The 144179-nt window shown below is 31.6% G+C and overlaps 3 protein-coding genes across 11 annotated transcripts in view; all 3 read right to left on the bottom strand.

Moving 5' to 3' along the window:
• Window positions 1-24381: 24381 nt before the first annotated feature.
• On the bottom strand, window positions 24382-63540 carry LOC143050728 (GTP-binding protein Di-Ras2-like). Of its 7 annotated transcripts, none has more exons than XM_076223853.1 (2): window positions 62973-63540; window positions 24382-25399 (listed from the first exon to the last, which is right to left on the bottom strand). In XM_076223853.1, exons 1-2 carry the CDS (start codon window positions 63057-63059, stop codon window positions 24770-24772), a joined length of 717 nt encoding a protein of 238 aa, XP_076079968.1. In that variant the 5' UTR covers window positions 63060-63540; the 3' UTR covers window positions 24382-24769. The 7 variants fall into 7 exon arrangements, with proteins under 7 accessions (XP_076079968.1, XP_076079988.1, XP_076079995.1 ...); XM_076223873.1 differs by lacking the exon at window positions 62973-63540 and adding an exon at window positions 46087-46410; XM_076223880.1 differs by lacking the exon at window positions 62973-63540 and adding an exon at window positions 33287-33427.
• Window positions 63541-67079: 3539 nt separating this feature from the next.
• On the bottom strand, window positions 67080-122045 carry LOC143050707 (receptor-type tyrosine-protein phosphatase mu-like). 3 transcript variants are annotated; one of them, XM_076223850.1, is made up of 34 exons: window positions 121548-122045; window positions 106352-106516; window positions 105393-105638; window positions 104121-104258; window positions 102588-102734; window positions 98386-98670; window positions 97702-98031; window positions 96727-96818; window positions 96011-96266; window positions 95272-95501; window positions 94891-94957; window positions 94385-94491; window positions 93890-94082; window positions 93640-93730; window positions 89886-90153; window positions 88163-88205; window positions 87590-87701; window positions 86935-87035; window positions 84904-85001; window positions 84623-84710; window positions 84064-84140; window positions 82442-82478; window positions 81617-81714; window positions 80797-80916; window positions 80250-80398; window positions 78742-78877; window positions 77957-78106; window positions 76950-77049; window positions 75157-75230; window positions 71832-71966; window positions 70634-70765; window positions 70298-70455; window positions 69178-69313; window positions 67080-68455 (listed from the first exon to the last, which is right to left on the bottom strand). In XM_076223850.1, exons 1-34 carry the CDS (start codon window positions 121621-121623, stop codon window positions 68381-68383), a joined length of 4710 nt encoding a protein of 1569 aa, XP_076079965.1. In that variant the 5' UTR covers window positions 121624-122045; the 3' UTR covers window positions 67080-68380. The 3 variants fall into 3 exon arrangements, with proteins under 3 accessions (XP_076079965.1, XP_076079958.1, XP_076079960.1); XM_076223843.1 differs by having other exon boundaries at window positions 84904-85082; window positions 121548-122042; XM_076223845.1 differs by having other exon boundaries at window positions 84904-85082; window positions 87590-87698; window positions 121548-122042.
• Window positions 122046-140441: 18396 nt separating this feature from the next.
• LOC143050680 (uncharacterized) overlaps window positions 140442-144179 on the bottom strand; it is a 31893-nt gene continuing 28155 nt past the window's right edge. Inside the window, exon 12 of the mRNA XM_076223841.1 lies at window positions 140442-143830. Coding sequence (XP_076079956.1) covers window positions 143660-143830 — 171 coding nt within the window. The 3' untranslated portion in view covers window positions 140442-143659. The remainder of the gene's footprint in view (window positions 143831-144179) is intronic.

Raw genomic sequence — 144179 nt, 5'->3', positions numbered from 1 at the left:
ACGCTACTGTTGAAATATTAAAATGGATGATGCTCATAAACATGCGACATAGTGTATCATGTTGTATAGAATGAAAATCATTGTTTTTGATTTTTCTTGTTAACCTTTGACTCTTTAAGCAATCGACTGGATAAAAAACTACATTATCAACATCGCGGTTTTTGTTATGAAGTAATACACTAAATTAATCCTTTACCATTAGTCTTTTGGGGTGTATTAACTAAAAAAACACGGTTTTTGTTGGACTTCATGTTACTTATTGCTTAGTTTTCTATGTTGTCCTTGTTTACAGTTTTGGCACAACTTTTTGGAATTTTTGGTCCTCAATGCTCTTCAACTTTGTATTTGTTTGGCGTTACAACTATTTTGATCTGAGCGTCACTGATGAGTCTTATGTAGACGAAACGCGCGTCTGGCGTACTAAATTATAATCCTGGTACCTTTGATAACTATTTACACCACTGGGTCGATGCCACTTCTGGTGGACGTTTCGTCCCCGAGGGTATCACAAGCCCAGTAGTCAGCACTTCGGTGTTGACATCAATATCAATTAGGTGATCATTTTTATGAATTTTCTGTTACAAAACTTTGAATTTTTGAAAAAACTAAGGATTTTCTTATCCCAGGAAAAGATTACCGTAGCCGTATTTGGCACAACTTTTTGGAATTTTTGGTTCTCAATGCTCTTCAACTTTGTATTTGTTTGGCTTTACAACTATTTTGATCTGAGCGTCACTGATGAGTCTTATGTAGACGAAACGCGCGTCTGGCGTAATAAACTATAATCCTGGTACCTTTGATAGCTGTTGTATCCTGACCATTTTACATTATTTTGACGTGACATTGTCAGTTTGTTTTCGACATGTGAATATTATTGCTGTTGGCCTTAACATAAGCCCGTTAATTTTAACTAGAAGGATTCAACTGGCCGAGATTTGATAACAGAAGAAAAAATGATATGACATGTTTTAACTATCTGAAACCGATGGAAATGACATAGCTGCAAAAATTCCCTCTTCCTGCAAACTCTTATAACGAGACCTAATAAATGTTTGTTATATTTCTCCGCGAAGATGCGAATAATTTAAAAAGCAATCTGTTAAATTCTAGTAATTAAATTGATTAAATTAGAGAAAATAATTACCGCATTCCAGTAATAATATCGTTTTCCTCTAAATGATGCAAGCGATGAGAACAAGGGAACAACTGGCTATTGGTGTTTTGTGTAAAATTAGTTTGCAATGTTCTAACATTACCTATATATATCAGCAGCTTTTCCAGAGAGGTTGAAAAATGTGAATTAATCGATTTACAGCAACTATTTACACTTTGAAGTTAATGCATTTGTCAATTTCAAACGATGATATTCCGATAGAAATATTCAATTAGAAGAAGTTTGCACAGATATGAACAAACATAAATATTGTCTTAAAATAGTTTTTAAAATATGGATGAAATCTTTTAACGGATAACTAGTTTTTCAAAAACATGTCAATGTAATTCTTTAGTAATGCACACATACATATTCTTATATCTATAACTTTAAAATTGGGATTTTCTCACAATATTTTCCTATTAAAATTTCCCATGACAATGGACAGACCTACGTGCTCGTAAAGTTTTGAAAACAATATATTGAAGTGATAAGGACTTTGTGCAACACTTTGAAAATTTATGTTCGGAAAATAAATCGTGTGCATGTATATGATTTGGTTTCATTCTTTTTTAAAATTAATAGTCAGCAAAGAATAATATATATTGGTTAAAATATCAGTGTAACAAGTTTCTTATGCAAAAAAAATAATATAAAAAAATAATGAAAACAACACGTTATAAATTTCATGCGTCCGAAGCGCTTTACCAGATTTACCTTCATCAATTCCCTCGATTAATAATGAAACAAGACAATTTCTTGCTTTTTATATAGATTAGACCGTTAGTTTTCCTGCTTGAATTGTTTTTAAAACACAAGTCATTTTGGGACCCCTTTTAGCTTCATGCTGTTCGGTGTAACGCAAGGCTACGTATCGAAAGCCGTACTTATAATGGTTTAATTTCTACATATATGGTGACTTGGATGTAGAGTTGTCTCATTGGCACTCATGCTGGTTATTGATGTATAAAACACTGTTGATTGTACTTCCTTTACCATTAGAAGAGCTTTTTATTGGCATAGCTTTCCCAGAAAAATCAAACACCAAGGTTTTTTCTACTATGTTTTAGAGTTTAAATAACCGACATATCATAATTATCCAATGCAGTGCACACAGATTCATTAACTTCGGTACATACATTTATGTGTCAAGGATAGGAAATATAATATTATTCCAATACGCAATTCACTTGCAACTGCTTACCGGAAGAAAAGGAGATTGTTGTCAATTTTAAAACTGAATAGATTTCAGCATTTTTCTTCAGTTTGATCATTGTCGTTTCAGTTTAATGTAAAACAAACACAATCGTACCTAATATGTATTAAGATCCATTATTTGTCTCCTACAATTCATAAACCGATTTAGGTATAGCTAAGTGATCTCGTATGAACTCTAGAAAATGAAATTGAACACGGTGACCATGCAATATCGGGAAATTTGTTCTAAACAGAAAATATATAAAGCTACATCAGAAAACATATTTCTCATTAAAAAAAAATGAAATGCCAGCGTAAACTTGTTTTATTTTAACCCCTTATATTTGCAAATAACGGTAGACAAAATTATATGATAAGGAAATGACGATTTCAAATATTTTTCATTAAGTATCAGAAATTTTGTATTATATAAGGAGAATGGTGATTTGTATCATAATTTAGATTTTATGTTGCGTTGATTTGTTATTGCTGAGAAATGTGAAATTTACAATTGGAAATTTGAAATTAACCAGTTTGTCAGAGATTCTTGTTTGAAGTCGCCCATCTTTGTCAATATCGAGAATAAGATCAAGATATGAAGAACACAAGGCTGTATCCTTAACATCAAGTACGTGGATATATGAGATGTAATCACGCATTGAAATGGGGGTTATTGAGTGGCAGAACATCAGCAAAATAGCTGAAAATGCTATTAAAGAACTTTGTATATATATTTTTTTTTTCATTTTGACTGTTAAAATGTTCGTATGCATTATGCTTCCTTTAACATATTAATTATGATATTCTTAAAAATGTTAATTTCTTGAGGAAAGGAGTTAACATATTGAATCAATTTAAAATATGACGTAATGAATATTTGTTCGTACCAATTGAATATGAGGTAAAGCTTAAAACTAGCTGATTTCAAATTGTTGTTTACCTAAAATAGATCACTGATATCACGAGACACATTTGTTGGATTGTATACATCATCGAATAGATGGCGCTTTATCTTATTGAATTGTTAACAAAGGTACCATGATTATAATCTAATACGCCAGACGCGCGTTGCATACACATAAAAATCATCAGTTACGCTCAGATCAAATTAGTCATTGCTTAGTTTTCTATGTTGTGTTTTGCATACAGTTTTGTATCCCGACCATTTTTCATTATTTTGACGTGACATTGTCAGTTTGTTTTCGACAAGGAGTTTTGGTATTATTCATATATGAATATATATTATTACCTGACAATTTTGCTGTTGGCCTTAACATAAGCCCGTTAACTTTAACTAGAAGGCTTCAACTGGCCGAGATTTGATAACAGAAGAAAAATTGAAATGACATGTTTTAACTATTTGAAACCGATGGCATGACATAGCTGCAAAAATTCCCTCTCCCTGCAAACTCTAATAACGAGACCTAATTAATGTTTGTTATATTTCTCCGCGAAGATGCGATTAATTTGAAAAGCATTCTGTTAAATTCTAGTAATAAAATTGATTAGATTAGAGAAAATAATTACCACATTCCAGTAATAATATCGTTTTCCTGTAAATGATGCAAGCGATGAGAACAAGGGAACAACTGGCTATCGGTGTTTTGTGTAAAATTAGTTTGCAATGTTCTAACTTTACCTATATATATATCAGCAGCTTTTCCAGAGAGGTTAAAAAATGTGAATTAATTGATTTACAGCAACTATTTACACTTTGAAGTTAATGCATTTGTCAATTTCAAACGATGATATTCCGATAGAAATATTCAATTAGAAGAAGTTTGCACAGATATGAACAAACATAAATATTGTCTTAAAATAGTTTTTAAAATATGGATGAAATCTTTTAACGGATAACTAGTTTTTCAAAAACATGTCAATGTAATTCTTTAGTAATGCACACATACATATTCTTATATCTATAACTTTAAAATTGGGATTTTCTCAAAATATTTTCCTATTAAAATTTCCCATGACAATGGACAGACCTACGTGCCCGTAAAGTTTTGGAAAACAATATGCTGAAGTGATAAGCACTGTGTGCAACACTTTGAAAATTTATGTTCGGAAAATAAATCGTGTGCATGTATATGATTTGGTTTCATTCTTTTTTAAAATTAATATTCAGCAAAGAATAATATATATTTGTTAGAATATCAGTGTAACAAGTTTCTTATGCAAAAAAAATAATATAAAAAAATTATGAAAACAACACGTTATAAATTTCATGCGTCCGAAGCGCTTTACCAGATTTACCTTCATCAATTCCCTCGATTAATAATGAAACAAGACAATTTCTTGCTTTTTATATAGATTAGACCGTTAGTTTTTCCTGCTTGAATTGTTTTTAAAACACAAGTCATTTTGGGACCCCTTTTAGCTTCATGCTGTTCGGTGTAACGCAAGGCTACGTATCGAAAGCCGTACTTATAATGGTTTAATTTCTACATATGGTGACTTGGATGTAGAGTTGTCTCATTGGCACTCATGCTGGTTATTGATGTATAAAACACTGTTGATTGTACTTCCTATCCCATTAGAAGAGCTTTTTATTGGCTTAGCTTTCCCAGAAAAATCAAACAGCAAGTTTTTTTTCTACTATGTTTTAGAGTTTAAATAACCGACATATCATAATTATACAATGCAGTGCACACAGACTCATTAACTTCGGTACATACATATATGTGTCAAGGATAGGAAATATAATATTATTCCAATACGCAATTCACTTGCAACTGCTTACCGGAAGAAAAGGAGATTGTTGTCAATTTTAAAACTGAATAGATTTCAGCATTTTTCAATTTGATCATTGTCGTTTCAGTTTAATTTGAAACAAACACAATCGCACCTAATATGTATTAAGATCCATTATTTGTCTCCTACAATTCATAAACCGATTTAGGTATAGCTAAGTGATATCGTATGAACTCTAGAAAATGAAATTGAACACGATGACCATGCAATATCGGGAAATTTGTTCTAAACAGAAAACATATTTCTCATAAAAAAAAGTGAAATGCCAGCGTAAACTTTGTTTAATTTAACCCCTTATATTTGCAAATAACGGTAGACAAAATTATATGATAAGGAAATGACGATTTCAAATATTTTTCATTAAGTATCAGAAATTTTGTATTATAGAGGGAGAATGGTGATTTGTATCATAATTTAGATTTTATGTTGCGTTGATTTGTTATTGCTGAGAAATGTGAAATTTACAATTGGAAATTTGAAATTAACCAGTTTGTTAGAGATTCTTGTTTGAAGTCGCCCATCTTTTGTCAATATCGAGGATAAGATCAAGATATGAAGTACACAAGGCCGTATCCTTAACATCAAGTACGTGGATATATGAGATGTAATCACGCATTGAAATGGGGGTTATTGAGTGGCAGAACATCAGCAAAATAGCTGAAAATGCTATTAAAGAACTTTGCATATATATTTTTTTCATTTTGACTGTTAAAATGTTCGTAAGCATTATGCTTCCTTTAACATATTAATTATGATATTCTTTAAAATGTTAATTTCTTGAGGAAAGGAGTTAATATATTGAATCAATTTAAAATATGACGTAATGAATATTTGTTCGTACCAATTGAATATGAGGTAAAGCTTAAAACTCCTTCTCGAAAAAAATTGGAACAATACTCTGAGGTTAATGTTTTGCTGTAAAAGTAGTTGAACAAAATCCATTTTTCAGTTAGATCTGGGTGTATTTAATGTGGTAAGCTTGGAATCCAAAACGGAAAAAACATAATAAGTATCATAAATAGTCTTATAGTTCAAATCTGACAAATAATGTTATTCTGAATATCAGCTAGCTGATTTCAAAATGTTGTTTACCCAAAATAGATCACTAATATCACGAGACACGTTTGTTGGATTGTATACATCATCAAATAGATGGCGCTTTATCTTATCGAATTGTTAACAAAGGTACCAGGATTATAATCTAATACGCCAGACGCACGTTGCATACACATAAATATCATCAGTTACGCTCAGATCAAATTGGTCATAAAGTCCAACAAGTACAAGGTTAATGAACATTGATGAACCAAAATTAAAAACAAGTTGTACCAAATACGGCTTATAAGGTTATCTATGCCTGGGATAAGAAAATCATTAGTATTTAAAATAACACATGCTTTTGCAAACAGTAATTTTACAAAAATGACCATATATATATATATATGATATTCATGTCAACACCGAAGTGCTGACTACTAGTACCGGGCTGGTGATACTTTCGGGGACGATACGTCCACCATCAGTGGCGAACTCTTTCTTGAGATGTTCCTTAATTTTGTTTTGATTATTCCGAGTCTTTATAGTTAACTGTTTACATGTTTGTATTTGTGCTTCCATGGTCTACGTATTTTTTCATTTCAATTTGTCTGTTTATTACCTGTTTCTCTATATGCACTATTTCGCTTTTCTTAGAAGGTCCTATCTTCTTATGAGTGTATTTGTTTCAGATATTCTTAACATAAACGGTATTTTAGCAATCAAAAGGTAGAAACACTTGAGCTACGATTTTACATATGGAAAACCATTTCAGTTCATTACTGGTAACAGCAGATTTAAGTTTTCTTCTTGTACATCTTTTTCAAAATAAACCACCATGCAGACACAGATAAAAAAAACTAAATCTACAGTTGAAAATTCGCTCCGGCCTTTCCGTCTTACTCATTATTGAATTCATACGGTTACTTATGTGGGTTTCCTAAACTTGTTTGTCTCTTTCTAGTCGATTTTCTAGTTATGAAAATCGGTAAAATAACTGAATGTTCCCTTAATTAACCCTTGCAACAACTTGTCTGTTGGACAGTATTCTAAATCTTGAATTTCTCACACGTTTTGTGATACATCAAAGCCTGTCCATAACATGATTGCATTGTGTTATAATCTTAATCACTATAAAAACAAATAACTATTTCAACAAAGAAAACACAAAATGGCATATAGAGAACTTCGTATTTGTTTGGTTTTCTAATTTTTTTTTATATGAGCGTCACTGGTGAGTATTATGTAAATGCAACACACGTCTGGCGTACTAAATTATAATCCTGGTACCGTTGATAACTATAGACAAAGTACATAAACAAAAAAGAACGACAGGAATACAACATATGAATATAGGACAATAATACGATTGCTGGGTGTTTAGGCACCGAATAACATATATTACCAACAATGACTTAACACTTTGTGTCAACGTGTTTTACGAGTAAACCTCATTTTTATGTATCTTTGGTTAGACTTTGTGGAAAGTAATAGCATTTTGATATCAAATGCATATTGTTCTGACATCATCAATGTAATAGACGAGATCTTTCAACGTACTTACACTTGACTTGTATACCGCATAAGTCGGTAGAGAACATTATTGTATATATTTCGGTTAATAGTATAATTAGGCTAAGACTATGTTTATTTAGGCATAATGTATTGTATGGAGTGGAGTGTTGGAGTGGAGTATTGGAGTGGAGTGTTGGAGTGAACTTTTGGAGTGAGATTTTGGAGTGAAATTTTTGGAGTGAGATTTTGGAGTGAAATTTGATGAAAAATTTTGTAGTGAATAATTTAAAAACAAACTATACTGAAATAGAAATAAAAAAATGCATGCAGTGAAGTATTCGAATAATAATGTTTCAAATAATAATGTGAACGACCTCATATCAACAGTCCTTTATAAACAATTTCAAATTCTCATGATCTACTGATGCATAACTAAGAGTTATATAATTATTTAGCATTGTGATTTCCCAATCTCTTAAGAATCTGGCAGCATCCTCATTAGGAGAATTTTACATGCTCGTGTATTAGGTTTAGTGCCCATTTCAATTCTTTATTATATTATATTATTTTGTAAAATGAACAAAAAATCTTCACATTAATGATTATCATGTTTAAAAGTATCATATTTATTGTTTTTGCACTGTTGTTTTTAGTTTTTTAAATGATTTACAAATTAATTGACTTGAGCTTCTGTTTAAATAAAAAAGAATGTTTAAATGTTTTCAACAATGATGAAAGTATTTTCATTTTCTGAATTTAATTTAGATGAAATTTGGATTTATGAAAAAATAAGTTATTAATTGGTATTACCTAGCTATCATTTCGGTATCAATAGAACACAATAATAAAAGATGAACTGCAATTACAGCGTTATTTCCTGGATTTACATTGAGAAAATATTGTTACACCTGGGGTGTGTGGTTAAACCTTCGTAGCAGGCTGAGCTATAAATATAAATATAAAACATAGGTAATATGGTAATTTTTAATACAGGCACTGGTATAGATACATCAATAGTAATATAATATCATATATATATATGATAAATCTCCAATATGTGGATACATATTAACAAGAGAGATTGGTCAAATTTCAATATTTACAAAACTATTTAGTTGTAGTTATAAGGCATACAATAATTATGGTCTCAATAAAATATATAAGTCTTGAGATTCATTACGTATGTTGGTTGAAGGAACCGCATTTAATAAAAGTTGAAAATAAATGAACCAACTACTAACGTTGTTGTCAAATCTATAAAAGATATTGTCGAAAATCTATATAGGAAAAAAGAAATAGATTCACAAACTTATAATTTCTTGAGGAATAATAATGAATCAAAACATGGACACATGTACCCTCTTCCGAAAGTTCATAAAATTAATCTAGAAATAATTAATGAGGCATTCCGAACTGGTCAAATAGTTTGAAACATAAACATTCCTTACCGACCAATCATCAATAAGTGTAACTCTCCCACGAGACCCATTGAAAGATTACTGGGTCTAATCTTAAAACCATTATTGAAGAGGCATAACTTTTACATTCAAGATACAAAAGACTTCATTAATAAAATAGAGTCACACGAGGTCACAAAAGAATGCATCCTTATTGCCTATGATGTAACGTCGATGTACACAACTATGAACATTGATAACTTAGAAGAAACAGTTATCAATTCATTAGAATCAATTGACACACAAGAATATAGTTTCAGCAGATTTTACTATAATGTTCTTTAAACGGTTGCAGTATTTCTTTGCGTGTGAACTGGGTTATCACAGATTTCAGGTAATAATATATTATGCAAATCATTTGCGGGTTGTACCAATATAGAAAATAATTTAGAAATATGTGATATTGAAAATTTTTACTTTATAAAAGAAAAAAAGAAAATGAATATACAGATAAAAGAAATTATGCAAGAAAATTATAAAAAACTGTTTTAAAAAAAATTGAATTCGTTAACAGAAAATAATAAATTATTTATTTATAGTAAAGTTAAAAAGAAATATGAAATTGAGCCTTATTTAATAAAAAATAACTCTGAAATCAGGAAATGTTTTACTAAATTAAGGGTAAGTGACCATATTTTGGAAATCGAAAGGGGCAGATACAGAAATATAAAAAAAGAGGAACGTTTATGTCAACATTGTTTTTTAAATAAAATAGACTATGAAGAACACTTTCTGTTTGTATGTAAAAAAAAATGAAAAATTGAGACTTGAATTTTTACAGAAAGTTAAAAATACTTATTCTTATATAGATAATATGGAGAATTTTAATAAATTGATTTTATGTCTTTCGTGTCCGTTAATTATGCAGTATGCTGCTCCATTTGTTAAAAACTGTCATGGTCACTGAGGAGGGTGGACTCGACAGCTGCATGATATGTACATATGTATATAATGTCTTATTAATTTGTTCTTCTTTGTTTTTTATGATGTACTGCTTTAGTAATTGTTAATTTGTATGTCATGCCTTCAACCCCATTGGGGTATAACTGTGCATTAGTTTGTTTAATAAAGTTAAATATATCTTTAGGTAAGGTGTTGAGTCAATTTAGCACTGTAATTTTTCTTTCTTTATTTTTAATGAATACTATCTTGTTCAAAATTTAACAAAACATTTAACCCCCTGACATTCTACTATTTCTAAAATAATATACTATATACTCTAAAATTTCACCAAAAAAAAAAAAAATCACTCCAAAATCTCACTCCAAAAATTTCACTCCAAAATCTCACTCCAAAATCTCACTCCAACACTCCACTCCAATACTCCACTCCAACACTCCACTCCATAAAATACATTATGCCGTTTATTTAAGGATGAAAAAACCAACGCTAAACTAAAGTATAGATAAAATGAAGATATTAGATTTGCTACAGGTATCATCTAATAGTAGTCTAAACATATTAAATGCTATAAATACCGCAAATAACATGACAACATCACGGTAGATTTGGTCATTATTTTACGTTTAATCGAAATCGGTTACCTAATTCGTTCAAGCCAATGATAATGTCTTCTATAAATGACATATAAGTTGATATATCTTTTACTTTCAACGTAGTGTAATTTGTGGTATAGCATTTTATCACAATGATATAAGATCAAGCATTTTCTGGAGAAAAAAAATAAGATGATATTTATTTTTGAAAACAGTTTTTCATAATATAGAAATATGTAATCGTCTATTTAAGCATTATTTCTTGCAACAACATGATTTAAAAAAAGAAACTATTTTTTTGTGGTTCTAAGAATTAGAATATTTGCCTATATTCTATGATATAATAGTTTACCCGTTTATAAAAGCTGAATTTGATTGTGAAACTTGAAATATTTAAAGTATAACCTGTTTTTTTTTTTTTTTTATTTCTTTCAGAGCCACATGCATTCCATTGCTTGCTATGTTGTCCTATGAAAGCTTAGCTTATGAGAGGACCAGTGTGAAAGGACTAGTGTATGAGTTTGACATCAAATTGTGTTTATTGTATAGCTTTAAGAAATCTTCTCTTCCTGAAACGAATAAGCGAATTTGAATCAAACTTTAAACTGCAGTATTCTTGGAAGTTATGCCATATGACCATGTTGTTAACTATCAAATGATTGCTTTTCCTTACAGGACGGGTAGAAATAAATGGCTTTTTAATATCTGAAACAAACAATAATGGGACAATCATTATCGAACTTATATGAGATGAAACATGTGATGATACTTTTTAATATATTTTTTTTGACATCAACAACTTTAAACAAAATTTTAATTCTTTAAATGACGCGAAGTATCTATTGCTGCCAAATTGGTTAAAATACATATTTTGTTGTGCATCAACGGTGGAAAGGTATGATCTACAAATTGTGTATAAATGAAATATTTTCCACTGGACAGTATGCAAATAAACTCATCATAGATATCAAGATTCAGCTCATTTATGTTTTGTTTTTAATTTTTAAATAGTTTGGCCCCAATCATTACTGAAGAGAATTCAATTGTCATAATGCATATCTTTAAGAAAAAATTCATGGAAGCCATAGATTGTTGGAAATTTACACCTGGCCTGGGCCGTGATATTCGAATTTTATCCAGTTGTTTATAGAAAATGAAGAAAGGAACCACACATGACTATGGTAACAAACAAAAACTGAAAAGAAAGCAATAGGATAGTACAGGAAAAAAAAGAGAAAAATAAGACTGCTGATTTTGAAATGTCAAAATCTGTTAGACAGTTTAATGAAACAACGAACTTTATCAAACATTTAAGAATTATTTTCGTAATTGTATGCATCTTTTTCAAACGATAGCGTTACAATATCAATGTATATGTTCATTTTTATAATTATTCAGCACCTCGGTGTTGACATGAATATCAGTTATATGGTCATTTTTTGAAAATTACTGTTTACAAAAGTGTGAATTATTCGAATTACGAAGGATTTTCTTATCCCAGGCATATATTACCTTAGCCGTATATTGCCCATCTTTTTGGAATTTTGGTCATAAATGCTCTTCAACTTTCGACTTGATTGGTTTTTTGAACTGTTTTAGTCTGAGCGTCCCTGAAAATCTTATTTAGACAAAACGCGCGTCTGGCGTACCAAATTATAGGCCTGGTACCTTTGATAACTATATTCATTTACCATAGATATTTTTTTATTATAATTGTATTGGTATTTTTGAAAGTAATGGTTTGCATCCCCAACAGGAGAACCGCAGGAGTGTTTAGATATAGACCAGAAGTTAGTACTTTGGTTCTGGCATTACAAGACGGGTATTGTTATAACTGAATTTGTTCTTAAAAATTTTAAATAGATTTAAAATTTAGGAATAAATCTCCCTCGTGCTTAGACCTGATTCGTTGTCCGGGTTTGGATTTAATTTTTATCCATTTTTGTTTTCTTACCTCTTCAATGCTTGTTTAGGTTTTGGACATTCAAATATTGTATCCTCGTCTCCTCGAGTATCAATACGGAGACATTAATTACCTAAATACACATCTTCTGCAATAAAATTGCATGGTACCGTTCATGTTATGAATAATGAATATCATAATAATTTTACAGGGCTTATATTGGTAAACATTTCGAAACTGTAGATCTTTAATGCTCTTCAACTTTGTTCTGTACTTGGCCTTATAATTGTTTAGATTCGAACGTCACTAATGACTCTTTGTAGATTAAACGCGCTGGCGTATACAATTATAAGCATGATATCTGTAATGAGTTATTTGTTGTACCTTCCCTTACATTCGATCGATATCTTTTAATTGTATAAGTAATCAGTACTAATCTTGACTGCAATCTAAAATGGTTGGCAATTATACAATTTAAAAATAAGAATTAAATTGGAAATAAAACTAGAGTTAATGTACTCATCTTCGTCATTCAGTTCGGTATTTTAGCTATATACTTTTATTTCGATTGTACGGTGCCCTCTTACTTTTTCTCATTATTTTGGTCGGATATTTTTTGGAAGCAACTAAATAGAACGACTACATCTTTCATCAACAGATTGCAAATGGTGTGTTATAAAGTATGATCACTTTTAAAATAGGTGATATACCTGTTTCCTATTTGTCTGTCCTTAGAATTATCTTTTGTTAAATGAACTTAACATATTTCGTGACACGTTTCTCCAATACCGTAGAGAATTATTTCACATTTCGTCAGCATGAAGATAAGTTGTAATATGTGTGGGGGTTTCCGGACATGTCAGACAGTGAGTTCCTGATTTAAATACTTATACTTACAAGTAATTTTAGTACGACAATGAATACATTCTTGTTGGTTTCTAATTGTTTTTTTTTTTGTATCTGAGGTATTTGTTGATGGTAAGATTATAATGAATAAAGGTTCTTTTACTACAAATTGATCAAACCATGTTGCTTTTTGCCTGATAATGAGTTTCAGAATTCTTGAATTTGAGACTGTAAACATATTTATGACATATCCATATTAATTCGGGACAACAAACCTTTTTTTATTAGTGATGTTAACAATATAATAGTGGCATAGGAGTGATAATGTCAATCTTTTTCAAGGAGCTAGAAATTATAACCCTGTTTAGCTCATATCTACTGTTTATTATGTCGTCACTTTCACCCACACGTCACGACCTCCAAATGTCATACCTCTCATAAATGTAAAATTAATTGATGTATTTAAATGAAACACAACTGATAATACGTAGGATAACATTTAAGTAGTTTGTATGTCGCGAGGGACAATTATAGGAGTAATGTTTATTGCTTCTCGGAATTCACACTGCTCACAGCTATGATACTTACTTCCACGTAAATCTGTTTATTTAGAATAAGTTGTAAACGTTTTAAATGTATGAATACCATTAAACAATTGAAGTAATTGCATTTTGTATCAAAAACCTACATTAATTTACTTTTATTATTCGTGTAAAAACAAAATCATACACAGATTTTTCAATGTAAACAGATTTTTATCATTACTTATACAGACCACTTGAATTTCTTATATTTTTCATCGATGCCATTAACATACAGATGGTCATATGACAATCAATATGATCAATAAGATATCTTTTCTGTAACAAGCTAGATACAAAAGCGTCCTGGTCTCAAAGATAAAATATGTTTCATCCTAACAATAATTGTATAAATAATATCATAAAAACATACTTGTGTATCAAATATATCTTGAATTGTAAACAAATCTCTTTTTCTCTGTTGCATATGTATACTCTACTGTTTTGAATCTGAACCTTTCTAAAAAATCGTTGGTTTATGGAAATACAATTTGTCCTTCTGTCATTATGACAAAATGATCATACATTTACTATCTGAAATACAGAGTGGGTTACATATTTAACGTAGTTTCACTTACAAGAACACATCATATGACAGACAAACCTTCCCAGCTGGTTTTGGAGAATACATTTTGCAAAAACATTTTGTAGAAAATCCACAGCCTTTAATACAGAGATTTTGTTATAAAATTTTAAACAGATTACTCATTTGTTTGTCTATGATGTTCTAGCGTTTATTGTTTACAAAAAGGCCTAAGCAACTTTAAAATTTAAAACACTCCGTGCTGAGTCCCTTAAGTCGAGTGCATCCTAGAAGGTGTCTTGAATTTGTCCATATTTATATTTGTTCTAACCAACACTTAATTTATAAACTTGTTTTAAAGAAATCATTGCTTGAACTGCATGCAATAATCCTCTATCTATCAAACATCGAATTGCTAAATATAAGAGTACAAGGGGAAAAGCTGTGGTTTTTTTTTATAAAATTTCCATATGCTTAGCATTGAAGCAGCATAAGGGTGCATAATCCTTAAGGCGAAGGCAAATGTTTTAATCTCGTAACTCGATAGAGACGAGACAACTCAAATTTATTAACCAAAAACTGTGTGAATCTGATAAAGTCCAATTGCTGCCTGAAGGAATGCGTCAACAGGGTGCATGGTATAGACAAGCTAACTATTTAGTTCTATGCGTGCATCACTCATCAGCCGAATGCATCCACAGAAAATATTACAATCTGAAATAGAACACAATCGGTAACATTACAGATCACAAGATTGAATGTTTGAGACCGAGAAAACATTAGTGAGTGGAGACCTGGACACAACACTCTCGTCAACAAATTTGTGACGGTGATCCCAACACATATGTTATATGAAGTATCGAGTTCATTCGTTTTTCCAAATAACTCTGTTTATTGTGATTAAGAGCACATGCATGTAAACGAAGTCAGCTTATCGAAATATTTACTAGTGTAATGTTTTAACAGATATATATTTAGACTTCAAGCGACGAAGTATATAAAATAAGACTATCTGATTTTTTTTCTTTCGAACTCAATTAGCCAAAATACGTGAGTATTATCTTTCTGCTTTCAATCTTCCTATTTTAATTTTTTTTCTGATTCTGTCTTTTGAATAAATGTTCTATCATAAAATGGATAATAAGATGAATCTAGCGACTTAAGGTGGTATCGGTGTCTAAATTAAAAATGATAGAATTTGTTCATACTTTGCCAAAATGTAGTTTTTATTGATATATGTTCAAATATATAATAAAAATGATAGGTCACCGCGAATTTTCTCAAGCTGCTGATTGGGACAAAATGACACATTTTGTATGGATTATACAGGAACAAACTCCATTATATGATTTAAAGCTAAACAAAATGATAGAATTGTAAAATAAAATACGAGAAGATAGCTTTTAGTAAATGCTTTGAGAATATCAAAAGAAAAGATGGAGTCACTGTACGTTTTTTTCTGGCTAGAACGCAAAATAGTAATATTTCATTCAGAAAATGCACTATTTCAGAGTTATTTCCCCTTAAAATTCCAATTTAAAAAAAATAATAATCAATTGAAATAAGCTTCACTTGAACAAATATTAATATTTATAAGTTATTATCATATACATTTGTTTTTTTTAATGGAAATTTACATAAGTGATCTGCATTTATGCATCAAATTTTGCTACCTTGATTGAAAATCTAGACCTTAGATTCTCTGTTACAATCCGAGATGGCAAAAGACACCCATACCACCTTAAGGGGTTTCATGGTAGAATAAATATCGCATACACGGCTTGCAAACAGTGTATCCTGAATAATAAAAAGCACGAAACAGATATTGTATTTTGAGGTTAAAAAGACAACCCACTGTATCAAAAAACGTCAAATTTTATTAAAATATTGTGATAATTCATTAATAATCCGTAATTCATGTTGTTTAGACTGAACTATAGTTAAAGACATGAAGTAGACGGCAATGAGACAAGCAACTCAACCACACAAATAACCTTAAATACTCATCCATAATAATATCCCCAAGCACAATGCGAAGTTAAAGCAATACTCAAATAACATGAAAACAATGGCGATGACTTCATATCCAGTTGTAAAAGAGGAATAAAGGTTAAAACATGTCATAAATATGGCACAGGTAAAGCTTAACAGTTGGAAATTCGTTTTTTCGATAATACTTGGCGAAAGAAGTCTTTTAATATTTATGTCGTTTATCATTATACGTGTATATGAGATGGAAAGGTTATTTATCATAACATATTATTTTATATGTTTTACTTCTGTATACCAGTGTATAATATTTTGTATATTGATACTATAACAACAATAAAAGAGTTAAGATACAACACATTAGTCATGGTTCGTGTCAAAAGAACTAAAGTTTGACTCCAACCAAAATATCAAAATTAATTATTCCTCGATAATCAGAAAAACAAATGATTAAATGAGAAACGTGCAAGTATAATTAGTTATAACGAAATTTCTCTCTTCCCCCCCCCCTTCACAACTCTCACTTCTCTACCCACGATTTTTTTACTGTATCATTCGTGTTAATCTCTAACTGTATCTAAATAATAGACCAAAGAGACCAATCTTATTCCAAATAACATCTCGTGTAAATGTTATGAATAAAATTCAGTTTCTAGTACGAGGAATAAACTTCTGGCATTTCAGTTAACTTCGAAAAAAAAGTTGTACTATTAGTGTTAGATCGATATTATTTATTTACCAGTGTTTTTGCAATGAAATATCATTTTCATTAAAGTCAAGAACCGCAGAATCAACAACAATATTTGACACCCGAAAAACATAACAAAAAAAAGTAAAGGTTCCCACAGGCAGCTGAAAGCAAAAAAAAAAAAAAAAAAAAAAAACGAACAGCAAGAACAACGAAAAATTTCGAAAATATATAAAATCGAGTTTCAAAACAAAGGCAAGAGTAATTTAACGATGTTCAAAACTCTTTTGAAAATATGCACAGTTTGTTAGATTTTCTGCATATCGATTGTGTTAAAATTATAAGTTTATAAAGTTATTATCGTCGATGGCAAGTTCGGGTTATAGTTATTAAGGTGTGATCAAGCAATATTCTGTAGAATTGAGCATAGTGATATAGTCGCAGTAAACGCGATTCAGTAACCAACTAAGAGACACTTTAGAGAATTGCATGTACTGAAAACATAGCTAGACAAGATAATTTGACAGGGCGAAATCGGTAAAAGATACCAATGGAACAACATAAAAGTCGGAGGCACGCTTACAAAAACATGACCAAAACGAAAACGACGAAGTACAACTGTCTATAAAGCATCATATATAATACTTAAATTAAAAAACAGTAACTTCACTTTAGATCGAGGATGTTCGCGATAATTAGATGATGTCATAATGTAATTTCAAATCGACAAGAGTCGCAACACATCTGGATCCCACAAAATGCCAATCGTCTGTTAGTGATCACGTCCTACGTATACTATAAATATATTGTCAACAAACCAACCTATCATCTTAATTATGTCAGCTGTTTATAACATTTTGTTTGAAACAAAGTAGTTTTATGTAAATTATGTTTCATTCCTTCAACATCATATTTGTTTAAACGTTGGCCATTCTTTTTTGTAAAAATTAGTATCAACTACCTTAACCTTCTCGGAATGACTAACTTTGTCTTCTTGTTTTCTTCATTTTGACCATTGTATGGAACCATCCTCTATTGTTTCTTGTCTAGAAATTTAAGGCATATGACAATGTTCGGGTCCTCAATTATAACGTGGCTTACCTAGTTATAACTGTACAAGGACGTTGCAATCAGAAGGTTTCATTTTGAGTTCATACAAAAGTAATTATCGCCTGCTTTACGTGAACCACCTACTTATAAATGATTTGAAAAATTGTCATTACTTAAATCACTTTTTGCATGTGCCAAACTTATCACAGAATTGAGAATTTGAATGATATATCTACTGGAGTTCTTTCATACTTCATAACCACAACACTAAATTGCCTTAATAAATATGAATGGAATACAACATCTTATGAATATTTAAATTCTTTACAACAGAAATTGCAATATGTAGAGTAGAAATGGTATTTGTTGTCGTTTTAATATATGAATAACATATTTGGATAGTAAATGTTTAGGTAATGAATTATATGATTGTTTTACAAATCATGTGTCTATTCCCTGAGAAGACTATATAACTTTTTATTGTTTATGTAATTTTCGAGTATGTTGCCTCTATACAATTGATCTATATGACATTCCAAGGATTCAGTCTTAAAAGTTATAGAAGAAACAAGTATCATGGACTTTAAAATCCGCGCAAAGTATTATCTCATCATTATTTGAAGATATTAAATTATAAACCTGGTACCTTTGATAACTATTTACACCACTGAGTTGATGCCAATGCCGGTGGACTTTTCGTCCTCGAGGGTATCACCAGCCCAGTAGTAAGCACTTCGGCGTTGACATGAATATCAATTATATGGTCATTTTTATAAATAGCCTGTTACAAAACTTTGAATTTTCGAAAAACTAAGGATTTTTTCATCCAAGGAATAGATTACCTTAGCAGTATTTGGCAAAACTTTTTTTTGAAATGTTGGGTCCTCAATGCGCTTCAACTTTGTACTTGTTTGCCTTTATAACTATTTTGATCTGAGCGTCACTGATAAGACTTGTGTAGACGAAACGCGCATCTGGCGTATTGAATTATAATCCTGGTACCTTTGATAACTATTTACTGTAAAGTGATAGACAGTCACGACGAGTTGATAAATGTCTGTCTCAATAAGTTAAATAGTGAATCTATATGAAAAATAAATTCAGTCCACGTTTACCTTTCATTTGCTGCAGACAAAAACTACACAGCTTCATCATATCTTAAATTCGATAAAAGTATACGCGATTTCTTTATGGAATCACTTCAAATTGACCGCGATTCGTTTCTGACATTTATAAAAGTACAATTGTGACAGCAAAGGATGTCATTATATAAATGTTGATGACATGTGGGTGATTATGTCGACACGAAGATTTAAATTAGATAGGATGTTGTTACAAAATACCAATTTCTGTAACCGATCTTGCATCATAATTGAGGTTATGAAACCCTCCAACCGTTTCGCATGTGTCTTCCTGATAAAGAATTATATTTTAAAGCCTCAGTTTGAAGCATATGTTTACTATGCTAAACAAACATTACCTGTTGTAAAACTTCATATTTATAAAGTTTGTCTGATTTTAATGTATATTACAGAATGATAGAAATTCAATAGTAGTAATGAATAATATCTAGATTAGAAATTAAAGATTCGATAAATTTCAAAAAGTTCATTCTCAATCAGAAGAGAAATGAGTTGTGAAGGACAGCATAGAATCAAAGTAAGTTATTGATCAAGACAAAACAATGAAGTCTTAAAAACAGTTTGAAGACCAATTCAAATACAAAAGTTGAAGAGTTTTCAACATTATAAAATTTGTTTTATTTCCTGGTTCTTTACTTCTTTTTGTATCTTTTTACTTCCTTGTATACTTTCTTCATTTGGCCTTCGGTGTCCTTAATAAAGGCAAATTCTGGAAAATGGTAATACAAATTTGTCATTTTCCAGCATGATTGATTATCGCATTCGGTTTGGTTTAATTGACATTTCTTGATTGTTTTTTAAAAAACCTTAATGGCTGTAATTGTTTCGTCTTTTTTTTTTTTTTTTTGTCTTTTTGAAATATCAAATATCGAATTATCAAGTAAAAATAATGTATTTTGAATTCTAAATATCAGTATATTCTTCTTCTCGTTCGCTGTATAAATAGAATCCAGGTTGCCTTTATTTGACTGCTATACAAGAACTATTTAGAATTCATGTTATTTTTCATTTCTAACTTGTAATGGTAATATATTAGAGGAAGGTATTTGTAAAATAAAGGCAACAGTAGTATACCGCTGTTCAAAACTCGTAAATCTATGAACAAAAAACAAAATCGGGGTAACAAACAAAAACCGAGGAAAATTCATTAAATATAAGAGGAGAACAACGACACAACATTAAAATGTAACACACACAGAAGCAGACTAAGCATTAGACAAAATCCGACGAGAATAACATATATAACATCAAAACCAAATACATGAATTTGGGATAGAAAAGTACCATGACACGTCTTATAGTAATGTGAATTCACACTAAAATATAAGAGAAAACAAACGACTCATAAACATAACTTCTTCGGCCCACAAACTCCAATTCAGTTGCAAAATATTTAAGATTATTCAACATTGTATTAGTTATAATAACATTACCGGTCTGAATTGGATCGTGGGAACTATCCTTTCTAAAACTTTCCATCAATCTAAACAATAGCCATCAAAGCAAAAACTTATCAAAGATACCAGGCTTATCATTTCGTAAGAAAAACGATTGAAAGGCTCTAGCCAAATTTTTGCCTGTTGACAAAACCTATGTATTTATGATCGAAGAGCAGTGATATCCGTACCGAACATTTTTTATATAATACGATAATTGAATACATTTATACGCATCTGTTTTCATGCGTAAAACAACCGCCTTATAATGTACGTGTTTTCATTGTTGTGTAAAGAAACATGCGTTCAACGTCTGTTTTACTATATTTATGAAACAGACATCGTTATTGTGCAAGTACTATAAACTATATATCTTAGTTTGAAAAGCACAAAGATATGATTTTTTTCTATGAAGAAAAGGGGCATTTGCTCCCAATGAAGTAAATGTGTAAATTAGTATACAATTTTTATTACAAGTTAGCAGATGAAAGCAACGAGTAGGCTTTTCAATTACTGGAAGTATTAATCACGTGTATTGCTATCCGAATTGCACTTATATTGGATTCTTTTGAATGGTATCTGTTGACATTTGTCTTCTCTTTGAAAAAGCTTATCTAACTTTTCAGGCAATATTTTTACAGAATTTAGGTGTTTCATTGACCTTTTAAGAACATCGCCTTGATAACCAACAAGAAAATAATTTCAATTAAGTAACATATGGAAGAAGCATTTATTTATGAGGAATCTTAATACTAAATGTAACGAAATACGTTAAAATAGACGATTTTCAGAATCTCTTGTGACAGCATTTCATCTTTACAATGTACAATGTAAGATGATATGTTATTTCATTGGAGTTAATAATACAATGGTATATCCTTGTGTTTATTATACAGTAGTTGTATTTACTCTGGCTTTTTAAATTCTTACTCAAGAACGAACAACTTACGAAATAAGTTTAGCTAAAATACTGAACACCAATTCAAATTTTAAACGGGATGTCCATAAAAACTTACAACATTTAACGTTATCAATCAACGGAACAAGTGAACAAAAAATGTCATATCTTTGGAAGGTTGATTGACCATAATATATTTGGCATTAAGTATTACGTTAGGGTCATAATAAGTTATCTGAAAGGTTAATATATAGCCCACTCCTGATTTTGAGACGCGTAAACAAGAGTGGGTAAAATGATATCGATCAGATTTGATATCTTTGACTTTGACGGCTCGAACTGATCCACAAACGTCTTATTTATTTATTGCACATATAATTAAACTTACACAACTCCTGCTATGTACTAATTATTCTTTGGAAAACTAATGATATATCCTTGATTAGTTTGTGTGTGGGAAGTCATTACCATAAATAATAAACGGGTTTGATAATCTCGTCAGAAAATAGCAACGTCACAGCAAAAAGAACAACAACAGTTAACGAAGAATGACAAGCAACTATTTATAATTTTCCAATATCTTAACCATACTCCGTGGAGTATAAAGAACGCGATTATGATACCAAACGTTTGAATAGAATACAGAACACTTCAGATAAAAGAGTCACACTAATCTATACTTCTCCTAATTATATAGAAACGTTTCCAATCCAGGCTGTGAAACACAGCGTTGAATATATAAGCTTTTTATGAACACAAGGTTACTACTGTGCTATGGTCAATTTTTGTATTCTTGTCTTTCGTTTTTGCCAATGTGCTTTGTCAATATGCCTTCTTGATTTCTTTGTTTTAATTGTGATAAAGATTATAACGCAATGTTGACTGCTGTATCCCTATTTATGTCAGTTTTACCTTTAATATTTGTTTTCCATATAAATCGTTGTCAATATAATGGAATTTCAAACAATTGTCTTACAAGTTAGATGTTTAGCTAGTTAAAACATAAGGTTTAATCCACCATTCTCTACATAAGAAAATGCCTGTACCAATTCAGGAATATGACAGTTGTATTCCATTCGTCTGACTGTGTTTGGACTTTTGATTTTTAATTATCATTTGATAATCAGTGATAATACCAGATTTTTAACTGTTTTTACAATTATATTAGCCGGTTCATCGCGAGGCAAATAGGTCGATCCGTGTTTCACTTCATATCTAGATCTAAAGCTTAACAAAATTAAATCTTTAACTTTTGTCACATGGAATTACTTTCAGACATGACAATTGTATGTGTAGATCTTAATTCGAGATTATTTTCAAGTTTCAGCTAATAATTGTTGATTCAATAATAAAATATCCGATAACCACTCTTTACAGACCGAATTACAATTCTCTTCATTAAGAAAACACATCCGATTAAACTGCTGAAAATGAGCCTGACATTACGGAGTAATTCGTCTTTATATAAATATTGAAAGCTTACTAAATCTTAATAAGACTTAAGAAACCAAGGTCTGTCAAGGAACAACTAATCCTTATCATTAACTCTTCACAGTTACCAGGATTCAAATGTTGTACGTCAGACGCGCGTGTCGTCTACATAAGAGGTTGAGGACCACTAAAGACCCAAAATTACAAAGATTTTGCCAAATACAGCTAGGTGATTATTCCTTTGAGAAGAATATTACATTTTGTATCAGCATATTTTCGATTGGGTACTTTCGAATGAGTTTCTATTTTTGTTTTTACGACCCCTGGGATGATGCCACTGCTAATGAAGGTTTCGTCTTCGTTCATTATTTAGTCTTTTCATCTTGTAGATAAAAGCGTTATTCACGAGTCTTTTGTAGACAAAACTGTCGTCTAGTATACAAAATTTTATCTATGATGAGTTTATTTTCTTAGTATTTCGAAAAATTTTATGTTTTTGCAAACAATAAATTCATTATTATTACCATGTCAATGATTATTCATGTCATAACAGAAGTATTGACTACTTTGCTTGTGGTACAATCGGGTAGAAAACTTCCACCAGGAGAAGGATCGACCCAGTGGTTATAAATAAACTCAAAGATACATGGATTAAAATTTGTACACTAAACTTCAAGTTTGTCTACAAAAGACTCATAAATAACATTTGAATCTAAAAGTTGACAAGACAAAATTATGAACGGAGAGGAAACCTTCATTAGCAGTGGCATCGACCTAGTGGTTGTAAAACCGAAAATAGACACTCATTCTAAAGTACCCAATCGAAAATATGCTGATACAAAATGTTCTCAAATATTGCAGGAACTTGTACTTGTTCTGTACATAATTTAAGACATATATTTGTATATAAAGTATACCTTGTACACATTTTTCTTGTATTGACTTTGTATTTATTATATATTCTAGAATTGCGCACATATTACTTATTCTATTTTGTCCATGTATTATACTTGGCTTGCAGCTTGTCCTAAAATGAAATTCTTTTTCTCGAATCGATTTTCCTTTAGGTATAGATTGTTTGTATTTTATGAATGGTAAACCGACACAAAGCTGACCGAGAGTTCCTGAACTGTTGTAACTGCCATTAATTTTGTGTTGTTTATTTTTTCTATAAAATTTGTAAGAAACAATAATATAGTAATCTATTTGTCTTGGTAGTTTTTTTTTATTGTAACCATCGTAATCACTTTTCATTCACGAAAGTGATAAATAATTTCAAGATTTAAACTAATTTCTCATCGATGATAACCATATTCTACCATATTTTAATATAAAAAAATCAAATTGTCGTGTAATAATTGAATATTTGTGAACTCAACGAAACAACTTCTTCTGCATAATAACAACGTTAACATAACCTCTTCAAGGAAAAATAATAATTAAATAACTAACATTATGACAAAGTCACTGACTCTTGAACATCAAATTATTTGATTATGCATATTGTTAACATAACCTGCTAAATAAAACCAAATTATTAATAGCTAACGTAATGACGTCTTCTAACACGTGATTTTTGGCGGTGTATGATACACACCTATTTGTTGTAATGTATAATCCACACTGTATTCATGCGCCGTATCACGGACTCGTACATCCAACATATAAAAATCGGCTACATTAGATTACATTTTCCCTTCAACTTCTCCTTCCTTTTCTGCGATTTTGTCTTTTTTGTTTCTAACTGAAGACTCATTGTCCGTCTTTTTTCTAACTGTAATAATTCCTGAAACAATTCTTTCACATTGTGATTAGTTTTTGCTGATGTTTCTAAAAACGCACAGTTCCATCTTTTCGCAAGTTCTGCACATTCGGAAGTCGGCACTTCTCGGTTAATTTCGTCGCATTTATTTCCAACTAACATTACGGGAATATGTTCTAAATCGTGTTTGATTTCTATAATTTCATCATAAATAGGTTTCAATTCTTCAAGAGACTGTCGACTAGTTATTGAATACACTAAAATAAAAGCATGTCCTTTAGATATAGAGAGACGCTGCATTGCAGGAAACTGATGACTTCCGGTTGTGTCGGTTATTTGAAGTGTACACACTTGTTTGTTACAGCTAATAACTTGTCTATAAGTATCCTCAATAGTTGGTATATAACTCTCTCTAAATGTTCCTCTGACAAATCTTAACACAAGCGAAGATTTACCGACGCCTCCTGCCCCAAAAACTACCACTCTATAATCATTGCTCTGCTCTGGCATAACTCGCAAACGAACTGATCTATCTTTTGGTACCTGCAAAGAAAAAAAAATATATGTGAAACACAAAAAAATCAACAAGCAAACACAATGATGGTAGCTAAATCGTTTAATGATGCTGTTTTCGTCATCTGTTACTCAGAGCGGGTTGTTACTTACACTCAAGTATGTGTCAACTGCTTCAGGGGCAATTTTACTCATATAAAAATCATATAAAACAACGAAGAAGTAGTAAGATCTCTGACTCTACCCATTAGCTGCAGGGAAAACAGTATATCCATATCTTTATACTTTCATCAATACGACAATCATAACATACATGTCAATTGTTGCTAGACAATTAACAAATTTTCTGTAACGCGTTGATGCTGTTACGTCAGCAAGTTTATTTAAGTATTTCGATGCTGTTTTAAGAAGAAATCACTTCTGATAAAGCCATATATAAATCAATTATTCAAATTTGTTCGCTAAAGAAAATATGACAGATTCCTCATCAAATAGTTTTAAGAAACATAAAACAATGCTATAAAGGTCCAACACCTAAAGATACTGTCCTCTTTAATGTTGGCTTTAAGCCAGTTTTGTCATACTTCTAAGTATATAGTTTTATAAAAGACTACTAGTATGTTATTTAGAAAACAGGATTTGAAAAAAAACTTTTTTGTAATGATTACTTAATTCAGTATCTTATTTAAAATATTACTATAATGTTTCGTCGTTTATTTGATTCCCAAACGGTTGGATTTTTTTTTCATCTTCTATTCACTTGTTATTTCATTGAAAATGAAAGAAAATGTGTCCTTCAGAAAATAAATTCAATGATCAACAATTATCTTTTCAAATATCTAACCATCTCGAGGGATAAAATGTATCTCGCAAGTGAAAGAATCAATCTTTATAAAAATGATCTTATTAATTACGAATAAGCTTACTGTTAACTGAACCATGATAAGAATGTTATAATGGTTTTTATCAGGAGGTCTTTTATATAGTTATGATGACGTTGACGTCATACGGTGGGAGTTAAAAATTAAAACGTCCTCTGGAACTGTATTGCAAGAAATATATATAAATAGTCTAATGTAGTTATAGTGGGAGAAAATAAACTTTAGTTAGACATGGCGTACATCCGACACCTGGAAGGATAAATCGATACAACCATTAATGGTCTGGCTAGAATAAATATACTACTGCCAGGTCGATGCCAATTTTTATTCCAGCAATAGTAACTGTGATATCTCAATTTAGATTATGTTGGATAAAATGGGTTTCTATAACAAGTATAAATTATCACCTGCTTAATAGTTACGGGGACATCAGCATACTGAACGCCTTTATTACAGTAATAATTAGGTACGCTATCTAAAATGGAATTAAATTAGTTATGAATAGCGGGAAAGTAACAGTTAGATCTACCACCTGCTAATAATGTAGGATTGTTTGATCTTCAATACATTAAACCATTGCATTGTCTTAACGTCACGTTAAGCTTTTCATTTTTGGTATGAATATCATCCAATGCAAAGCTGTAAAACAATTATTAAAATGTGCAACAGCGAAGTATGTGGCGCTATGTACCACGTCAAAATTCTTTTTTAAATATTAAGAACGTCGCGTAACGCTTACGTGTGCCAATAGCCGTCCATGTGTATCGTCGGTGTAAAGATTTTTGATTTTGTGGATATATGTGAAATTGTTGAAAAATCTTTACATTATTAATTCCATCGACTCTTTTTATTTTAAAATTCCACTTTTACTTCCGACTTTTTGACTCTGATAGTGAAACAACTTCGGGTGACAAAGGACATACTTCTTTTAAATTTGTATTCTGGACCTTTTTCTTCTACCTGAGTAAAAATACTTAAAAGGAGAGTAGAGGGGTAGTACGTATATACAGTTATTTTAAGATTGTATTGAAAAGAGCACGAACACACACAATACGGTAAAATAAGTTGAAATATGAAAGTTTAATAATTTGATCAAATATCAACAATAAATCAGAATGGACAAGAAAATGTGTTTCCATGTCCAAGGCGCCTTGGAAAAATTTACCTAATGAAATAAGTTCGGCATGGTTTAAAAATCGTTTTCGCTCGAATGGATTTAATATAAACAGGGTCAGTCAACGGTTACAAATGAAGACAAATTGATATTATACTAGATTTTGGATAGTTTTAATTTTCACTTAAGTGAAAAACTGGACTTTTCATTATTATTTTTATCCATATCATATAAAGTTTATAAAGGTCAAAATTTTATGAACTTGAAAATCGATTTTATAAACCTTAAACATATTAAAATTAAAGAATCATCGGAATTTGAACCCACCGATTGATTTAAAAAGAAGGCAAAAATGTAACGTTAAATGCATAAGAAACAAATTAAAAAACAAAGACTTATCTTAATCACATCGCTAGAAATAGTCAAACTATATTTGAATAAAAAGGAAGTTGACAACCTGTGCTTATATAGCGGGTATGATCATTACATAACAATGATTTCAAACCAGAATGTTTTAAAGGTATTTTATTTTGGATGCATTTTTACTTTAGAAAAAGCTTATTTAGTAGTCGTTTCTTTTGTTCTTCTTTTTATTCTTCGAAGGAATACGATAACGTGGGATTGTGTAAATCCCTTTGAACAAAATGAAAGGGTTGTTTCTTTGATAGTGTTGTGATATGGTGTTATATCGTTATCATTAGGGTCTTCAGAAAGAAACCCCAATCAAAAAGGATCAGCAGGACAAGCTCTTCAAATCAGTGAAGATCAGTGAAACATGGCTAATTGGTTATCAAAAGTACCAGGATTATAATTTTATACGCCAGACGCGCGTTTCGTCTACATAAGACTCATCAGTGACGCTCAGATCAAAATAGTTAAAAAGCCAAACAAATACAAAGTTGAAGAGCATTGAGGACCCAAAATTCCCAAAAGTTGTGCCAAATACGGCTAAGGTAATCTACTCCTGGGGTAAGAAAATTTTTTAGTTTTTCGAAAAATTCAAAAGTTTTGTAAACAGAAAATTTATAAAAGTGACCATATAATTGATATTCATGTCAACACCGAAGTGCTGACTACTGGGCTGGTGATACCCTCGGGGACGAAACGTCCACCAGCAGTGGCATCGACCCAGTGGTGTAAATAGTTATCAAAAGTACCAGGATTATATTTTTATACGCCAGACGCGCGTTTCGTCTACATAAGACTCATCAGTGACGCTCAGATCAAAATAGTTAAAAAGCCAAACAAATACAAAGTTGAAGAGCATTGAGGACCCAAAATTCCCAAAAGTTGTGCCAAACACGGCTAAGGTAATCTACTCCTGGGGTATGAAAATCCTTAGTTTTTCGAAAAATTCAAAAGTTTTGTAAACAGAAAATTTATAAAAGTGACCATATAATTGATATTCATGTCAACACCGAAGTGCTGACTACTGGGCTGGTGATACCCTCGGGGACGAAACGTCCACCAGCAGTGGCATCGACCTAGTGGTGTAAATAGTTATCAAAAGTACCAGGATTATAATTTCATACGCCAGACGCGCGTTTCGTCTACATAAGACTCATCAGTGACGCTCAGATCAAAATAGTTAAAAAGCCAAACAAATACAAAGTTGAAGAGCATTGAGGACCCAAAATTCCCAAAAGTTGTGCCAAACACGGCTAAGGTAATCTACTCCTGGGGTAAGAAAATCCTTAGTTTTTCGAAAAATTCAAAAGTTTTGTAAACAGAAAATTTATAAAAGTGACCATATAATTGATATTCATGTCAACACCGAAGTGCTGACTACTGGGCTGGTGATACCCTCGGGGACGAAACGTCCAACAGCAGTGGCATCGACCCAGTGGTGTAAATAGTTATCAAAAGTACCAGGATTATAATTTTATACGCCAGACGCGCGTTTCGTCTACATAAGACTCATCAGTGACGCTCAGATCAAAATAGTTAAAAAGCCAAACAAATACAAAGTTGAAGAGCATTGAGGACCCAAAATTCCCAAAAGTTGTGCCAAACACGGCTAAGGTAATCTACTCCTGGGGTATGAAAATCCTTAGTTTTTCGAAAAATTCAAAAGTTTTGTAAACAGAAAATTTATGAAAGTGACCATATAATTGATATTCATGTCAACACCGAAGTGCTGACTACTGGGCTGGTGATACCTAAAATAGCCGAATATGCAAGGAGCATAAACCTGGTTTGCGTTAAAAGTGAATTATAACAACTAACCTGGCCATTTATTCTGCAATCTAAAAACCTTTCCTCCACTAAATCATTATCACTTATCAATTCATTATCTTCCATATTAGTTGGTGTACTATTGTAAACGAGATGTCAAATGATATATGAAGATACATCGAATAATCCAAAATTAATTATAACTCGTTCTGGACTATGACTTTGATGAATATAATTATATTTGGAGTCGTGTTGTTTTGAATCATTGTACAGGAGATATTGAAAAGACATTTATTCAACAAAAATTTAAATAGTGCAATCTGCTGAAACCTGTGTTAAAAGAACAATTACCGTAAGACATTCTCCTCAGGAAATACAGAATACCAAGAGAAAATATCTCCTGCTTTATTTAAATGATGATGCTTAATATCTGTATAAATATGTTACATACACGTTCAATAAAGTATGGCATTAGTCGGTTGTATCAAAGAGATGCATTCATTATTGCATAAAATGTATTTAGATACAAATATACAAATGAACTCTGTGTGCGTTTTTGATACACCAGTAGAAAACAAATTTATCTGTGCGATGTGAAAAAAATCTAATGTGAAAGATCTAATTTTAATCAAGTTATTATGCATATTTTTCCACTTAAGGATAAGACTTAAAAAAAAAAGTTGAAAATGAAAACAAATGACTAAAAGTGGTTACTAGATATGTTCCATAAAAATTCAAATAATATTGCTTATGTAAATTCAAATGGTCTGTGACATAAACTTATTGTTCGAAAAAAAGAGGTTTTAAGTTTTCATGAGGAGCACAAAGTGCTGAGTTATTTTACATAAATAATACGTGTAAACTATGCATACATCTTTTTTCTACAATTACTTTCAGATTAACAAGTTTTATTGATAAAGGTATTGCTGTGACCTTTATATATCACCTCACTAATGATTATATCGTAAGTGGACCTATTAGTGAATATCAACTATCACTTTTTACTTGATATTAATATTTAATGAACTGTAAATAAATATATTTCTGACGTCACAGTACTTCTGTTCTGTTTACCAACAAATTAAAGAGATCTAGGACAAACCTTTTTCATTCATTTAAACATTTACGTTTTAAATTGAACGATAAGCACGACGTATTACAAAAATAACTGTATATGTAACTATTTGGGAGAATGAATAATACACCAATCATCTGATCAATAAAATTCACAATGATTAGTTATTATAACAACTGAAGGTCGAACCTATCCATATATTCTGTTTATCAAATTGTCATTGATTTTTAGCTCACCTGGCCCGAAGGGCCAAGTGAGCTTTTCCCATCACTTTGCGTCCGTCGTCCGTCGTCGTCGTCCGTCATCGTCCGTCGTCGTCCGTCGTCGTCCGTCGTCCGTCGTCGTTAACTTTTACAAAAATCTTCTCCTCTGAAACTGCTGGGCCAAATTAAACCAAACTTGGCCACAATCATCATTGGGGTATCTAGTTTAAAAAATGTGTGGCGTGACCCCGCCAACCAACCAAGATGGCCGCCATGGCTAAAAATAGAACATAGGGGTAAAATGCAGTTTTTGGCTTATAACTCAAAAACCAAAGCATTTTGAGCAAATCTGACAGGGGTAAAATTGTTTATCAGGTCAAGATCTATCTGCCCTGAAATTTTCAGATGAATCAGACAATCCGTTGTTGGGTTGCTGCCCCTGAATATGTAATTTTAAGGAAATTTTGCTGTTTTTGGTTATTATCTTGAATATCATTATAGATAAAGATAAACTGTAAACAGCAATAATGTTCAGCAAAGTAAGATTTACAAATAAGTCAACATGACTGAAATGGTCAATTGACCCCTTTAGGAGTTATTGCCCTTTATAGTCAATTTTTAACCATTTTTCGTAAATCTTAGTCATCTTTTAGAAAAATCTTCTCCTCTGAAACTACTGGGCCAAATTAAACCAAACATGGCCACAATCATCATTGGGGTATCTAGTTTTAAAAATGTGTCCGGTGACCCGGTCAACCAACCAAGATGGCCGCCATGGCTAAAAATAGAACATGGGGTAAAATGCAGTTTTTGGTTTATAACTCAAAAACCAAAGCATTTAGAGCAAATCTGACATGGGGAAAATTGTTCATCAGGTCAAAATCTAACTGCCCTGAAATTTTCAGATGAATCGGACAACCTGTTGTTGGGTTGCTGCCCTGAATTGGTAATTTTAAGGAAATTTTGCTGTTTTTGGTTATTATCTTGAATATTATAATAGATAGAGATAAACTGTAAACAGCAATAATGTACAGCAAAGTAAGACCTAAAAAGAAGTCAACATGACCAAAATGGTCAATTGACCCCTAAGGAGTTATTGCCCTTTATATAGTCATTTTTTTAACAATTTTCACAAAATTTGTAAAATTTTACTAACATTTTCCACTGTAACTACTGGGTCAAGTTCATTATAGATAGAGATAATTGTAGATAGAGATAATTGTAAGCAGCAAGAATGTTCAGTAAAGTAAGATCTACAAACACATTACCATCACCAAACCACAATTTTGTCTTGAATCCATCTGTGTCCTTTGTTTAGTATTCACATAGACCAAGGTGAGCGACACAGGCTCTTTAGAGCCTCTAGTTCTTATATATATACTTATAAGAGGCCTAGTGTATAAATACTAAAAGATTTGTCACTGTAGTAATATAGTTTGAAATAAGAAACCAAAGGGCACTATTAATTTGGTCTATAGATTGTATTTATAGCGTAAAATAGAATGCTTTCTTTGTACTATAAATGTTTTTTTTTAAATGAAATACCATATTGATACTGATATAAAATATCACTCGTCGTGATACGTTTTTTTTAAATATACAGAAAGCTATGGACCAGTGTAATCATGCCCTGTGGTTTCTGATTACAACAGTGACACATGTTTTACAATTCGTCAACTAGTCCTCAGTCCCCCAGGAGAAAACACATTATATTCGGTAACTGTATTTTATATTCCAGAAACTCATATATCCCAAGGTCTTTCAAATATATCCTTCACGTGGCCCTGGGCTTTGCTGAAGTTGTGATATCGGGTAAATATACATATATCATTTGAGTAAAACTCCAATTCCACACTATTTGCATTAAAACAATTTCAATTATAAAACATTTTTTTATATGATATAAGTCTTAAGAATCAAAATCTTATTTCCAACTAGCACTTATAATAGATCATAAGGGTTGTTTCTTTGATATTAGATATTGTGTTATATCGTTATCATAAGGGTCTTCAGTAAATATTTGAAAAGAGTGTGATATAGCGTTATATAGATATATAAAGGATCATGTGATCATTTTATGATGCGATACGAAGTTTCAAACATCTATTGCTCAATTCTAAAATCGGTATCAAATATCTCACGTATACAAAAATGCATTCTATAGTTTCAAATATAACATTTCAGACCTTTTCGTTTAATAGTATATTTTTATCTGCCGTTTTACACAATATAAAGCCATTTAGCTCATTTTTCGCACAATTGCATAAATTCATTTGCAAACAAAAGTATCCATATGGTCACTTGAACTAATAGGCTAATAAAATGGAATAATTGTGCAAAATGTAAGCTAGTTTTTCGACAGTAAAATGTATCAAAGTTCGATTTAACCGTAGATTTACCCTAAAAAAAATGCGTTTAATGCTATGGTTCTTTTTTTTATATAAGTAAACTTTAAGATATCGGTCTTACCTTACAATATTATACAAGTTCTGTATCATCTGCAGTCCGTTAAACTAAAATTAGTTAAACAGGACAAGAGGCGATTTGTATTTGTAAATATTTCTGACATCATTTTGAACCTTTGACTTTTTCGTGTTGTAGGTTTAAAGTTTAAATGATTGAAAAATACTATTGAATCTGACGTCACTTGTTTTGGTATGTTCATTTAAAGATCTAAATTTAAACTTTGACGCAAACTATTAAAAACTTACGATCGTGACTGTGACAATATGTGAATAAATTGAAAAGTTTACTTGTTTGTACCGTGATAAAAGTCAATTTGGCTTCCCTAATGGATGTAAAATACACAAGCATCTTAACACTGAACCACGTGCAAGAAATATTTTGTTATGGCGATAATTTGACCATTAAAAGAAAAACACAGTGTGATAGGTGTCTCATTAGCAACTTATTTTTCATTTAGAAATGTATTCAATCAAATATAAACCAATGGCTAAACAATATTGTTATAAATCATATGTCTCATCGGAACTCTAAAATTAGTCTCTTTATCAGTTAGTTATGGACTTCAAAAATGCTACTAAAATACAAAAGTTTGGAATCAGCTAGCGTATCTTATACATTGAATCTATTTTGTGATATTTTGAAAAAAGTGGAGGTATATTAAACACGTCTCTATAGATTACGAAGTATTTTGAAGCCTATGCTTATACATCCAATGAAGCATAAGCAAGTTACACAATCTATATACTTTCACATTCTTAAGTATTGCATACATTCTTTATGACTCAATTGTGTGTTTCCACAAACTAACAAATGTTGCATAAAATTAAAAGTATTAAACACAAGTTATTTAATATTGTGTCCTTAGTGTACCAAAAAATCCGTAACTTTTCTTAACAATATTAAAGTGTTTTGGTCCTCAATGCTCTTCAACCTTCCTTGTACTTTATTTTGCCTTTTTAACATTTTTTGATGCGAGCGTCACTGGTGAGTCTTTTATAGACGAAACGCGCGTCTGGCGAAAATATAATATTTCAATCCTGGTATCTATGATGATTTTGTTCTACATAAGTTAATGTTCACTTGTTTGTCTGAGACATTTGTTATTACCACCCCATGAGTACATCGATATTCTATTCACTCACTCAAATTTGATCTTAAATATGCTATGAAGAAAGGTTATATTTCGTTGCTTTTCATTCAGTTAAATGATATCTTTTATTCTTTTTCATTTTCGGTTGCGTTCACTTAAACAAAGGAAGGTTTAACTGATCCTCAAGATTTAGAACAGACTCACATAAGTATTTTGGATGACATTGCCCACAAGATAATTCAATCAGACCGACAGGTTGGTAATGGTAGCATGATTGGTGTTTGCTGCTTTGTTACTCCTCTATACACACGACATTTAGTATTGAAACACAAGGCAAAAAGCAAAATCACAAAAATACTGAACTCCGAGGAAAACTCAAAACGGAAAGTCTCTAATTAAACGGCAAAATCAAAAACTCAAACACATCAAACGAATGGAAAACAACTGTCCTATTCCTGACTTGGACTTATGAAGAAAATGGTGATTTTACTTGGTTATATAGCTAACTACACCTCTCACATGTATGACAGTCGAATCAAATTCCATTACATTGACAACGATATTTGACAACGTCATGGCAACTGTAGCAATTAAAAAAAAACTTGTACCAAGTAGAGTTCATATTCATATTATATTCATATGTTTCATCCCTAAATGAAAAGAGTGGTGATATAGCGTTATATAGATATATAAAGGATCATGTGATCATCTTATGATGCGATACGAAGTTTCAAACATCTATGCCCATAGTTTGTTTTTTTTTTCAATCAACGTTTAACGTCAATCCGCTCGTCTATCAATCATTCTAACGATTATTTAGAACTCGAGATATTTTTAACTGTAAATACAATTCATATACGTGTTGCAATTTAAATATTCTACTGAAATCTTCACAGCAGTTATTACCGATGTACAATAACGATAAACAAAATTCTTTACTCCCACTCAAAAAAAGTAAACTGGTGAACCTTCGTTTATTAACAAGTGTTTTATTGGTAATTGTATAACATCAGATCAATCTTAAGTTATTTTCTAGATGCTTTTAAAGTAATGCAATTGCATAGCTTTGCGTAATTTCATGACATAGACTTGCCAGAAGCAACTATCTAGAAACTGAAGAGCCAGTACACCGACAAAGAATGACTCGTTAGTTTGTTTGAAGAGTTCTTGTTACTAACGACAAGTTTCGTGATGTATTAATTACACTGATTGATTATTATATGTTAACTCCTGTAATTAAATGTTTAGTTAATTCAATCGAAATAACGACGTTTGTCATGCTTTGCATATTAATAAACTCGAGATAATCAACCATTTTCTACACCCACTATGATTTACCTTTTTTGCGAAACTTGTATATTTAATAAAAGTGATATAAAGATAAAACAGCCAGACTTATGATAAAAACATTTTAAACGAAATAACAAGAAAAGGGCAATTCGGTTTGTTTGGATGTATATAAAAATAAATCTAATTAAAAAATTAAAATTTGGCAATAGACAAGTTTATTTTTCTAGACCTTGATTTTGAAAATTGAAGTTACTAAGCTGAAAAAGTGTGCATGTATTCCACAAGACATTGTTGGTATAGACTATTTGGAATGGACGTCAAATTTTGTACAGCTATTAGTCATATTTTTTCTCATCAAAGATATAATGGACTAACCCGACCATACATGTGTCTAGCTGATCGTTAGTGCGTGTCAAAAAGAAATAACGACTCAACGCGATAGAGATGATATTCACAGCCACATATGCTCAATGTATTTGATCGACAGAGGGAGACGTTTCAATGGAATAATGCCCGGCCTCAAAAAGCAAGATCAATCATTTATTTCCTAGCTCAGAACATTGTAATTGAATTGCCATGGCCCTCAAAGTTGCAGGATTTTACCGCCCTATGGCACATCTTGGTACGAAATTGACTAAAGCTTCCGCTAATGCCAACCTCGTCTTCAATCACTGAACCAACTTCTCCAAGCGTTGAATTATGAACGGCAAAGGATACTACAGGTCCAATATAACATTTGACTCTTTTTATGTCAAAGAGATGCAGATCAATGCATACTTCACATTGTGCTAACAATTGAAACCGACTTTAAACCGTACGTGACCGGGTTTGTTTTCCCAATCTTTGTTCAGTATCCTGTATGACATTCGTCTGTGAAATTCAAGCTCAATATACCATGAAACTATTGAAAAAAAAATTGTTTTAAAGTACACAGAATTCAATTTTGAAAAACCAATGTGCTATTTTCTTTTTGTAACAGGATATATCCAAAACAAACAGACCATATATACATCATCTATTTTCAGTAACCACTGGTCTTTCATAATGCATTAGTCTTGCTTTTTCTCTCTATTATTTACAGCTCTTGCTCGTAAAATCAGTCATTAAAAGTATTGTCATCCAATCGATAATGGTTTGGTTAACCTGTCTTCTAATTAAATTATTTCTTACTTTTCAAATGATTCTTTTAGACGTCTTGTAAGGGAAACTGATATTCAAAACTCATTCCAAAAAAAAAATTGAAAAAAAATAGAAGAATAATGCTTCATCAACAAATAATTACTATAATAAAATTGTTATTAATCAAGAATAAGAACCGAACAACATGAAGCAAATGAGGTCAGAATAATAAACAGTAATTTAACGTCTGAAAAAAATTAATGAAAATAACTTCATCTCGAAGACATCATTTTTGAATCACAAATCATAGAACTTATGATATTATGTTGTCTTCAAATAAGGATTTTCTTCAGTGGCATCGAACGTAGAAACATAGATCTAAAAATATTATGTTGTCTTCAAAGAAGGATTTTCTTCAGTAATATCGAACATAGAAACATAAATATAACGATAATGTGTTGTCTTTTAAGAAGAACTTTTATCAGTGGTATCGAAGGAAGAAACATAAATTTAACGATAGTATGTTGTCTTCAAAAGAAGGACTTTCATCAGTAGTATCGAACGTAGAAAATTCAATCTAATGGAATCATGTGGTTTTCAAAGAAGGGATTTTATCAGTGGTATCGAATGCAGTTATTTCGTGTTTTGTAGACTAGATAAATGCTAAAAAAAACTTTTATTTATGAAAAAAGGAGATTATAAATAAACTCTTTAGAGAAAGCAATCCAAAACTGCAAATGAAAACAAATGAATTTGGAAATTGACCTACGGATTACAGAAATAGGCAAATGTCCTTACAATGTACCAAGCGCAAGTTGTTCCAATTTATAAATCGTTGTGCTTTTATTAAAGATTAACCAGAGGCTTTGGAATATCTATCATAGACACAGAATCCCCTGATTGTCGTTCCAATCTCAAAATAGTAGTAGATTTCATATAAAAAGTCATATAAAATGAAAAAACCGATCTTGTGCAATTACCAGAATACTGGTACTGAATTTCAATTCATAAAAAGAACAGAAACATTCTTGTTTTGTTTCAAACTACGAATAAGAAACTTGGTGTTTACATCATTAATACAGTATTATCAGAATCTTTCTCAATAAACTTATTCAGTCAAAAAGAAAGACGGAAGGACAGATCTTTAGATTGTTTGCTTTGTAAATGATGTGTGGCTTAAAAATTCGGTGTTGATAATCGCATTTTATAATTTCTGTAGTTGAAGTCATTCTTCCCAAAATAAATCTCTATATCTGAAAACAATGCAGTGAACCCTACGAAATGAATTCTTAGCTATATTTCTATTGTAAAAGTTTTAACAATACAATTTTTACGTTTATGGAAATACGAGACCTTAATGCTAAACATGAATATTGAACCAACTGGGAATTGTGCATAGGAGATATCAGAAGGATGCTAAGTATAGCAATAGAGCCAGCACGACTATTAGGAAATTGAAAGAAAATGTGTCTTTTTGTCTACTGTATAGCCATTACGTAAAGTATAACATTGACAGTATATATTAAAAACAGAAAATGAATAGTACCATAGCATCCACCAAAAGAAAAACAATCCAATCCAACTAAAATAACTATTTGCTTAACACAATTTGCACACGTTTTTAAACCCATGGTTCAAAGTTTCAAGTAAGGACAACCAAACATCTGACACCAAAACAAATTTCTGAATCAAATCTGCCATCTAATCACGTGGGAAGTTTTGCTTAGACTTGAGAGTACTCAGCACTCCCTACTTTATAATGAAAATGATATATAACACTAAAGTTGTAAGTTCATTATATTACTTGTAGTAGTACTTGTAAAAGTTATAGCCAAGTGAACCAAGCATTGGAAAAAGTAATATAGTATTGTCACTAAATTACGCTAACCCTTTGCACTATAAAGAATAATAAGTCCACCAACACAATCGTAGTAGCAATGAACATATTTTAACACCAGTTTCAGCTACCACGCTGTGTATTTAGAGATGAGAAGGAAAGACATTTGAAAAAAAAATCAAAAACCTCTGAATTACACAGCACGCCAAAGGACCCTTTCAAACACCTCAGGTTGCTTGTTTCACGGGAAAATTGTTGTCCCTATCTAATATACCTTAATTTTTCAATGGCTGTAAACACTTTCGACCTGCCTTGAGGAACCTACCTTTTGTATTAATTTTTCAATGGCTGTAAACACTTTCGACCTGCCTTGAGGAACCTACCTTTTGTATTAATTGTTTATTTGATCTTGTCCTGAATGCATGCGATATTTCCCTCTGGACGTTTAACAAGCAAAAATCAATCTATTGGAACGACTGTCAAGTCTTGTGGCGAAAGTATCAGTTGTAAATGTTGATTGTTTGACGATAATACAAAATATTTCTAATTTGGGACATTAGAAATATGTTGCTTCTTTTATATCTTAAGGTATAAGTATTCATTTGATATTAGCAGTAAGGGTCAGCAGTTCCGTCTCATTATTAGTACCGTTCGTGGTGCTCGTGATAAGTAGTAAACATGTGATTATCCGCCTAGTTTATGATGGAAAAAATTCGCAAACTAAACTAAGGAGATGTAGGTTGCACTTTACAAATACAGCTGTTTCTGAAACCACGCCTCTTTTGGGGAGATATATAATATTCATAGATAATTTGTTTTGTTGACATACTGGTTCCCAGATATGATTTCTAGGTTTCATCTCATTAGAGAGACATAATTTGGGACTGTTATCAGTATAAAAAAAAACATACTATTGTGGTTAAAAATGGCTTCCACTCACAATAAATGTGAGCAAAAATGCTTTAGAACGATTCCATGCATTGTTAATTATCATATTTCCTATGTATTTTTATATTTTTATATACGTTTAACCACCTGTGTAATCAAAAGTTAGTGAAAGGAGTGAAATTTTAGCGTGTAGAAAAAGGACCATTATGTGAAATTTAACTTACGATACGCTATCTTCTTCATTCATCAATAAATTAACTGATAGGAAAATGATTAAAACTAATTTATAGAAGTTTTTGAGCTCAGACAAATTATAACAATCACAATGGTATCATTTACTTTGTAAACATACCATTCTTCCTAGTACCATTATGGAAGCTGATTGGTTCTTTTATTGAAATTATTTTGTATAAACTGAATTAATGGACAAATATATCAATACTAATCATACTCTGTAAATATGGGTGTGTAACGTATCCGTCGTCCTATAAACTATTAGGTCCATGTGTTAATAAAGCAAGAGTATCACAAAATAAAGCTTAAAATTAGTTTTTAGTCAGTATATAATTTATATTACTCACTTCAGTAGTGTCTACAGTATTAGTGATGAATTATTTATGGATCTGTCCTTATAAAGCTTGTTTACTAATTTTATAACTAATATAATAATCTTATTATTCCTGGTAAACGAGACAATGATTATTTAAGTTGTATATTATATAGAAACCAAATTATGGTAATTGATGCTTGTTATTTGTTTTCAGTTGATATAATATAAATCGTACAATTTTACCTAGAAATCTTGACTACAGGAACCAAAATTTTAACAAGAATTTTTCGTTCTCCGGATTTCCTTTTCAAATTATCAAGGATACTAAAATAATAAGTCAAATCCCATGTTACCAAATAATACCGTTATGGCTAATAATTTATAAACTTCCTTTCACTTTACAGTACCATTAGCATTATAGTTAGATCTTTTTCAATCAACTGAATGAATTATAGATCAAGACCGTTCTCGTGTCAATATGCGACACTATTACAAACTTCAATTTCACAGAACAACGTATTCCACCATTAAGGGTGATTGCCAGTTCTGGAAACATAGTTTTCTTCTGGGAAGTTTTTTTTTTTTCCAGTACAAATTATTTTCAACAGTTATGTTTCCCGTTGTTAAAGCAAAGCTTTTTATTTAAGAATGATATTTGAGTTGTTTCTTTCACTAATATTGTATGAATTTCTATAAATAAAAAGGGGCAAAGTGAATTAAATTGGCATATGGTATGTAGCCACGTTGAAATGTTTCCCAAGGTAAAAGATACTTTCAGTTTTCTATGTAATCCTTCACCAGGAAAGCTCACAGCTTAACTTTTTAGAAGGCAACATATTATGAATTATATTGCAATAGGGATAAAAATGAGTAACAGCTCGAGAACATATAAGGTCAACTCTGCTCAAATGAAGACGAAACAAGATATATATATATAGAGAGAGAGATCAATACACGATACCAAGAAGATAATGAAAAACATTATTATTTTATAGTGTATCCAGTACGCTAGTGTATATAGCTGTTTAATTTGGTTAATGGACACCAAATAATGGAGATTGTCGTGAATAACAAAAACGTTTTTACATTGTTTTTACGTACAAGAAATTGGAATAGTTTCTGAAAACTTTACAACAAGTCAATCTGTTTTTAATCAATTAGGATGACTTATATATGCTCAGTAAAAGAAAAGAAAATGGAAAAACTGACAATAAAATTAAGTTAGTTCAAGCACTTTTACACAAAATGATTTTCAAATGGAAAACTGAAGTGAATATTGATTTTGAACTTTTTTTTAACTTCTAACTTTCTTCCAAGTAGATGGGAATCGATAGTTTTTGCACGTAGGACCAAATAAGCTGACATTAATTACAGAATGTTGATTAAAACAAGCAAGTTAAATAATTAGATTTCAGTAATAGAGGTCAGTTATGACGTCCATATTGTCTACAATTACTGACATTGTCAACGAGATTAATCACAAACTTATAATTATGTTTTTATATACATTGTATTAATTTGATCATCGGTCTATGGGGAAACCTATTGATTTTCCTTATTTGTATCTTATTTGTATCTGTCGATAAAATGTCCAATAACTTATACTTAACACAATTAATAAGTAAATCCATGATTAATGAAAGCCAACACTCTCTAACGTTTTAGTTTTAGGTTTTATTTCTTTTCGACAAAACACCATATAATTTTACTCGGTATAAAGGGTATTTTAAACATCAATCTTTTCCATTCAACTGTATTCTTAAAAGGCTCTTAAACGATTTTCTTGATAACTAATGGTCAAGCATAGAGAGCGAAAGATACCAATAGAATATTCATACTCACAAATCAGAAACCCTGACTCACCCAAGGACGAACAGACGAAAAACGACAAAAAGACAAACAACAGTACACAAAATACAACATAGAAAACTAAAGTCCAAGCAACATGAACACCACCAAAAACCGATGGTGACCTTATGTGCTCCAGGGGTAAGCAGGTCCTGCTTCACATGGGGCACCCATCGTGTTATACGGTTAGGAAGTAGTACTGTTCAAAAGCGAAAGATATATTATTGCACGAGAAGTACGATATTAACTTTGTGGAGTAAGAGACTTTGGAAGAATAAATAAAAAAAAAAAAAAACGTATCAAGTGATAATACTAATGCCCGCGTCACACTGTCCCGATTTTTATATACGATGGACACCCGAATGCGAAAATTGTAAGTTCGTACGAAGTTGGTCCCGATCTCTTTAAATACCCAAAAGTGACCGAAGCAAGTACGATGAATAACGAAGTCTATACGAGGGTGCCGAAAGTATATACGATAGCAAAAGATGGACATACGAAGGTTAACCGAAGACGGTATTTGAGCTTCATATCTCAGCCGAAGCCTACAAGATGGATCACGAAGGCTACACGATGGATTACGATGATGGCGCGATGGCCATACGATGTCTAAAAGACGTCGTGTACAGCTTACGATGCATTTAAATTATATGCCGAAGGCATCACGCGTTTCAAATTGTTTGATCAATATTGAATATATATTATATTGTACATTTAATTTTTGATTTAATCATAAGACGGAAGATCGTGGGTATTTCCAGTTACTGAATAATTTGGTTGATTTCTAAAAAAATAGTTTATGTATCAAATATGCGTATTCAATTTACCATTTTCTGCATGTGTCATATACAAATATAGTGTCCATATTTGTCCCCAATATGTTACGTACGAGGGGATGCCACGCTCGGCATTGCCTTGTTTGAACTGTAAAATGTGTGCACTAGTCTGAATAATCACCCATAATTATGCCCATGTTTACTGATCTATCTTAAAGGTAAGGTAATGGGTTCGTTGATCCCTTTTATTCAAAAAGAGCTCTTTCCAGGAGAATATCATAATAATATAGATTAAAGGAAGGATGTGGGGAAAGCAACAAATGCGGAATAATATGACATATAGAAAAAAAAATGTTTATGGAGTAAACATTCGTGGGACAACAACTCAGACGATACATAAAAAATCAGAATAATGAAGAAAAAGTTGGTTTCCCTATATACGTGTACCTGCAGTGTTGGTATACGAGGCGCGTTTATGATTTTTATTATGTTATTTGATATGAAAAATTGACAAAAAATAATATTTTATTTTGTAAAAGTAAATCCTGAGCCTGTAATACCTGCTCTTCTTGTTCCATTTGAATGAATAGAAACAACGCTGTCGCCTTTCTTGTTCTCATAGAATCATATGATATGAGGTCCATGTTTTGTGAACGTCTTTCTTAACTGTCGTATTAGACTGACCAGTGCATATCGCGCATGGCACTTTAAATGAATTTAAGCGCGAAAATTAACTTACATTTAGCTGGATTTATTGCCGTCGTAGTTCCATCTTGTCACCTTCGTACTTTTATTCAATGGCATCACGACGGGATTACGAGGTCTTCACGAAGTCGTGTTGCCATCGTAAGACCTTCGGTTAGCTTCGTGATTCATTCGTGTAGACATCGTAATGTCAAAACTGCCCGATGGAAACGATGGAAACACGAATGCAATACGATTTTCAAAGATGCATTCCCGGTGACATTACGATGGTGAGGATGGTGATACGAACTCAATACGAACCATAAACATCGGACGCACCTTCGGGAATTTTTTAACATGTTAAAAAATTTAGAACCCTTCCCGAAGTTGTCCCCGAAGGCTAGAAAAAGTGGCCGATGGTTCTACGATGGTTAAAGATGACACAACGAATAGCCCGATCTGGATACGATCAGTCCCGATTTTGAAAATTTCCATAATCGTGTTGCCATCGGCGTAAAAATCGGGACAGTGTGACGCGGGCATAAAGGTATGAACGGAATTAAATTTAGATTAATTCTGTATCAAACAATTGATCATACCAAAGAATGGAATAAGTTATTTATGTTTCAAACAATTGATAATACCAAATGTATGGATGAAATAAATTATTTCTGTTTTAAACAATATTGATAATACCAAATGTAGATTATTTCTGTTTCAAACAATTGATCATACCAAATGTATGAATGGAATAGATTATTTCAGCTTTAGACTATTTAGCACTCTGCAAATTATCACTGAGACTAACAGAGGTGTATAAATTCATGTTATATATATATATATATAAGTACGTCTGAGTCAGTGACAACTCTAAAACAGATGTATCCATCGGATCGCCATCAATGATGGTGATACATGGCTGTGTACATAATGTATATACAATTCGTATATATACAACTCGTCTAAACATCAACCCAACAATGTTAGATCTGTAAATTTGCTTTCGCATATTTTTGGTTCTTCCCTGGCCGGGATTCGAACCCATGATACTGTGATATCGTGACACCAAATCGCCTGCACTGCAGCCGTCCCGCTAGACCACACGACCACCTGGGCTCTCAAAAAAAGAGCTTTCGCTGGCCGTGTGTTACCTTTCCACGTCAGTTTTAATCTAGCGGCGCACTACAGTACATGATATATAAGGCATGAAGATGTTATTGTTACAGATCAGCTAAATTATCTATAGTAAAGGATCCTACAAATTAATGTAATATACAGTCACAGAAAATAATTATATTTATAAGTACGTCTGAGTCAGTGACAACTATATATATATATATATATATATATATATATATATATATATATATATATATATATATATATATATATATATATATATATATATATATATATATAATAACTAATGACTAATCAATACATCTTGTATGGGATAGGTGCATATACACTGAGTCCTTTTCCATGACCTTTGTTCAAAAATAATTGATTAAAACAAAACAATCTTCTAATTGATGTGGGATAGGTCTAGTACTAGTTACCACGCATATCTTCTTTTTTTAAATTAAAAAAAGAACTCTCGAAGTTTTTGAAGTTTTCTAATTTTGAAATATTCGAAAATCCAAATGCTTGGAGCTACATGATCAAAATTTGGAACAACAGACAAGAAAATAGGATACGACTAGAGTTGAATTAGTCTGAGCTTGTTAGAACCGTACATTTCTACAAATGTCATACACTTTATAATAAACTGAGTTAACAAACTTAAAATACCCTAGACGGTTAACAGTAAAGAGACCAAACATATCGATGACAAACCATTATACAGAATTTCTTATGTTCAATGTGCTTTATGAATTTATTTTTATATACAGCGCTTGCTATCATGTGGAAATAAACAGGTTTGCAAACTTGTATAAAGAATGTTATAGAGCATTATACATTATGGTATAAACCAAAAAAAAATATGGATTGCATCCTTTCAAGCGAAAAAATGTATATGGTTTAAATTCTGTTAGATTTCGTGGTGAATGTTTCACATAACACGTATTCAAAAGCTATTTTAAGATTAAGAGGAAATGCTGATTTAAAAGCATGAAGAAAAAAACATAAGACTCAGAGTAAATGGTAATTTAAAAGCATAAAAAACAACGTAAGACTCAGAGCAAATGGTGATTTAAAAGCATAAAAAAAACAACGTAAGACTCAGAGCAAATGGTGATTTAAAAGCATAAAACCCCCGTTTAAGACTCCGCACCAGTTAAAGCAGTCGTTTATGCTTCTGAACAATCCAAAAAGCCTTTAAATGTACAAAAAAAAATTAAAAAAAATATCTAAGGTAAATTATCTTGGATGATCTAAAACAAAATAATAGTTTTTATTTTCCCCATTTCCACCAATGTCAAACTAATATATTCCTCTGTGATTCCATAATTCAAATTTACACGCACACACATCCAAAGATCACGTAAAAACACAATAATCATATTGACGACCAAAAAAACGTCTTACTTTACAAATACAATAGATAAACAACCTAAAGTTAAATAAATGCTGACAATCATAAAAATAGCAAAATTGATGAAATACAAACACCTCCTTGCTCCTATGTCAAAACATTGAGAATTATACATTTATCTTTATAAGTAATAATGTATGAAAAAACGATGTAAGCAAAAAGTATAACAAAAGTATTGTTGTTACCTGCATGACTGAATAACAGATGTAAAATATTTCCTCATGACAAGATTTCTCTAATGATACTAGTGGATTTTTTTCATCACTTAATTCCAAGAGTTATGTCCAAAAAACATTTACGATTCAAAGAAGCATCGTTTTGTCGTCTGCTCCCGATGCATAAACAGACGATTGTTTGGTTTGGCGGGAGAACATTAACAGTCGATCGATATATGCCAGGTTTAAACAGCTTTCTGTTTTAAGAGTGGGCTTCTTTCATTCATTCGATCGGTCTATTGATCCAGTATGACAGTATTTTAGCACACACGGTTCCATATAATGGATGTAGTTTAGAAAACAAGCATACACATTAAAGATCTCGTTATAGTTGATTGACAAGAATTGACACAAGTCTAATTATTCTTAATCGTACTGGGACAGAGCTGACAAACAAGATTTCTCTCTCTTTATAAACAGATAAGTAAGAACAGCTAGAAAAGTCGATGCTTTTAATGTTTGAAATGTATTCACTTAGCTAAGATCAAATATTAGAAACAGTAAAAAGAAAATATTTACCGCTTCATTGATATTAACGAATACAAATTGAAACTGAAATTTACAGGAAGAAATAGTCAAGTTAAGGATTCTTATTCGTGTATTATCTATTTAGTTTGCTTGGATAGTGTTCTATAGATAATATTAAAAAAAAAGTCAGGGTCGAAGAACTTGCATTGGTCAGTTACAACATGATGCTATGATATTTTAAAACACTCCTTCCAGTTTTACTTTGTATGTGTGACCAGGGAAAAGCAGCTTCATTTTATTGTTTAGGACTTAATTATAAAATTTTCAATTTTGATATTTAGACTTTAATTCTCTGCCTTTCATAATTCATATTATTTTATATTTTCATTTCTATTAACACTTAAAATCAACAAGGTTTGATGTGCAATTTAATTCTTAGTTTGGACATTGGGTGTCATGTTTTACTGCTAATCAGGGACAATATACCTTTTTCTTAACTATGTGTTTTAAATATCTTAATCAAATAAGTAAATCAACTTTATTCTTCAAGATCTAAAAATAGTTTAATCCTTGACAGTGAACCATATTACTTAAATGAATTGTTATTTGTTATGTTCATTCATGTCATTTCAATTGTATATAAATACTTGTTTATATTTTTTTGCTATTGCTATATCAAACAAAAATGTATGTCTGTTAACATGTTTCTACAATGTCTGTTAGTTTTTGGTCTTGGGTGCATCCCTTAAGTATTCATGTACTTTAAAAAACAATATGATTAGCTCCGGGTCGGATAATTTTTATTTCAAATGCCTGTCAAAACCAAACAAGACAATCAAATTCCTAAAAAGAAATCTTAAAATCTCAAAAAGCAGAATATGGAAAAAAAACGGTACCGAAATAGACCGTCTTTAAGCAATGACTGAACGCTAAATTATACCTCTTATAAATCATTCCCAATCGACCAGTTTGATATCAGCTAACAAATACAGCCTAAGTATCATGACTTTTAGCCAGACTATACTTATCTTTTTTAATTGAGGGATTTGAAAAACGACTTTTTATTGATAATCATTGCAGAACTTTTCGTGCGTGGAAAACAATTTTTCTTTATGTTTAGCGTCACAGTTTTCGTTCATAAGCCTTTTTTTTGTGGATTTGTTTTTACAACTGTGATATACCGTTAGAGACATGAATATGATTTCTACTTGATGCTCAATTGTTTGTACAACCGTGATATACCGTTAGGTACATGAATATGATTCCTATTTGATGCTCAATTGTTTGTACAACCGTGATATTCCGTTAGGTACATGAATATAATTTCTACTTGATGCTCAATTGTTTGTACAACCGTGATATACCGTTAGGTACATGAATATGATTCCTATTTGATGCTCAATTGTTTGTACAACCGTGATATACCGTTAGGTACATGAATATGATTTCTACTTGATGCTCAATTGTTTGTACAACCGTGATATACCGTTAAGTACATGAATATGATTCCTATTTGATGCTCTATTGTTTGTACAACCGTGATATACCGTTAGAGACATGAATATGATTTCTACTTGATGCTCAATTGTTTGTACAACCGTGATATACCGTTAGGTACATGAATATGATTCCTATTTGATGCTCAATTGTTTGTACAACCGTGATATACCGTTAGGTACATGAATATGATTCCTATTTGATGCTCAATTGTTTGTACAACCATGATATACCGTTAGGTACATGAATATGATTCCTATTTGATGCTCAATTGTTTGTACAACCGTGATATACCGTTAGACACATGAATATGATTTCTACTTGTTGCTCAATTGTTTGTACAACCGTGATATACAGTTAGGTACATGAATATGATTCCTATTGATCCTCAATTGTTTGTACAACCGTGATATACCGTTAGGTACATGAATATGATTTCTACTTGATGCTCAATTGTTTGTACAACCGTGACATACCGTTAGATATATGAATATGATTTCTACTTGATGCTCAATTGTTTGTACAACCGTGACATACCGTTAGATATATGAATATGATTTCTACTTGATGCTCAATTGTTTGTACAACCGTGATATACCGTTAGATACATGAATATGATTTCTACTTGATGCTCAATTGTTCCATTTATGGATTTGTTTGACTTTTTCTTTTATACAACCAAAAACATAAATTGTAATATTTGACATGTCCTGTTTAGTCAAAATCACTTATGCAAAACAATTTAACTTGAATTGTAACTGTCCAAGAAAGGTACTGAGATACAAAACAAAAGGCATTTGGCAATCTATTTTGTAAATGAGGATGTCCCACTATATCGGTTTCATAAATGCATAAAAAGCACTGAAGTGCATGGAGCATATATCTGCCTAAGACATCAATGCTTTCATAATAGTCTGTACAGTACCACCAATCCTCATCCTTTTAAAAAATGATGTAGAATAGATTGCAATGATAGGGGAAACAAGGACGTGGCCATATAACACGGATTTCCCACTTGCACTATCATTTTGTATCTTCAGTGGACCGTGAAATTATGATCAAATTTGACATAGAAATTAGGAAGATAAGACCATAGGGAACATGTGTCTTAAGTTTAAAGTTGATCGGAATTCAACTTCATTCATAAATACCTTGACTAAAAACATAAACCTGAAGTTGGGCAGACGGACGGACGAACAAACGAGAGGACAAACGGACACACAGGCCGTAAAACATAATGCTACTATATGGGTCATAAGAATAAAAACATTCTGAAAGTAAATTAATAGAATGGAATCCCAAAAATAGAATGTATGATACTTTATCAAATAAATATAATGTTTCACTATCTTATTAGTTACTACTGTATAGATTAACAACCCATATATAAACCTATGGGTTGCTACTATATTCTTATGACATTCTCGTAGACATAAATGTCATCTATATAATATAATCCAAAAGTTCAGTATGTCTCCGATTTATTGCTCGCCGCCTACTAGCTATCTAGTGAAAAGGTTGTTCTTAATTTGATAAGAGAAAGCTTTATGCTCAATTGAAGTATTCCTACTAAAACGTAGGTTGAACGAAGAATAAATTGTAGTATCACAAACCGTCAATTTCAAACGTTTAAATTTCGATTGATGAAGTCATTAAAATGTATAAATAAATCAAATGAAGCTCATTATTGAAATGTGAGGTTCTTAAGCGTATCAATAGTGTAAATATGTCTGGCATCAAGGGTATAGTTTGCGGTACTTGTCAATGTTTAATTGTGTTTAATGATGTGTTATATGTACAATGATGAAACAAACAGAAATTTTTTCTCGGAATGATACTAAATGTTGAATTGTAGATGCAGAATGCAAATTATGTTTGAGCAGTGAGTTTACAATTTATTCGAAGGCACATATTGTAAAAACAAATAAAAAAGGCATGATAAGACCTCTTTGAGACTTGATCATGGAAAAGTATCATAAATATCTCATCAAATAACATCCTTTTGATATTTAAAAGACTGTTGATGTGTATGAGCTTTTAATTTCACCATTTAATTACGGATTTATCCGTTTTGAATTTTTCTCGGAGTTTGATATTCTTGTTAATTTTAAAATCAGTCAAATATAAGTGTTGATATTATTGCATTTGCTTTAGGCCTATCTATATTTGTTTCAATGTTTAAACTTCTTGCTTTTACCGAAAATAGTCATAAAATCCAAAAGATTTTATTTTGGGATCTTATCAATAAATAGTTTGGTACAAAGCACAGTGTTGGCTAAACACATATGTTTCTATAAATATCTTATACCACGATGTTAATCAGATAAAATACCTTTTTGGGTAAGATATTGACACTTATTTAATTTCAATACAAACTTCAAAAGAGAGGCGACAGATACCGAAGGAATATTGAAACTAATAAGTCGCAGAAGAACTATCAACGTCAGTTTAAAACTGAAGAAAAAAAAAACCAAACGTTTACCTTTTCAAAACTTCACTGTCACTTCGGAATTAATAAATTCAGCGTTTGATTCGAGAAAACAGAATTTGTAGTTCTGAAGGCATTTTTTTATATAGCAGTATATGTCTCATTTTTCTTACTAAGTAGGTCGCAGATCTTTGTTTAAGGACTAAGATGCAACACAAAGGATGCGTGGGAGTAACATCAATAACGCCTGTCACCGGTCTACAGACAAGAGATTAGACAACTCAAATGTCATCACTACAATTGATTTTCTAAGAAACTATGCCACCTTTCAAAATAAATATACTTCCCTCGCGTGTCAAATTAACTTTTACTCTTTGGATAAAAATAATATTATTTTTCTTTGAATTGATGATGTTTAGGCTTTTAGTCATATCAATTTAAATTTCACGAGTTGAATAAACTTGCCTTTTATGAACTTATAGAAGGTAGGGTAAAATACGCATCAACATGAAACAGTAACAATATGTAGTGGTTGACAATCGGTCTACAATAATAGACAAGTATTTAAATTCTGCCCAGCAGAAATCTTCTTAGTCTGTAAAATCTATAAATAAACAGAGATTTTCAAAGGTCAGTTTCCTGAACGACAAAGCTATAAAGATATAAAACTGAAACAACCACTGACTATGTTCCGAACTACGGACATGCACGTAGTTATACATATAAAAGAGATTATGAAGAAAGGCTTTGCATCATATAATCAATTTGAAAGCTTTCTTACAACAATTAGCATCAACCAACTCGGAGGGGTTTCGTTGGCTTTTTATGGAATATTCAACAGACTAAGATTAATAACAGCAAAGAAAACGATTCTATATAGATGGAAGTTTGTTTCTTTATTGCCAATAAAAAATATGGTTTCAGTCAATGTTTTTTTTTAGTTTTTTAGAATAATTGTTTCTTTTTGTAATTTTTGATAGCGAAAAGATATTTTAATGAATAGAGCAAATTGGACCTTATATTTTGCATTGATAAAGCCGTTTATGTAGAGTTAAAAAAAAAAGTGTCAAAAATTACAAAAGACTGTAAACGGTTTGCAACAACAGAAATTTCTTCACCTCAGCAACAGATCTTGGGAGTTAAACATTGTTTGTGTATGATATTTAGAATATATCTAAATCAAAATTAAAAAGAACCAAAACAATGTTATTCATGATGCGCAGACTATTAAGAAAACAATAAAGGCGTGACATAAAACAATAAAAGTCAAGGATGTACAAGTATCGAAACATGCAAAGAGATATTAGTATATGACCAATATGTACTATTAATAAGTGTTCTTCTGTTATGAAAAAGGAAAGTTTACTAGACATATTTACTAGCACTGTTAACTCGAATAATTCAAGCCCTTTCCGTGTCCGATTTTCTCCCACACGAGGAGCTTTCGTAGATCAGCAGAATATAACGACTGAATTATTCGGGTTAGAGCACTGTTAGGATATTATTAAAGGTACACATTTTGAATCTTTAATACATGTAGCAGACTTGTTTCTGTACACAAATCATCAGTACAGATCCATCTAAAGTACATTAAAAAGAAACGATTTTGGATACCTATCATCAATTTTCCTTTTGGAGAGTGATGTTCATTTTGTCCCTTTTGACGATGTGTGTATTACCAAACTCGTTCGCTATGCCCGTGTCTGTGGTGACGTTTAAGATTAATGGACTTCTGACTACTTATCATGTGACAAATTATGCCTATTTTGCATTTCCTCGGATTATAGATTTTTTATATATAGATATGGAAATGTCTTGTTTAAGTTCGTTAAGTTTTTTTTATCAATTGCAGTGACATTTGACATTTAACAGCAGTTTGATTTGTGCAATTTCAAAACGTTCAATCTTATGAGAACTTATAAGCCCGCAAATTAATTATCATGATTGGTCAATAGAAACAACATTCAGTGTATTAATCGATTCGATTGGTCAATACATATATTTTTCTGATTCCCAGAAGAGGGAATATCGATTCCTAAATGATAGCCTTTAACACACCATCATGTTTTATTCATAGAGTTATGCAAGTAAAGTCACCGGGGCGAATACCGTTATATTGATCTCTGATAAATAATTTGAAATAATGTCATTAATTTGAGTTGTTCAATCTAAAATTTATTTACTTTTGACAATTTGCAATTTAAAATAATGGTTAGCTGAAAGACATTAGATTGATTTGTGTATTGGTTCCCATGCTATCACAGCAGCGTGTAGAATCGATGACTCCTGTCTTTATTTTGTCCTGTGATGTAATCAAAAATGTTTTTAAAGACTTATATATCTCTGTTTAAACTTGACAGTTTAGCAAATTATCTTTTAAAAATGGATGAGAATTGAAGAACATAATTGGAATTCATTTGTTTTAATTCAATTTCACTCCAATAAACACATAGATATTCTTAGCATGCCTACATTAGTTATTATGGAGGTTTACAATTTCTAAAACCGAATGTTGCTGGCTAAGGGAGACAATTCTGTTTTGCTATATAACAATCTTTTGGCGTGGAAAAAAAGCATATGAATAAGTTTAAGGAATAAAATAGAATATTTCCTTGATTAAGTCAATAATATTAGATCTCATTGATCTTGTATTCTGCATTGACATAAATTGTCAACTGAATTTATCAATTTAATCTAATGGACGAAAATGAATGGACATAGAATTGAAATTTTAAATGTCAGAAAAGTTTAAGTTGAATTGTTTTTTTTTTTATTATGGCTTTTTTCATTACAAGTATAGAAGTATAAGCATTTGCATACGGAATATATATTTTCACAGATGATAGTGGATATGTTCCTTGTGTTGTAACTACAACCCAGTACCCTTTTTCCCGAATCTGACGTATCGAATTAGACTTATGACTGGTTTGTAATAACACGAGCAACACGACGAGTGCCACATGTGGAGCAGAATCTGCTTACTCTTCAGAAACACATGATATCTCCCAAGTTTTTGGTGGGATTCGTGTTACTCAGTCTTTAGTTTTTTTCTATGTTATGTTTTGTGTACTATTATTTATCTGTTGATCTTTTTCTTTTTTAGTAATGGCCATGGCGTTGTCTGTTTACTTTCGACAGATGAGTTTAAATTTCCCTCTTGTATCCTTCGCTCCTCTTAAATAGATATACATGTATATAAAATTATAAACTCTATTACTTTCTATGAATAAAAAATCCAAAGTACAGGCATCTTATTCGTATATCTGTTATTCACGGAGCGAGTTACAAACAATGAATAAACTAGACAAATTACTAAAAGCATACAAGTTATATTCCCAATTGAACCACTATTCAACAGAGTTCATAAGAATTTGATTTAAGCCTTTATAGGTCAATTTGATATGACAATATGTGGAGGGAAATTCAAATAAAACACTTTACAGCCTTATTTATAACATATGATATTAAACAAAACTAGTCAGCATCCAACGATAGCCACTGAACGGCAGGCTCCTGACTTGAGACGTGCAACGTGCAAATGAAGAATATGTCGGGGTTGGACATGCTTGTGAACGCAGAACCCTCCCCTACGTGGAGTATTGGCATAACAGCACAACATTAAAAAAAAACTAAAATTCAATTGGAAATGATGTGTCTCGTCAGATTGGCACGAAACACAAAAACAACAAACATTAAAACAGGAGATACAAAGCACCGAAATAAGAAAACCCACAGTTGCTGACAGTAAGTTCAAAATCATGTTCTCCCAAACTAAAGAACGATAAACAAATTTTCCAGCGGATCTAGTGTAAAGACGTCATAAATATTCTGAGGAAAGCATTACCTTGTGTCATGCCAAAAAAAAGTGTTATATTGACAGGATGTAGGTTGGTGAGTTTTTATAAATGCAAAACAATATATATGCTCAGTTGTATCTTAATATACCGAAAGCAATATGGTAACGAATTGGTAACGAAATCCCTGCCTTTAGGATTTATCATTTTTACGAAGGTAACGTTTATTGACTAATTTTGCCAATTATCTATTGAGTAAGATTTTGTAATAGAATATTTTAAGGTAAAAAAATATGATAATTTTGTTTTTCTTTCGAAAAAATAAACACATCTTCGATACCACAGAGGAAAACAAGTTTTTCGTCACCTTTACTATTCAATAGGATAGCCACTGGAAAAAGTAACAACTTCGAATCAAATATCAGAATAGGCCAAACAAATAAACCATTGGCATATCACCTATTAAATCATATCACATATTGTTCTGTAAGTATGGGGAAAATCACTTCATACATGTAGAAAATTATCGATAAAATGCCACAACAATAAAGCTAACATCATTGGCATTCTAAATATGATATGAGAAATACTGCATGTTGTTTGACTTTTATGTCATTTTAAAAAGGATTCTGGTCAATATCTCCAACGATTACATATAAACCACCACTTAGAGCTATCAAATTGGACATATTGATTTATTAGTATTTACTTAACAGACAGACGTTTGGAAATGATTCAATCATTCTTATTATTTGACAATATTTAATTCCCTAACTTCATATGTGTCTTATTTGAGAATATTGTCTTTAGTAAATTGTATTCGTTTGATTCAGATTTTAGTATATGCGTGCAACACGTACTTCTTTGATAACATTAGATATACATTTGGGAAAATGAATACATAAAAAAATTGGGACATCGAAACCAGAGAAGCCAAAACATTCTAAGATAAATTTACACGAGAGTAGGTGTATGTTCGTTAGATAGTAGGCCTACTATTTGTTTTATTAATATATAACAAAAATTGACAACTTCGAATATCATTGTAACAAGCTTTTAATGCATTTGTCTGAATAAACAATGAAAGATAAATAATACGTTTGTTCAAACATATTCCAATAACATGGTTTAACAGATAATCAATAGGAAAACGACGTAGCAATGGTTTTCAAAACTGGTATCCGAAGTGATGGAAGTTTTGACGTTTTACCTAATCTGATCTGAAAGAGATTTTTTTTTTATATTGGCGACAAATTGTTAGTTTATTTACTGTATTCTCATTAAAGATAGTTCATTTAATTGAATTATTGCGAAATAAATGAAAAGTTTGTGCAGTATAGGATTTTAACTTCAGGCTTGTGTACTGTCATTTAGTGGCAATCTACATCTTACTACTCCACTGGGCTAGAATTAATATAAACGAGACGATAGTGTTTTACTGCTAGAAAAAGAGACAAAATACAACAATGACTACTGCTAGAAATAAAGAAAAAGACAATAATGTCAACTGCTTTAAATAACGTAACGAAACAATAGTGTCTGCTGCTTAAACTAAAGACAGAATACAAAAATGTCTACTGCTAGAAATGAAGACAAGAATCAACAATATCAAAAGCTTACATTATGATAAGAGACAATACTGTCTACTGCTAAATCTAAAGACAAAAGACAGCAATGTATAATGCAAGATAAAAAATAACAATGTTTTCTGATAGATTAAGGACAAGAAACAACCATGTCTACTGCGAAAAAATAAAGACAAACAAAGTTTACTCATATATAAATAAAGACAACAATGTGTACAGATAGAAATTAAAGACAACAATGTTTACTGATAGAAATTAAGACAATAATGTTTACTCCTATATATTTCCTATATAATTTAATTTTGGATGTAATGCGTCTTCTGATTGGCTGACGTTGTTTTTTTTTATCAGCTCATAGACATAATTTTGACATGTAACCCTGAAGTCATCAACGTTTTTTCATGGTTTACTCCGTTTTAAAATGGAATTTAGAATTAGATTATAAGAAATGACTAATAGTGTTTCTGTCTATTCGAAATAACATTAAAAATGTGGTGCACACTTTAAAATAACCCGATACGCGTGTTATTCAGTTTGCACCACATTTTTGATGTTTCGAAATTCGAATAGACAGAAAACATATTACAGCCATTTCTTAAATAAATAAAGACAACAATTTTACTGATAGAAATAGAGACAACATTTTTTACTGATAGAAATAAAAGACATGTAACAAAAAAAATCATTTTTTACCATAGCAGTCTTTTGACAAGATGATTGCTTATGAATTACTAATCGATGGCGTGAGATTTTCATTGGAAGGAATGAGCTTACGCCAAAAACATAAATGTAATATACTAGAATGAATTTGTTCTAACGTCATTGATTCGAATAAGCACCTTCTTAGCTCTAGTGTAATTATTTTTACAATTTTCAATTATTTTCGAAATCTTTGATTTAACACATGCTGTCGAGGAAGTTAAAAAATATCATAATATCTTGAGGAAGAAGGAAATAACTTAGATATTGAAAAATTGACGCAATGCAAAAAATTATATGTAATGTAAAAATAAGAAGATGTGGTATGATTGTCAATGCGGCAACTCTCCACGAGAGACCTAATAACACAGAAATTAACAATTACAGGTCTCCGTATGACTTTCAAAAATGAGTATAAAATCCATATCGCATATAAAAGACCCCGAAATGACAAATACTAAACAATTTAAACGATAAAAAACAACTGCCGGATTCATGTACAAAAAAATGAACGAAAAGCAAATGTTTGTTCTAACATAAAATGACTCAGACAGACTAATTCGCTGAAACGTATTTCATTATAGTTGTAATAGTAAAGGTTACAAAAGCATTTTACTACTTTGTATGAAATCGAGTAAATTTCAATAGTTTTTCTCAAAATATTTTGTAAAACTTAATAATTGGCAGGCAGTTGCTAAATATTTAGGTTCCTTTAATCCAATAAATATCATATAAAACAATATAATGGTATATACAAAATCAAGTAGATGTAGTTTGATTGCCAATCGGCAGTTGCTAAATATTTAAGTTCCTTTAATCCAATAAATATCATATAAAACAACATAATGGTATATACAAAATCAAGTAAATGTAGTTTGATTGCCAATCGGCAATCAAAAACCAACTTCCCACTAGAGACAATTGACTTAGTGGTTAGCAACAATAAGTCACCGTACGACCATTAGTAATAAGCAAAATCCATACCACATAGTCGGCTATGACACCCTTGTATTTATCCTTTTGATCGGGAATGAACAATTGGTTAACATCTCAATAGTTAGTCTAACACCGCCACATTTTCATGTTCTTGTGCAAAGTTACGAAACTCGGCAACAGTTTCCCTATAAATATATGTCATTTTTTTCTTTCTTGTAGAATGAGAATTAGACGCAAATGTTTGATAGTTCAGTTAAACTCATTCACAACATTGAAAGACTGGGAATGATTTTGAGTTTGATATATTGAGTAGACACCTATCTATTGGGAAGACTACATGTTCCCCTATATATAAAGTCATTTGGTTTTTTTTTTCGTTGAATTGCGGTCTGATTATCCCACATCTCCTATGTATATATCCAAAATGGTTGCTTTACATTTTTTTATTGATTTAGTTATTCATGAGCAACAGAGTAACCCCAAAATAACTTTACATGCATATATATCTTAAATGAAGCAACCTTTATGTGCAATGTTCTGATGGGTAAAACTGTTTAGAATGAAATTCAAAACAGTGTGGCTGTGGCCATTGATTGACACATTAAATTCATTCATTGACTGGGACAATTTAGGTGAACGTTTGTATGTAACGACCACTGCTCACTATGTACTTTTTAAAGACACTTAAACTATGGGGTCACCAAAGGTTCTCAACACCTTAATAAAGTAATTCGAAAAATTAATCAGAAATAACACGATGTTTTGATTTATATCAATTATATAAATCAAAACATAAAGGTTATTCCTGATTAATTTTCGAATTATTTTATAATTAAAGGCGTTAAGAAACCTTTGGTGACCCCACAGTTTAAATGTCTATCGTAGGTACGTCGTGAACAGTGGTCGTTACAGACATACGTTCATGTAAATTGTCCCAGTCAATGGATGAATTTAATGTGTCAATTAATGGCCACAGCCACACTGTTTTGGATTTCATTCTATTATGTTGATAAGCACAAATATGAACATTTATTTTTCTATGCTGTGTTTTATATACTGTTGTTTATTTTCTTTTTCCCCCCTTTTCTTTGACAGTTTATTTTCTTCTCTCTTTTATTTCTTGTGAACATCTGAAGGATGTAATTTGAAAGTTTGGTTACATAGGTAGTTTTAAATTCAAGGGATATGGAGTGACATAAGTACACCTTCTTCTTTTCCAAACTATGTGTTAAGCCTAATTTGACTATCAATAGTTGTATTTTTTCCTTGGTCTGTTATCTAATCGGTCATTGTAAGATGATTTAGTGTTGTGTATTTTTTTAATCATCCATATAATGTTGATTGAATTTGAAAACAAATCAGTCTTACGTTAGCACACTTGCACAAGGATGTGTCAAATACAGAAAATTAATGTATAACATTTAACAGAATAAACCAAGTGTATAGATGATAAAAGGGATAAGTTCGTCACTAATTATTTATAATAACTTAACAATTTTATCAATACATTTCAGTTTGTAATGTAAATAATTATTGTTGAAAAATTGTATCAGCTACATATTGCAGTTATATCTCCATATGCAATGTTACTTTCAAGTAAACGATTAACGATTGTGACGATACATGCAATATCACATGAACGCCTAATATATCAAAAAACTAAACCCCATCATCAGGAACAAGTAAACTATCCATACAATATAACTTTCATAATGCATAAATTGTTGATTGAATTGACAGACACCGCACTCTCCGGGGGTTGCCGTAACTATGTTATGATGTGTTATAGTACAACAAACGTATGATCTATTATGCATGAGCAACATTATTTGTCGACAACACCTCTGTTCCATTGACTATTCGTGAATACACGGGCAATCAAGACAGCTCTATGTTTCTGTTATGGTAATACCAAATATTCAAAACATTCAAAAACTCAAGATCTACATTTATAAAAAAGGTATGCAGCGTAATAAATATATAATAATAAACTTGACACTCTCATATAATTGATTACTAGTAATCAATTTGCAACAACGAAATATCCAATTTGTCCCAAAACCTGAAACATTGTAAACGCTCCTTATTTTAACCCTAATACATATTTTAAACCTGTAACAAAACAAAACTATTCAGATCGTGTATTTTTCCTTGGTCTGTTTTCCAATCGGTCATTGTAAGATGATTTAGTGTTGTGTATTTTTTTTTAATCATCCATATATTGTAACTTGTAAAAATCAAATATTAAAGAAAACCCCAGAAACAACAAGATTCCAAAACAAAGTAAGTCCGGACTTTTGCTATATAAAAAAAAACGTTTGTTGTTAGTGAAAACCAAAGAAAAAACTGTATAATTAGATTTGAAAGCTATGCGTTACCATTCTGAAGCTTGAACTAATAAAAAAAAAAAAAACGGTTGATAGTAAAAAATGCGCTGATTTCCAAATCTAACATTGAGTTCCAACATACTAAAATGAATGCATATTAATCATTTAAAATGCATAGAACTTTTAGTGTTCAATTAATGAATGTTCCCAAGAGTTTCTGTTAATGCGATACATAGTATCGCGACATAAACATGAAATACATTATTAAACAAACCAACAATCCTTATAAGGAAATACATCATGACATGGGAAATTAATTAAAATGTCAACTAAATACCGTGTGAATAAAACAACTTATCGATATAACTTGAAAATTAATCAAAGAAGAAATTGGGTAAACGTCATTTGTGTAAAATAAAAATAGTTATTTTGGTGTTTGTCTGGGGTGTAGGGAATTTTCTAAGCAATTTCGACACCCTGATGTGAGGCAGAATACTATTGAATGCACCAAGATAACGAATTAATGTCTTATCAAGAGTTCCTTTACTCATTTTCATTATGAGGATGTACCATTGAAAATTATTACGAAGGAAATCTACTACACATTTTTACAACCTGGTGTAGGAAACCGAAAAACATATCAAACGAAAGAGCTCAGTTGTGTTTCATAATTAAACTCAAGACGCATGTGTAGAAATTCAACAATAATTTCATAACTGCAACATTAAAGAGTGTCGAAAGAAAGATAAAAATACCAGTCTTGAAATTGTTTGCTTTATTAACAACATTAAGATAAAAATAGCAATCGTATTTTGTTTCTTCAATGGCAAGGCCATTATACACTTTTGATTAAAAAAACATTAACAATTTTAACCAATTTCAAAGGCTTTTAATCAATAACAATATTGCGTTCAGTTAAATCCTTTTCATGTGGATGAATATTTTACATAAGCGGAATTCATAAAGGACCATAATTGTTTTAATTTATAATCATTCTCTATTCCTCACCATGCTGTCAAAACAATTGCAGAAGTAAGCAATAAATGCGATGTGCAGTGCTGATACAAAAAAGTTCACATCTTATAGAATCTTTAACGTTCCATACATATTGTCAATTAAGCGTTTCCTTGACATGGTACTTAGAGGGGAGAAACCACAATCAAGGACATAATACATTAAGAATCTCTCATGGCTTTAGTATCGGTAATGACAAAACCACTCGGTATTCATCAAGTATGGACGGAATAACATTGGTTACACTAGATTATTCTTAAGAAAGTGAATTCTAGATTCTCATCGACCTATGCATGTTAATTCTTTTCAAAATCAATCAGATTTACAAAGTTTTTCGCTTTCAATTACAATGAAAAGTAATTATACTGGTGCAAATGAAAGGCTTCCATGAAAGTTTTGTTTAGAATACATTGTTCAATTTGTTTTTTGCTCTTATAATCAAATGTTTAGCTTATTTTTCCTTCATTTCAAACAATGCTTATGTTTGCACCTGCCCTAAGTCAGGAATCTGGTGTACAGTAGTTGTCGTTTGTTTATGTAGGTCGTACGTGTTTCTCGTTTCTCGTTTTTATATAGATTAGACCGTTGGTTATCCCGTTTGAAGGGTTTTACATTGATAATTTTTGGGGCCCTTTATAGCTTGCTGTTCGGTGTGAGCCAAGGCTCCGTGTTGAAGGCCGTACCTTGACCTATAATGGTTTCCTTTTATAAATTGTTATTTGGATTGAGAGTTGTCTCATTGGCACTCCTACCACATCTTCCTATATCTAATTATCCATCTTTAAAAACTAACTTACTGTTCCCTATAATCATACATACGTTTATACTTTATAGTAACAGCTTAAATCCAAGACAGACATATGTCACGCTCTTCTCCTGGTTTATTAAGATTTACATGGACTGGAACGAGAAAGAACCCCGAATATTTTCACTGGTGACCCCCCCCCCCCCCCCCCCCAAAAAAAAAAACAAACAATTATCCAGTGAGGAAAAGCTAGTGAACAACTTCAGATTTTCCATTTTAGTCAGTTTGCCAACTTAAAAGGGAAGATGAACGCAAAAATATTTGAAGTCAAAATTGAATTTTTACCAACAAAGAACTTGAAATAAGCGAACCACACAAATAACCAACCGGTCAGATAAATCATAAACCGTCTTAAATGTCTTAAATTAGAGATTACGTCTTAAAACAGTCCTAACAGTGTTAGAACTTCGTTGTTGCATATGAATATTTAAATCGTTGCATCAGTCGAATTAGAAACCAGCGGTGACATTTCTTAAACCCATAAAAACACAAGAGACCACACGAATAACTAAATATACGTATATATATAAATCAAATTTCGCTATCCCTTTTCAGATCTAACAATGCATTTTAATAACAAAACCCAATCAAATCTAGGGTATATTTCAAAATGTGTCTCTCTATTCTCTAAAGTTTAATCTCTAGTGGTGGTTCAAAAATCTGTATGTCTATAGCTCAAGGATTTATTAAACGTTCTAAGAGCGCAATTTTAAATGCACTGGTGCAGACATATTGTTACTGGCAAATGCTTCAAACTTTTCTCATAATAAAATTTCACCAGCACTAGTAAACCAACCTATTTAATATTTCAACACATAGTGTTCTTTAGTGCTCATGTTAAGAACACCAAAAGCATATGAACCTAAATTTTCAGAATAATCTCCAAATATGTTACTGCATTTTTGCATGTAGTATTTCATGACAGTACCAAAGAACTTGAAATTATTGACTTTATGTCTATTGGTGCTGAAATGCACTTCTCTCCAATAAGGGGAATACATTGGTTTAACTTTAGGTGCAAGCAGTGTGTTCAAATGCTCTTTTTGTGGGTTCATACACTGCTTATTATTTTTAATGAAGATAGGCGCCTGTCTGTGAATTGCTTACTCTGAAACTATAGGAAAGTTTCTATGGTTCTTCAAATTCATCAAATAGAAATATCACAAACCTCGTCCTAATTATATGAGTATTGGTAGAATGTTAGAGTACGGATGATTTGATTTGATTTTAAAAAGAAATCTTCAATATAGAGTTCTGTGTGATTTGTTTTTATTATCTAATTAGGTTATAGGAAAGTCTTACCTTTTCCCTAGGTTGCCATATATCTATATCAGTATTCATTCCTGTAGATTTTGAATTTGACCTCACAGCTCTACCGGAAGCGGCCATGTGTTCAAGACCCCTCTTGGAAAAGGGCTGTAATCCTTTTGTCGTATTTCATCTGTATGGCGACGAAATACTTAAGTAGTCTTTTTCTTGTACACAGAAATTCAGTCACAATATATCCAATATTCAACAAGTCTGTCGCCTTCTTTGTATAACAGTTTCTACATCACGACTTCTTGGAATCAAAGGAAATATGAAATCTGCAATCACTGATGTACACTTGTATAGTTGTTATTTAAATCGATGCTACAAAGGGAATCAAAGATATGCATTTATCTAAACCAAGCCCTAAATTGAAAATCTACAACCGTCAAAATGGTAAAATGAGTGAACAAACCAATTTGATAGCTTAGAATCGATTTATTGTCCACGGTGTGTGAAGTGATTGCAACTTAATATTAGCTATACGTTACCCTACGTAAAACCGTATCATATTATTGACAATCATATTTTCCTATAAAATACAATTAACGTTGACTTGATTTTCTTGCGGATCATTCGAGTATGCCTGGACGAGAGCAGAGGATATTTAAGAGATTAGTCCAATATTGTTTTGGCTATATAATTTTCCTTCAGCTATACAATTTGTCAAACTGATTCGAACGGTCGATATTGCTATTAAGATATGTTAGTAGCATGAATGAAGTTACTCTATTGCTTAAAATTTCCATTTCTTTTGACGAATGAATAAAGAAAAATATTGATTGGGATTATTGTTTTTCTGATATTGTAACCTTAATTTAAAGAGCAGAAAATGTCTGTGGGCATTTAAAACTATTATTCATTTTAGATGTTAACCCAAATTTCAATCTGAAATAAATTTGAACTAAATCGAACTTAAGAGCATAGAAAGTGGATGCAAATGTTTTAAAATATTTAAGGCTATCATATAAAATGCACCAGTATCGAGCATATAATTAAAACAGGGGAAAATAAAGAGAGAAAAAAATCAACGGTACAGTTTGATTTATGTCTTTGGTTCAGTTTTCTAACCAATGCATTGAGCTACATATTGTCTACTCAATACCATTTCTATAGAATATTTTTCAATGTCTGTTAATCGTGAATGATACAATTCACAATAAAGTGCATCGTTACTTCAGTTAAAACATTGTTTCATTTAATAATCTATTGCTTTTGTTTAAAAATCAACAGATCATCTCTTAGTATTGTTTAATAAAACTGATTTACTTTATTAAACAATTTTCAAATTAAATATATCGGCTGGCAGGCTTTTAAGTTAACAATGGATCAATCTATGTATTCATAAATAATTTTGAAACAAACTTAGTTGAAAATCCAATTATAAAAATTTTTGTTCTTGCTTTTAGAAGGACATTATTGAAATTTAGATCTTTGTTTCCAATTAGTCACACCATTCCACATAGAGATAATTTGTATCTGCAACATTATATGTAGATCTTGGAAGCAACAGTATAATCCTAGCTCATATAACTGTACTGTATAAAGAACTAAATAAATGCAATATGATTGCCAATTATCCATCAGAGACAACATGACAATGATGTAAACAACTATGGTTCACCGTACGGTCTTTAGCATTGAGCATAACTCATACCGTATATGGAAATGGTACTAATTTATATTTCGTGTGTTCAAAGCGCTTTTGTGAAGGAAGGGATCATGTAATGAAACGTAGAAAATCTAGGAACTCTATATACATTATAGTATAGTATAAGTAAGTAGAGTCAGCTATAAAAGGCAATGAATATTTAAAAGGCAATGACAAAATGTGAAACAATTAAGTAGCGATCAATCCTCCCCTTACCATGGACAGCAATGTCATTAGTTTTGTATGTGTCTGTCCCAAGTCAGGAGCTTGTAATAAAGTAGTTGTCGTTTGTTGCTGTGTTACACATTTGTTTTTGTTCATTTTTGTAAATACATAAAGCCGTTAGTTTTCTCGTTCAAATTATTTTACATTTGTCATTTTTATGTCTGTATGTTTTGTTCATAAATCGTTGTCAATATAATGGAATTTTACCAACTGTCATACATTTAAGAGGTTTAGCTAGCTATAAAACCAGATTTAATCCACCATTTTATACTAAAGAAAGTGCCTGTACCAAGTCAGGAATATAACAATTGTTGTCTATTAATTTGCTTTGTTTGAGCTTTTGATTTGGCCATTTGATTTGGGAATTTTCCTCGGAGTTTGGTATTTTTTGTTATTTGACTTTTTATATGGTGCCGTCTCGTTATGATTTCTAGGCTTGATTGTAGTTAAATGATTTGTTGGTTTTCTGCTTGTATACTTTTCTCCGTTTTACTATTCTAAAAACCCCCTTCGATATTTTTAGATATTATCGAGAAACTAAGGATCTAAATTCCTCGAGCAAATTGACGTAATACGAATTTGGCTATTCTTTTTATGTTCCTTTTGATCAAGTAGCTCTTATGTTTCTACGAATTTTTATTTATTCGATTAATATTTATTTTTTTATTTTGTTTGATTTATATATAATTTCCCGAGAGGAGCTCTCATAAGCGTAACAAAGCAACAACATTTTAACAGGAAACCGATTAGTCGATTATCATTTTGTTAATCGATATTTGGTACTACCATAGATGTAATACCCATCTATGGTACTACCGAGCAATAGTCGAGTACTCAAGTACACGTGGTCATCCCTAATTATTTTCAATCAATGATATGTGAATTTGTTTTGGAAAGTCCTATGTTGTGTATTCTCTATATAGTGTTGAAGGTTTTCATCACCCTTGTCATCGTCCTAATTCAGTATCTGATCGAGATTTTCGGCACTTTTTTTATTAATTAAAAATTGTTAGTTCTTCGTGAATATTCCCGATTTTAAAACGATTAAAGGGCAATAGACATCTAGATAAATATATGTTATCATGGTGTCTGAACTTTAAGAAGTTTGCATATTTAGTTATCATTACTTCCTTTTACTGTAGTAATGATTTATGACATGATTTTTTCATCTTACACAATACAAACACCTGCCACTTATTTTATGACAATGAGTTATGTGTTCAAGGTCATGTACTGAAAGGATAAATCGTAACGTTCCTGTCGTAATATCTTTGATAGAGGGTTGCAGCCTTTAGGAATGCTGTTGAACCAGGGATTACAAGTTGTGAAGTTGAATTTGTCACTCAGGAATTCCACAGTAAACTCAATTGTTTCATTACGCTGATGGTTATATGTCAAAATATGTTTTCATGCAAATTATCAAAAAAGACACCCAAAAGACTGTAAAGGTCTTTGAGCTGAATGTGAAATTAAATCCTTTAATTTATATTCGTTCGGCTGTGTTATTTTTATGTGCTGATTTAGGTTGTTTTACGTATTTATTTTTATTCTGTAGTTAGTCACCACTTCGGTGTTAACATGTATATCAAATATATAGTAATTTTTATAAAATTTACTGTTTGCAAGTATGAATTGTTCTAAATACTAAGGATTTTCTTATCCCAGGCAGATAACCTTAGCCGTATTTGGCACAACTGTTTGGAATTTTTGTTAATCTATGCTTTTATCTTTGTTTGGGTCTCTTTGTTATTTTCACCTGAGCGTCACTTATGCAGACAAAACACGCGTCTGGCGTATTAAATTATAAGCCTGGTATCTTTAATAACTATTTGCTTGTTGTAATTTTCTATTGTATAGTTTATTTGTGTGCTTCTCCGTCCTTTATGTTCTTCTATTTATTTGTGTTGTAGTCCTGTCATTTAAATGTTATATTAACAATTGCCATAAAAGCGAGCGGTTTGGCTAGGCACCAAACCAGATTCCGTATCTTTTTTTAAGTCAGGAAAACGGCCAATGTTATATTATAGTTCGCTTCTGTATGTGTTGCATTTTAGTGTTTCCCTCCCTTTTAGCTTGTAACCCGGATTTGTTTTTTTCTCAATCGATTTATTAATTTCGAACAGCAATATACTACTGTTTATTTTTACTGCTTTTATTTATATGAACCATGTCTGTAAAATGTTTATATGTATATACTATTATCGCATGCGGTATAAAAGAAACAATTGTTTTATAAAATCACATTTATTTATAACAATATGATCTATAAAGCTTCATTTAAGATTTTATCTAACGTTAAAAGCTGTATATAAATGCTGACAAAATGTTTCAGGAAAACTTAATCATTAGTATTCCTGTCATGAATATTGTATGAAATATATGACTTCTGTAAAATGGTATCAAATCTTACTTCGATAATTAACCATTAGTTTGTCCGGCCAGTAATGTATAACTTACACTACAAAGCCTCTCACACGAACTAAAGTCAATACAATATCATGTACATATGAGCAAAGGGTATGGACGTCTGAACCAAGATATTTGCATACTATATAAATTAACCGTATTATTGTGATTGTTACTTTATACAATGATATGTTGAAATCAATAACAATGTTTATACATGTGTATTTAAAAAACTGTATCCATTATTTGTCAAAGATGTTTGTCAAAGATGAAAAATGCCTAGCCATTTATGATATAAGAGCATAAAATACGTCTAAAAAAATGTAACATTAATATTGATTTGCCGCCTCTTTCACCTTTCATATTCTTTTTGTCAGACATGACTACCATCCACTCTCATTCTAAAGCTTCACTATAATAGATTTGATCAAATAAAGCCCTCATTCACTCTCATTTTATCAACATATAAATATTATGTAATAATGAACTATCACAGACTAGCAAAGAGAGATAAGATGGTTAATAACCTAGTTATATAAAGCAATTTAGTCAATACAGGAAGTGATTATCTCATTTACCATTACAACATACAATATCAGCTTTACTTAAGTAAAACTGACACATCTCTAAAAACAAACCAGAGAAAATTGCTACACTAAAAAGAAGTCAGTGTGGAAATACAATTTAGTTTTATTCTTTTACTCTCACCCAGACAACATTTCACAGCAGTTAAAGGAATTCCGTCTTCAATATGTTAGTATATTCTGAACTGGAACGATTCCAAAAAAAAAACGTTATAATGATCCAGTACAACAACATCCAATATTATTTACACTTTAATAGTATCTACTCGTTCATATACACTTTCTCAATAGGCACAAAAGGACATAGCTTTTACTCATCTTATCCCTCTCTATAGCTCAGCTGTTTGAGGTATTTTCTATAACAATGGTTTTCTACAGTGATATGATCTGATATTTTACAGTTTATAATGAAAGTCTTTGGTAGCACCAATTTTTCACTCTCCTTCATTTAATATTTGGCACGATTCAAATATCAGACTGACGTCATGGATAGGTTATCTCTCCAACAACATAGTCATAGTGTATTTTCAATATCATCATGAAAATGTAGAAAACGTGTGTTGATTGTTTAGGTACTCAAATGCAATTTCGTGGCAAAACTTAAATTGCTCCTGAAAAAAAATTAGAACATACTTTATAAGTGGTTGAATTTCTTTGTACACCAATGTAATTTGTACAATTTTGTCAGTTGCATTTTTCCAAAAAAAGCATTTTCCTTCTAGAAAGAAAAATGTTTAGCTTAGAAATTTTGTGTAAATATAGAATACATTTAAAACAAACAGGCTTAACAATATACTGTGTCAAGTGTAGGATGACACCATGAGGGGGAAAGACGGATGTGCATGAGACACGCATTCCATTAAAAAAATTAAAGGAGACATCTTGCACCCGAAAGTTTCTTTATCCATACTATATACAATATCTAAGGCAATTAACACGTGTTGGTTATTTCATATTGCATTCTAACAATGATTTGTTGGGAAAGTTTTGTATGTTGATGTTTGATACTTCAGAACTTTTCATTTGACTTATTCATCTACCTAAATTTGCTGAATGAAATTCGTCAGTGTATAACAATCATAAAATTATGTAAATCGATTTTTAATATTTTGCAATTTGTCAAATTACATTTGATTATTCTTTGTTATGATTGTATCTGTCAGGCACTTTTACTTTCCATGTAATAATGATTATGCCATCAATGCCTCTCGCATTGAATAACACAACACAGATGCGACCCTTATTATATAATAAACATCAACCTTGTAAATTTAATATTTTAATATATCCCACAGAAAACACTGTTATGATTGCACAGCAATAAGTCACCTACCAGAGTATCAATCAGTTGTGGACGATTTAATCTCATTTGTTTCACAGCCTGGAAGACATCTACTTCTTTGTCTGCCTTAATACGTTCTAATACATAATTTGCTGCAACAAATAATCCACTACGAAGGACACCATTCCTGTATAAATAGAATACTCAAGGTCGAGTAATGATAATATTGTATAGGGATACATATAATAAGGTTTAATAAGCTATTGAAGGTCCAATAAACCAATGATTTAATTGAAACATGAAATGCTTTAGACTGAGAAAAACATAACATGATACTTTTGTATCTACATTTTCAACTGATGGATCTAGTTGCATCAAATAATTGATTTCTTGATAACAATCTCTTAATTTAGTGTTATATTTGATTTTACAAATACTGAGCTGTAACGAATCTTCGCGATTGCTAATTATGGTGTATTATAAACAAAATCAACACAACTGTCGTTGATCCGATGCCTATAGAAATACGTACTGTGTCTGTGAATTGACACAGTCGCCTGATGCAAATGAACATTTGAGTACTATCACGAAACTAATTAAATGCATAGTAATTTATGTAACGATTGTAAATAATAATAACCTAATCAAATATACCATGGGAAAAAAGCGTTTTCCACGCTTTTAATATATAAAAGATGATCATATTTGTTGATTATAACAACAAAGGTTTTATTTTCATGTACAAAATCTTCTGGATGATGACGTTTCGGCGGCAAAAATTAGTCGTATGCTAACTAACTTAGTGCAAAAGTAGAAATAAAATGGACAAGTAAATCATGAAATATAGACATCAAAATTGTTAATAACTTGATTGATTTACCAGTTTCTCTGGGTTGGAACGCCTTTTTCAAGATTATCAAATAAAACCCTTGGTTTAATATAAATTTCCTATATATACTATTTATTCCCAAGTGGTAATAATCGCTGGATTTGTATATTCGAAAGTTGTTGTTTTTTTTTTCATCGGTAAACTATTTTCTTATTCTTTTATCTGAAAATTAGGGGTTGAGGTGTATCACTAGTTGTCATAATAACAAATAATGACAATGGGTTTTTGTTTCTCTCCCCAAATACAACTAAACCTTTATGTTCTACATATTTTTAAACTTACATGCAGTGAACCGTGACTGGCTTATTTCCACTTTGCTTTTGCCAATTTTCTACCATATCTAACAGTTCCAGCAATGCTGCTTTTGAGTTAGGTACATTAGCACCTTCAGGCCATCTGTGAAAATGGAATTGTCGAACCACACGTGGAACCTCCTGTGGCTAAAATTTACAAATATTTACACTCTAATATTGAACGTCATAGTGTTTCATAAAATATTATTCCCCATTTCCATTTCTCAATTTTATTTACCACGTATTGAAATTGGCCAATATATTAAAACTGTATACACAGAAACTTATTTGACATTTACAAATCATAAAAAAGACGAACACTTACATTCAATGTATTTGTAATCGTAAAGTCTCTGACTGTGACACTTGGATCAGATTTGATTTCTGCTGTTGTTTCGACAATAAAAGGACCGTAACTCTCACCACAAGTTTCTAATGTCCAATATTGTTCACATGTCTGAAAAAGAGAACAACAATGGTTTAAAGCTGAAAACAACATTTAATGTCAATAATATTTATTTATATATAAAAAGAAATCCATGTTCGAGGAAAGGTAACACCTGGCCACCGAAAGCTTTATTATTTGTAGAGCCTATAGGCGGTCAAGTGGTCTAGCGCGTCGGGCATAGTGTAAGCCGATTTTGTGCCACGATATCTCTGTAACATGAGTTCGAATCCAGGCCAGGGAAGAAAAAAAAACATTTGCTTCCGCAAATTAACAAATCTAATATTGTTGGGTTGATATTGAAACGAATTACTCTAAATATTGGCACAAGAATATAAAATATGCAAATAACATTGTATGGAGAGGTTTATGTATAAAGAACGAAATGTCATTAGAGGTTACAAGAATGGTCACTTTTCGAATCTAAATAAATATAGAACTTACTATGCATGAAACGAAATCAAAAGGCCTCGTCAAACGGGAAGGAAGTCTTTCAGATTAATGAAGTCAAATTCGGATGGGGTTTCTCTGATTTTCAAGTTGCCGTGTATTGCTCTTATTTCTCAATTAATTTAGAACTGTTGTTCATTCCTATGTATGTTGGCGGTTTTATTTTGTAGCATTTCAGTGTTCCTGTTGTTCCGTCGTTTTTCTCCTATAGTTAATGTGTTTCCATCGGTTTTGGTTCGTGACCCGGATTTGTTTTCGCTTAATCGAGTGACGACCATTGAAGAGAAGTATACTACTGTTGTCTTAAGTGAAAAAAGTGTATACCACTTTCGAAATATAGATAAACTGCATTTGTAATCTCCAATTTCATAAACAATGCAATTATTAAATCCTAATGTTTAAGGGTCTTTTTATTGTCCTTTTCATACAGAAAATCCAACTTTTCACGATATTGTAACGACAATCCACATGGTCTAGCCGTTATTGTTTGTCAGGGTAGATTAAGACTTAAGTGCAGAATGTGAATTACTGAACCACAAGAAACTCATTAAAACTATTAAAAAAATATGACTTCAAGATATATATATATATATATATATATATTCATACAAAATTTTAATATGTATACCTTATCTGTTTTGTCAATTTCATTAAGCATTACAATGCAATAAGAATTGTGGTCGATTATGAGCCTCCAGAAGTCTACTATTGTGTTGGGTAATGGCATCTGCGTAATAATGAAAGCATCCTTTCGTGCGTATCCCTGGAATATAATTTCAAAGAATTAGTGTCTAAAAGTATTATATTTATAATCAGTTTTAATACAACATTAGAACACACCCGTGAAATCGCTGGTCCGTGACTGAATTAAAGTATATAACTATGTGTACGGCTTATTTTAGCCTGGATATTTAGTATTGATATTGTCATCTGATAAAGTCATGCTGATTATAAGATGCACAGTTTTCTCTATTTTCAAATTTTTTCTGTTTAAAACCGTCGACCTTGAACTTATCAATTATTGGTAATCTTCTATACTATTAAACGAGAAGACCACATTTTGTGTGTCGCTTCTCCTCTTTCCACAATAAATTAATCATCATGCCTCTGTGTCATATAGGTACAGTGCATAGTCGCATTTGTCATCCATTCATATGATTATTCAGATTGAGTTATTTTGGGAGAAAAACGGGAAAAAAAGCATCCGGATATTTTCCGTCATTGGACGAAATTTTAAGTCGATTAGACTTCCGGTTTAGCTTTTTTCTGTATACTTTTAACATACATATACTTCGAATAAAGTGTATTTTCTATCTGCTATCATTTTCAAGTCTACTATCCGCGGCAGTCACAGTTTATTGAATACAGAGGGTCTGCATTATATATTAATGACCGCCGTGGATCGATTAATAAACTCAGAATTGATAGTAAAAAGCAACTACACTTTATCATGTTTATTTCATAATATACAGATAAGTACGAAAATTATTCATGTGTTATTAAAATTATTAGAAACAAGAGGCTCTCAAGAGCCTGAATCGCTCACCTTAATTTTTTGGGTTAAATCTCTCATCAATGATTATTTTGGCTTTTCAATTTATTTAAATGTTCTTTGAATCGTTCTATTTTCTTCAAAAGCAAAAAAAAAATCATTTTCTCCTATGTTCTATTTTAGCCATAGGAGCTATGTTTCTTGACATACAAGGAAATAAAATATAAAATTTATACTAGATACTCTGAAACTCATTTAGCCTAAGTTTGGCTGAAATTGATACAGCAGTTTCAAAGGAGAAGATTTTTTAAAGTAAGTCAACATGATGAACAAATTGTGAAAAAGTCTTTAAAGGGCAATAACTCCTTAAGGGGTCAATTGACAATTTTGGTCAAATTGACTTATTTGTAGATCTTACTTTGCTTAACATTTTTGCTATTAACAGTTTATCTGTATCTATAATAATATTCAAGATAATAACCAATAACTGCAAAATTTCTTTAAAATCATCAATTCAGGGGCATTATACCTGAAAAACCAGTTACCCAATTCGGCTGAAAATTTCAGGACAGGTAGACCTTGACCTAATAAATACTTTAACTTCTTGTCTTACTTGCTCTAAATGCTGGAGTTTTTGAGATATAAGCCAAAAACTGCATTTTACCCTGTGTTCTATTTTTAGCCATGACGGCCATGTTTTTTGACGAAATAGAAAATAAAACACAAACTTTATTTTATACACCCTACTGATCATTCAGTTGAAGTTTGGTTGAATTTGGTTGAGTAGTTTTAGAGGAGAAGATTTTTTAAAGTTAGCAAATATGATGAACAAATTGTGAAAAATTGTCATTAAAGGACAATAACACCTTAAGGGGTCAATTGACAATTTTGGTCATATTAACTTATTTGTAGATCTTACTTTGTTGATCATTTTTGCTGTTAACAGTTTATCTTTATCTATAATAATATTCAAGATAATGACCAAAAACTGCAAAATTTCCTTAAAATTACCAATTAAGTGGCAGCAACCCAACAATGGGTTGTTTGATTCATCTGAAAATTTCAGGGCTGATAGATCTTGACCTAATGAACATTTTTACCCCTGTCAGGTTTGCTCTAAATGCTTTCGTTTTGAGATATAAGCCAAAAACTGCATTTTACCCCCATGTTCTATTTTTAGCCATGGCGGCCATGTTTTTTCACAAAATGGAAAATAAAACACAATCTTTATTCTAGATACCCTATTTTTAAGGATCATTCAGCTAAAGTTTGGTTGTAATTGGTTCAGTAGTTTCAGAGGAGAAGATCTTTGAAATAGTTTACGACGACGACGACGGACGGACGACGACGGACGCCAAGTGATGGCAAAAGCTCGCATTTCCTTTTAGGAAAGGTGAGCTAAAAATAGGAATTTTGGGGAAAAAAGAGAGGAGCCCGGCTAGAAAAATAATTGTTCTGTCCCAAAGTATCTATGATCACCTATGACTTTTGATACCTTTTTTGAAATTTTTCAGTCATTAAATCTTATACAAAAATTCATTGATTATAAAAAGAGAAGAAGTGGTATTATTGCAAATGAGAAAATTCTCCACAAGAGACCAAAATGACACAGAAATTAACAACTATAGGTCACTGTACGGCCTTAAACAATGAACAAAGCCCATACCGCATAGTCAGCTATAAAAGGCCCAGAAATGACCATGTAAAATTTAACACATAAACAAACGGCAACCACTGAATTACAGGCTTGAATGTTCATAACATACTAAATGTTTTTTTCATACTGAAATTAATAGAAAACATGGGAATTTTAGAAAAAAAGGAGGAGGAATGAACAAAAAATTTAATTTTCTTGTCCCCAAGTACCTATATAGTGATCAAAGGTACCAGTAGCCCTTTTCACAAAAAATCTTAAGATAAATTTTACGCCAGACGCGCGTTTCGTCTTCATAAGACTCATCAGTGACGCTCATATCGAAATAGTTATAAAGCCAAACAAATACAAAGTTGAAGAGCATTTAGGATCCAAAATTCCAAAAAGTTGTGCCACATAGTAGTAGTATCCTTTATCTCTAGCTCGATGGGATAGATGCGTTCAACATAGTCACCAAATTTTGAATTATTTAATGAAAGAACATCATCTATATGTATTGTCTTTTTTGTCTTGTTCGGGGTTTTGTTCTTTAAACTTGCTTAATTTATTTTAAACTGAACTTGGTATATCAACTACATATTAAGATAACCAATTAATTATGTCTTTAAAGGGTTTGTTAACTTTCATTCAAAAAGATAAATATCACCACAAACTACAGAGTATAAAAAATATATTGTGGTATTATTTTGTCTATCACTTTTCACGTAAAAATTATACATGCCAATTTGTAAGAAATCAAATATAGTGGATGGTCATTAACAGTAAGTTACTTCTTATCTTAGGCTATCAACTTTTTTTAATTCTTACATTAAGAAATACTGCGTTAATATAATCGTTGTGATCTTCGACTTGTGTAGTGAGATAAGGTCGGCATCTGTTTGCTGGAATAAAATTATAAACAAATTAAAACTGAATTAAAATATCTTGAAGATTCAATTAGTTTATCAGTTCCATGACAAGTACTTTGAACAACAAGTGTTTGATGTTTGATTTCAATGAATGTTTCATTGAAACACATGGCCTGATATGAAATATCAAGTTTTGTAAACTGTTAAAATTGCTAACATTGGCAAAGGAAGGATAACTCAATAGTTCAAACTTTGCATTTCATCTATACTTTTAGAATTACTGTTCCGAACAAAACAAATCATCGTACTAATTATATTTGTTATTCTCATAGGATTTTGTCTTATGCTTAGTCCGTTTCTCTCTGTGTGTGTGTTACAGTTTAATGTTGTGTCGTTGTTCTCCTCTTATATTAAATGCGTTTCCCTCAGTTTTAGTTTGTTACCCCGATTTTGTTTTTTGTCCATGGATTTATGAGTTTTGAACAGCAGTATACTACTGTTGCCTTTATTTAAGTATCACCAACTTGTACAAACGACCCAAACTTATCAGACATTAAAGTATTTCCCTCAGTTTTAGTTTGTTACTTGTTTTTCCTCAATCGATTTATGACTTTTGAGCAGCCTGTATACTACTGTTGCCTTTATCCTAAAACGTTAATGTCCTTTCTTAAATTGTTTAGAACTCTTCAATTGTACTGTTATAACAAAAGAGGAGCGAAAGATACCAAAGAAACAGCCAAATTCAGAGATCGATAACAACAATTGACATCAATTCAACGTTGCCTGTTCGTAATAAAATCCTCTCGTTAATTCACGTCTGTTTTATGGTTTGTATTTCAAATCATTAACTTTTGATAATTAGACTTATACGTTAACGACGTAAGGAAAACCTATAACCACAAATCAACAATTAGAAGACGTTTTTCATTTGTCTGTATTGATATACTATAAATATAATCGTTTTATTTTCAATGTCATGGACACTAATGTCAAAATAAACGCATCAAGAAATACTCACACATTTCCTCTGTGTTATGCAATGTTTATAGAAAGAAACCAGTGACAAAGGGAAGGAGCGCTTTTGGGTCTTTATACAAAGTTAAATATATGCTGAACGCTTCGTGGTCATATTTGTTTTATAGTTGTTGACCAGAATGGATTTTAATTTATTGATCAAAGGACACGGGTGAGCATGTTCCGGTCATTAACGGATCTTCAACAGTAAGGAAAACCATATCGTTAAGTAAGTTATAAAAATTCCTGGATTCTATTATTTAGGGGGCATGTGTTTGTTGTGGGTCTGATGTGATGTTCAATATTTTTGGTTATTCGTTCGTCCTATTGTGTATTATATGTATTATATGATCAAATAAATATTGGATAGTTATTATATTCTGGTTTGGACTAAATAAAACAAACGTATATCAAGAAATAATAGGAATGAACGAGAGAGGCGAAAGATAAAAATCTATGTTATCTACAATAAATATCTATTGCTGTATAGTGTAATGTCCATTTTATTGAGATTCATGCAATATTCACCACGCTTTTGTATCACGGAACGTTAACATAAGTCTTACTTAAAGACATGCAGTATTTAAATTAATAATGAGGAATAATGTTTTTATTATATATTCGAGAGGAATGATGTAACAAAGAAAGCAAAATGAGATAAGACAAGGATTTAACGATAAAATACCGTAAATGACAGATTGGGTCTTTAATTGCAATTAAACTAGAAATGTATTTTACCTGGAATTATTTCCGTCGATCTGTTTTTGAAAATATTTTCAGGATGCAAAGCTGAAGTACTATCATCTTTTTCTATGGTTGCTGATAATAATCTTAAAACCTGAAATCAATTATTTTGTAATTATATCATGCAATCTCTTAAATGTTAAATGCTTTGATGTAAGCCTCAAAGATTACATGAAGTAATCAATTTAGTATTTATAGTTCTCAATTCATATGTTCTACATTGAATGTTAATAAAACACAGAAACAAATCTCTTCAGATGAATACTACATTCGGGCAATGAGTACAATTATCTGTTGACATTAATTTACGTGGAAGGGCTTCAACCACGTTCAGGATATGAGCTCTCATATTTATTCATCAGTTCAAAGAAATATAACAAAAATACCGAACCCGGAAGAAGATTCATAACAAAGAGTCCGTAATCAAATGACAAAACCAAAAGCTCAAAAACATCAGACGAATAGAAAACAACTGTCATATTCCTGACTTGGTACAGACAGTTTGCGACTAGCACACTTAAACTTCCTAAGCCTATGATGATAAATGCAGCAATATGTTAGTTTTATGAAACAGACCTAGAAAGAATAGTTGAATCAAGCAATGGTCATTTTTTTCCTGCGGGAGTTTGAACATTAGTGTCCTAATAATTTCTAAATTTATCAACTGAAAATTTAAGAAAGGTGTGTTATGAATCCTGTCAGTACAGAGACACTGTCTAATGATCTGATGATACCCTAAATGACTAGCCGTCTTACATCAGCGGTATCAACTAAGACAGGATGACAATTACACTTAATATCTCATTTTTGGAGGAATAACTTTTATCTGGAACTCTCAAACCAAACATTTAAAAGCTAAAAGATGTATACAAACTCTCTTCGACTAATGAATTTTGATTCTGCCTTTGGGATCGTCCATTTGTTTCAAGACAGACAACAAAGTACAAACAAAACTTTAATAAATACAGTTGATGTATCGTTATTATTTGTTAACATTTTACCTCAAACTGTTCATCCATCTTTGTTTTACTGATAGACTCGTCATACTGAAGTAGATCAGATAGTGTGTCTAGATATTTTTGTACTGGGACTGTTGTATCGCCACATATTAATGCTTCTAGTAACACGTCATATACAAATAGATATTGTTCCTACAAAATATATGATAATGTATAGTGTGAAGCATTGTCACAGGAATTAATACTCATTTTGAAACAAAAGAGCAGAGGAATCTTCAAATTAAATTTTTTTATAGTCATACACATTGTATACGTTCATATTACAAGTATAAAAATCATTCCTAAGGAAGAATAGTGTCAGTGTGTTCTAGTGTGGTTCGTGCTTAAAATAAACTTTCTTCAATGTGTATCGTTTGAATTTGTCAGAAAACTTTGCATTTAACATCTAATTAAAAGTTCAAATCTTGAACGTTGTTCCTGTTGTTCAAAAATATAAGATGAAGTAAGATTTTCTTATCCCAGGCATAGATTACCTTAGCCGTATTTGGCACAACTTTTTGGAATTTTGGATCCTCAATGCTCTTCAACTTTGTACCTGTTTGGCTTTATAAATATTTTGATATGAGCGTCACTGATGAGTCTTATGTAGACGAAACGCGCGTCTGGCGTACTAAATTATAATCCTGGTACCTTTGATAACTATTTATAACCATTACTTATATTTCATGATTTCAGCTTTAAATTTCCAATACCAATATTATTCAGCATATATCAATTCGTCACAGCTGATTTAAAAAGAATAAAAGCAACTACATTCGAATACATACTAATGTTTGGACCATATTAACCCTCTGAGTTCGCATTAATTGAACAAAGTTATGAACATCAACAATTCCTTCATTTTTAGCCTGGTCTAAATTAACATCAATGGCAATATAAGTACCAGTTCTACCAACACCGGCACTGAAAAATAAAATTATTGGGATTCTGACACCTGTCACAGATTGATGAATACATATGAAGCTCGTAAATGATAATGCATTAAAAACTCACGTTTTTGTTCTATTGGATGCATGATAACATTCAAATTTCTAATTATCAGTACTGAAAGTGTATTTCTGTCATTTTATCAATGAAAAATCTAAATAGATCATTCATATTTTTCCCAGTCGTGATCCATAATGAATATTTTTGAATCATTAGATTCACAACCAATCTCGAATGATCATTAGAGTTCAATTCCCTTTGACTTGAGATACTATCAGAAATATATATGAACATAAATCAGTATATTTCTCATGATTTATACAATCAAGCGTTGTTACTGGTTATAGCCTTAGTATTTTAAATCATTTCTTTTTCTTGAAACCTTATATTAACACTGAATATCGATTTGTGCAATATAATTAAATAATAAACTAATGACTCAATATAGCATTCAGGGTTATTGGTCAGTGCAAATTTCTCTCGTGACTCACTATCATATGTCATACACTTGGTCAAATACAGGTAACTAATGACAACACGCGACTGGTGCCAGGATTATTGTATCTCATTGTTTTATCTGTCATACAAAATCATTATTTAATGTAATTTGATTATGTTTAATTCTGATTAATCTCAGACTGCTGGTGTCTGTATTGATCATAGATTATCACATTCAAGTGTTTATATTCAACATGAAATTAACGTAATTGAAGTCTGAAATTGTGTCAAGTTATATAATAAAGCATACATTTTCCATCCATCAAATCTTGATTTATGTCGTGTTTATTGTATCTTTGCATGTTGTTGGACATAAATGATATAAAAGATTAACCTTCTAACTCTACTAACCTCAAGGCTGATAGTTATATATGTTTTAACGGTGATGACAGTATCATACTCATTTACATTATAGATTTGATTAAAACAATAAAACAAGCGAGCGCAAATCATTGTCATAAAATATCTCTCATTTTTTCTGCCCTTTTAAACGTATCTTGCTTCAAAACTAGTGGGGAAATAAATTTAAAGCTAAGTAATTTCTGCAATGAAAGTTTAGTTTCTTGCGAAGAATCAATATGGAAATGGCAAATGAACACCAACTCTTCAATGTATAGGAAACACACTGAACTATATTAACATTATTTTATAGAGTAAACAAGATATAATATAATTAACCATGAATATTTTAAAGTTGAATTAAATATGGTTCAGGCGCTGCTCGTGTATATATTTAAACGAGGCGCGCATCAGCATATGATATTATCAGTATGATATCTTTGGTTGACTATTTTTCATATCAATATTTCTAATTCAAGAAGGTATATAGCTCTGCATTATATCCACAAACCTGCAATGAATTATTGGTGGTCCATTGTCTAAATTGTCATGTAATCTTATTTTTTGCCGGAATAAAAGTAATGAATTTCCAAATCTAGGAACACCGTGATCTGGCCATGTTGTATAATGGTACTGTTTTACTACCGTCGTTTTATCGTCCTGAAAAGTACATAAAGAAAGCATGAAACTTACAAAAAATGTAATAACTATCAAAATCTGATTTTACCTGAATATGATTTTGTCTTTTGGTGAATTTAAAAAAAATTTAAACTGGTCAATATATTGACTTTTATGTGTTTCTTCTAATTAAACTGTGTTATTGTTATCTTATAGTTCGTTTCTCTGTGTGTTACTTTTTAGTATTTCTGTTGTGTCGTTGTTCTCTTATATTTGATGGGTTTCTCTATGTTTTAGTTTGTAACCCGGATTTGGTCTTTCTCAATCGATTTTTGAATTTCGAACAGCGGTATAGTACTGTTGCCATTAATTATTTGATTGTCATGTTATTGACACATATTCTGTACCAACAAACCATCATTCTACGATTATGTTCTAACCTTAGAAATTCGGAATGTTCTGATGGAAAAATCCGGTAAATATTGACATTCTAAAAACTCCACAATTAGACCTGCATACTCCTGTTTTCCTTCATCTGGCCAATACTGTTCACATTTTTTCTGTTGATAAAAAACAAAAATTCTATATATTTATATATTAATATTCATTTGATTAAATTTACTGTTTGCAATAGCATAAATTGTTCTATATAATAAGGATGTTCTCATCACAAGCAAAAAACCCTAGCCGTATTTGGCACAACCTTTTTCAACTTTTGATCCTCAGAGCTGTACAACTTTGTACCCCTTTTTGACTTTCGAACTTTTATATCTGGGCGTCAGTGGTAAGTCTTGTGTGGACGAGGTGCGTTTTTGACGTATTGAATTTTAAACCTGATGCCTTTTGTTATCTATTATTCATGTGTTTCTTTGCCTAATACGTTCTCCTATTTATTTGTATTGTAGTCCTGTATTATTATGTTGGTATTTTAATGTTATATTTAACAATGCCATCAAAGTGCGAGGTTTGGCATGCCACAAAACCAGGTTCAACCCACCATTTTTTTCTTTAAAAATGTCCTGTACCAAGTCAGGAAAATGGCCATTGTTATATCATAGTTCGTTTCTGTGTGTGTAACATTTTTTCCGGTGTTTCCGTTGTGTCGTTTGTTTTCTCCTATATTTGAGTGTGAATTCACATTACTATATAAGACGTGTCACGGTACTTTTCTATCCCAAATTCATGTATTTGGTTTTGATGTTATATAGGTTATTCTCATCGGATATAGCATGTCTGATGTATTGAATAAAGATGTCTTACCTTTCCAGTTTCTGTTGGATTTGTAAGCATTATAATTGTTTTAGAGTCCTCTTGCCAGACCATTCTCCATATATCATCTATTGTCGGTTTGGTAGGACCTAAATAGTTAAACCACAAATGATATTATAAAACTGCTATATCTGTAAACTCTTTGTATTTAAATATGGGTCCATTTATGAATTTAATATCGAAATATTTGAACTCTTCTATGAGAACTGTATTTGGGATTTATTTCTAGATTTTAAAATAATATTATTTATCTAATGTCTAGGTTACAAAAATTCTACATATAGTTGAAATGAATGCAGTTTTGATAAATAGTTTCCACTGTTACATAAACAATACATCTTTCTTTTTTATAGGAAAAAATGACTTCAATAAACATGTTTTATGACCAAAAAAAATCCCAAATGAACTCTTAATGATGCACTTGTTAAAAATTGATTCAAAATATATGTATCATGTGTAATAAGATAAAATCCTAGTTATAGATAACTACCGGATGGTGCTTCTGCTAATGGGCTGATCGTCCTTAAGTATTCACCCAGTTGCCAATGCCCGGGAAAAGATTTTTAATATTTTGTTAATTTACAGGTTTGCAATTTCCTCAAATAAATTTGGCCTTAGACAATTTCAGGTACTTGTGTTAATGTCACATTTTTGCTTTTGATATTTTTGAATGTTTAAAGGCATGAGCGTCCTGCATCTATTCTTGGATGTACCCTGTTATTAAAAAAACACGTGTCATTGCCACAGAAATTGACATACCACGTTAACACAAATAAAACAAATTGTCGTTTTATGAGCAACAATATGTTTTCATACCTTGAGCTGCAATGTAGGCTTTCTCTCTTTTGTACCCCTGTGAATGTAAAACATTAACAAAATTATATAAATAATAATAGCTAAATTATATTTAATCATTTTTATCTGTAGACAACAGATCATTAAACTTTTCATACAATGCTTTGATTTTAGTATTTAATCATTGTATAAGTAATTTTTGTTGGTCTGTTCATTTGTCCCCTTTTGATTTGTTTGTGCATATTGACCTCTATACATCCATTTTATCATTCACACTTGATAGCCTTGTTAACCCTAACCAAACATATTAAAACGGCAATTGCTTAAGGGTCAATTAAATATCGCACAGAAATAATTTAAGATTTAGCATCATGAGTCCCGCTAAAACCGGACTGAACATAATTGCTTAGGAACGTAAAAAGTAGAATCACAAAATACTGAACTCCGAGGAAAGTGCCTAATCAAATTGCAAAATCAAATGACAAAACACACCAAACGAATGGACAACAATTGTCATATTCCTGACTTGGTAGAGGCATTCTCAAATGTAGAAAATGATGGATTGAACTTGGTTTTATAGCACTAATCGCGCAACCTCTCACTTGTATGACAGTCGCATAAAAACATTCATGTTCATCCAGGTGCACTGATTGTGTTTCATTTGACAGGCAAAACTTCTGTGGTAAGTATAGACTGATTTTGTACTCAAAAGGTATTATTAATTAAGATCGTGTTAAATTATTTAAGGTATTATTAATTAAGATCGTGTTAAATTATTTAAGGTATTATAAATTAAGATCGTGTTAAATTATTTAAGGTATTATAAATTAAGATCGTGTTAAATTATTTAAGGTATTATAAATTAAGATCGTGTTAAATTATTTCAGGTATTATAAATTAAGATCGTGTTTAATAATCGTGTTAAAATTATTTAAGGTATTATTAATTAAGATCGTGTTAAATTATTTAAGGTATTATAAATTAAGATCGTGTTAAATTATTTAAGGTATTATTAATTAAGATCGTGTTAAATTATTTAAGGTATTATAAATTAAGATCGTGTTAAATTATTTAAGGTATTATAAATTAAGATCGTGTTTAATTATTTAGGAAACTAAGGTTCCAATTATCTCCTCAAAAATTACCAAAGATAAGTGTGTCTTTTCTCTTATGAAATTGACCCCTAAAGAAATTATCAAACAAACAAAAATCAATTCCCTCAGGCAAAGTAGACCTCATATGAATATGCCTATTTCTTTCATGTAGCCTTTCGTCATATAGATTCCAACGTTTCGACACATTCAGACATTTCTGGCTTTCAAATATTTTTATTTAAGTGTTCCTTTAAAAGGTTAATCAAAAATGCGCTCCGAATGAACAAAATCTATAAAGTTTATTATCAATTGCACAATTAATAATGAGGAGGAAAAAACACATATATATAGAAATCGATTTCTGACTTTTCTAACCGTTTTGTATCGTAATTGGTATTTACTAAAGAGATTAGTTTGTTTTTCAATTCTTATCATTGGCATGATTAATATCTACTCGCATGCATTCATCGGTATCAATTTCAATACAATTATAATGCTTTTCAGCTTAATCTTACTTTATCTTCTTTATACAGGATGATAGATACTTACATCAATATAATTTGCATTTGTATAATCATCGTTCTCATCATCAGCAACAGGTGTCAGTATAACTCGAGTGTGGTCATCTGAATTATAATTGAAATATTTTGAATCGAATTCCATGGATGTATTTAATAATTTTTAATAAACCTTCAAAATTTTAAACTGGTTATTGAGATTAATTAAAGTAACAATGTATTGGTATTTGAAATATCTTTGATTAGTTACATTAAAACTGATGATAAATGTGTTCTATATATACTTCTTTGATCTAGTTGATCTGTTATCATTTATTTCTTAAATGGTTATATAATTCACATCATGGGGGATGAAATTTTTCTAAGATGTGATTTATGCGGGAATTACAACATTATATTACTTCCCAAGATGATTACAAATTAAAGCTCTAAGGTCCATTGTTTATAAATGTGGTAAACCAGTTCTTACAAAGTGAAAACGCCTACTGCTGAGAACATTAAATTTCATTAAATCAAAACTCGGAATAATTTCGAGGCATCTTTCACCACCCATGGTTAGATTAAAAATCAACTTAAGTATAAACACTCACAAGCTATAATGTTCCCGTAACGATTTTTTATTTTGTTTTCCGACTTCTGTGCTACTTCACAGCACGCTGTTAGACCAGCCGGAATAAGCTGAAAGAAAGGGGTTACATTATACTGTAAAAAGATATGACTCATGGCTCGGCAGTCAAGTAAGCACGGCAAATTCATAACAGTTCTACTTCCTGTTAGCTTTGAAATGGAAAAAGTTTCTATGAAATGAATTATTCCGTCAATATAATCTAATTAAAAGCTGTGTACTGTTAGACCATGTAGAAATAATTACCCTGTATTCAGTACGAAATCCTTCCACATCATTTTCCTTCTTCTGTTTAACATAATCCCATAGATCTTCTACTCTTACTGATGGTATTACACAAGCACCTACATTACCATAAACAGGTTCAGTTTCTGCTATATTTTTTGTGGTGCATGGTTCAATTAGTGGTTCTAGTTCAACATCATCTATGTTAAAAAATAACAAAATGTGCTAGTAAATGTTCACTGAAGACACTATAGTATGTTAAATGTAAAACAGCTTTAATCAACAAGTCGAAAAATGCAAATAAGGGAAACACTGAAAAATAACAAAATTACAGACTAAGAAGTATTTTCTAAGTCCTGACAAAAATATAACTTTCAGTCCAAAATCTATTTATTATGTTTTTTTCTAAGCTATATTGACTCTGTCTTACATGTATATGAATTCGTACAATGAATTGTTTAAGAATAATCAATTATTACAACGAGGAATTTAAATGTGGCTTGTCCAATTTAAATTTTTATATTTTTTTTTTTCTTGTCAGGTACAAATGTGTGACCATGAAAAATCGACAAAGACAAACGAATTGTTTGTATGTACCAAACAAAAGCTTGTGTTAATATTGGATATTTTGAATAAAAAACAGAAAATACCTCCTGTGCCTTATAAAATGAAATGTTCAGTTGACATTCAAAGAGAATCCAAATAAAATCGATAGAAAAACTTGCTGGCCTTTCATACATTCTTTTTAGATTAAAGCTTTTCATGCAAAGCGAGAAAAAAACTGACAAAGGAAATGTATAGAACAATTTAATCTCAATATAGCTAACGATCTTATTTTGAAGTATTAGTTTTTAGATTCCTTAAGCAACTATTCCTTTAACTCGATTATCAAATGTAGGTGATAGAAACCTTAGAATATAAAGTCAAACTGGTTGCTGGTGGAATTTATAAAATATATGTTTTATACATTAAGGTGTCACTGGTTTGCATGATTACAACAAAATAAATGTTTACCCCAAAACACATTTTATTGTTCAATTACAAAATTATATTATGAAAATAATTTCTTATTATCTAATGTTGTATGTATTTGTCTTTGACTACTTTGACCGTTGGTCAATATTATTTTTTTTGTTTGTCTGGGTCTGTAATTAAGCTCCTTGAAAGAGTGACAAATAGAAAATAAACTGACAACGCCTGGCTAACAATAAAAGAAGACAAACAGACAAACAATAGAACACATGACACAACATAGAAAACTAAAGAATAAGCAACACGAACCCCACCAAAAACTAGGGGTGATCTCAGGTGCTCCAGACGGGTCAGTAGATCCTGTTCCACATGTGGCTCTCGTCGTGTTGCTTATGTTATAACAAATCCGGTAAATAGTCTAATTCGGTAGATCACATTCATGAAAGGGAAGGGGATTGTAGTTACGACGTAAAGAACATATCCGATATCATTTGTGAAACGCTTATTCCATAACGGTCAACCAACTCGTGATGGCGAGTTGAAATGTATGTAACAAATCAACTTCTTTATCATTTAGAAACAAAAGTAATTTCAGTTACATATCTTCTATCAACATAATTCAAATTAAATAAATAACCAAACAAAAAACTTAGAAATGTAAAGAATTACAACAAATATTTAAACATATCATCAACAATTTAAAAAAAAAAACAACACATTTATGAAGAAAAAATATACTTACTAGTATCAAATATCCTCATATTGAAGCATGCATAAACCAAATAGCAGAGTAATGTGTGTAAAGTGCAAGTTCACAATACCATTCTTAACTTAAAATAATAACTTTAGGAGAGTAGATTCAAAATTACAAGATTAAAATGAAGGAGCTTGGAGTGTTTCTCAGTAAAAACAATGCTAAAAACCAAAAGAGCAAGAAAATATTCATACATAGTGTATATTTGTAGATCTAAAACGTATAAATCAAATCAAAATCGTATGTGCAAAGTTTCTGAACATATTCGTACTAATTAATATCAATATGAATGTGACCATGAAATGACTTCATACTATTTATCTTACCACAAGGTGTGGATGGAGTTGATGTATCAGGTTCAGGTACTATAGTTGGTCCAAAGTTCGGCATCTCTGCCTTCTCTCTCTCTGATGCCATATGTCTCTTCCTATGAAAATTAGTTTCAAATCGCAGTTGAAGAATAACAATAATAAAAAATTATATCATACAATGCTAATGACAACATGCTAAAGAATTTTGATTATGATTCCTCGGCATGTAATTATTTCCAGCTGTACACCGCTGCTGTTTAATTGTTAGTCCCAAAGGGTATATGGGTACCGACATGAACATATTACAGAAATTGTTTTCGTTTAAAATATAATTGATAAATCTTAGTTTTAAATTATTAACATTTATGATTGTATATTCATAATGCATAGCTCTGAGTCTGTGTTATTGGTTTTGTATTTTCGATATATAAGCTCTTCAACGTTTGCATGAGGTTTTGATTTAAAAAGAAAAACTTAAGTCATCTCAGAGCGTCACTTAAGGTACAATATATGTCGTTATCCAGTAAAAGAATGCCGAATCATGTTGTATCATAAATCAGCATTAATTTAGTTTCTTGACTGTCAATTTAATCAAATATGTATTTGCTTTTGACCTTATTCGGTATGTAAATAATATTTTCGTTTGTTCAACCAACTAAGCACTGCATACCTCCATAAAAATAGAAGAAGTGCAAAGACTAGGATGAGAAGGATAAAAACAACCAAGACTGCAACAATAACTGGAACATGGTTTGCTTCGGGTGCTGGTTCTATACTAGCTGCTACCAAAAAAAATGGAAAACATTAAATTCACACGATAAAAAAAATCAATCTGAAAAATTAATCAACTGGAAGTTGTATCAAATGTGTTGCTTTTTTAAATTCTTCGTTATTAGGGAACAAAGGTTCGAAATCTCTCAGGCACTTCTGACTACTAACCCATGAAAATAATATAGTGTTAATTTCATTTACTACCTCTGGGTTGATATCAGTGCTGCAGGATAATTAGTCCCCAAGTATACAGAGGTCAACGATTTTGCATTGATATGATTTTTATGAATACGTACTTGAAATAGTATCATATGACATCTATATAATTTTACAGACATTTTATTGTAGTATTAGTTGACCTTGAAGAAGATACAATTTAGCTAAATCAACAATTAACGCTTTCACTCTAGCTAAAAGAAATTTACGCAACATATAGATTAAATATATATTTCTTTTATTGTTGTGTACATACCAAATACTTGTTTTTCTGCTTTTACAATCGATTGTCGAAGAATCTGCAAGAAAATAATCCGTTTCATTTACAGATGATGCATCTCCATACTATAACCATTTGCACTTAATTACTCAATGTTTCGTGTAAGTATGTTTTCTGTATGAAATAGATGTTTTCAAGTAGTATCTATACAAAGTTATATGAGTAAAGTGGTTGAGTTTATTTCAAGCAGAACTAATGATATTAAGGATTTTTTTAATTCAGCAATTCGTTTCAAATTAAGGTTTTTTCAGGTCCAACAGGTTACAATGGTTTACACTTTCAGTCTAACGTTTAAGACTTGTTGATTATTTAACGGCTTTATGGAAAATATTGAACAGTGACTTGACTAAATTTTCCATTATCTTCAATTAAATCCTCCACGTATTGTATTCAGACAAACTGTTCTTTATCAATTATTGTTTTTACCTTAGGGTTTTCCAAGAAACTATTACACTCGAACTTCTGTCGTGAAAACAAACTCTCTTTTATTCAGACAGATATTAATTTTGACATTTTAGATCTGTAAATATTGATTTAATATTTAATTATAAAGTGAATCCCCTAAAGAAAATGATTAACGATATTTTCCGTAATGCTATAACCTTAATTCTCTTAGAAGTCAACAAAGTGGAAGAAAACACTAGATTAACTAATGATAAACATACCTTCTAGACAAATTTAGAATGTTAAAATTGATTTAAATATAGTTTTGGAGTAGGAATCGAATTTATTTGTGGCTTGAATCAATCATATGTCCAAATGACCAGATGTTTTTCATTCAATTCGTAAAGGGTCAAAGAACAAGGTTTTTTTCAAGAAGTATTTTAATCATTCATTTCGGTAAGGGTCAAGAAACAAAGTTTTTTTCTGGATGTATTTGTATAACTTCTAAATGGAGAAATACTAATGCAAATCTCTAAAATTAGAACCAATGAAATACTGTTAGCATCAAACTAACCATTTCTTAAGAACAAAAACAAAAACCATTCCCAATTCAAATAACTTGAAAAAACTACTCACATTGATTTTTATCTCAGTATAAATGTATTTTAAAAAATCCTCTAGGATACTTGCCATGTTCTTGCAATATCAAGTTCAACAGAAAGTGCCGATTGACGCAATTTTACATAGCAGCCAAACAGAAGGGAAAAAAGGCGGAACTTGCAAAGTGGACAACCAAAACCAACTCTGTCCAATTTACCTATCTTCCAGTCTAAAATACCCACCTTTCATCCCGAACGAGTATTTTCACAGTACCTTCCAATTGTATGCATGTTTTGATTTGTTCTCGTCCTGAACATGTATGAAATATTTGTCACTGGACGTTAAACAACACACAATCAATCATTATTATTGAAACCATTATGACCTATAATGAAAACATCCCTAAAAACAGAGGTCACAAAGACCCTGCAATATTCATCTTGTATATATATACATTGTATTCAATAAATATAAATATCTTTACTGTAAAAGAACATTCTGCAATGGTAAGCCTATATGATAAGATATAAGTTCGAAATTGAAATAATCTTCTTGAAAAAGCCCAAATTCAATTTTCGAAAGTCCTCATAAATTTCATGTAAGGAAAGGACAGTTCTTATTATTCTTATTATCAAGAAATTTATTAGGGACTTTCCGTTTTGAATTTTCCTCGTAGTTCAGTATTGTTGTGATTTCACTTTCATTACTAACTTACTCCATCTACCATAGCAAATGCTCCATACCAAACATCATACTCTTTAGATGGTGACAGGGGTGCATTGTAGAAACCATTGTATGTTTGATTGTCCCCAACAACAAAGTTGCCAAACACGTGTGGTTGTTGTTTATTTAATTGTGCTGTTACATAGGCTCTAGAACCCAAAGCAACTGCTGTTGAAAAGTCAAGACGAACGTCCTTTATCATCTCCGGAACTTCCCTCTTGGCAACTCTCTTTGTCTCCTCCACTATTACTCTGTAAAAACTAAAGCACACAAAACTTGATCATTATTATATCAACATTAAATGATTAAATAATTATTCAATAGTTCGTTTCTATGTATGTTGGATTTGTCGTTTGTTTTTGTTGCACTTCAGTTTCTATTGTTTCGTTGTTTTTCTATTATGGTTGATTTTTAGTTTTTAACCAGGATTTGTTTTCTTTCAATCGATTTATGACTTTTGAACAGCGGTATACGATTGTTGTCTTTATTTAGATGCATTCATAACAATATTGTTATTTGGAATTCATATACATGGTCATTAAATGATTGTGTTGAAAGAGATACTACAGAAATGTCATATATTTGACCTGTCTGTGTCTGTAACATTTATTAACAAAGATGTAGGATAACTAACATTTAAACTAACTGTAGTATGACCTTGCAATATAGGTGAACAATAAAGAGTACAGCTTAAATCTAAAAGTGTGTTGACCCAGATAAAGGATGATAAATAGATTGCCAAAAGAAACAACATAGGAGAAGTTGAAAGGAACATTTTTCAGAAAACAAAAATCTGAAAATTAAGTCTTGCACATCCATGGTATAAGTTTGGTATCCGTCTTGTTAGTTATGACAATTACCAATGTATTCGAACAGCGGTGTACTACTGTTGCCTTCAGGGTTTCCCCTGGGTCAATTATTTTTTTCGCCACCTCTTTCGCCAAAACAATATATTTTTCGCCACTTTATTATTTTTTTCGCAAAGTATTATAGATATATTTTTCGTTTAAAATTTACCTTTTTTTCTACCCCCCCCCCTTTCCCTTAAATAAGATGATTTTGACCCGTTGTGTCTATGATTATTCTCTAAAACTTATTTTAGAATCTACATTTTAATGAATAAACACTAAACATTTACTTTAAAACCACAGATTTTTTTAACTTAAAAGGGGGAAATATTCATTGTATTTTAAACAACTTTTCTAAATGAGGGGGCCAATATACTTTTAACAATAAAGAAGATATAAGTCTTGGAATACAACAAAATTAATGGACGTGTTTTGATCATATAATACCAGTATAGTTCGTAAGGAAAGTTTCTTTAAAAGAAAAATACTGATGCCCTTTTGTACTAAGAAGTGGTTTTTACAACAAAACAAAAGCTTTTATCACATGAAATTGATTCTCATTTCATGTGTAGTCATTGCATTGAAGGGTTACTCTCATTCGAGGGGTTGTTCCCAACCTTTTGGATAGATTTCTTCATAACGACAGTTTTCTTTTCTTGACCATCGTAAATGAAAAAGTTGAGACGTAAAACTATGCTTGAAACACGTGTGTCACTCAAACGAATTTAGAGTAGTCTCCCTAATCAATTACCTATATTAAAGTCAAAGGATAATTAAAGTTTTAAATCGGAGATTTTTCTTGCTTTTGAACATTTTCGTCACAACAAAAACTTTCTTTTCTAAACTATCTTTAAAAGGAGAGGAGACGTCAAAAGTTTGCTTCAAACACGTGTGTCGCAAAGTGGTAAATAAATTCTGTATGTGACATTTAGTGGAAGCCATTTGACCATATCATTTTCCAAGGCCGTGGCGCATGTTCATTTAAAGTGAGGCAAATCGCCGAGCGGAGCGAGTCTAAATTTTTTTAGCCTTTTTTATGGGGGTTCGGGTGTCTGAAACAGGAGAAGCTAGCTTATTTCAGCATTACTATTTGTAATAAAAAACAAAAAAAATATAACAGAAATGCGTTATTTTTATTAGCTAGCCTATAAGTAAATATTAAAATAATCTCTGTTGGTCAAACAACTTTCCAATTTTCCTGTGTGTGACCTGTACTATCGAAAAGCTTCAACATACGTTCTTATGTATATACATGAATATATATTTATGTCCAGTAGCAAGTTATAAGCTTCTTGAAGACGAGAACATTTTATAAATATTTTCAAACAATACCAAAAATATATTTCATACTTTTTTATTAAAGATAAATAAAAATCATGAATTGCCTTATACACCAAAGACTTCCATAGAAAAGGCGCTTCATGATTTGTTTAAATTAATTATGAATATTTTTTTTTTTTTTTTTTGGTCAATGAATTATTTTACCGATTAGCATTTGTTGTTCAGTGAGTTGATATTGTAAACATTGGTAGCTATACCGTTATCGATTCAAAAATAAACCAAGGAAAGTAATAAGCCAGCATACTTATAGGGGGTGATAAGACTCATGAGTTACCTTTTTCATCTTTTTTTCTCTTTGAAGAACCCGTCTTCAATCAGTTTTGTAACGACATTAAGATTTGTTTCCATATTTTTATTTTTATTTGTATTCGGAACACTTATTTTTTTACCGTCACCGCTATGGTAAAAGCTGCAATCGCTGCTGCAGAGTGGACACACTGTATGTAGTGTGCCGGTAGATAATTGGAAACTCGAAACTCGCATATTGATAATGTAAAATACATAATTAAAAAAAAATGACACTTCTAAAGTTTGGTCGTCGTTTCAAAAGTGAGGCATTTGCCGCATTTGCCTCCATTACGCTACGGCCCTGTTTTCTCAAACAATTCAATCAACACCTTTATTAATTAGTCCTTTGTTGTCGATAGATATAAAATGCAATCAGCTGATTATTGATTTTCTGTCCTAATATTAATGAGGTCAAGGTGAATTCCGAGTATTGTCTGATCGGGTAAAGTCCGAGAAACTCGAAAAGTAAATAAACAAGATGGAGGAAAATAAATCGTTATATATATTTTTTTCGCCAAATTCTTTCGCAAATGACGAATTTTTATCGCCATAATTATTATTTTTTCGAAAATTGCGAAAATGGCGACCGCCAGCGGAAACCCTGGTTGCCTTTATGTGTTTACCTAAACATTTATCTTTGAGTTTTGTTCATCAGTGAACCAACTCTGATCATAAAGATGTGGATTAGGCAAGATTGGTGACCGCTAATTTGTGTTCATAAAACTATGTGTTAAAATATTAACATCTTACTAAATTCGACACCTTTACCTTAAAGGCGATCTTCCAACCTTAACTTTACATTTTTTATACGATTTTGGAACATCTGAATACAATATGATTGCAGCAGAAAACTATAAGTTACAGACGTCTTGAAAGCTGAGACACGATATTAAATTTTTATATATTAATATTGCACTTAACTTCATAAAGGTGGTTACTGATTTCTGATGCGATTCCCCCGGTTTCTGTTTTTTTATCGCGATTTAATTCTTCTTAATCAATTGGCGAAATTTTAGCATCGGTAAGTTACATTATTCATCTCAGTTTGTATTGAAAAAGAAAATGAAATAATCGTTTTTCCCCAATTCAAAATATATTTAAGGTACTTTTGAACAGCTGTATTCTACTGTTGCCTTTATTTACGTACTTTTAAATTCATTTGAATCCCATCATTGTTAATTTGATGACCTTTGTTCATTTTATATAAATGATTTTTGTATTCTTAATTAAAGTCTCATTATACAACTCAACCCTATAAACACCATTTACCTCACAGTTGGGTCTAACACTTGTCCTATCTTTATTGTAATAGTTGTATCTGTCCTATCAACAATACTAGGAACCGGTGGCTCTTTTAACTCTACAAAGAAAATTGCAATGCTTGAACAAACTAGGTTAAATTTCCACCATATCTTTGAAACTTCAATGATTTCATCGATGAAATAAGAATGGAACAGCTAAAAGAAACATGTGTTTGTCTTTCAAGACATTATAAAGTTTGAATAATCAAGATAATTACCTGATGACTGTGTCCAGACAACTATGTTTGTTGCAGTACCAATACCTGCTCGACTACTTGCACTGATAGAACATAGATACTTTGTAGCAGGATGAAGATCCGTGAATAAATGAGACTGTTTATCCATTGGAACGTGTGCCTCTTTAATATGCGAGTCCATAAAAGACAATGTGGCTTCAGCTTTACAACGTACCTGAAGCATACAAGTAATCAAGTTAAAGGATCAAGACTAATAACACATCAAGATACTAAAAACTAAAAACACTGAACACTTATTTTCTATTGAAAAGTGGGTAAAATAATTCAACTTATTTTTGTCATTTGAATTAGTTCTTTATAAAAGGATATGTAATGAAAATCATTTCATCTATGCACAGAACAGAAAAATCTATTAACAGTTATATGGAATCATTAAATGAGAATGCAAGACCATTTGAATATAGTGCTTGTCACTTTCTATTACAAGTTCTTTCTTTCCTGTTTATTTCTACTTACAAGATAATAAAGCAGCTTGCCATTCGTTATTGTTGAATGCTCCCATTCCAATGTAATAGAAGTATCTGACCTCGAAGTGTTCCGAAATAATGCAATTTTCGACGGCACTGAAACATACATATAAAACATTTCTATAAAATACATCTATTAAATTGCATTTCTACAGAGTGATGTAACAACAAAAAATAGTTTTTGCAGATAAAGATACATAGATTGATTAAATAAAGATAGAATTCTTAAGATTTGTTATAAAATAATCTGTTTTAAGAGCAAGCAAGAAAAGTAATTTCCTGTTCCTTAATATTGATGAGTGATAAATAATAATGAGTAGATGATGATTAATTTTTAACTAATAATTCACAAAATATGTTATAAATATAATCTGTACTGCTCATATTAAATAAACTAGACCACTCGTAAATCATAGAACAAGAAACTTTGCTTAAGTTAACAAGCTATTAAAATCGAAATGTCTTCAGTGATATTTTAAGTGGTTTCCTACTTACAGTTTTCGTCTGTAAAGCCGACAAAATAGGACGGATCTCCTAATCCTGCAGAATTGGTGGCTTGTACCTATTTAAATAATCAAAATAGCTTACTTCATCTGTTTCTTTTCCATTATTGAATTTAGAAAGCAAGAAATGCATTTATATTTCAGTATACAAGATGTTATGCATTTTCAATTTCCAAAATAAATAACATGAAAGGGTCGAATAACACATTTTGGTCATTTCATTGCATTTAGTTGAAATCTGTTTAAATACTAGGGTCTAGGAAATCAGACAAGGCTTATTTATCATTTATGTATAAATCTTTGATGTAAACTAGTTAATTGATTGACCAATAATGATGTAAATAGATAAAAGCTGTAAGCTGACTGTGTGTACCTCTATATTATATTTAGTATTTGGTTCTAGGTCAGTTATGCTATGCTCCACGTTCAGAGAGTTAGAAACAACTTCCAATCCAGTTTTGGTTGATAATTGATTGGTAGCCTTCCAATATGCTAAGTGATATGTATTGACCACAGAGTAAGGAGAGTATGGTTGTTCCCATGCAACAGTTATCGTTGTGCTGGTACTTTTCACCTTCCTTAAATTCCGTGGCTGAAGGGGTGCTGAAAGTAAGCAAAATAATGTACCGTCAGGGTAGAAGTTATCAATGATTGCTTTTGTAAAATCAAAATCATCTTAGATTGCTTTATTTAAATCGAAGTTTTAAATTGGTATGCAAAACAGTGATTTGATAATTCTGAGAAATTATAAAAACAAATGGTTCACCTTTGTACAAATTATACGAAATTAAATACGTGTGTTGACTTATTCTTCATTATTATTTAATGAATTGTTTAATAATTTTTCTGTATCATTATGGTTATGAATATAAGATATTCATTCATTCAATGACCTGCATGGGAACTTGAGTAGTAATTGTCAGATAATAATGTAATTATATCTCAAACAACCATTAGTCAAAGTATCATTTTTATTACACATGATTTGATTTAAAAGCTTTTATGGCTCAACCATTTTACTAGATAAATGATCTCGATCTCTTTTCAAAGTAAAAAAAAACATAGTGGCAAATGTAATCTGAATTTAACAGCTTTAAAAATAAATAGCATACTTGTCTTGGGAGTTTTTGCACATTTCCTTTCGGATTTTGGACTAACGAACGATCGGTCATTACTGAAACTCATTCTGACACAATATTCCGTTCCAGGATTAAGGTCGGAAACTAAAACACTTTTTCTGTTTTTAGCATCAGCCGGTGTGTCTCCTGAGACATGGACAGCTTGTGGTTGAAATCCTTTCCAACTGCTTGTGATAAACACTTGGTATTTAGCTATATTGTCACAATTCCATGTGGACTTTGCAGCGTCCTAAAGATAAAAAAAAAATGGAAAGATATTTAAAAGCACAATTCCACGAGGATTTTTAGACATCTTACAACAAATCAATCATCATGTTAAAACGGATACAATTAGAGTGGTAATTGGTTTACATTGAAGATAAAAACGACAGAAAGAAGAATTATCTGTCAATTTATTCCAGTAATGGCAATCAATATTTCAAAAGTGACTTATTTTTACAAACATAATTAAATAATTGTCCTTTTTATGTAGACACTTAATTTGTCTCCTATCCCTGCAGACAATTATCCACTTGTGATAAAATCATTTATTTCTTGTTCAATGTAATTGTTTCTTACTGTAATAATTTATTTCAAAGGAAGGTTCTTACAGTTCTATAACCGTCGACTTCGTTAAGTGTGTAAATTTTAAGATGTGAAATGTCAGAGATCAACCCGTAGTAATTGAAATTTTCATAACTTGCACTTACCGTCCATAGTACAATTATTTGAGTTTGAGGATAAGATGTATTGTACTCAAAATCAGCAGTCAACTCATCAATGATTGGTGGCGAATTTGGTGCTGTAAAAAATACAATTACCTACATTAAATCAAAATCATAATCGTATACCTCTTCATTTTGATATAGATGTATGATACTGGTTTTATGACTCATAGCAAATTCAACATAATCTTAATCAGTTGCACTCAAAGCCAATATCTAAAAATGCTGAATACAAATGGATTTTAACAATTAAGAATTTGGTGTTGATGGTGTAAATAACAATTGTTTTATTTTCGGTTTAATTCGTAAATTCAGCCGAAGCCAAAACAATTGTCATTTATTATGAACAACTTCTCCAAACTCTTGTGGCTTAACATAGTGTCTAAACACTTGGTTATCATCAAATACTGCCTATTGGCCTCCAGATGTCTTATCGTTGACATATACATCACATCTGATTATGATTCCATGAAATGATCCAAACCAAAAACTAAGATTCAAATGGGCTGTATCATTATCTAAAATATTATAGATATGTTCATTGTCCGTATCCCAAATGAAAATATTATCACACCATTGGTTAAATGTTCATTATTTGTTCTGTTCTTTGTCACTCACCATGTTTTAAAATATAACCAAGCTAGAATTCAATTCTGAAACGACGAATCGGAAACAGTTATGCGAGTATAGAAATATAGACGACTGGGTGGATGGTAACGTCGAAAACAGACGATCATCGAGCAGCATCACTTTCAAAAACCGGTAGTTGTAGAAATATAAACATATGCAATCGATTTCAGCGCACGACAAGGGTTTTAGAACATATCCATTCCTTTATGATAGGAAAACTTGGCATCAAACACTGCTAATGTTTTATTTTGTATTATCAGACCACTACATTTGAAAAACCTTTATGCTTTACATTTTCACCTTTTCGTAATTTATTATCTAACAGTTTACCTGAGCATTTAGTTTTGGTGTATAGAATAGCACCAAGTGGTCCATCTCCGCCATCGCCATCTCTCCTGACAGAAACTCTAATGGCATATTCTGTGTTAGGATCAAGATCATTTAACGTATAACGACACATCCCACGACAGTTCATATGTGTTACTATCCCATACTTTTCAGGTGATCTTCCAACCTTGTTCATCCAAACGTCATACCATAGAATAGGAGGGTCTCCTACGTCACCGCGTGATCTACTCCACGGTGGCCATTCAATAATCACAGATGAAATTCCAGGACCTTTCACAGACACATTTGGAGCATTCTTCAGCAAAGGTAATTCTAAAATATGGACAAAACTTGAACAGATATAGATGTATTGTTTTACATTGACTGATAAATTAATGAAAATCAAACGTTATATATTAGACCGCAACGGTTATTTCTTGAACTGAAATTCAGACAACAGTCGTTGTCTATATTTCGAAGTTTTCTCAGTTTGTATCTCACTATTCTTGGTAACTTTCCGGATGAGAATAAACATCTGAAGATAAACATAATGATAAGTCGTAAAAACATTTGCAGACTGAACAATTTTCCATGTTGAATAAAGGCCATTAATATCGTTCTCCAGATGATTATTTTATCCTATTGTTTTATGTTTGTATTTTTTAAATGTTATGCATAAAGTCTTACCGTAAACGTTTGTTGCTACAGTTCGTGATGCTTGTCCAGACACTGACCGGACTACACACGTAAACGTATCATCTTTATTTACAAAATCAACTTGGAAGAGGTTTATCCTCGTGTCAGTTCCTAACTCCGTGGATTCTATCATTGCTATTCGACGTCCAGCTGGACCCATAAGTCTTATCTCACTTTCTGCTGGTACAGGAAAAGCTGACACAGTACAATTAAATGTTGTAGATTGTCCAGGGTTAACTTTTACGTTGTCGAAGAACATGATTTTTGGTATAGTTACTGAAATGTAGATTCGTATACTAGTATTTGATTTTATTTACAATTTCATATGCTACTTGTACAATATTAGTTCTGAATGGTATATTTCTTTCTTATTTGAAGTTTATTTAATGCACAATATTTATAAAAATCTTAATACTAATACAACGATTTTTAATTCCGTAAAAACCATCAGGGGTTGTAATTGAAAGAGACTATCTTTGAATATATGTTGAAGACATTCCTGCGTGATATTTGTTCTCCATAAACTATAATTCTATTTGGAATTTATTAAGTTAAGTTTGGTTAGTAAATGACTTTCTTTTCTTCCAAGAACTAATTATTCACAATTAAAGCAGAGTCGGTTAAGTGAGACGGCTAATTAGCTATACATTACTTTTTTTACATTAAAGTATTCCTTACAAATGTTTTCTTCAAATCCGTTCTATGACGCTCTCTTCCTCGTATTAAAAGGGACATGTAAACGCTAGAATATATCTTACATCTGTAGATCTTATTTGAAGAACTTGTTATTTAACGGAAACATTAACAGCGGTTCAGTAAATTGTGTTAATAGTTGTCTCATTCACAATTTTAACACATCTTCATACATTGGTGATGAAAATAGCAATTGCTGTTATCTTTAGGTAAATGAGATAGTTTTTTTTTTCATTTCAAAGGTATATATTTTTAATTTTGCAAGTCGGACATTTTTTCTGATTCAATTGTTTACTATTATTATCTGCAAAAACTGTTGTAAGACATCCAAAGGAGACCGAATAATTTTCTCAAAACTAAATAGGAGTTGGTTTCGCAACGGTATCCATTGACACATGGATGGAAATGTAGAACATCAGCTGTATAAAATTCATGAATTTCGACATTATTATTCTTTATAAAGGAACTTTGCTTATAAAAATCGGGACAAATAACCAGTTTATAGTTAGGACTTTGGTGTTGACATCAATTCTCAAAGATACGGTTGTAATCTGTTTAATAACTTTGAATTGATCGGAAACTAAGGTTTAAAATTAAGAATGACAAAGAGACAAAAAACCCGCCCAAAGAGCAGAAAACAGCATCGATCTCTTGGCATTTTGTTTTAAATGCTCCTTTATTCATTTTTGATATAGATTTTAAACTGTTTTGAGAGGATAGCAAATTATAAGCATGGCATATCGTTGATAAGTTTTTATAACCAACATTTGCTATAAAGCTAACAGTATATTTTGTTTCTCCTCGGGATTCTCAATATAAGCTCATAATAGAAATTATCCCTTCTTATGATCTCTTATCTTTCATACTGCCTCATATTAACTCTTTAAAGACATTAAAAATGTTGACTTAAACGCCTTAAATTCAGAATGTTACTCCGTCTATAAATACAGAGTAATGGCATAGAGAGCAAGCTTGACTGCATCAAAAATCCAAATGAGACAGGATTACATCACAAGAAATGCAGAATGTATTCGAGTTTACCTGTGTTTTTGTTATAGGTTGTACCATTACTTTTACTTGGCAACAGACACGAAATTATCAATATGATCATTACATCAACACTTCACACAACCCAACAATTCAATCACAATGTACAATAAAACATTTGGTTATCAGATTCAAAATAATATATGTAAAAAAACACAGAAATACTTGAGCTATGCATGTACGTCTTAGAATATACGCCAGAATAGAGAAAGCGAAGGATATTGAATAACTTATGATTAAGACAATACTTTCACAATAATATAAATGTATGTAGATGTGTAATCATGTTGTTTACGAACTATAATAACCGAAGCTTGCTGATCAGCTACATATAACTATTTCATTTACTTACAATTACACTTTGTTGAGTACAAGACATTACAATATAACATAGCAGCTTGATGTTTATTTTTTTCAAACAAGTACTCAATAAAATGAGAACACAATTTCTGTTTGAATGAGACTATTAATTTAACCTTTATAATTATATTCTTAGAGAAAATATCGTTCTTATTATTAGAAAGCTAATTGAAAGCTTCTTCGATTTAAAGTAATAAAAATACCATTAAATTTAGACTCTTAACAGTTCATATCAATGACGTCATTATCAGATAAAAACAGAATGGTGCCAATAAAAAACGAAACACAGGTGCGAGAAAGTGTCTGATAAAACTGTGAAGAAAAAAATAATCTATACTTGTATTACATTTCTAAAAACGCAACATGAGCAAAATCTAAAGGCTCCAATGAGCCTATATCGCTTACATTAAACTAATACAAAAGTCTAATGTGAAATAATAATAAGGATTCGATCCAACATAATACTGAAAGTAAACCATCACATAGAACAATTTCTGCAACATTTGTTCGTGGCACCTTCATGACCTCCACAATATTTTGTTGTGTTTGAGCTTTTGATTTTGCCTTTGATGAGGGACTTTCCATTTTGAATGTTCCTAAGAGTTCAGTTTTACTTTGTATTGCTTTCACTCTCTATGATACATAGTTAAATGCATTTTAACAGTCAATCCTTGTTAATTGGAACATTATATACAATATCTAAACTTGATGTTCAAAGAATGAAGGTGGTCAAGTTTACCTTTGGAATCAGAGGAGACGATTTCTCGTCATGTACAATTGCGACCGAAGGACGCCATGGTACTAAAAATTAACACTGTTGATATGAGCATGGTGATCTTAAGATGAAGGTATGGCAAATAAAAAATAAACAGGCACGGGTATTCAAATAGATGCTTATCTTAAACATCAGAAATCAGTGACTAACCAAAATAAAACAGATACCATGTCTTTAATTCTTTGAAATGATAATATGATTTGTAAATACCTTGTTTGTTGCAGAACAAAGAGAGAATTAAATCAGTAGATTAAAGACTGTTTTATCTTCCTATTTTACAAAAATTGATATTTGACTGCCCCGAAGATGTAACAGCTATCTTAATTTTGATGTTTGTTATAAATTGCGCAAGGAAAATATGAATTTATGATTCCGCCAGCTTATAAATAATTTCCCCAATCAGTTTATTATCGCATTGAATATGTTGTTGAAAAAACCCAATGATTTAAGAATCATCATCATTCATGTACCAAAACGTTATTGATATTCATAAAAGCTAAAAATAAAGATTGAATACTTTATAATTTGAACAAACATTATTTTCTTTCGATAGTAGTCAATTTGCAGACGTTCACTGTTGCTTTGATCAATCACCCTAAACATTATTCTGTGTTCTTTCCAATAATATAATAAAAGTAGCCATCCAGATGTGGGAACTTCATTTTTGTTACTTGATTGTTTGTATATACTGATCATGTGATTAACTCTAGGCGAACACATGTTTTATATCTAGATGATTATTGTTTTGACCGACACTTAACTCCAATCTAACTTTCTTGATGATTGTTGTGATTGTTCATTTGTGTTGATAGATTCTAGACTTTTTACAGTGGCAATGTATCTGTTTATCAACAAAACCATCTTTCTGGCAAGGGCATAGTAGAAAACACCTGTAGGTAACTTTCATGATATTTTTTAAGTTTAAGTACATTATTATTTTTTATTATCATGAAATGTGGGTGGCCTTGTAATTTTTACTTTTCCGTAAATTATAAACTGTTATGATCGGTAGTAAAAAGAGAAAGAGTGTCAATATAAAATGACAAGGCGGTGATTTTATGATTGCAAATGAGACAACCATCCTCTAAAGACCTAATGCCAGTTCTCTAATAAAGATAAAGAATCATTTATTATGTGGAACCGTATCCTTAGAGGCAATAAAGAACCTTATTTACTTACCTTGTATATCTGCCTACATTTGACACAATGCAATAAGAATTTTTTGGTGAATGGAAATTGTGTTGACTATTATCTTGTATTACTGGTAATTTTTGCTTGATAGAGTTTCTATAGGCCAAGTGACTTTAAATGATCATACCTGGTTGACAAAATGGTGGATTGAAATATCCGCTAATACATTTGCATTGGTCAGTTGGTCCATAGAAACGATGACAATGAAGTGGATTTTGACAGTAGCACTGATTAGAACAATCCCAACCATATCTGTTTTCGGGGCAAGCCACCGCTGTAAGGAAAATATATCATCAATTTGAATTAATAGAATTCATAGAAAAAAATATACCTGATGAATCATTTCTTTGATTAAAATACAATATGCTAATCACACACACAAAAACAAAACTCTATCAAGGAATATAGAATATAATATGAATTACAGCACTGAACTCGAGAGCGTACAAAGAACAATAAAGTTAGGTTGCTTGTTTTCTAGGTGGACCATGAAATCACTTTTACCTATGTCTGCATACAGAGTTCATGGTTCACCTACCAGAAAACAAGCTTTACTGTTAAGTAAAGATCGGAATAGATCAGCTGCAATACTATAAATATCAACAGTCACCTACTAACAAAATTAGATAAATGGTATACGACAATGGTACAGTTAACAAACGACGCAACAAAACAACATACGTTTAGATAGTATCACAGTCGTCAAAAATACAGGGCTAAATAGACATAACAATCGTTTGTATACATATTGTTCGCCCGCTGATAAAAAGTGAAGACTGTGTACTCATAAAACTAATTTGGAATTGTTGATCTTTGTTTTTAATCTTTGTGTTTTAAGTTTTAAATGGAATTTGGTATTGAAATGATGTCTCTATAAAAGTATTCCCATCCGTTTAAGACTTATTTTAGCATGGTACAGACATTTGTCTGTTGCTGTAAACCGTATGTCGCCATCTGGATACCTTTGTTTTGTTTTGTCTTACTTCGTCGAATGTTTGATGTTTCCTTGATGTATATCCACATCTTATTTTAGTCATATAAAGACATTATAAAGTCAGTTGTCCAATTATTTCAGAAGACATAATAGCTGATAGTTTCAGAATTTATTGGATTTTCTATTAAATATTAAATTGCTATTGTCTCATATTCTGTATCATGTGTATAAATACTTTTAAATAGATTTCAGAATTCACTACTATTCAAGACGATCATATATTGAAATACAAATAGTGCGATCATATTTCAATACAAGAATGATCGTGTGGTGATGTTGCTTGATTAGAACTTTTAACACATATGTTGATGACCTTTTTTTTTTATTCTACAATATCCAAATTCGTATAATACTAGAAACAAATTCATGCATACAATTACTGGTAAAATAACCATTGGTTTTCATATTTTGGGAGCATAAACTTATTAAATCCTTGTTCTTTAGTCTTTGTTGGATACTTTACTCATTACAACCACGCCACATCTGCTTTAAAATGTGTTTAAATAGATAAAAGCTGTTCCATTTTCAAATTTAATTTGATATATATATAGCATTTTAGATGTTTGTTCAAATATACTCAGAATGTTTCTGGTCTACACATTCACGAGGTTGTTTACTGGTCTTTACTATTTTAGTTCCTTTATATCCATACTCTAATACACTTACGTTTCTGACAGTTAAAACCATCCCATCCTTGAGCACATCCACTGGAGCACATTCCAAGGATACTGTCGCAAGCCTCGCTTTGATCAGCACAATGGCATTCGTGCTCACAGTTGTTCCCAAACCGTCCAGCTGGACAGTCTAAAATAAAGTATATTAATGATAAAAACAAATACTTTATTTTGAATACTAGTACTCTCCCATCTAGACAACAATCATGTAATACCCTTTAATATTTCAAAATATTTAAACTCTGAACGTTCTATAAAGTGAAATATTTAAGTAATTAAAAAACAAATTTGGATATTGGATACATTATATCTTATTAAATGTTATGCATTAAGTCTGAATAAGAAATCTTTTATATTATACTTTATACGAGAAAAATGCACATTAGTTTCGCTATCGAATGACAAAATAAGATACTTTTGCACATAAGAATTGAGATTAAAAACACAGTAAAAAAATATTCATTGAATGCTGCTATGGTTTTTTCAGCTTTTTTTTTTTTTGTGTTTGTTTATTTTCTTTGGATATCTTGTTCTTGCAATTCCACTATATTAAAGATCGGAAACCATACTAATGAGATTTATCCTGAACGTGAAATATAATTATTTGTTTTGAAGGAAATTAGATCAACGATCAAATTGATTGTGAAAGTTTGTGCGGTTTGTTTGTCAATTACTATGTTCCTCAATACGTGTTATCATTGGCTTGGTAGTGGATCATTCATTTTAGTAAAAGTAGTCATACATGGACATTTCGAAATGGTGTTTAATGTTTCATCCATAGAAGCAGTCAATGAATTCCAATGTCTAATATATACAACAAAGTGAAACAGTGTATACAATGCTCGTGGATTATCCTAGATCTTTAGTCTCACGAAATATCTTTCACACTACAGCGTTCATTATTACAGTTTTGCCATTCTGATTCTATTTCTAAAAGTGATATTTTTGTTTCAAATATACTATACTATCAAGGCATACATTATAAGCTTTCTCTGCGATTCAATCAACTGTTCCTATTCTACATAAGACCCTGGAGTCCGTCTGATTCTTCTAAACTACTTTTAAACATTTAGGCTATGTTTATACTTACATCATTAATTGGTAAAGTGTATATGCAGCATAAAACCATAAAAGCACAAGACAATGTATATATATGTACAATAGCAAATAAATTCACATAAATCTACGTAGTATATATAAAGTATCACATGCTATAAAAGCTCTAAAATGCTCAGTGAAGCTCTGCTAAGTTTTATATACGTACTGCAATTATTTATATTACAATGTTCCCATCTCTGGTCTTTGTTGGTCGTGTAACACCAGGGTCGAGCAGAATCCTGAGTAGTTCGGCAGTAATTGTCCGGCATCGTCGGATCAGGGAAGTCTGTGACTGTATATGAATGACGATGGGGTTCCTGAGTTTCCCATCTCTGACAGGTATATAAATTGTCAGTCACTGCTTTTGTTCCCATATAATTTTTGGCTTGTCCATTATAAAAGCAGTTGTTTGCTGTTAGTAGATGTACAAAAATAATATTGTCCATGCTTGCAGGTTGTTTTTTATATTAAATAAGCAATATATGTAACATAGAATATAAGTTATAAAACTTAAATACTAACAAAACTCTAATCATTATTCTATAGGAAAAGATGGTTTTCACACATAAAATTTGAAATTTCATTGTTGGTAACACGAAGGTATATATGCTGTTGCTTTTTTTAAACTCTGATGTAGATTATGTTTGGTTGCAATTTTTAAATTATTAACATATAAATAGTTTCAAATGTGTTCGCTGGCAGTGTACATTGCGCCTTCTTTGTTTCATTCTTATGAAACATGATTCCTTAAATTTTCTAATCAATTCTTCGTAAAAGACCAGCACATTCGCATTCCCTTTTGGTTTGATATTCAATTGATTCTGAAGCTTTGCTAAATGAAAGTGCCTCCTAATTCATTTTCTTAGATTATTTATTAGTTATTGAAAAGAAATTTGAAGTTATTTTCTGACTTTTAACGAATTAACACGACGAAAAAGAAACGAATTTTTCACCATAGTGTAATGAATTTATAAGATGATGTCAAAATCGATTCTTATGTTACCGACATGATATTTATGATATATCGATGATATGTTTAAAATTTGAACACCATACCAAAGAGGTTGAGGCGTCATGCGAAGGATTTCCATTTACCATCATTCATTTACAATGGGAACTACTTACAAAGCTGACATCGTGGTCCCCAAAATCCCTCTGCACATCTTCCCCTGGGGCAAACCCCCGTCTCTTTGTTGCATACTTGGTCCCTGTAACATCGACATCGGTAGCTACATTTGTATCCAAACGTTCCGTCCAAACATACTTCTGACAAGCGGGACAAGTCGAATTCTGTCGAAAAGAATATATCAATACTATAAAATTAAAATACAAACAAGGATAAAAAAACTAAAACTGTTTATTGAAAACTAAAAAAGAAAGAGTACGAATTTTCTTTATTCAACAGCTTTAAAAAAAAACATACCCAAAGATGTTGGCATAACATGGACAATTACTGTTACTAAGAGAACGAGAGTATAGTTAAAGTATATCAACAATATATAAAAATATCTTCAAGTCTAAATTGAAAACAATGTTCAAACCTATGATTGCGTTTGAAAAAACCGCAATTTTTATACGTGTGCATATAACAAATTTCGTTGTAGAGGAGTCTATAAATACAGCACAAACAACATTTTTCACAAGCCAAAAGAGTGAAAAATATATTTTACAATATATTTATATAGATATCTTGATATATATGAGTGTGTTTATTATTGAATGGCATAGTCCTTTCTGGTTCAAAAACAAAAGTTCCTACCCCCACTGTCGAAAATATATATTAAATATTCTTCTTAAGCATGCTGTTTTAATTTCTCCATATCATCTTTGTAGAGGGTTAATTTTAGTGGAAATAACGATGGTAATTGATAAAATTCGGATGTAATCATGTCTAAAGATTATTTCATGTATCGTTACTAATGCACTGCTCGTCTCAGAAAATATCATCAACTTGGCATCGACATAATCAAAACACACCTTTCATAAATCTTCCGTAGCTAAATCTCACGTTTTTAAGAAACAAAGTTCTAACTTCCATAGACAACGTTGACCTTAGAGGGATTTTTGATATTACTTTTATGTCCCTTATATTTAATAAGATGTACGTGTATTTAATAAAATTGAGAGTAGAAATGGAGAATATGTCAAAGAGACAACAACCCTAACAAAGAGAAAGCGAGAAAATCCCGCAACAGGAGGTGGACCTCAGCTAGCCCCTAAATAAAAATGTGCACTAGTTAAGTGAAAATAGGCGTTATACTATACTAAACGCCAAAATATGTAAATGAATCAAAATTAAAAAAAAACATATAAAACTAACAAAGGCCAGAGGCTCCTGACTTGGGACAGGTGCAAACACGCTGCGGGGTTAATCATGTTTTGTGGTATCGCAACCCTCTCCATATATCTCTAGCATATGTACATTTTTGTAGAATATGGAAACATAGTATTTAAACATCCTGCAATTGGCTATCAATTTTTCGTTCCTAGAAAAGCGCTAGGGACGTACAACAAGGTTTATATTCCATTTCAAACACTTACATTAACATGCTTACATGTGTAAGATCAAAGTCAATATATAGCTGTCTATGAATATGGTATTATAATCAACGATCAAATGTCTTTAAAAACTTGAATTTGCACTGAACAGTAACAGCTTTTAGAAACAGATAAACAGTCGATTACTATAACTATCAATGATCCAGACATTCAATTATCTTAGACTTTTCTATAAACTTGTTTTTATCCCCCCCCCCCCCCCGGAAAAAAACCAACAAAAAAACAAACAAACTATGTCAACGGAATAATTTCTTCATATCATTAATGAAAAATAACTGCACAGAACTTGAGTCTCAACTATGGAAAGAATTTAAACATTACATTAAAAAATGTGGCAATAGTGTTTATAAAGTAAAGCTGTATATCAATGTTTTTGATATTTACACATTTTCGATTATACGAAAATCAATCTTTCATAAGTTTCGTCCTTTATTATACTATAATATGGTCTTTTTGAAACCGAAATGTGCTGTTATATATATTGCTAATATATAGGCGTTAAATTCAAGAAACAACGATTAAATGTAATATAGTTTCCAAAACTGTTTGAAAAAAGTCGAAACTTGTGTTTCTGTTATTACAGAATATATTTCTACAGAACTGTGCATGAATCTATTATACCTAATACAAAAATCTAATGCATGTCAATCAGCATGCAACGAAATATTCTTCAAATTGTCGATCAGTCCGTCATCTTTTGATTTCTATCAGAAAATTGGCTGCATGCTTCAAAACACAACATGGTATGCTTTTAAACCATCGCTGGATTGAAATGGTATTTGTTTCCAGCCTTCTATATTTTAAGTAAGACATTCTAAGTTATAAATCAGTTGTACGGTCATTACAAAGCATTAGCTATGAACGAGTTAAAGATCGGTTTCTATAAAACTATAATGAAACATGTGAACATTATATTGATGTTTTACTGTACGAGTACATGGACGACTAAATAATTAGTCCTCTATAAAACTGTTGTCGCTGTTAGGAAGTCAGTCGATTGCATCAAATCTTGTCGTCCAACATTTAATGTAATATTGACGTGACATCTTTTGCAATATTTTGAGGACCTTTAAAGGGATTTTTTTTTAATATTTGTTGGCGTCCTTAATTTATAAAATCGGAAATAGTTTTCATGTATGAAATAAATTTGGGTTATAACTGACTTTAAAAAAAATGGACATGAAGAAAACCTAAATCATTAATGCAAACGAAAATATGCTAGATACATACACTTAATTCAATTTTCTCCTAGACAATTTTCGTTTAAGTACATTTTGGAAATAAACTGTTTATCGACAGGTTGTACGTAGTCCTGTGGGTACCAAAAGCAACCCTTTAATAAAAACAGATTTCTTTCTGTATTATTATGTATCACATTTCATTACAAAACTAAATTCCATTGAATTAGAAAAATTAATAACCCCTGACGTTACCATGATGTTTTAACATATATATAAGCAAGAATATAACTGTGGAAATTTTAACAGGGGATATCTTATATAAGCATTAATGTTTTGTCATTTTCTATATCTGGATTTTTCATGTTCACTCTGGACACTCGATACATAACATTACGACAAAAAAGATGATTTTTCGTTTCTTATGTTCAATTTTCCCTTTTTGGTGACAGTTTGGCCCTTTCTCTCTGGGCTCACATTTTCAGTATTTATTAAGCAAGGGATTTCGTTCCCACATATATTTCTAAAAGCTTTCCAAAATTCTTTAAGATATATAGGTACACAATTGTCAAGGCTGTTTTGAAATTGGACTGTTCCTGTAGAAATCTTATTACAAACAGGGTATCATAAAGTATATGATGGTGTTTAATTAGGAACGATCCACGTTAACTTATTGATCTTTTGTATAAACTTATTCTAAATGTCATAATTTAACAATGTAGTAAAATCTTTGAATATATACATGTCTTTGTTATTACTTACATTTATTTTTTAAGTAAGAAAATAACTAAATATTTATTGGATAAACAGTTCTGCAAACTTGTTTTGGATTTGAATACTGTCATGCTTTTCTTTGACTTTAACTATTGGATTTGAACTGGTTGATTTTACAATATGATATGGGCTTTGCTCATTGTTGATGGCTGTACAGTGAACCACAGTTATTAACTTCCAAGTCATGTTGTCCCTGGTGGATAGATGTTTCATTCGCAATCATACTACTTCATCATATTTTTATTGGAAAATATGAATGAAAGAAAATGACGTGTTGAAACATATCTTGAACCATTCACTTGATTCATATGCAATATGCATAAAATGAGGTCATCTCGAGTTCTTGGTAGTTTCTTGATTTCTTTGTGATATTGGTTTTTGATTTGCACTTGATTTGCATGTTAATTTCAGAAGTGACGTTTTGTTAGGAAAAAATGTGATTGCTTCCGCCATATAATGTTATTACATTTTATAGCCCAGTTCTATCATTTAATCAGAAACACTTTTCAGTTATTGCACTCTGAATTGACTGTTTTTTGGAATTGCTTTCCGCTATCTTGTTTTCAGCAATAAGGTTATGTTGTTTCAAATCTTAAAATATCCGTTTGGGGTTATCTAAGGTCGTTAAAGGTATTGAGTGACTTCACTTTACATTAGAAGTGGCATTCATAAAGAAAATAAATACACGAAGGAAAGATTTAGACGCAAGCTTGTGTTTGCTCAAATTTGCTTAATAACCCACAGATTACATTATTTTCAGTCAAAATTGTAAATAGACAAGAATTTTCAGCATTCATGTATATAATTCTTCATACAACCACTGAAATATTTATTTTTTATGTTTAATAACAATTTCAGTTATGTAATCTGTGCAACTTTTTCACGTTGCTACAGCGACGGATATCATATAACAATTTGAGCTTGAGATAATATTTTCTGTTTGCAAATTAGAACATTCTGGTAATATCATTGAATTGTAGATAAATTGACATTTTCTTGTAGTTAGTGAGAGCCTGGCGATGGCAACCTCCCAGAATTTAGTGATGGCTATATGTATAGACAAATCTTTATTGCAGTTTACTATAAATAATGTAAATGTTTGGAGTAATCATTGAACAAGTGTCAATACTTACATGTATATACATAAAGTAAATAGATGTAAAAACCTTTAACTCGTATAATACATATTCTGTAAGATCGACTTGTGCAAACGTTTACCATGCATAATTGATCAAGTACAAAAAAACTTTTGATCTTTTCAATTATATAGTTCCTGTAATATTTATTATTTAAATATTTGCTATGTAAGTCTATATTTCAAAAGAGTGTATGCTATAGTGGTGTTGGCTATTTATACAGGTTATCAAACAGTCAATGCTCAACTTTGGTACATTTTAGTTTAATGTATTAGTTTTATAGTGATAATTGCTAACGATCAAACAGTCATTATGCATAGGTGCGCTTTTACAAATAATCTTTGACGGTGGATATCTAGTAAAAAGTTTGATATGCTAAAATGCTTCTATATCTATGCCCATTATATTTTGCTTCGAATAAAATCGTTACTTTTTATGTGATATATTCGGTTTACTGGTGTCCCTGTAATGTAATTTTAATATCATACTAAATAATTTTGTGTGATGAAAATCTTCAACTTCACTAAACAAACTAAATTAAAAGCACTGAAATTAATTAGAAATAATAATTATAATTGTATTTGGCTTAATATATGGTTGTGTCTGTATATATGCATTCATGCATCCAAAATGTATTTACACATTCAATTATCACGATCAACATACAAAAACTGACAGATGAATAAATCTTGAGAAATAAAACCAGTGAGTTCTAGTTGCTTTGCGGATCTTTCCTCTCGGTATCATTCAAGTTATTGTTATGTTCAATCACAAGAAATGGAATGCGATTGAGGTCGCCGAAATCGTGGTCCAACTGTCTGACGCATTTTCTCAATCAGAGATATGATTTCTTTGTATTACTTCACTCTTACAAAAATACAAGTGGACGTGGCCGGGTACTTGTGCATCCCAACAACAGAAAGACACTAGGAACAGATCTGAGAGTACTCGCAGTAATCTGACAGCTAGTTCAAAGCCACTAACAACTAATAAAAAAATCATGCATCTAAGACTAAATTATCAATCCGTACACATCCAACATCCAATAGATTTAGTGTAAAGACGTCATAAACATGCAGGTTTCATGAGTTGTTTTTTTCTTCTTCTAATTTACCCCTAAGTTAACAGAATACGATGGGACGAATTTGGTACCCATTGCTATTCCATTAATTTTCCAATAAATGGGAAGATTCTGATGAGCAATATAACCGAATATCACATAAAAATCACAGTTTCGTGCGAAACAAAATAAAAATGACATTAACTATAACAGAACAATAATTTACAAATAACAAATATGAAAGACATGAACCAACAACTACCACTTAACTATATGCTCCTGACTTGGGACAGGCAAATCAATTGAAAAGACCGTAAATTTTGAACGTTGGTCCTGCTTTTGATATTTAAAAGTCATGTAGACACTAGTGAATCAGGAGTTTTGTTTAAAGGTGTTCGTGTTGGTTTTGCTTTAGTTTTAGCATGTTTAAGTGCATATTCACCTTATATAGCCCCTAAAATTTGAACAAGATTAACATAACGGTTGCCACTAAAGTTTGAGGAAATATTAAACCCTCCGAAGTACCCGAGTACATATCGGATTTTAAAGTTTTTTGTGTAGCTCAGTATTTGGTTTCCTGTGTAGCGTTTTGTGGACTGCATGTTGTTTGTGTTTCGCCATTTTTATTAGTTTTTTTTATGATGTCTTTTTTTTTAAACTAACATTTTTATTGCTCCTTTTGGGTTCTTCTTTTTTATAAAACATATATGTAAATTAAAGTAAATGCGGTTTATACACCAATGAAAAAACATGCAAACAAAACACATGCAGAATCAAAAGACACAAGTAAGTCTATATGTGGTCATCGACAAAACAATAGACAGATATCTAACCAAAACGGCAAGCTCTTAAACCCGAGTTTAGAAAGGTAAATTCAGCAGAGACTATCAAAGGTATATGCCGTCAACAAATCCCAAAATAACAAAACGCGTTTGTTTGATTTATTTTATGTTCGTCTACCATCAAAATGAATGCATTAATAGTACTAAAATTGAGAATGGAAATGGGGAATGTGTAAAAAAGAGACAACAACCCGACCAAATAAAAAACAACAGCAGAGGGTCACCAACAGGTCTTCAATGTAGCGAGAAATTCCCGCACCCGGAGGCGTCCTTCAGCTGGCCCCTGAACAAATATATACTAGTCCAGTGATAATGAACGCCATACTAATGTAATAAATTCGGTCAGTTCTTGACTTGCTTTCAAATATTATCGCACCGCTGGTAAAACATCACGTTGTGATTGGTTTAACGCCGTCACATGGTGACCCCTATGAGACCGTAGGGGTTAATAAATTTCATAGGGGGTTCATGACGCGATAATAGTGACGTCATCTATTAATGTTATTGTGTTTCCTTGTTTATGTTTCAATAAACGCATCAGAAAAAGTGCAGCGTGCGATAAATTCGTTATACGGTTAACTCAGTACTGACCCCCTACGGATCCATAGGGGTCAGTAGCGAACCATATAAATTATACTAGTATGTTAAAAAGAGCCTTTCACATTGGTATGTAACAAAGTGTATATGTGGGTTATGTTCGCATGCTTAATATTTTTGGGATATTTTAAAAGGTAAAAATAATAGTATTGCCCCTCAAGGCCTCAACAAATTATGAACCCCAAAAATAAGTCCGAACAATTTACGGAAGAGAAGGACATTAGTGCTGTTTTAAGCAGCCATTTTAATTCTTTTGGTAAGGGAGCTACCATTTGATTTTTATGGGGGGGGGGGGGGGCTAGGATGAAAAATTTTGTCATGCATTTTTTTTTAGTTGTAATCTCTGTCCTGCCTTTTTATTTTTCACTCTATTCGGTCCTACCTTTTTTTTATTAGTTAATCCTGACTTTTTTTACCTAAATTGTCATCCTGTCTTTTTTTTTTTTGCAAAGTATCTCATCCTGCCTTTTTTTTTTACTCAAAACTCCTGTCCTGCCTATTTTTTTCAAATTTCATCCTAGCCCCCCCCATAAAAATCAAATGGTAGCTCCCTAAGGATATCCCAATTAATTGTAATATGAGGTTAATGACTTTCTGTCGAGTATTGATAACGACGAAGTTTGTCCTGATTCAAATATTTCAGTAAATTTTGGTAGATCACAAATTGCTCCAATTTTAAGAAACCTTAAGTCGCGTAAAGCTAGTAGCATCGATGAGATTCCTAATGAATTCTTAAAATATGGCGGGGTGCGCTAGAAGATTCACTTGTTGATCTTTTCACAATAATTTCTGACCTCGAAACTGTACCTGACGATTGGCAGAAAGGCATTATCAAACCATTACATAAATCAGGTTCCGTTTTCGATATTGATAATTATAGAGGCATCACGCTTACCTCTAATGTTTATAAAGTATATGAAAAAATTTTGGAAGAATCGGTAATGTCCCGTTTGGAAGAAAATAATATTTTGGGTGAAGTTCAGGGGACTTTTCGTAAAAATAGAAGAACCGAGGACCATAATTTTACACTACAAGGTATTTGCTCTATTCGTAAAGTTAAAAAACATAAAACGTTTCTCGCTTTTCTTGACCTTTCCAAGGCCTTTGATAGAGTCTGGCGAGATGGCCTTTTCTATCTTTTGTGGAAAAATGGCATTCAAGGCAAGTGCTGGAAATTGCTAAAATCTCTTTATAGCAACGTATCTAATAAAGTCTTGTTTTGGTGCAAATGAAACAGGTTTCTTCGACCAAGAATTTGGCCTTAAACAAGGCTGTGTTTTGTCTCCAACACTTTTTTTCTGTTTTAATGAATGACCTCGCAGAAATGCTTGAAACCAGTAATATTGGCATCGAGCTCTCCTCACAAATTTTGAACTGTTTAATGTTTGCTGATGATGTAGTCCTTATCGGGAAGTCCGAGAAGGAACTGGATATAACAGCCAAATTAGCATCTAAGTGGAATTTAAAATTTAACCCAAACAAATCTAAAATTTTGATAGTAGGTAAACGCTTGGATAAAACTAAGAAATGGTACCTAGGAAATGAGCATTTGGACGAGACTAATGAATATAAATATTTTGGAGTTTATTTTACCCGCTCTTTGACTTTTGCTTACCATATTAATCATTTCTTAAAAGATACTTTCGAGCGCAAACTGAATTATATGACTAAGCTACTTAATGAACACGGATCTTTTAATCGCATATCTTTTGGGGATGCCCTCTGGAACTCGGTCATCCGTCCTTCTCTAGCACACGGATGTGCCGTATGGCTACTGTCATCCGTTTCTAGTTAACATATACTTGAAACATGGCAATATAAAACCGCAAAACTAATTCTTAATACTAAGATGAATATTCATAAAGCTGCTTTATTCCTAGATTTGGGATGGGAGCCAATAAACGATTTTCTCGATAGACAAAGGGTGTCTTATTTTGCTAGGATTCAAGGCCTTGACTCAAGTAAATTATGTCGAATTGTATTTGAAGAGCTCAAGTCCTTAAAGCTTCAAAGGGGATGGGACTATCCACAATATATGATCAATTTATTCAATATGGTTGGTCTGGATCACTTTTATAACTCGAATGCCAACTCTAATATATTTAAACAGTTTCTTGGAAGGTTTGTCCGGAGAAAGCAATATCAAGAAATAAATGATAAAAGCAGTCTAGATATTTTCTCAAAATTTAACTTTGCACAAGGAAGGCAACCATATCTGACGAACTTGCTGGACTTCAAGTCTGCAAGACTCAAAATGTTAATACGAACAAATTGTTTACCTGTAAACAAAGTCTTGTATAGGATGAATCTTAGCGAGAGTCCCACTTGCCAAATGTGTTTATTTAATTCTGAAGAGTCCATTGAACATTTCCTATTAGAGTGTTCTGGCTTCTCCTCAATCCGTAATAAATACATATCTGATATAAATGAATATCTAAGTTTTACTTTCCCGGGCCTCTGCTTCACAGAATTATCGTCCTACGATAAAATACAAATACTGGTTGGTGATTGCTTTTATCAGGTTGATCCCTACATTAGTAAAACATTGGACAGTTTAAGTAAAAAGATGTTCAGTGAAATGTACTCTAAGAGACAATTGGTTTTGGAACCTAAACTTTAAATGTTATTTTTTTTACGTTACTTTTAGTTTAGTTCATATTTTTATGCTGTACATAATGTTTATTTTTCTTATGTAAAGATGATGTCTTATTTTACTATGTTCCAATTTTAAGTCTGAAAATGTTTTATGAATATTTTTACTTGTCTGTATATATTCATTGCATATGTTGTTAGACGCAAAAGTGGATACCCGTCCGCAAGTGCCCCTGTTGTAAAGGGGTAGTTTCTAAATAAATAATATATATATAATATATATATTAATAACCGGCTTGTTATTCTGGGACCAATGTTGTCTAAGCGTTATATGCTTCCTTGCTTAATTAATGTAAGCTAGTAAAATGTCACCATTCAAACTACGAAAATATATTATAAAGTGTCATGAAATGGACATGTGACAAATTCGTATACTTTTACTTATCGGCTTTGCTTTGTTAAGTGGTGACAAAAAAATACTGATATCAAGTCCTTTAACTGAATGCCGTAATGGTTGACATGAAAAAGATTTAACTTATTCCTACGCACTCTTATCATTTGTCACCGTCACTTCTCTCGTTGTTTTGTTATACAAACTGGAATGTCTTGTACATCACTAGATTGGACGCCTGATGCTTCCAATATTCTTTGAAGTTAATATCAAACTTCAATCGATTCAAATTTATTGTGTTTTCGCAATTGTTTGCAAATAAAGGACTAAAAATAATTGTTATAACGTTATTATATAAACAATATCTGTGGCAGCAATCATCAAAGCTTGTAACTAACATTTACCTGGACAGGTATCAAATGATATAAATTACAAATCAATACACTTTAAATTCTCTTGTGTATTGATTAGAAACATTAGCCACATTGTCTCTCTTAAGAGTCGAATTAATGGATTACTCAAATATTCTTTAATCCATTGATACGAAATGATCCATCAATATTTAATATTCGGTTCCAGGGAACAAAAAGATGAGTCTATATAAGCTACATAAATTTACGGCTTCGTTTTAAGTTAATCTTAGTTCTATTAAAGCAAATTTAGTGTATAAAGCATGGTAAGTTAGTTATTCCAGTGATTAGTTGTTAAACTACAGCTTAATACTTGCAATGATATATCTTTTTACCATGTGTCGTCCGGTAGTTACACTTATGATAATGCGGTATCACATTTCGTACCGTTCAATCAAAGGTAAAAAAATAAATACTTGTATCAAATTTTGCCTCTGAATGTTTCAAAGCAAGCAACCAACTAAGTTCTATACAGCCTCAATGTTTGTTGAGGTTTGGTTAAAATATAAACAAATGAATATAGGAAATCGAGGAAGATGTTCGTCCATGTTTATCATCAACGTAAACTAACAACAATTTATCATTCGTTTATGTTTATCATGTTTATTGCCTAAAACCCTTACAAGAAACAAAATATTTTGATTTGATCTATCATTAATAATGAGCTTTACACATATGATGTGTTGAAGATCCATCGAATATTGACCATGTTTAAATAAAAAAAATCGGGTGCAGATATGAATAAAAGTTTTCCTATTGATTTCTCTCCAGATCTACTCTTAAATTTTCATCAGGTTTTTTTCCTTGACAGGAATACAATCGTATACAGTTAATGTATTTACAAGGACGTACAATGTATATCAAATAAATGAAGTTCAGTCCAAAAGCCGAGTTATGAGTCAAAAAGTAGATAGTTTCACATGTTTTCAAGAAAGAAAAAAAAACATCAAATTGGAGTCGATGCAACTGTAATCAGACAATAATCATTAATGTAATCTATTGGAATGCATGCATGTAATCAACGTTCATTTATCGTATCATTAAAATCAAGATGTTTGTACCCCTGTCAGTACAAGTTTTAGAGTTCACGTTAATTTCGAAATAGAAATAGAATTTTAGCGACAGTTAAACATGTATTACAATGCCAAATGAACGGACTCAAAAATTTTAGTGTTAAAAACAGTAAAATAAGATAAAACTTTGTCTTCAAATCATCTAAGGAAAATGACAAATTTTGACAATTCCAAAATATTCAGTTTTTGAATTTCATAATTGATGGTATTTGTGATGATACTCATTGATATATAAAATTCTTCACGGTTGCAAACCGGCGCCCATGGGTCCTCATTCATGTTGGCTTCATCATAAGTCACCGTATTGGGCCACATCTTGAGCCGGAAGGAAAGATGGTCGATAAAATCTGATAAGTAAATTTCACTTACTATCTTACTCGATCTTCTTGGGTTCGACATTTATTCATTTGTTTGTTTTTGTTCATTCGTTTATTTGTTTAATAATTCATTAACATATCGTCGAATTTTATCGTATAAAAGTGGTCATTTAACAGTGGAAACAAAAACACTTAGTGTACTGACTCATTAACAACAACCCGATGTTCTATTACAACGTAATTGCAAAATGTTCTCAGACACCAAGAAGTCACGTCGCAGTCGTGAAAACACAATCAACTGGTGGATATTGCAGTAAATAAGCTATAGTTTGCAATGACAGGAATGCTTTTTACTCTACAGGATAATTAGGGGATGACAAATCACCGTTAGCTCTGTTCGATAGCGGCCTACTAACAAGTTCGCTTCTAAATTGAATTTAACGACAACCACCAACACCTCTAAACATTATGACATGGTCATCAATAAATCGACAATATTTAGTTTGACATTTATTCATTGTCTTGTCAACGTCAAAACTCCAATGAATACAACTGTTGCAGGACAAACTAACTGCATGAAATGATCAAGAATTATTGAATTAAGAGTTCAATATCTAACAAATAAGTGAAGCAAAGCATGGTATTAAGAAAATCCTTTAATAGCATGTTTCTTAATGTCTTCATACATAACCGAGCTAATTTTCGCAATACTTTGTAATATTTATTATTTCAAAATAATATGTTCCAGCTGATAATTCAAAATACCCCCGTTATTATGAATACAGAATTCAGGAAGGTAAAACAGTTTTGACCGTGTAGTGTTTTACACCATACTGAGACCAAAACTAGTGTTTTAACTTTGTGAGAGTGGCCACATCCTTTAAACAATGTTGATGTTGCAAACAAAAAATCGGCGAAAACCAATAGATAATTTTAGATATGACCGTATTTCAAGAACTGTTTGCAGGAATGTTCATTTAGCGATTCCTTATACAAACAAATCTTTTCCCGTAGTGGGTTTCGTGAAACCGCATATCAAACAATATTTATTCAATCTTGTGTACAGCAAATATTTGTTGAAAGTATTTCTATCGGATGTTCGGGTTTCCATGCACGCAAGATTGGCTTTCTCATGCTTTTGGCTCTAGGATTTTCTTATAATGGGACAAATTAAGAAATTGGCAAAGAAAGCATAACAGTGTGTTTCATTAATTTAGATCCTACTGACTCCTTTTAATTTAGATGCCACCGACTCTCTTTTTTGTCATTATTCATTTGTTAATAGTATTACAATTATTTCGGATTGTACATCAAAACGGGATAGTCAGTAAAGTGATGCCATTTTATATTGCATACAGTAGATCATTTACAACTTGAATGTTTATCGGCGCAGAAATAATTTATATTTCAGATTTTCAGATTATTAACATGCAATTAACTTTTAAAATGCAAATCACACAGTTCGGTGAATGCTATAAATTATCAAATGCATATTGAAATTAACGTTTCTGAGAGTTTTCGCCGACTAGACATATGACTGACAACAAATTAGCAATGCTCTATAAAAAAATATTTTCCAATATTTCTAAATTACCATGTTCACTAATTTTTGTTTACTCGTTCCGTATTGGATACATAAATCTGTGTTTACCTGCCTTTTGCCTCGAGAGAATTAACTGATATTTTGTTTGATCATAATTCAGTTATATCAAATTTTCGTTTTTATACTTTATCTATATAACAATCATCTGAATGACTAAAACATAAGGATGACATGGATCAATAACTGTCATAAAGTACTCTATTATCCATAAATAAATTGCAATCGTTCGTCCTTGCCCTCCCTGGAGACCCCGCCTGACACAGGGAATCAGACACAGGGAATCAGACTTCAAAGAACACACTGTCGTCTTTCTTTATGATCAAACAATAAACGGACAGAGGGAAACAATTTCCTGCATCCTATGTGTAATTATTGGAAAATTATAATCTTGTTAACTAATTGGATTGGGTGACCATTAGTGAGAAATATCAGGTTTCTGCTTGTCTGGGGACAAGAAGTCAGACATCTTGTCCGAAGGGTTGAAGTCTTCTTGTCAACAAGTAGATATGTCAACGTGTGCATACTATTGATACTTATAGAATCTGACATGGTTCGTTCAAGTGAATTAATAATATAAAGACATAATTGATTGTAATTTGTTTGTTTTAACCAAGTGTTGTCTTAGCGTGTTTTTTGAATTTTTGAATTCGAAACTTCAAATTTTAAATTTGCCTTGGAGTTCGGTATTTTCGTTATAGTATATACTGTGTCACGAATATTATTCAAATATTTGCTAGGAAGAAGAAACTTTACTTAATATCTTCACATAAACATTCTGCACTGGTTATAAAAAATACTATATTCAAGACTAATTCAGTCCACAGAGAAATATCCCAATCCACGAAATATCATTTTTAGTTTTGGTTGAAAGCTGCATACAATGTAAGGGTGTGCTAACTAAATACAGTTCTTCAAGTCATCGGAGTAAAGAAAAGTACAACACTTCCGAGATTGAACAGACACCTTAAATATGTATAAAGTTCAGGTTTACTATTTTTCATTCAATCGGTTTTATGAATAGGGTGATGACCCTCATAAAACTACCTGATAAAATGATGATTGAATCTGAAATGGACATAAAATGATATGAAATGTAACTGAAGATATTATTTATCTATTATAAGGATAATCGTGGTAATAGTATGGTCACTGGTGCGTAGAACACATGTACATTTATACCATAATGAATTGTAAATGTTATAAGCAGCCAAAGGCCGCGAATGATAACAATTAATTTTACTTTTCACAAAAAAGTACAACGTAAATTAATAAAGTAATATGATATATACAAAAGTATATTTATACAAATAAAACTATACCATGGTGCATGAGATACGCCCATCATAATAATAATGAAAAACTCTATCGTTTATAATTTTTATTTGTAACATATTACACGACCAATAAAGAATTTTTACACATTTCTTATGTCTAAATTCACTCAAAAAGATCATGTATTACAGAAAAAAAGCTAAAACACACCAGCGTCAGATGAACGGGTTTAAACATAGTATGAAACTTTAATATTGAGATGAAAGGTTATGCAACTGCTGGAAATGACAAAACTAATGAAAATTAAATGGTATAAAATGATCAAATATCGACACAGTTCAACTTAGTTCTTTGATGTGGAGTTTATAATTTGACAATTGTATGGTAATAGGTTAAGATCACGAATGTAAAGTTGTGCTTTCCTGTGTAAATTTACTTGAAGAACAAAGACATGCAACAAACACTCCCATGATACTTTTTATCGACTAAGAAGTGTTGCCAAAACTTGTGTACTTACCCCCGCTGGCTAAATAATCCACAGAAAACACATAGAAAAGTATTAATCCACTAGAAAAGTGTAATAAATTCCTCATTTTGTAAAATCATTACGTATTATCTCCCATAATTAACATTGTTTATAAATACTAATTATAATGTTTATAAGAAACTTTGTTTGTTCCACTTTAAAAATAGAGCACTTCATCTGCCAACATTTACATTGATGAAGATCAGATACATATAGCGCATGCGTCAGCTCTCATCAGCAGCCATTTGTTGCTGCCATATGGGGAATATCGGAATGAGATCTGACAAATGCATTTAACTTTTTTAACAGGTATTCATAGAAAATACAGAACACCTTGCTTCAGTAATTAAACCATTAATGCAGAAAATGATGCACGGTGAAACTGAGTGAATAGTGAAGTTTTAATAACAATGGAGCAATGGAGGTTATAATTATCTGTATGGTGTAGTGTTACTTTACAGGCCTATCATCAATACCACTGTTATCAACACTTATATAAGATGTTAAGACATTCCACAAAGAACAACATGGCACGTTCCTTTGTTTGTTTATTAATCAAGTGTAGGGGGTAACCTTTGTAATAAAGAAATGATTGGACATTAGTTTAACAACGTACACCTCGGGACAGGGTGAAACCTTATTTACCGCACTGATAACAAGTACATGTTGATGTATCTGTTGATTTATTGGTCAATTTGTTGTATATTGTTGCAATGGATGTAAATTAAGCACTTAGATAAATTAATTATTTGCATTGAATTGCAACTTTACAGCGATATAATATTATCAAATACAGATGACATAATTATATTGACATTTTAAAAAGCGAATTATTGAATGGTTAATTAGTACAACAGGCTTTTGCGAGATTCAACACGATTGACAAGGGTTGCTTGTTTATGTGTTCGTTTAAAAAATCTAACCACATAATTTTAAAATAAAAAACGAAGAATTGTTTAATTGAATATTGATATCTGTTTTGACATATTTTTAAAACGGCTGTACTCGAATGAAGTTTTTTTTACAATTTTGGTTTTGTTTAATTGACATTGGATGTTTTACATCTCTAACCGGTGTTCTCAGTTGTAAAGGTATTCAATGAACGGACAATGCGCTTTTTTTTTGTATATGCACGTCCAGATCAATAACTTACAAGTGTGAACAATGAATGCAAATTTATGTATGAACCAGAAATCTGATGCTCTGATGATATTTTGCATTGTTATTATCTAATCATGTAATCACTGTAATGACTTTCACATGCATGAGGCTCGGTTAGACCATCTGTTATCTCTCACTGTTATTCTGTCATTTCTTATCAATCAAAATTAATTGTAGTACGGTCATGATTATCCTTTATTTACAAAACGTTACTCAGCCTTCTTAATACCAACAGGAAATTTGAACACATCATTGTAATTTCATAAGATAAATCAGGAAAGTAGAAACACGAACTGCCTTTGCTCTGAAGATGAGTATCTGGGTATTTTTCTGGCGTGATTACACATGCACATAATAATGATAATACATTTCTCCATTATTTTAAAAATTTCAAATATTGAAATCATGCTTTATTAATCCTTTGATCGACGGACTTCACCCTAAAGATTCCGTTTAGCTATAGTGCCTAATAAGATTTTGTGAGGTAGACGAAATTGACCTTAAAACGATCGTGTTGACTTTTTGGGTCCCAACATAGGTAGATCGGACATATTTTGACGTTATATAATGACTTCTTTAGTTTGGGATTTATTGTAATTAGTATGTTCCTATGAGACTGAAAAAAAGATATTTTTTTTGTAAGATTAATAATATGTTTACCTGGCGTAGCCGTGCGTAAAATGTATGTTGGCATTTCTCTTCGAAAAATGACTTGTTGATTGGAATAAAACTTCTTATTTCTAAACTTTTTTCTGTTTTTCTCCGCAATTGCCTATTAAAAAATAATTTATCTACTGCGTATTTGGAGAAAATTGTGAAAATAGGAGAATTGGCAATTCTTACCTTCCGTACCTATACTTCCATTGATAAAACATAACATGGACTCATCCAGTGTCCAGTTTGAAGGTCATTTTACTTACTGTCACATCCATGCACGTTCTGATTTAACCAATAGTCATGTACGAAAAGCATAAACAGTTTGAAGGTAAACTAGTAATAATTTAATCCAATCAAATTCCGTAATTTTCAATAACAATGACCGGTCCACATCAGAATAAGTAATAGGGGTAAACTGGGTAGGGAGAAAATGTAAGATATTCAAAAAAGTTTATTTTTTTGCAATAACGAATAAAAATTTGTCAAACCAAAGTTTTGCTATCATTTCATAAACATGTCGTTGTGTGTTGGTACAGTTTTCGGAACTTTCATGTATGTATTTAAGGCAATACAAAGTTTGGGCTTCAAAAGTCCACATAATTATTGACTTTATACAGAAAATTCGTCCTTTTAAAACATAAAATGTTTCACAAACAATACGTGACTACAAAGTAAAATCATTTCTCAAAACACTGCAAACATTTTCATTACAATTGGTGTAGTAGTATTGTCATAAAGTGCGTTTAATTGAACAGTGGTATAGCAAACATCGAATTCCCTCACAAAATCTTGTTGGGCACTATAGTCTTAAATATACCACCATCAATTATGTTTATTATTATTTTACATGAAGATGAATATATCAAATATAGACTAGAAAAAAAAACGTAAAACGAGTTACACGCGAGAAACAAATTTCGTTGAAATTAAACAAAAATAACGAACTCCAATGTAAATTAAACAACGGGTATGTCCATAAAACCAAACAAAATAACTCTATTCTTTATCAACTGATGGAAAGAATGGAAAAGAACTGACATATTCATCCTGACTTGATACAGGCAATTGTGTGAAGAAAATGGTGGGCGAAATCCTGTTTTATATCTAGTTGAACCTCCTATTTGTACGACAGCTGCTTATATGTTCCGACTCCGTACATGAGTACAAGAATATACAAAATGAAAACAACACTATAAAACCCTTATGTCTCCGAATACTATAAAACCCTTATGTCTCCGAATTGAACCTCTAAATCCACCTGCATCAGGAACGCAAAATGCAAAAAACGCATGATAGCTGGACTAGTAAAGATACCGAGTCACGCCAAGATTTATACGAAAAGTACAAAATAAAGGGGAAACTGTAAATTGTAAATAAGACGTTACACAACGTCAGCACATTTAATCTATAACTCAATACCATCCTATCTTATTTATTAAGTAGCTTGACACTAAGTATTGTTCTATATATTAGGTCGCACTTTCCGATAAACCTTAAAATGAACAAAACCCTGGCTCATCAATTGTTTGCCCAGACACCGATGACGTTTAACAAAGTCTGAGTAGCCGTTACAAACTCTTGATTATCGTATGAGTTCAGAAATGTATATTCCATATGCATACGCAGGTCACAGTTGAAATATTGCTGCTCAGGTCCGGGCTGAGGTATTTAAAAATTGAAATCGTGTCGTTTGTCTTAGATTCTTGTACTGAGACCACTGATGTAGTCGAGACGGAGGATGTTGTATCTGTGGTTTCTTTCATCTCTGGTTTGGGACAACATATTGGACCCAAATCAGAAAATTAAAGTGTGGATTTTTAACGGAAAGATCTTGATCAATATACCATAATTTGAATGATCTATTATAGATTCTTTGGTGTTCCTGTTTTTATAAGTGACTAAAGGACATTTATCTAGTTTAAAAGTAAACAAACTGTGTTTCTGAGACAAGTCTAAAACTTCTAGTAAGACATGACATAGGCAAAAAGTGTTGTATAAACAAAAATCGAAACATTGCCAACGAAAACCGCAAATGAATAACCAACAGAAAGAAGTTGGAATAACTTCTTAATCAACTCCTTATATATAGACAGATGCACAAAATAAAGTTAACATAGTTTAGAATAAATTCAAAATCATGTTCATATCCGCAGATATTTGGACTTTTTAAAAACAATCTGAAGCCGGAGGGTGTATACAGGGGAAAAGAAGAGTGTTAAAAAGGCCATATTCATCTATATACTGATGCGAACCAACGAAAATCACTAATCTATCCCAGGTTGTTAGTCCAAATACAACAACTTATAGGAGAATTCTGATTTATTCTGAGATCAAAATTGATTGAACAAGAATGTGTCCAAAGTACACGGATGCCCCACTCGCACTATCCTTTACCATGTTCCATGGACCGTGAAACTGGGTAATAATCTAATTTGGCATTAAAATTAGAAAGACTATACTATAGGGAACATTTGTACTAAGTTTCAAGTTGATTGGACTTCAATTTTATCAAAAACTACCTTGACCAAAAACTTTAACCTGAAACTCCCACTTTCATTTTCTATGTTTAGTGGACCGTGAAATTGGGGTCAAAAGTCTAATTTGGCTTTAAAATTAAAAAGATCATATCATAAGCAACAAGTTTACTAAGTTTCAAGTTGATTGGACTTCAGCTTCATCAAAAACTACCTTGACCAAAAACTTTAACCTGAACGGACGGACGAACGGAAGCACAGACGGATGGACGGACGGACGAACGGAGCCACAGACCAGAAAACATAATGCCCCTCTACTATCGTAGGTGGGGCATAAAAATGAAAACTATAGTGCCTAACAAGATTTTGTGAGGGAATTCGATGTTTGCTATACCACTGTTCAATTAAACGCACTTTATGACAATACTACTACACCAATTGTAATGAAAATGTTTGCAGTGTTTTGAGAAATGATTTTACTTTGTAGTCACGTATTGTTTGTGAAACATTTTATGTTTTAAAAGGACGAATTTTCTGTATAAAGTCAATAATTATGTGGACTTTTGAAGCCCAAACTTTGTATTGCCTTAAATACATACATGAAAGTTCCGAAAACTGTACCAACACACAACGACATGTTTATGAAATGATAGCAAAACTTTGGTTTGACAAATTTTTATTCGTTATTGCAAAAAAAATAAACTTTTTTGAATATCTTACATTTTCTCCCTACCCAGTTTACCCCTATTACTTATTCTGATGTGGACCGGTCATTGTTATTGAAAATTACGGAATTTGATTGGATTAAATTATTACTAGTTTACCTTCAAACTGTTTATGCTTTTCGTACATAACTATTGGTTAAATCAGAACGTGCATGGATGTGACAGTAAGTAAAATGACCTTCAAACTGGACACTGGATGAGTCCATGTTATGTTTTATCAATGGAAGTATAGGTACGGAAGGTAAGAATTGCCAATTCTCCTATTTTATAGCTATAAATACGTTACCATCATAAATTCTGAGTGTAACCCCAATTGCGTCATAGGTCAGATGGAAAATCCCTACTAAAAATAAACGTACTCTCACTGGTCCGGACATATACCCCTGTTTGCCCATATTCTTCCATTCAATTTCCATCTGCGACATCGGTCACACGTGCACATCAAGTTTTACAGATTCAACAGAGAAGTGTTTAGTTTGTTTTGAATAGCTTAATTGCTTTTCATATATATTGTGTATTTTATTGGAAATATATTCCCTTGTTTTGTTTAAATTTCTAAACAAATTATTTGTGTTTTTTTTACTAAAGTAAAATTTATTATGGACTTTAATTTGAATAGTCCGTATGTAAGTATTCCTGGTTCGGACTATCTCTTAGATGGGTCACTACCTTTAAGTCCCCCCCAAACTACCAGTACATTGACCGGAGTTTCGACAACGGTGTCTGGTAATGCTACCTATCCGACCCTTTCACAAGGTTCGGCCATGCATTTTGGGGGGGTACCTACGTCAACTTCGGTGACTCATACTTTATCTAGGCCTGTTAATTCAGCGGGTACTATTAGTTCTGTCCCAGGTACAGCTATGGGCTTGAACTTGCCAGGTTCTAGACCCCCATTATCCTATTGTGGGTATATGCTTCCCAACACGGGCACACAACCTTTACCCTCATGGTCTCAGCCACCTTGGCCACAGTCTTACCCTTATGGTGGGTTTATGCCAAACCAACCTGGTTTTTGGCCTTATAGGGACAATTTCTATGGTCCCCCTTCTGGGGTAGCTACTGCACCACCTTTAGCTCCTGCTCTACCCGTAGCAGTATCTTTGACTTCTGCAGTAGCTCCTTCTACCACCGTACCTGACTCTCAAGCTTCTAGTTCTTCTCATGGTACTCAGGTTTCTGATCATGCATCACCTTTGGATGGTTTACAGAAGTTACTTTTGGACTTTGGTGAGTCTTTCAAGGCTGAATTTAGTACTCTATCCAGTCGTATGACTCTACTGGAGAATAGAGTTTCTTCTCATCAACCTTCTCCAGCTAAGTCTGTAGAATGTGATGAGAGGGAGGATGACGAGCTTTCTGTTTCCCCTGGGAGTCATGAAAGGGCTTTCCTCACTGATGAGGATGTTGAAAGTTCTTCTTCTCCCAAGGTATCGAAGACGGCCCCTGAGCCTTCTTCTAAGTCAGCTCAACAACCTCCCACCAAGGAGACTGAGGATCCTCCTTCCTTGAAGGATCTTAGGGATAAGGTGTATACCTTGATGAGGGATGAAGCACATATCCCTTTTGCCTCTCCTTCCAAGCCGAAGAAACCTTCTTCAACTTTTGAAGCTTCCTGTGGTATTTCTCAGGATACTGTGACTTCTCACAATTCTTTTCCTGAATCTGGCCATATGGCTTTTGCTTTACAATTTATTAATGAAGGTATCGCTAATTCTGCTAGTGAAAAGGTTGCTAATAACAATATCTCAGGATTTGGAATGTCATCCTTTTCTGATCAGGTTAAGTACAAGGATTTTGATATCTTTGATTCTTCACTGGGTAGACTTGTTCCCAATTGTGACAAATCTATGTCATCTTTATTGGGAAAAAAGCCAGTAGATGGTCTTCGTCTCACTCAACCTGTTTGGTCAAAGACTGAGAATCTCCTTCGTAGTGCTTCTCAAGTTCTTGGCACAGCCGAACATTTTCTAGCTGCAACCGGACATTTGCTTAACAGCGAAGATTCGGTTGTTCCAGCAGAAGTACGATCCTTCTTACTTCAACTGGATAAAGCTTTAGGTTCATCTCAGTTGCTTTTAATGGGTTCTATTGCTAATTGCACCCTATCTAAAAGAGCAGAGTTTCTTGAAAACATTTCTATCGCTGAGCCTTTGAAAGATTCTTTACTGAAATCTCCACTCTCTGACAAGATGTTTGGTTTACCCTTACAGCGGGTTCAAGAGGAACTCAGCAAAAACCCTCCTCCAGTCAAAGTTAGTGTACAAGTTACTAATGGCAAGAGGTCGGTTAATGCTACATCTAGTTCTACTAGTACTTCTGCTTCAGGTGGTCCTCCTTCTTCTGCTAAGAAAAGGAAGAATAACTACGGCAAACCGCAGAACAAACCCAATAACTCAGGAAAAAGCTCAGGTAAGCCTTCTGGTGGTTTTAAGGGTTCCAAGAAACCTGGGTCTAGTACCTAGGTTCTTGCCCCCTCGTACGTTATTGACAGCTTCCCCAGGGGAAAATTTACAACAAGTTCCTCAAAAATCAATACCAGTAGGGGGGAGGTTAAGTTTTTTCCTAAATCAGTGGAAGAAAATTACCTCAGACTGTTATGTGCTGTCAATAATTCGAGGGGGATTAACACTTCAGTTCAAGAACCCACCTCCTCTGTCTGCAGTTCCAATAAGTTTGTCTCATACTCAAGACCCAGTAAAGTGTCAACTTCTATCAGTAGAAGTGGACACAATGTTACAAAAAGCTGCAATAGAGGAGGTGTCGATCTTAACTCTGTCTCCGGGATTTTATTCCCGTCTTTTTCTGGTTCCAAAGAAGACTGGAGGAATGAGGCCGGTCATAGACCTATCTATTCTGAACAAATTTCTTATTGTTCCCCACTTCAAAATGGAAACAAACAGATCCATCAGGGCTTCAATCCTTCCAGGAATGTGGACTACTTCTCTGGATCTTTCAGACGCGTATTTCCACATTCCCATTTCCCAAACTTACAGGAAATACCTTCGCTTCGTTTGGAACAACAAAGTTTTCCAGTTCAAGGCTCTCCCTTTTGGCCTGTCTACAGCCCCTTTGGCTTTTACCAAAATCATGCAGGCAGCTATAGCTCACCTACATTCCCTGTCTATTCAGATTCATTCCTACCTGGACGATTCCCTTCTCAAGGAATTTTGCCCAATCAAATTGAGGGTTCAGACAGATTTGGTCATCAATTGTTTTCTGTCCCTAGGTTTCCTTATCTCTTGGAAAAAGTCAGAGATAATTCCGTCTCAAGACTTTGTTTTCCTGGGAGAACATTTCCTAACCAGTGTAGGCCTAGTCCTCCCACCAGAGGAGAAATTTACAAAACTATGTCAGAAAATACATTTATTCCTGACGGTTCAATCAGTCAAAGCACGTCAATTCTTGCAACTTCTGGGTCTATTGAACTCTCTGGCAGATGTAATTCCATTGGGACGACTTCACATTCGTCCGCTTCAGTTTTATCTGCACAAGTTATGGATTGCAGCTTCACAAGAATGGGAAGCATTGATTCCAATCACTCAGCCTTTATTTCCACACCTTCAATGGTGGTTAGTACGGGAAAATGTAATGAGGGGCCTATGTCTGTTCCCTCAAGTTCCCAGTCTAACATTATTCACAGATGCCTCCACCCTCGGTTGGGGAGCATATCTGGAGGGGCTTACAATCTCGGGAGTCTGGAGTCCAGATCTTTTGGAAGAACATATCAATGTATTGGAAATGAAAGCAGTTCTGTTTGCACTGAATCATTTCCAAAGGTCTCTAAAGAATCAGTCTGTCATTCTGGCCACGGACAACACAACAGTTGTAGCTTATCTCAAGAATCAGGGAGGAACTCATTCACCTTCTCTTTATCAGATAGCCAGAGACATTCTCCTTCTGTGTTTTCAACTCCAGGTTCATCTAGTGGTGAGACATATTGCGGGGCACCTCAATATTCTAGCCGACACTCTATCCAGATCCCTTGCTCCAGTAAACACGGAGTGGGAACTACTTCAAGTAGTTTTCAAAGCTGTGACTCTTCATTGGGGGTCACCTCAAATAGATCTGTTTGCGACCAGTCTCAATCACAAACTTCTAACATTTGTGTCTCCGGTTCCGGATCCAAAATCTTTTGCGGTAGACGCAATGAGCCTATCTTGGAAAGGAATGTTCGGGTACGCCTTCCCTCCTTTCAGGTTTCTCTCCCCAGTACTTCAGAAAATAGCAGGGGAAAATTGCAAGATCATAGTTATTGCTCCAGCATGGCCAAAACAGTCTTGGTTTCCAGACCTTCTGCGCCTTTCATGTGCTTGTCCTCTAGTTCTACCTCTGAGACCAGACCTTCTGTCTCAAATCAAGGGCAAGGTTCTTTATCAAAATCCAGAAAAACTTCATCTACACGCCTGGCTTCTCTCAGGGTTAGCCTCAGAAAGAGAGGTTTTTCTGAAGGAGCAACCAAGCATCTCACAAAGTCTGTCAGAGACTCCACTAGCATTGTCTATGATGCAAAATGGTCAATCTTCTCAGATTGGTGTAGTGAGCGGGAAATTGATCCTTTCCAAGTCACTGTACAACAATTAGCAGACTTTCTAGTTTTTCTTTTTGAATCCAAAGGATTATGTCCCTCTACTATTAAGGGATATAGATCAGCTATCTCAAGAACTATTCATATTTCTGGTGGCCCAGATTTTGGAATCAATGAGCATATTTCTCTTTTGGTTCGTAGTTTTAGTCTTGAAAGACCAAGACAAAAAACTTTAGTTCTTAGTGGGACCTTGGACTAGTTTTATCCTTTTTAAAACTTCCTCCTTTTGAACCAGCAGAAACAATAGATTTAAGGTTTCTTTCCTATAAATGCTGTTTTCTTTTAGCTTTGGCTTCTGGACGGAGAAGGAGTGAAATCCATGCCTTCTCTATTTCTGATGCTTGCCTTCGATTTAACAGGGATAAATCTTCTGTTACTCTTTTAACGGATCCTGCTTTTTTGGCAAAGAATCAGATTCCAGATAAGGGTGCAGAACCAGTTGAGATTCCTGCACTCCCTAGCGATTCTATTTCTGTACTTTTATGTCCAGTAAGAATCCTTTCTATTTATCTGGAAAGAACGTGTAGTTTACGTTCTGTTTCTAACTCAAGACTCTTTATTCCTATTAAAAAAGGAATCTCAGATCTTTCTGTTAAAACTATTTCTACTTGGATATGCAAATGCATATCTTTAGCTTATGGTTCTTCTAAGGCAGAACTTTTAAATAGTTTTAATGTTAAAGCCCATGATGTTAGGGGTATCTCTACATCCTGGGCTCTGTTTAACAGTGCATCTTTAGAAGAGTTACTGTCTGCAGGTTTCTGGAGAAATGAGAACTCTTTTATATCTCACTACCTCCAATCTATGGCTACTTTTGCCGAGAGTTTATACTCTCTTGGACCTATAGTTTCAGCACAAAGATTGAACTTTCCTCCTGTTTCTTCTGTTACAGGGGATTCAGCTTTACGTTAGATTCTGTTACTCAGAATTTATGATGGTAACGTATTTATAGCTATAAAATATTCAAATTTTAAAGTAAATTTGGATTTTATTAGATAAATACTTACCATCATAAATTATAGGTCCCACCCACCTCCCCTTCATCCCCTTTCCATATGTTTCTGTCTTGAGGAAATTGAATGGAAGAATATGGGCAAACAGGGGTATATGTCCGGACCAGTGAGAGTACGTTTATTTTTAGTAGGGATTTTCCATCTGACCTATGACGCAATTGGGGTTACACTCAGAATTTATGATGGTAAGTATTTATCTAATAAAATCCAAATTTACTTTAAAATTTGAATATTTTCACAATTTTCTCCAAATACACAGTAGATAGATTATTTTTTAATAGGCAATTGCGGAGAAAAACAGAAAAAAGTTTAGAAATAAGAAGTTTTATTCCAATCAACAAGTCATTTTTCGAAGAGAAATGCCAACATACATTTTACGCACGGCTACGCCAGGTAAACATATTATTAATCTTACAAAAAAAATATCTTTTTTTCAGTCTCATAGGAACATACTAATTACAATAAATCCCAAACTAAAGAAGTCATTATATAACGTCAAAATATGTCCGATCTACCTATGTTGGGACCCAAAAAGTCAACACGATCGTTTTAAGGTCAATTTCGTCTACCTCACAAAATCTTATTAGGCACTATAAACAGACTGGGATATCGTATATCAAATACGAGGTAAATAAACTAGAGAAATGATTACTATGTATTATACAGTTAGACTGTTGAAAGCAGTCTATGCAATCACGTAATAATTTATCGAATTCTGTCAACAAGTCACGAAACTCTATATTAATCGTGTAAATACTAATAAGTATAAGACGTAAAAACCTTAAGACATGACATAGCCGAGATTTAATTTTTATTGGAAAATATGGACTAAATTGTCAATCACAGATTTGTTTTGTAATTATAACTTTTGAGTTATTTGTTCTTCGTGACATCAAGCTTCATTTATGGTTTGTTAGTTATTTGTGAATATAGAAATCGAGGAACACGGAGACCAATGTTTATTTTACATGTTTTTTTTATAATACAAGTACATGTTTTACAAATAAGGAAATGATCGAGAATGTTCCTCAACTAACATTTCCTTTTTGTACCGCCTCGATTGTCTCTTGCATGGTAGTGTGTTAGTGTCAAGTGTTGGAAGTCGCAGATTCGAACCACAACCAAAGACTATGAAGTTGTTCTTTTCTGCTTCTCTGGTTAGCACGCGCACAAAGAGAAGTTAGACCAAATACTGGTCGTTTTTAGAATAACTAAGGGTGTCCGGTTATGTATGTCTTTTGACTGTTATCTCGGGAACTAGCACGTAAACAATTTTGTAGTTTTAGTACAACACAGGGTTAAGATTTATAGTACCGGTATACATTTTAATACATGTTCTCTTCTTGAATATACATTTAATTTGCCACATGATGATAAACAGAAACCACCACCATCATCACCATATTCTCTCTATACGATGTTAAAAGTGAAAACAAGGCAGCATTGTTCCTTTCACCTCCATCATGTCCATATAACTTTATTACAATTTCATTAGACATTTGAAACACTTTGAACCTGAAAGCAATCAGCCAGATGATAATTAAGTAGTATGAAGTTCTATATGATTATGCTATACTGTTACATGGCCAGTCGGCAATTTAAACTGTAAATGGGAAGACTAGTTTAGCTACGGATGTTGTAGTAATATCTAATCTATCTTTATTAGCAGTAATTGCTGACGTTTTGACAATTTTATAGCCAACTATCGGAAAAACTATCAAAAATTTACAACACTTAAAAGATGGATCATCACAAGCTTTTAAGGTAAATTGAAAGTAGACTAAATACCCTTTTAATGGTTTATAACAAGGAAGAAATAAAACAGACGCAGCTGAGCTTCAAGAAAAGGTCATAAATGACGACTTGTAATTGAAAATAAAAAAGATTTTTAACAGCTTCGAACCATAGACCATACATTTCATACGTCATCTCCGACAGTTACACAAGAACGTATCATCGAAACTGCATCAATTCAAGAAGAATGATCTGTGATTGATCTTTTACCACAAAATAATCCAGTTACTTCTGTACAAACTATAAATTAAAGTCTATGTAGAACTTGAACTACCGTGACGTGTAGTATAGAAGTCTGAAATGGAACTATAGCTTCATTGTGATATGTATATTTCTGTTAGCATAGTTGTAATTTTGTTACCGCGATCTGAAATTTAACGTTTTATATCATTGCCAGTTTTCTGCAAATTCCACAACGTTACTTTGATAATCAACCCATGTAGGTTTTGCATCTATAATATGAAGAATAAAAGGATTATATTAATTTAATCTTGCATGAAAAATGTATATATTATGCATATATATTATTGTTAACAACTTCCTGAATAAGCATTTAATTTTGGACGTTTAACATTCATCCACCCATCCATCCATTTTATTTACATTCTTTGTTGGCATTGAATTGTGTATGTCTTGATGACGAACCAGTATTTGGATTTTTAACCAGTAAATAAAATACTTTAGAAATTTTGTTAATTTACAAAATATGAGAAAGTACCGTAATTTGAATTCTCTAGGAATGAAAAAAAAAACTGTAAAAAGGAAAAAAATGCAATCTCGGTTAAATAATTTCGAAAAGGTAAGGGAATTGATGAAGCAACAGAAATCAATTATTACCCCGCATTATGTGTCCGACCAAGCTGGCCGTGTTCCGAATATACCCATTCATAAATGACGGACGTTAATTGCTGTTAACATGGAACAGAAAGTGGTTATATTCTGCGCACGGAAATGTCATTTGAATGCCAAGATGCACAACATGTCATCCACAATGGGTTGTGGTAACGAGACGAGTAATGTTATAGGACATAGAAAAGGAGATTTGCTATACAAAGTGCATAAAGATATCCCAGGGGTTCCACTTAATAACATGGAAATTTGGCTTGTAGTGTTTTGTATCTACTGGATCAAGATTAATAAGAGATGTCAGTGTCACATGGATACTATTGTAGTAAATTAACTTCATTTGCTCAAGTATGTCCTTCATTCTATTTTACTATATGCATTTGTCTGTTCACGTACAAAGAGTTTAAATAGCATTACTGCGGAATATCACCTCACAGCTGTAATAAGTTTAAAGATTCAAAATAGTATCACATCTATTTAATTTTCCTTTTAATTAACTTTTTTAATTGATTCAGTTGCAAAAATGTGACGATCCAATCAAGTATAGTTTATTTTATTTTCAATGCTCTGAAGTAACACGTGCATGAATGGTTGGTATGGAAGATAGATTTGACGGTTATTTAAGGAATGACTGTATTATTTTTTTCTCTCTATGAAGAAATAACATAAACATGTGGTACATACTAATAACCCGCGCGAATACTTAAAGTTTCAAAAGATCTGTTAGAGGGCATGCAATCGATGTTTTTTTTTCTTTCAATATCATGCAAAATGTTTGACTTTTCTATCCTTTAACTTGTATTCCTTATTCTTAACATAGACAGATTGGAAAGAATTAGTCCTTCTTTGATTCATTAAAAAAGGATGGCCAACGTAGATTCACATATCTATATTAGAAAATGATATATCATTCTTAGTAAAAACAAGAGTGCACACGCTGAAATATCTCACTTTCTTTACTAACCATTGATTTTATGTTGAAAGTCCTAAATATAAAGCTTTACTACAAGTAACACATAAGCTTAACATATTTCAAGAAAATGAGGTCAAGTTCAGTTAAACCAAAAGAGAAATACATGTACACTTCACAATCATTCACTAAACCAAATATAGTTGACCTATTGATTATAGTTTCTAAGAAACAGTCTTTACCAAGAAAACTTAACATTGACCAATAAGCCATGAAAATGAGGTTAAGGTCAGATGAACCATGCCAGACAGACATGTACACCTTGCGATCAATCTATGGATTACATATAGTTTACCTATTGCTTATATAGTATCCAAGAAACAAACTTAACCATGAAAACTTAACATTGACCAATGAACCATGAGAATGAGGTCAAGGTCAGATGATACCTAACAGACAGACTTAAAAAAAACTTACAATCCTTCCATACAACAAATTTAGTTGAAGTATTTCTTATAGTTTGAGAAAAACATACCAAAACACATAAACTTAACTTTGAGCAATGAGCTGTGAGGTCAAGGTCAAATAAAACATGCCAGACTGATATAGATATAGGAAGATGTAGTGTGAGTGCCAATGAGACAACTCTCCATCCAAATAAAAATTTATAAAAGTAAACCATTATAGGTCAATGTACATCATAAAATATTTTCATACACCAAATATAGTTGAAGTTTTGCATATAGTACTTAGTATTACACAAAAAAAGACCAAAACTCAAAAACTTAACTTTGACCACTGAACCATGAATATAAGGTCAGAAGACACCTGCCTGTTGGACATGTACACCTTACAATCCTTCCATACACCAAATATACTAGACCCATTGCTTATAGTATCTGAGATATGAACTTAACCTTGTTATTTGATCCATGAAATGAGGTAGAGTTCAGGTGAAAACTGTCTGACAGACATGAGGACCTTGCAAGGTACGCACATACCAAATATAGTTATCCTTTACTCATAATAAAAGAAAAATTAACATAAGAAAAAATCTGAACTTTTTTCCAAGTAGCCATTGAACCATGAAAATGAGGTCAAGGAAAATGGACATTAGACAGAGGGAAACTTTGTAAAATAAGGCATCTATATACAAAATATGAAGCATCCAGGTCTTCCACCTTCTAAATATAAAGCTTTTAAGAAGTAAGCTAAATTCAAAGTAAAAAACATAAATGTGTCAGGCAAACAGTAAGTACATTAGTGAGAGATCATAAAATCTTGGATGAGTTAGGAAGCTTGGTAACTAATATCAAGAGGTGGCAGAGAAATGAGCAACTTAAATATCTTTTATGTCACTATCTGAAGTAAATACATGTATGTGGCAAATAGGAACTATATAAGTTAGGGCATATGGTATAGCTGACCAATATACAGCTTGGTACATAATATCAAGAAGCTCTAATTTTCAGTTGCTGAGAAAAATGTTGCAGAAAAGAGATATGGATGACCAGAAAGATGGATAGACAGAAAAACTACTATACTCCAACTTCATTATCATAAAATGCAACAGATCTCTGGTTGAAAGTTGTCTGATTGGCAATTATACCACATTTTGTTTTTTTTTATGACACAAAATTCCTACACACACAGGAAAACTTGACAATGTAAAAAAGCAAATGACATTTTTTGTCGTTGTTATTAATCTCAGACACAGTCCCATCTTTACAGCAAGACAAATCTTTGTTTGGCTTGCTTGCTTTGTTTGTATCAATGTTTGCTCAAGCATGGCAATTAAGATAGGCGGGGCTTCAGCTTGTATACATCATACTTAAATTGGTAACATAACGTCCAATAAAATTTAAGTATGATGTATACAAGCTGAAGCCCCGCCTATCTTAATTGCCATGCTTGAGCAAACATTGATACACACAAAGCAAGCAAGCCAAACAAAGAATTGTCTTGCTAGCATTAATGTAAAAGCTGTAATACAGGAATTAAATGTCACTTCACCTCAAACTCACCAGGCCACAAGGACTGGTAAGAGTGAAATTATAGATGTCAATGTGTTATTTAAGAATTGAATGCTTCTTTTTGTAACTTCATTGGGGGTGTAAAAGCGTTGACCAAAGTACATTTTTTATGAAGCATGAAAGCACTTCATTCTAAAAATGTGCACACAGTCAACACTTTTACAACCCTATGAAGTTACAAAAAGAAGCATTCAATACTTATAATTACATTTTTTAGCTAGGATCATGAAAACAATAATTTTTTTCAAGTTTTTATTTAATTTACCCATGCACTTTATTGTGGGACCTTGTGTCATCATGTATGATAAATTTTATTGTGTAATGAAGTTAATTACGGAATAACCAGAGATGTGCAGTTAGCTAATCAGAATAATGTATCATAATGTAACATACATCTAATGTAATTATATGGTAATAATGTTGTCTGCAGATGAATAAAAACAATGACAAAGTTTTAACCAGGTGCTCCGCAGGGCACAGCTTTGTACGACTGCAGAGGGTGAACCCTGAACAGTTGGGGCAAGTATGGACACAACAATCAAGCTTGGTACAGCTCTGAATTTGGATTGTGATCAAATTCTTGACATAATATGAGTTTGTGACACAAAACCAATGTCAAGATCTTACAATTTTAATATGCAATATTGTGCCACTAAAGATTTCTTTTTCAAACTTTTAAAAAATTTGGAATTTGAGAAATTTGGAAAAAAAATTTGAAAACTAAATGTACTATCACCCCCCTTTTTTGCAATAAGTCCAAAACCTGACATTTCCTTAAACATTATTTACAAGTAGTGTAAGGGAGGTATATCCGAACATACCAAACATTGAATGTTAACTGAATTACCTCCCTTACACTGCTTTTAAATTGTCTTAATTGTCCATTGACCAGAAAAACCTAGTTTCCCCCATTTGTAGAGATCCATTCACTAAATCTAAAGTTATTTTCTTGAAAACCTAGTTTTTTTACATTTTTTTGCCCTTAATTTTGCCTTTTTTAGCACTCAATTCAAAAACATTTTGTGCCATAACCCCCGAAAGTCATAACTAACCATCCCTTCATGGTATGGAAACTTGTGGTAAAATTTCAATGAGATTCATAAACTTAAACACAAGTTATTGTTTGAAAACTACAAAAATGCTTATTTTGGGCCCCTTTTTGGACCCTAATTCCTAAACTATTGGGACCATAACCCCCAAAATCAATCCCAACCTTCCTTTAGTGTTATTAAACCTTCCGGTAAAAATTTATAGAGATCCATTCACTAAATCTAAAGTTATTGTCTGGAAACTACAGACGACGAAGACGCAGAAGACGACATGATACCATTATATGACACAAATTTTTTTTTGGCGGTCGGATAATAACCTTATAACTAAGAGTATTTATGTTTCACAACCTTTATTACATGGTTATATTAGAACTTCAGAACATTAAAAAATAGCATTTAGTATGTGAAATATAAAATAGCATACATAAATATTTCTACCATACTATTATCAGTTATATTGATGAATACTGAGTATCTTCAATTTCCCAAGGAAAATGAAATTAATTCAACTTCAGACATGGAGCTTCAAATTTTTGCAGATATTTTTTTAGAATTGGAATAATGCCATGCTGCCTGTACTTTCTCTCAATGAATATGAAAAAAATAAGAAGTATTAGACAGACCAGAAAAAGTTTCTTTTTTATGTAATATCAAAATGACATTTTTAAAACAATGGTATATGATTCAAAAGATAGGCTTATGTTTATTACTTCCTTCATATTGTTTCAAACTTTATCTGATTTTGAATCTGTATAAAGACATTTAATGTTATTCAAACCATTTGGCAAAGAACATAACATTCAATTGCATAGCACATCTTTAATGCATTAACTTTTTTTAAATGTTTTTTTGATAACATGCTTTAAACATTCAGGAATCTGTAACTCTATATTTGATATAAAACAAATTCAGGTTTAGACCTATTTTGTTTGATTTCATGATTTCCATCTCTGTTGAGTATTCATATATGAGAAGATCAAAGTTTGACATGTATTCAGGTTACTTTTCTAATCCCTCCAGTGGTGGAAATAAATTGCTCAAAATAAAAAGTTGCTTTACAGTAAATGTAGCAAGCTTGCAACTCATGCAGATTATACCTGAAATTGCTTTTAGTTATTTCAGAAAATCTGTGACCGAGAGTTTGACTCTCTTGACATTGTTATATAATGAGTATCAAACATATCCTTGTGATAGACTATGTTTTATAAGTATAAAATATGATAAATCATACTAATATATAAAATGGTAATTTTGTAAAGTTATGATGATAAACAATTAAGTTTAACCTGTCTGAGTAGATGCACTGCTTCTTCCATAATTATGAAAGAGGCAGGCTTATACATTAATGGGACAGCATCAAAAACTTTTATCCTAGAAGTACCGTAAACTTTTACAATGTTTTATTATTGTTGATTTTAGGGTGGAATAGGTTTGTTTTAATAGCAAAAATTGAAAATTCACATTTCAAATCTAATATTCCAGAAATGACAATAATTAATTTAGCTTTGTTCAACAGTTTTACTGATAACTGCATTTACAGTAACTAGTTTGGACAAAAGTTGGTACTACAATATGTTTCAGTTGATTTGCTGTCAGATATGAACTACATTAAAGAAGGTTGCTTTGTTTTAAAGAATGAACATTAATGTGAGATTAATTATTGTGACTTCGGGAAAAACTGGTATATGAAGCAGTTATCCAAAATTGAGTTTTTATTATTGCAACACTGACCAAATTGCATAATTCAAGTTATTAAAAGCTGGCAATAATTTCAGGATTTACAGTATGCTATATACCTTAACTAATTATTTTGCAGAAAGTGAACAATGGTAAGCTATTTAAATAAAACCCCTTTAAAAAATAATATATTTTATATTCAATGCATTATAGCTTTGAACAATTTTGACTTTTATCCTATAAAAAAAAAATAACAACAATTGAAATTAAAATATGTCAAACACAAATCTAGTTAAAATAATTACATAAAAATAGACTGAAAAATCAGGTTAACAGAGAGAAACAATTCTGTTGTAAGTTACAACTTGTAACAAAGTTTAATTTATCTGCAATATATTTTCTTACATAAATCTTTTTTTCTTTGAAAAATGCATGAAAAAATACATACAGTTGCACATATGAAATATGACAGTGCTGTTTCTGTGATTATTAATCTATGCTAAAAAAAATACCATTGAAAACATGCATTTTCTTCAAACATGGAATACACAAAAATAGTGGTCTCATTATATTCATTTTCCCTAACAAAAATGTACATAAATAATACACTTACAAATCCTTAAAAAAACTAAGATTCTTATCAAGGTATTTGGCAATTCATTAAAAAAAAATATGATAAAATGAATCTAGTAAGTATTAAAAATAATTTGTTTGATTTTTTTGTCTGTTTAAAGGGAGAGGGACAGGGAGACTAAGGCAAAACAAAACAAGTAATTTGAAAAAAGTATGAATTTATTAGGTATTTTAAGTAGTCAAAAGTTTTGATACAATTCATATTTACACACATCATTTCATTTGTTTATGATTTATTTTAGTTTTTAAAAGAGCATTGCTTTTAGAACACATGTTGGTAGAGGTATTATAAATCTTCATAAAGGAAATAAAATTAAATTGAAACCTCATCAATTGTCAGCTGATGCAAAAAACAAGTAAAGTTTTATGAAAATGCATGAATTTTAAAATATTTGGCAAGCACTAAAGGCAGGGAGCACTAAAAAGTTCTCCCTCAAACTCGTAGTAAGACAATCTTTGAAAATTAGAACAAACTTACAGACAAGGACCTATTTTTACAGCACTGATTATGACAAATAATTCATTAGAAATTCTCAACATAACACAATTGATAACTAAACAAGCTTTAACTTTAATACCACAGATATAAATAGAAAATCACAAACGGACATTTAAAGGATGTACTGTCAAAACATACACTACTGGTAAACATTTATTTACACCTAACAGTACAGGAAAATAACATACTGTGAAGATGACCTTGTTAGTATTAAAGTAGTCAAATTTTGATCTTTTTTCCCTCTTTTGATAATACAACTGTAAATATCACAATATAATTGCATGAAAAATGTTTTATAATTTTCATCATATATACAGAAAACAAAATTTAATTATCATACAAATTTTCTTTACTATGTCTGTTGATTATTTTTAATACTGTTAAATGCATTGTAATATTTTGATGAGTAACCTCCCCTTCCTGACACAAACATTTCAATTATGTGAAAATGTGTTTCAAGAGCATTCCTTTATTCATTGTGCATACTCCTTGAACATGTCCTCCATGTTTTAATTTCCGAGGATGTTGAAAATATTTCTAGCAATAATACATTTATGGACAACATAATTTTATATTCATAAATATTTCAATTTTAAAGGCAATAAAAAATCCCTTATATTTATAAATATTTCAATTTTAAAGGCAATAAAAAATCCCTATTTCAAGAAGCACTCTGTGGTATGTATGTTGTTGTGTAAAAACTCTTTTAACCTGCTACACTAAAACGTTGTAGGATATATCATTTTTCATGTTTGTGTCATTATTATTGTGTGGGAAAACTTTTTCATGGATTTCTTGGGTAAGGTTCAACAATATATAAGTTTTTTATAAACTGAATAATCAGCCATAGTGACTTTTTAAAGATTTCTGCAATATAAAATAACAAAGTGTTATCAAATATCTTGTATGCAATGATAAATAAACAATAAATGGATTGCAAACTATTTAAAAAAATACAGAGAGACATCTAAAAATATGTACAACTGAAATTGTCTCACAAAATATTAATTAGAAAGAAAGTGAGAGAAGAACAGAAAAGAAAAAAAATACAAAGGGATATGCTTCCCATATATACAATTTAAATAATAAAAAAACACAACAATCACTAAAACATGAATATCTTAAAATAACCAACAACTGAAAGAAAGATAATAGTGTTTCTTTTTTTTAACATTAAGCTTTCACATGCCCCCAGAGGAAATTTCATATAATTTGAATTTAGATACTTTTATGTCTAATATGGCAATACATATTCTGAATAATTAACAATCATATACAAGACTAAAGCTTTGGGTTCTTCGTGGAAATATTGTGTCCATAATAAACATGGTAAAATACAACTAAAAACGTAAATATTATACTTTTTAGAAAATCAGAAACTCCTATTTTTTTTTAAATATTATCAAAATCCAAAACAACCCCTTTCCTTTCATTTCTCTGAAATGAAAACCACATTTTATGTAATTGTTTTGATATTTACTTTGTATACTACATTACATAATCCTTCATCAGATGAAAAAATAAAGGAGCATCTTTTTAATTCTGTTGCATGTACAATTAATTCATTTTAAGAATGAGACAAGAGGGAAATATTATAGACAGCTAACAACCAATGATAGGGAACATCTAATGTTCAATGCATCTAATGAGAAAATGAAGAATTCTTCACATTATATGGCAAGATTTAAATGTCCTAAATCCCAGGAAAATGTAGAAAAATATAAATATAACCCCTCTACATAAAATTAGTGTATGAATTTTATCATATTAAAATGATTCACATTTTTTAGTAATTACAAAAATCCAGTTATTTTACCCTGAAATTTGATTTAGCATGATTTTTTTCATTTAAATGTAATTGTAATTTTGAAAATATATATGGCACACAAAAAAGGTATTTGGAAATCTATAAATATACTATTTTCTTCAATGTTACAAAATTCATTTCCTATTTTGTAAAAGAATATCTATGGTATTTCAAAGACAATCTATTTGTAAATCATTTGAAAATTTGAAAATGATTTTTGTTAAGTATGAAAATTCAGTATCTAAGTTTAAGATCCTCTCTATCTAGTCGTGGACGTTTTCTGTACGATTCGGCATAATGTCCTCCGATACCTTGTGAATGTTGACCAACAAAATCTCCCTCAGGACTGGCCTCTGGAGGAGGAAGTAGGTGGCTGTAACTCCTCTTCTGTCCTATTGGAGTTTTCTACAAGAGAATTTAAGAGCAGATGATTATCATCTGTACCCATACATGTATTTCACATAAAAATTATCAAGTTTAATTGAATTACATTATCTCACTTTGTATACATAAATTCCTGTTATTTCATACACAGCTACTTTTGCATCTATAGGTACTATTTCTGTACCAAAAATATGTAGTACTGGAAAATTACTTTTATTATATTCAGTACTATTTTGCTACTTTAAAATTATTGTAATATTTAGGTACTTGTACTTTACAGTACTTAATTTATACTTGAAATTTAAGTAGTACAGATTTTTGGTTACACAGTAAGTTGTTCAGCACTTTGAAAGTTTGTCAATTTCAAATC

This window comes from Mytilus galloprovincialis, chromosome 1 (assembly GCF_965363235.1).
Source record: "Mytilus galloprovincialis chromosome 1, xbMytGall1.hap1.1, whole genome shotgun sequence".
In the NCBI taxonomy this organism is placed as follows: Eukaryota; Metazoa; Mollusca; class Bivalvia; order Mytilida; family Mytilidae; genus Mytilus; species Mytilus galloprovincialis.
The sequence above is the reverse complement of the archived record's forward strand: the minus strand, read 5'-3'. Positions and strand labels throughout refer to the sequence as shown.

Excerpts from the sequence above, each read along its gene's own strand:
- LOC143050728 (XM_076223853.1), bottom strand. The coding sequence starts at position 63,059 with ATGGCCGCTTCCGGTAGAGCTGTGAGGTCAAATTCAAAATCTACAGGA. Across the intron at positions 25,400-62,972 it reads TATGGCAACCTAGGGAAAAG|GTACCAAAAGATAGATCAGT; the intron begins GTAAGACTTTCC and ends TTTTCTTTGCAG.
- LOC143050707 (XM_076223843.1), bottom strand. The coding sequence starts at position 121,623 with ATGAGGAATTTATTACACTTTTCTAGTGGATTAATACTTTTCTATGTG. Across the intron at positions 90,154-93,639 it reads GTGTTAGACCCAACTGTGAG|TTTTTACAGAGTAATAGTGG; the intron begins GTAAATGGTGTT and ends TGTGTGCTTTAG. Across the intron at positions 84,711-84,903 it reads GATTTCGTACTGAATACAGG|CTTATTCCGGCTGGTCTAAC; the intron begins GTAATTATTTCT and ends CCTTTCTTTCAG.